At 37.0% G+C, this 144,179-nt stretch overlaps 2 protein-coding genes across 3 annotated transcripts; one reads left to right on the top strand and one right to left on the bottom strand.

Moving 5' to 3' along the window:
* Positions 1-31,474: 31,474 nt before the first annotated feature.
* Gnf1 (germ line transcription factor 1) lies at positions 31,475-93,380 on the bottom strand. The gene is made up of 16 exons (XM_081756540.1): positions 93,086-93,380; positions 84,561-84,744; positions 82,633-82,799; positions 75,468-75,974; positions 73,836-74,015; positions 63,479-63,965; positions 60,058-60,126; positions 57,378-57,524; positions 54,186-54,412; positions 49,060-49,251; positions 42,987-43,138; positions 40,835-40,952; positions 38,700-38,845; positions 35,141-35,354; positions 33,067-33,258; positions 31,475-31,660 (listed from the first exon to the last, which is right to left on the bottom strand). Exons 1-16 carry the CDS (start codon positions 93,092-93,094, stop codon positions 31,562-31,564), a joined length of 3,090 nt encoding a protein of 1,029 aa, XP_081612666.1. The 5' UTR covers positions 93,095-93,380; the 3' UTR covers positions 31,475-31,561.
* A 14,797-nt stretch (positions 93,381-108,177) lies between these two features.
* Positions 108,178-125,477, top strand: ND-19 (NADH dehydrogenase [ubiquinone] 1 alpha subcomplex subunit 8). Of its 2 annotated transcripts, none has more exons than XM_081756538.1 (2): positions 108,178-108,306; positions 124,782-125,477. In XM_081756538.1, the coding sequence occupies exon 2, from the start codon at positions 124,810-124,812 to the stop codon at positions 125,335-125,337; it is 528 nt and encodes a 175-aa protein (XP_081612664.1). In that variant the 5' UTR covers positions 108,178-108,306; positions 124,782-124,809; the 3' UTR covers positions 125,338-125,477. The 2 variants fall into 2 exon arrangements, with proteins under 2 accessions (XP_081612664.1, XP_081612665.1); XM_081756539.1 differs by having other exon boundaries at positions 108,203-108,312.
* The last annotated feature ends 18,702 nt before the right edge of the window (positions 125,478-144,179 follow it).

Here is a 144,179-nt window from a genome sequence, read left to right as displayed (position 1 = left end):
AAAAGAAGCTTGAAAGGTGCCCCACGACCTGAACGAAAACCAAAAATTTCATCAAAACGAAGTCTGCTCTGCACTTGTACTTCTTCACAATAAAAGTTAGTCATTTCTTATCACCGTGTTGCATGTGACGGAAAATGGGTTTTATAAAGTAACCGATAGTGTTCTGCGCAGTGGCTGGATAGAGATGATGCGCCAAAGCATTGCCCCAAACCGGAACTACATCAAAAGGAAAATAATGATTATTGTCTGGTCATCGGTTACAGTTGAGTTTTTCACTATAAGTTCTTGAACCTTGACTAAACCATTACTTCAGAGAAGTATTGCCAAGTATTGCCAGGAATCGACAGAATGCAGTAAAAAAACTGCAAAATTTATGGCCAGCGTTGGTTAATCGGTAGGAACCATTTCGTCTTCACAACGCCAGATCGCATGCCTCATAAATGACTGCAGAAAAAGTGAACCTCATCCAGTTTATTTATCAGATCTTTCTCCCACCGGTAACTACTTTTTCACTCACATCTTCCTACAGAAGTTCTTCAACAACCCAGTAGCAGCCCAAATCGTCTTCGAAGAGTTAATCGGTTCTAAAACTCCAGGGGCCTTATGCAGAGTAATGATGGGCAGTGAAAATACTCCCGGTGGGAAGGAAAATAAAAAATGGGAATATTCCGGGAAGTTTCCCCTGTCATATAAATTCCCAGGAAGGAATTTATTACCATTTCTTTACTTTATTTTCCAAATAATAAGATCTACACGACTAATTACTTTATTTTCATTTTATTATCATTTACTTCTAGGTTTTAGATGATTTGCGCGTTAAAAAATAAAATTTGTTGACCGTATTTTATATAACTAATTAATAACATGATCTTTAAAGTTCCATTTCCATTTTCACTAGAAAGTAACAAAGTACTAGTTTACAAACGATGAAAAGAAACTAGTTGGTATATTAATGTAGAAATTATGTAGAAATAGAAGTGAAATACTATCAATACACTACGAACCACCGTTAGTAACAGACGTCGGTCTGTCTGCTGTCTCTGACTCGAATTACTTTAATAGATACTCAAACTTCTCTTACATGTGAGTTAACGCATGAAATTTCGAGAAACAGGTAGGGAAAAAGGTCGTGTGTGGCAATGTTACATGCAAAATTCTAAAGAAATGTCAGTATCTTGCAAATATTGTAGACATAAATATGTATGCGCAAATGTTGATAAAATGGTGAGACATGTACTTTCTGGCAGCTACCCAACCTAATTTTTTTATAACCTTAAAGAGTTTAATATGTTTGTAATATCAGTAGTAGGGTCAAGTTTAGAAAATCCACTTACGTATAAATGTAAGCTGTTTAGCGGTGTAGAAGTATGTGGACTTCCTCTACCAAATGTTTTTTTCAACATATTTACGCGCATAAAATATATTGTAAGTAAATATAGGCTACATTTATGCGTATTCCCTGAATATAATAAAATAACATAATACCGTTCAGAATATACATTTTAAAGAATCCTGTGGAGACAATAGTAATAAATATAGTGTGATTAAAAAGAATTTATCTTTGAAATCATAATATAATAGTAGAATTCAATTTTCTTTGTGTTTGTACATTAATTCTGGGAATATTCCTACTTTGGGGAATCTTCCCAAAAAATATCTTCCCGAGAACTTGCCCATCACTAATGCAGACTCGTTCTGAGGTGTGATTAGTGCCATACTAAAGAGTTGAGTTGATTTTGATTTTAACGTCCCGTTCAGCAGCGAGGCTATATGAGACGTGGACCTACTGATTAACGTGGAATCCGAACCACATGAGCTCCCGCCGGGAATCGAACCCGGGCGTCCCACGCCAAAGGCGCGTACGCTAACCGCTTACCCACGGAGGAGCTCTGCCATACTAACGAGTTCGACTAACATATGTTTCCTGCAGTAATCAGGTCTTTAGTAGTACGCTAATCATACGTCAAGACGACTCTGCCTAAGGCAGCAGATGATTATAGTAACTGAATCAATTGATTTGTTTCTTGTTGTCAAAAATACATAGATTCTAATGGTTTTAATTTTTATTAATAAACTTAACTCTAAGCTGATATATACTGCTTTAAGGTTTATGGGCCTTATGCAGAGTCGTTCTAAAGCGTGATTAGTGCAATACTAAAGAGTTCGATTAACATACGTTTCCTGCAGTAATCAGCTTTTTAGTATGACGCTAACCATATGTCAAAACGACTCTGCATAAGGCGCTATAATTCTAAGCTACGATTACTTTTGCACTAACAGTCCCATCCAAATATTCAACCCAAACGGAACACTCTACTTGATTATTTTACATATTGGTTGATCATAATTATAAGTGGACTGGACAGTAAGATTTCAAGTGTACACATATCGGCTTTGAAAGCACTAAATAAGAGTTCCCAATTGCTTGTTGGAGTATGTTTATAGCAGTTCATCTGTTTATTTGCCTGTGTTTATTAAAAACTCTGAACTCTAGCGGCCAATGTAGGAAACGTTGCTAAGCAACCTGCCTGACGTATGTGCATGTTGATGCGCTTTTTTTCCCCCTCATGTTCGCGTGTAATAACGTTGACGGTAGAGCCCTCTAGCTACTTCTCTATGTCAAGTACTTTTGAACTTTTTTACGAGAAAAAAAATGTTGACAATGTAATATTTCTGTCATGATCTAAAATAGTTATAAGAGCTGTGTTCTGTTTTCTTTTTTACGCTGAAATACTTTATTATAGAAACTTAACGTAATACATTATTGTGATTTTTTTTTAATATTTTAAAATCAAATTATTGTATTCGTTTATCAGTATCACTTATTGGAAAGCTAATGTTGCCAGGTACTTATATCGAAAATGCTTTAGTCTCTAGGTCTATACTATTTATTTTTTAAGTATGCTTAATCCCCAAATGGCCCATAATGCACCTCTTTCTCCAAATTATTCTGATATGATTTCCTCCAATCAAAGCAATGCTGTTTTTTTTTTAAACTTATGCCATGCTGCCCCCGCATTTCCTTCCCACCTATGATTGAAACGATTTTTTGTTCTTAGCCAATTGAGATTAGTATAGCCCACAAGTGTACTTTAAACTAGTGTACAAGTTTTAAATATCCGGGGGCCGCGGTGGCTCAGTGGTAGAGCTTGGGGTCCCGGGTTCGATTCCAGCCCCCGCCAAGTAGACTTTGTGGTGGACAAACACCGTGTGCGTGGGTTTCCTCGGAGTTCTCCCGTTTCCTCCCACTTTCTTCATTCCACCATTTCCTTCATTATTCATCATCACCGTCTCCTTTAGCCTAACCGGCATAACCATGGGACGTAAAACTCAAAGATTTCATTTCATTTCATTTTCTTTTCCTTCTGTCCCCTCTTCCTCCCAGGAAAACCTGAACTTCCTTATAGGTTCTTGTCCTTATTTTCAATAAAAGAATATGATTCAGTTTCCAACTTCCCTTTTTCTTCTTTTCTTAATCTTTAGGAGGTTCCGTACACAATTGCGTTACAGGAAACATTTTTTTTTCCATAACTGAGAATTATGTGAATATCATTAGAATGAACGAGATGGACAGCGACCTTTTAAGATCTTCTTTTTTCCTAACATTGGAATTTTCTAGCATCCCAGGAGATGATTATACACACGGCTATAGTCAAGGATATATATATATATATATACCACTCTGCTTAATCTCAATAATTAGAGTATACCTTCTGCCTCAAGGCGTATCAGGAGGGGATCCAGTGGGGGGCGATCGCCCCTCTTCCAGAAGAGGAAACTTTCTTATTTTATATATATATAAATAAAACCCATACGAAAGTTTGGAGCCCTTAAAAGTAGCAGTATGACAACCCATCGCCCCCCCCCCCCCCCAGAAGTCGGTCCTGGATCCGCCCCTGAGGTGTATAATCCTTTTTGTTTCATTTATATTTATCTTATATATTAAAATGCTAGGTTTATATGTTTGTCTCCAATCCTTTCGACAATAAGATCTCGGAAACCACAAGTGCTATAAACGTGGCGTTTTCACTGGTCGATTCTAAATTTTATGTAGATTGTCCAGTTCTAATTGAATATTTAAAAAAAAAACATGGTCGTTATTTCTTTATTACATTTTTACGGGTACACTGCAAGCGTTGATATGTTGAAAAAGTAAAGTTTCATATCCTACGAGTTATATCTTCCAACACCACATAGTTGTATACAGGAGCTGTATATCTCTCAGGCGTTTGCTTCATGGCTAAATGATAATAAAAAACGAAGGGTAACCATTTCTCCAGTCTAAGATAAATCTTTATTGTTTGGATGTTTTGCCCAATGAGCATCACATATCACTGAAATTATAATTAATACGTATGTAATGTATTTCTTTATTACATACTGCATGCAAGAAGAAAGAAAACACTGGTCATATATGAATTACAAACTCCAACCGGAAGTAGGCTCAAATCTTGGAAACTATGCGAGATATTGAAAAATTAGTGGAAAGATAGATCACCTTTATGATACCCCTTGCCGATTTTCATCCAGACATCTTTCACTTGTGTTTGTAAAGGGACATGACAAGGAGATTCATACTCATATGTAAATGATATGTTCTGTAGAGAACGCAGGTTCAGCTAGTCTATATCTTAAAATGCTAGGTTTAGATTTTTGTCTCTAATCGTTTCGACAATGAGAGCTCGAAAACCACAAGTGGTAAAAGCGTGACGTTTTCACTGGTCGATTCCAAATTTTGTGTGCATTGTCCAATTCTCATTCAAATTTTCAAAAACTATGTCGTTATTGTTCTATTCAACATTTTAGGGGATGTTTTGAGCCCGTAAGATTAACATTGTTGCAAGCAGAAACTGCGGTTAGGCAACCAGTAGAGAAGTTACGTATGGCGGGTTGACGGACATTGCAGGTGATTTACTTAAAACTGAATGGCAAAACCTATTGCATGTTATAATTAATGCGTATGTAATATATTTCTTTATTACATACTGCATACAACAAGAAAGAAAACACTGGTCATACATGAATTAGAAACTCCAACTGGAAGTAGGCTCAAATCTTGCAAACGGTGCGAGATATTGAAAAAATCTCCCCTTTATGGTAACCCTTACCGATTTTTTTATCAAGACGTCTTTCACTTGTGTCTGTAACGGGACATGTACACTCATGTCTAAAATGATTGTCGCATATCTATAACTGTCTTCTCGTAAGAATATAATTTGATAATGATTTTTGTTCGGTACTTTTAATACTGATACTATGTGTATAATTGAGAAATGTATATTTGTGGTAAATTTCACAGGAAAATAATTATAAATACGAAAATTAGAATGAGTAAAACAAAATGCTGCGAAATGGACAAGTTTTTTTTTCGTTTTATTGTTCTTATTTACTGCTCTTTTGACATGAAATTTGTCACATACATGTATTTGCCGATTATACACATACTAACATTATAAGAAATACCGGGCGAATTTCTTATCAAATTGTATTCCTACAACAACATATTTATAGACATGCGACAATAATTTTGGACATGAGTGTACATATATTGTGAGGAATGACAAGGAGATTCATGCTTATATGTGAATAATGCGCTGCGTAGAGAACGCAGGTTCAGCTAGTCTATATATTAAAATGCTAGGTTTATACGTTTGTCCGCAATCCTTTTGAGAATGAGATCACGAAAACCACAAGTGCTAGAAACGTGCCGTTTCCACTGGTCGATTCCAAATTTTGTGTCAATTGTCCAGTTCTCATTCAAATTTTCAAAAACCTTGTCGTTATTGTTCTATTTAACATTTTAGGAGCCGTTTTGAGCCCATAAGATTAACGTTGTTGCAGGCCGAAATTACAGTGTTAGGCAGCCAGTAGAGAAGTTATATATGGCAGGTTGACGGACATTGCAGGCGCTTTGCTTAAATATGAATGGCAAAATCTACAGCATGCTGACTTCAAAGGCCTCAAGAGACACAATGAGGCGTACATGGACGGACATAAATTAATTAGAAAAAATATTTCCACTTGATATCTTGTTACTTCTAGAAATTTGCTACCAACTCTCACCAACATCTATACATAGCAATTAAATTCCTTTGTGAGTCTCTTATCGTTTACTTTCGTGAGTAAGGACACATGCACAGTGGAAAAGAGATTCGTGGCCATAACAGAACGATGCGGTGAGTAGACAACGTAGGTTCAGCTAGTCTATATATTAAAATGCTAAGTTTATATCTTTGAGTCCAAAGAAAAGTTTATGTTGGTCTCCAACCCTTTTGACAATGAGATATCGAAAACCACAAGTGATAGAAACGTGCCGTTTTCACTAGTCGATTCCAAAATTTGTGTAGATTGTCCAATTCTATTTGAATATTTTAAAAAATGGCTGTTATTTTTATTGGTACACTGGAAGTGTTGAAAATTTTAAAAAGCATTATATCCTACGAGTTATACATCCCAACACAACATAGTTGTATATAGGGGTTGCATGCATCTCAGACGTTTGCTTCGTGACCAAATATTAAATGAAAAAGACGGATAACCATTTCTCCAGTTTATATTGAATCTTTATTGTTTGGAGTGTTTTGTCCAAGGAACGCAATATATCACACACATTATAATTAAATGTGTATGTAATGAATTTGCTTATTACATACTGAATGCAAGAAGAAAAAAAGACACTGGTCACACATGAATTAGAAACTCCAACTGGAAGTAGGCTCAAGTTCTACGGTGCGAGATATTGAAAAAATAATCGATAAAATCTCCCCTTTATGATATTCCTTGCCGATTTTTATCAAGACGTCCTACGCTTGTGTGTATAAAGGCACATGTACAGATGTTGTGAGGAATGATGAGGAGATTCATGCTCATATGTGAATGATGCGCTGTGTAGAGAGCGCAGATTCAGCTAATCTATATATTAAAATGCTAGGTTTATACGTTTGTCTCCAATCCTTTCGACTATGAGATCTCGAAAACGACAAGTGCCAGAAACCTGCTGTTTTCACTGGTCGATTCCAAATTTTGTGTAGATTGTTCATTCTAATTAAATATTTTACTTAGAGGCTGCACTGGAAGTATTCAAATTTTTAAAAAGCAAAGTATCATATCCTACGATTTATACATTCCAACAACAAATAGTTGTATATAGTTGTACATTTCTCAGGCGTTTATATATATATATATATATATATATATATATATATATATATATATATATATATATATATATATATATATATATATATATATATATATATATATATATATATATATATATATACAGGCTACTAATTGTGTTCTCATTTTTAACCCTTTATTGGGCAGTGTTGCTCTCAAGCAACATCTTATTCTATTGTGTTATCCGCACGAATTATAACTTCAGTGATCATTTAATTGGCATTATTGTTTTTATACAATGCGGGTCGCTTCTTTAGATACTTCTAATCTTCGTCAACAGGGGACAGTCAAATTTAGTATTTTAGAAGCTTTATCTCCTACGTTCCACGGAAGTTCTTTTTTCATTTTTTGTTTGTGGTTTCTTGCTTTGTAGGAAAATATTTCAACGAAACTGTTGGTAATTACTGAGAGTATTCTTATGATATTTTATCATAATAGGGCAATGCTGCTCAGTAGCTACACATACGACCTGTTTTATGGCAATGTTGCTTTGAAATAAACACCCTGTATTTTGTAACCAAAGTACAAAAATACTTCAAAAATTACGAAATTATGATCAGGAAGACATGGTTCAACCATAAAAGCAAACTAAATAATTTAATGGTAATGCTATCAATTCTTGACAATTAAAGGGTTAACCGTTTTCTGCTTTGAACTAAATTTGGAAGTGCAGAGCAAGCGTGAAGGTGACCACCAACTTTTTTATATTTTTGATGCTTTTCCATTTTTCTTCAAAACAATTAATAACGAACGAAAAACAAATGATTGAGTTTTGCTTTGAATCGAAATTTAAAATTTGGAAGACCAGTGTGAAGTTGGCCCTTCCAATTTTATTTTGTAAATGAAATATTTTTGTAAACAAACTATTTTCTTTTCAAACCAATCAATAAGAAACGAGAAACAAACGGTTGGCTTGAGTTTGGAATTAAAATTTGACAATACAATACGCAGTGTGAAGTTTTGGCCACCAAATTTATCCTGTAAATATCTGTTTTGTTTTTCGAAACAAGTTATTTTCTTTTCTTCAAAACAATCAACAACAAAAAATAAACAAACCACCTTCATCAAAATTATTTCGCAAATGAATAGTGTTTTGTTAAAAGGACATATGTGCAATAAAAAAAAATTGTCAGGAAATGACAAAAACTGTTTTATTACGAGACGGTTTCGTTTATGAAGAAAAGAAAATTGCCTTATATTTATAACACGTTTCAAGAAACACACGCTCTTTTAACTCAAATTGTAACATCTACCTCTAAAGTATTCATTTCTTTTCTTTTCTTTTCTTTTATTTTCTTTTCTTTTTCTTTTTCTTTTTTTTTAAGTTAAAATTGTGAAAAATGTTACATGTGCCTTTTTAACAGAAAGCGATTCAAATATACTCGTATGTTTCTCCAAACAAACTACTTTTCTTCAAAATAATCAACAACAAACCCATATCAAACAATTGATTTTGGTCTTGAATAGTGATGAGCAAATGCAAGACCAAAACCAAGACCCGCACATCCAGTCTTGGTCTTGGTCTTGCACTGGAACCCTTAGTCTTGGTATTGGTCTTGGTCTTGCACGCCCAGTCTTGGTCTTGCTGCAAGAGTCTTGCAAGTCTTGCATTTAAGAAATGTTATGCTTTTCATAGGTAAATTTTACTCTGGATAAATTCTACAATGCACCAATAGTAACGGAAATATAATGTATGTTTCTAAATGTAATATACCTTGGTAGTTTACCTTCGTGGAGGTATGATGGTAGTATACAACATAGGCGATAACCTTTATTTTGTTTTCAATGGGTCCCCACGCTTCACTACTAACAAGATAAATTACAATGTTTCGTAATCTTTTTTTATTTGTTTTTTAACAGAGTTAATATTTCACTGGTTCCCAAATTGGCGAGGCTACGCATGAAAGAAAATCAAGACGGCACAGATTACTAAAATATCTCGATTGCTAAATTATTTTTACACTCTAAAGGCGTCAGATATATATATATATATATTTTTTTTTCATTTTCAACCAAGATTAGCTAGTTTTTGTGTTGAACAAACTTCCAATTAAATATTGAGATTTTGTTTTGCTGATTCCAATATGTAATCTATGGAACAGAAATATGGACATTGCGCAAAAGCGATGGAAAAAAAATGGAGGCTTTCGAAAAAAGGAGAGAATTAGCTGGGTTAAACGGAAAACGAATGAGAAGGTGTTAGAAATAGTAGCAGTACGGGAGAAAAGAAGAATTTTAGATGTAATTAAGAGGAGGAAAAGGAACTGGTTGGGACATTGGCTGAGGAGGAATTTCATTATGAGGGACATGCTAGAAAATATGGTGTAAGGAAAGAGAGGGAGGAGGCAAAGGAGACTGTAGTTAAAGGAAGGTATTAAAACAGAAGATTGCTACGTCAAGACGAAGAGACTAAATGAGGACCACCGCACATCGAAGCTTCTGAGTTGCAACAAGTGACCAGCCAATAATGGCAGAATAGCTATGATGATGATAATATGCTAGCAATATTAGCCAAAAAAGAGAAAGAAAAATGAAAATAATAACGATTATAATCAAACCTCTTAATATTTTAGAATAATTTGAGTAAAAACTGAAAACGGCTCAACTGTCCACGTCTTTTGTGTAAATTCAATTTATACACTTTTGACCTATATTAGAAATACAAAAACACAGCATCAAACTCCAGGTTATTTGAAATAACTGTACAAAATCACTCTCACTTGTGAATATGGATTATTTATTGTTGCATAGTGTTACATCACTCAATTCTCGTGTGCCATATACCTGAGGAGGCTAAATATTGATAAACAATTATTCAACGTATAAGCACCTGCCCATGAAATCACTTGGTCACATACACTAAGTTTTTTTTTTTTTTTTCAATGTCATGAAAATGTTATTTCGATATTAATTTTTTGAGCACACATTAAACATTTCTAACGGATGCTTGAGCCTCGGAGCCAAGGCCATACCCATGTAGTCGACACCTATGGTGTACGGAATTACTGATGTTCAATACTATATTTCTCTTTAGTTTTGCAAGAAGAACAGTACTAATATGTTTTGAAATAATGTAATATCTAGTGTTACGTACTACGATTATGCACCAAGGCTAAGAGAGATGGTGATGATGAGAAATGAAAGAAATGGTGAAATGAAGAAAGTAGGAGGAAACGGGAAAATCCCGAGAACCTACGCACACGGTCTCTATCCACCAAAAAAGCTCACATGGTGCAAGCTGGGATCGAAGCAGAGGCCCCAGCAGCAGAGATGAACTCTCAACCACTGAGCCGGTACTTGTGCAAGACTCTTGCGCAAGAGTCTTGGTCTTGGTCTCGGTCTTGCAGGTATGGTCTTGGTCTTGCATCGGGATTCCTGGTCTTGGTCTTGGTCTTGCATGCAAGACTCTTACAAAAGCTGTAAGACCAAGACTCTTCCGCTCATCACTAATCTTGAATCGACAAAATTTGTAAGTAAATTGACCAAAGTGAATATGGCCATATCCGAAATTTATTTTGTAAATTTTTCTTTAAATTTTTCGAAGTTCCGCGAAGAAAATGAGAACTGGCCTGCACTGCCGTAAGCATATTATACACGAACAAGAGTTTTGGGTAAAATCGGCGAATTCGGGGCTTTGTAAAAACGATTCTATTAAAGGTAGAAACATGGAATTTAGAATTTAAGGAGATATCCGAGGGATGTACTCACATGCCAAATCTCACATTCCTACCTTCAAAACGATCTATAAGAAACGAAAACAAACGATTGGCTTTGGTTTCGAATCAAAATTTGAAAGAGGGAGCCAATGTGAAGTTGTCCCCTCTCCAATTTTCTTTTGTAAAAGAACTTATATCTTGAAGTTTTCCGAAACATTAACGTGTGTGCCTTGGTGGGAGAGACCCGGGTTCGGTTCCCGGCGGGAGCTCATGTGGTTCAGATCTCACGTTAAGCTGTAGCTCCACGTCTCACATAGCTTCACTGCTAAAGGGGACACTAAACTCACAAATTAAATCATTTTTTTCGAAACAAAGTGCTTTTTTCTTCAGAACAATCAATAAAAAAAAAAAAAACGATTGATTTTGGTTTCGAGTCGAAATTTGAAAGTAGGGGATCCAACTTCACACGCGTGTTGAAGGTTATTTTATAAAAAGCATGTTCTGGTGCGTTGGATTAATTTTGCAGTTCAGTAAAAGCGACCACGGCACCTGTATATATATATATATAATATATATATATATTATATATAATATATATAGGGAAAATGTTTGTCACCGTGGTAACAAGCAGAAAATAACATCATTATTCCAGTATGTTAAGTATTGTTACAAAGTAATTTCGGTTGAATGTTCGAGAATATCATAATATTTTTGTGAAATAGCACCAGTTTCATTGCCTTCCATTCATGGTTTTATTTAAATTATTATTTGTAAAGGGTATATTACAATCATATATCACAAAATGTAATGTAAAACCATCAAGTTTAGAAAAAAAAAACTACAAAAAAACTTCTTTCTTATCCAAGACATTTCACAACATTCGTTGCAACCGCCATTTTCCCTATTTCTGGTTTAGATTTAAACAAATGAAATACGAAACATTTGTTTACTTTAATTAAATACATTAATAGCTTTGCGACGGAGATAACTATAAAATAAAATGCAGCACATAATTTGTTTATTTTACGTTGTTTGTAAGGTTTCGTGATTGTTCTCCAATATTTACAGATTCCACAAGAGGAAAGCAGTATTTATAACTTCGTTGTGCATTACAGTATTGGATTAAATTCTGCTACATACAGGTTGTTTCTTTTTCTCTAAAAAATCGACCTTCTGTTCACATTTATAAAACTGTTTAGTATATTTATTCTCACAAACAAATCAGTTTCCGAAATACCCCTCCCCTCTGTTGCATCATGTTTACTAAAAGAGGCACGTGTAACTTTTACAGAAAAAGAAAAAATAAATAAAATAACATTCTACGAAGTTTAAATCTGAAGGAATGTTTCTAAACATCCCACCCACGTTTGATGCCTCAAAAGAGTGATAATGCGTTTAAATGTGTGTACGGTATTATTTATTCTCTGCAAAGGAAAGCCTGTAAATTTCGTAATGGCCACGGTAATGTTAATACTTCTTTACAAATGATTTGTCAGTCAGTTTGTAATAAAGTACGAACCCCGAATAAATAAAAGCTGGTTTACATTTGTGATACAAAATTCGGTGTGTAAATATCAATTGCTGATTTACAGTAATTTATCTACAGGCCTTCCCAGTCCCCCCTTCCCCAAGAGGAGATAAGCAAGGGCGCCCATGTTGTAGTTTCCAAGGGGGGGCAAGTATAAGCGACGTTTCAAATATAGCTTCAAATTTTGATGTAACTAATGTAAAAATTCTATTGGATTTTCGATATTCTGAAGTACAATTTCTTCAAAGGGGAAAGAGCCCCACCTTGCCCCCTTGATGGGCGCCCTTGGAGATAAGGTTACTACGTAGGGAGGTAAATAGTTTCAGAATGCAATAAATAAATAAATAAACATTTTAATATAGCTACTTTACTTTACAAATGATCTAAAACTCTTCCTGAAGCTATTGTTTTCTTCTTTCTTATTTAGAGATTAGGTGGTACTTTGTGTCTGTAACTGTCAACCTTGAACAGATAAGTGACAATTGAACATCTTGTTGCGCGTACTTCAGAAAAATGTAAGACAAGTAGTTGGAGGATAAGAGATGGCGCTGTAAACACTAAGTATTGGGGAGCTTTGTTCTCATTTTTTTAATTCAATTTTTACTATTTACAATTCATTACTTCGGACAATTTTATTATTTGTTACAATTTTCATATACTATATTTCATTTTCAATATGTTCATTCGCCGCTTATCCTTCTGTATTATTACATTAATAGTGTGATAAACAATTTTATTTAAAACAGGCAAATTCGGCCATCTTGGCTCGTGCAATTTTAGTACATTTACTTATTTCAAACAATTTATAATTAAAACAAATATAGTGACGTAGTCCACAAGGCCCTAAGGCTGGGACTTCCTTTTTAAACCTCCCGTAAGGGAGGTAACTGAAAAAGAAAACTGACAAGTAGTTGTGTAGGCTTTTTAATACGTAGAATAGAATAGAATAGAATAAAATAGAATATTTTTAATGTCGTGAAGTCTATGATTAGATAATGGACAACGTCAAAGATTTATACATGCATCCTTAATATATTACACTAACAACTTTCATACTTTACAATAGATACATATATATTACAATAAATTTCATATTCAAAGATATCACCAGTGGACAAATATTTTTTGCGCTTCAAAAAATTCATTAAAATTATAAAAATGCAAAGCTACCATACCTTTATAGACCTTGAGAAATTTAAATTTCTCAACAGGCTAATAATGCATATAAGTCGGTAACATACTTATAAATTTTATACCAGCAAAAATATAACTGCCTTTAACTTTAGATAATCTATTATAAGGTGCATCAATTAGTTCGATCGATCTTGTATTATATGTATGTATATCTTGTCTATATAACAGTTGGAACATTTCTGTTTTGTGTAGATCAAATACCAGATAAATGTAAAGATTAATTACAGTTATTATCTTTAGTTGAGCCAACAATGGCTTACAATGTTCATTGAAAGATATACCACTAATTATTCTAACAGCCTTCTTTTGCAATAGTAAGACATCATTTGTATAACTGCTGTGACCCCAAAATATTAAACCATATGTAATTATACTTTGGAAAAATGCAAAATGTGCAGTTCGTAGATAATTATGTGGTACTGTAGTTCTCAAGGATCGCAACAAACATACTATTGTTCTTGATCATTTACAACACACATATAATTATTTGATTCTCAGATCAACTAACTAACTAACTAATTAACTAACTCTATGGCCTATGGAACCCGGAGGTTCAATGCCGCGTTCACAAAAGCTCTCCACTGACTTCTATCCTTAGCTACCTGCATCCAGTTTCTACTTTGTATTCCAATCTCTGCGAGATCCATCTTAATATTGTCCTTCCATCTGCGCCTAGGTCTTCCTAATGGTCGTTTTCCGATTGGTCTTCCAGTCAAGACTTTGAAAGCGTTTCTACTTTCTTCCATTCTAGCTACTTGACCTGCCCACCTAAGCCTCCTAGACTTGATGACTCTAACAATGTTTGAGAACCGTATAAATTACGAGTATGTAGTTCCTCGTTATGAAGTTTCCGCCATTCTCCATTCCCGTTCCTCTTGGGTCCGAATATTCGTCTCAGGATCTTGTTCCCAAATACTTTCAGTCTGTGTTCTTCCCTTAGAGTAAGTGACCATGTTTCGCAACCACACAGAACAACAGGCATGATTATCGTTTTATATATTTTAAGCTTCAAATTCCTCGACAGAATTCGCGACGACAAGAAATTTTAAACCGAATAGTAAGACGAATCCCATGCTTTTAGTCGACATTTAATTTCTCCGTGAATATGATTTTCGTCTGTTAACATTGAACCTACATATTTGAAAGTATCCACTTTATCAAAAGTATTATTTAATATTTTAACGTATTTATAATTTGCTGTATTACGGCCCCGACGCACTTCCATGTATTTAGTTTTCTCTGCATTTACTTCTAAACCCATGTTCCAGCAATCGTTTAATAAGATCTCTTCATTTCTTTCTATTGTTCTCCTATCATCACCTATTAAATTTATATCATCAGCATATGCCATAACCTGGTGAATACCGTTCAACTCTATGCCCTGGTTGCTATCTTTGATTTTCCTTATAGCGTATTCCAGCATAAAGTTGAATAATAATGGCGACAACGCATCTCCTTGTTTCAGACCATTTTCGACGTGAAATCTCGTGGACAAAATTTTTCTACGTACTTCCGGAGTCTGGATATTAGGATATCGCAAAAGTTCTTGCTTAGCCAATATTCAAAGTGCGGGAACACGAAAGTGTACTATTGCAATAAAGAAATTAAGAATTGAATCAAGTCTAGACAGATTTGTAGGTGAGGCCATGGCCCATATGGGAGAGCAGAATTCCAGAGCGCAAAATTACCGGTTGGCAGGTCGCCACTGGTGACTAAAAGCTTAGAACTGGCGACCAGTGTTCAGTAGTTCAATGTTTCTGCCTAAACTTACAAGGCTGCACAGTTTCTGTTTCGTACGAAAATAATTGTCACTGTGTGATAGAAAACGCGGAATGTTAAGTCTTCACAATGGACATGGAAAATGAACTCTTCACAACGTTGCAATTCTCCCCTCCCTTACAGTGAAAACTTTATTACGAGCTTCCCAAATTTGCTTTCAATTGTCACATTTTGTCACGGTTTTACCTGAGTACTGCTTCATGTAAGAGAGGCTTCATCAGTCTCAACAGAGTTAAGACTGCCTACAGGAATTCACTGAAGACTGACACACTGGGATGATTTGCTGACAATTTCCATCAATGGCCCTTCACTTAAGGACTTCGATCAGATAGCTGCAATTGACAACTGGTACTTCAGTGCATAGAGAGAGCGTTACGCATACGTGAAATTTTAAGGTAAGATATTTTTAACATATATATGAATTGTCCAATTCAAAATTGATTATCCTGAACCTAATTGTCTGATTTTGAAATTTTATGCCCTGATCTCTTTCTTTGTCAAACCAAAGGCCGTTGGGGGAGGGGAGGAGAGGCTTTAATTTATACGTGAGAGGTATTGGTGACCATCATTTTTGGATTGGCGAGTGCGTCTGACTTCAAAATTTTGCGCGCTGAGTATTCGATCTTGGGCGCTGTTATTAGAGTTTTATAGAATGTTGCTAATGATGCTATACAGTGCGTAGTTCAGTGAATCGGTAAAGAAGCCCTAACATACGCATTGAGGAGATGTGGTCAGAAAACATGAGTTTCGAATCAAAGATGACACCAAGATCATTACGACTAACAGAATTATATACCTCTATAATCGGAAACACACTTAATTGTTTGCATACTTCCACAAAACATACAAACACCAAATTTTGCATACTTGTTCGTCATGGGATGTGAGTAATGGGAAAATTCCGATATCACGAAAAAGGCGACATTTTCCATGTAAATGAAGTGTCGAAATTTTTCGTCGTTTCGAAATGCTGGTTTTTAGAGTAGTTCCGCACACCATAGAAACGTCATATTTTGTCAGGCAGTGAAGCTAGGAACATAGTTTATAATAGAAAAAAGAGCATTAAAATTCGTTTTCGTTTCGCGGCGCAAATCGAAAAAATGTGAAATTTGTAATGGCTGTATCTAGGACGTTGAAATTTCGAGGTGATGTTTATTCTGATGCGTAGTTTGCGAATCCGCCCTTAAACTTGAAAGAACTAGTCATGTTCGGTGTAAGAAAGTGCTAGGAATGTTATAAGGGGGCGTCTAATTCTACACAACTTGTAGATATGGTGGAATGACGAAATTGCGTTCAAGTGTGTAGATTACTGCGCATGTGAGGGGAAAAATCCGACATGTTGGAAAAGTCGCCATCCTCGATTCAAAATGTCGGCTCAAAAATTTGTAACCATGAAAATTGTAAGTTGTGCTCTTGGTAGGTAAGCCAGGTTTCGCTATGTTATTAAGGACGTAGTTCAGTTTAAGTGAAGAAACAAATCATTGGAGAAGTCGCCATCTTGAATGCAAAATTGCCATATTTTTGAATTGCCTTCATTTGGACTCTTATGTGGTATATTGAGGAGAATAAAACAAACAAAATTTAACGTAGTAAGTTAGCTCCGCGAAACATTTAGAAAGAAACATATGTAGCTTTAGAGATGGGGCAACACCAGTGTTTCTTTCAGAAACAATGTTCCTGAGGATCACAGTTAGTATTCCCAGGGGCATTGCTCATAGTATTCTATTTATTATTCTATTATACACGTATTATTTGGTCTCCTGCGGGGGCACTCTAAGAGCCCCAAGGAGGCAGTGTACCCCCCAAAAACATTTTGGAAAAAACATTGAGCATCATTTGCAAAATATAGTATGATAGCGGTTCAAAAGTTTGTAACCATGAAAATTGTAAGTTGTTCTGACGATAGGACAGTCATGTTTTGGTATACTCTTAAGGATGAAGGACAGTTTCAATGGAGAAACAAATCATTGGAGAAGTCGCCATCTTGAATGCAAAGTTGCCATGTTGTTGAATTGGCTTGATCTGCCTTGTTATGAGCTATGTTAAGCATAATAGAAAAAACATAAATCAACATACGAGCATGGCTCAGAGGTAACGTGTAAGGTTTCTAATTAGCAGGTACGGGTTCTATTCCAGACTAAACGGTTTTTGTATTTTTTTTCTTATCTCTATTTCTTTGAATTAGCAAAGTACTTTCTGTTCGTATTGCGGGAACAAAATATTTTCATTATTACATACGTACAGGCAACTTTTGAGATGGTCCCGAAACGAGGCAGTATGTTCGTGTAAATTTTTGGTGACGATACTCAAGCATTCAAAATCAAACATATGTAGCTTTGGAAATGGAACATCACCAGTGTCCCTTTCGGAAGCAATGTTCGGGGGGGAGTATTAGCCCGGGGGCACTGCTAATAACATTCTATTTGTTATTGTATTATAAACGTATTATTTTGATCTTGTCACGGGCGCTCTGAGGAGGCAGTGTCCCCCAAAAAGAGTCTGAAAGAAACATTGGCATTTTCACGATATAGTGTCCATACAAGACAGCAATACATTTTGTCTCGCGACAACAGTTTCTGCTTCAAACCGAAATGATTGCAAAATATCTCTCTCCCCTTTTATGTCCCTCGTTAAGATAGATGCGTATACCAAATCTGAAGTGAATACCACAAGTGAAAAATATAAAATATTAATTTTAAGAAAATACACAAACACACAGGGACGTACGGAGGGGGTGAGTCCTGGGGGTCCAGACCACCCCCGAAATTCAAACTTTTGTGTAAATTTAGCCTAATTTTAGGGACAAGTTTAGGAATTTAAATATAAAATACCCTGATATTGAGTTTGGACACCCCCCCCCGAAATAAGTTCCAGCGTATGCTACTGCACACACACACACAAAAATGGGCACCTCTTGAAAATTTTCTCGTCGGCAGCGTACATAGTTATAATATATAAGATATGTGTAAACGTGCCCCTTTCGATTTAATAGTTTTAGTTGCGGGTCCGGTTGGAATGAAATGCCGTGTATAATAAAGTCGAGCTTATTTTCAATCACCTATGCTATAAAAATAAACTTTCAAAGAAAGAAAAAAGTAAGAGAAAAACTTGTTGCGAATCGAACCCAGGTCTCCTGCGCAGTAGGTTCACGTCGTTCCCCTTCACTACTCAATTCCTTACATTTTTGACTTCCTACTTACTGCTCACACAGTACTGGTACGTAGCGGACCGGCTTCTGTGGAATTACACCTCTATAATCGGAATTGTAATCGGGCTATATATGCGTTTTTTAGTATGATTAAGGATATGATGTGTTGTTATTTAATTGTAATAATAAATAGCAAAGACAAATTCTATTACACTGTTCTACTACAATGTAGAAAGTGGTGTTGTTTAAAATGCTATAAACAAATTTTTTGAAAGCCTCCAATAATATTCAAATTCTAAATTACCTAGTAAATAATCGTCTTCATTGAAAATGCAAGAGTAAAAACACAGGAAAACTGTGTGCAATTGCCTAGTATATATAAATATTTCAAGAAGTCGTGCTGCCCAATAAGTACATTTGTTCCAAAGGACACCATTGTAATACAGTGTACTACGTTACAGCGCAAAAACTTGTGTTCAATCAAATGTTATGAACTAATGTTTAAAAGGCCTTAACAAAATTCATATTTGTAAACTACCTACAAATTGTAGTCTTCATTGAAAATACAAGACGATAGATACAGGTAGACTGCAAGAAATTGTCCAGTAAACATGAAATATTTCAAAAAGTGTTGCTGCAGGTAATATGTACTACTATGCCGAACGATTCCATTATAAGGGACTTTTCTACATTACAGTGCAAAAGTAGTGTTCTCTCAAATGTTACCAACAAATGTTTAAAAAGCCTCCACCAATATTCATATTTGTAAATCACCTACAAATTGCAGTCTTCATTGAAAATACAAGAATAAATATACAGGGAGACTACAAGAATTTGTGCAGTATATGTGAAACTTTTCAAGAAGTCTTGCTGAGGTAATATGTACAACTATGGCCAAGGTTTCCATTATAATTCACTGTACTACATTTTAGTATAAAAGTAGTGTTCACTCAAATGCTATGAAAAAAAATTAAACACTCTCCAACAATATTCATATTTGTAAATTACCCAGTAAATTGTAGTCTTCATTGTAAATACAAGAATAAATGTGCAGGAAGCCTAAAATATTTTCTCACTCTTATATCTCAGATATGAACTACTATTCCTGCAGGTAATATGTACAATTAACAACAACGATACTATTATAACACACTGGACTAAATTACACTGCAAAACATAGTATTAAAAAAATGCTACGAATAAATATTTAAAACGCTGCAAAAATTCACATTTGTAAACAGTGGGTGTTATCAGAAAATGCAAGGTTTAATAGGTAGGCTATTGGAAGACAGTGTACGCTGTTTATGTTTCAGAAAATAAATTCTGTAATTGTCTCTAACATGTATAGATGTGCGCAAAGTGTACATAATAAGCCATGTACATGATTGCCAGAGTAGAAGTAGTAATAGAGTTCTTTCTAATAAATTGTGTGTTTGCTTTTCAAAGTTGCATGGAAGGAATAATACTGGCTGAATTGATGTATGTGTTGGTAACAGTTGTCTGCTGTAAAGGGAAGTGAATTCCTCAAGGAATAGTTTTCTAGAACATGACACCTCATGGGAAAGGCCTGACCGGGGGCCTGGGGGCGGAGCCCCCAGCGAGCTTTAGCGAGTGTGTTATATAAGGTGGCCCAAAAGTAGATATACACCCCTGCATTGATCAAGTATAACATTCTTGCTTATGGGTTTATTTGCTTTGGCTTTACGACCTTGGTATAAGTAAAAGGCTTTAAGAGGCCTCATCCCGGCGAAATTAAAATACCGCTAATTTTACAGTAATTATGTGATATCTTCAAATAGATAAAAGATAATTGAAATATGGAACAAGAGCGCCCTAGACAATATTATTTTGCGTGAGGTACCGTTATCACAAGTCATCTAGTGACTTTCCGTTTCCACCTGTTTAGAAACGCGAAAATAAAGGCCGATTTTCAAAATGACCAGAAATCGAAAGCAGATAAGTGGGTCGTGATAATGATATCTCATGTAAAATGATATTGTCTAGGGCGCTCTTGTTCCACATTTCGATTATCTTTTATCTATTTGAAGATATCACATAATTACTGTAAAATTAGCGGTATTTTAATTTCGAAGGGATGAAGACTCTTAAGAACAAATAATAAAGAAACTGATGGATAACAATAAGAAATGGTATGAAATACAGTGAGCTGATCAGTACGGACTGTATACCTATTTTTGGGCCACTATAAAGGATATATTGTTCCAGCCTCAACTGCTGAGTTATCCAAAAATAAATAAATAAATTAATTAAATAAAAACAGAGAGAGAGTAGTACGAAAAAAAAAGTAAGTTCAGTAGATATAGTATACCAAACAGGGTCAGAAGAGTCTGCCAAGAGGAAGAAGATGGCACCCTAGTCGATAAGTATAAGGAAACTTAGCTCTCAATTTTTTATTACTTTTTACTTATAACATGTTTTTTTACTTTAGACAATTTTATGTTTAATAAAATCTTCAGTATATGTTTTACAATTTAAAAATATTTAGCGCCGCTTCTTCTCCTTAATTACATTTAAAAAGTGTGGAAAACAAATCTACTTACAACAGGCTAACCGTCCATATTGGACGGGCCATTTTGTAAATAAATAAATAAATAAAATAAACTGATATTTTTTTTTTAGTGACAATAGCCAACTTGGCTGCATGAGCTGTTTCATATAATCATAACATTCCATGCAAGAGGATTCAGGACGAGACAAGAGGCTGCCAATATGTCGCCAAGTAAGGTGCTATGGCAGGGGAGAGTGGGGGAAGGGCTTACTAACTCAACATGGAGGACGTAGAATAAGGGGCACAGAGTATTTTGGCCTTGATATCACGTGGAGACATGTGGAAGTGAACTTACGGTACTAAGAAGAAGAAAAAGCTTTACTTACCACTAAACACAACTAATTAGGAACAAAATCACTATAAAATTTCAAAAACTTTAGAAAACAAAACACTAAAACTGATACCACGATACACCGCCTACGCGTTACACGATACAGATGCGCACGTACAAACAATTGAGAACTTCCACATCTCTCATCACAGAAAAAAAAAGTCTCCACTACAAAAGCTGTTAATTGGTAAATTACTATCTCATTGTTTCCTCCAACGAGGCAGATTTTTACATAACAAATCAATCATTTTGCACTGAGGATCTAAGTAACCACCTGAGTCAAGCAGCCATTGTTTATCGCCTTGTTTGCAAGCAATTAAGCAATTATGCAATTGCTTTCTCTTCTCACGCCAGTTTATGCATACACACCCCGTTGATCCTTCTTCTGGTAGACCTTGTATCATTACGCAAAATCGAGAATTTAAGGTCTTGACGAGGATAGGGGAAATGCATGGCTCAATTCCAAGCATACACAGGCACGTGGATTCGTTAACAGAGCGTTTGCCCTTGGTGTGAAAGGGTCCGTCGTAGAATCCTTGGTCTTGTCTTATTATTATTATTATTATTATTATTATTATTATTATTATTATTATTATTATTATTATTATTATTATTAAATGTTGTGCTTTTGTGTTATTATTAAGTGTTTGGGTCTGAAAATGTTTCTTCCACGTTTCTCGATCTTCAGCTTTCTCTTGCACCTCCCAATATTTTCTTCAATTTTTCAAATCATCGATCAGTTCTGTCCTTCTTCTTCCTATTCCTCGCTTTCCTTCCATCTTTTCATCTATGGCGGTGTGCAGAAGACAATTTCTATGCAAAATGTGTCCAACCCAATTGGCCTTCCTGCGAAATATGCTGGCTGAAAGCGACCTCTTCTCTCCTATCCGTTTTAAAACATCTTCGTTTATTACTCCCTCTGTCCAAGATTCAGAGAATTTTGTTGATGTTGGTAAAGTATGAAAAATCCCACATATGTTGCCAATTTCGAGGAAAATCCGAATTATCCCTTTTTTGAGAAATTAATGTCAAAAAATCCCACAAAATATCCCCATTGTACACCATTCCCCCTCACGCAGGATCGAGCTCCGTGTGGCCTTTATCTTCCTTATGCTAAAATTCACCTTCAATAAAATACGATTTGACAACATCCAGGATAACACGATGAGGGAATTCCAGTGCATTCAAAACAGGGTTCCAGGGTTGCTTCCAGTGATAGTGACAACGTTGGATAGCAAAGTACTTTGGAGGGGACTAGCATGAAAACGTGGTAAGTAATTCCCATGATTTTCTTACAGTATAAGTCTGGTAATTAATGAACAGCTCTTGTGTACAGTAATCGTAATAATCTTAAGGATGTCCACAGATTGCGTTTGAGTATTTAAAATCTCGAGGTACAAGTAAAAGTAGGTATTCACACCAGTCAGTGGCGTAGCAATAGGGTAGGCAGGGTAGGCATTGCCTACGGGCGCAGGGAGTTTCGGTATATTAGGGGGCGCCTCAGGTTTTTAATAAAGAACCAAATTATGTAAATAAAGCCCCAATTTTCGCAGTCTTCCTTTCTGAACATGGCAAGAATAAAAATTCCTGCTGACTTCACTCGCAGCTTATTACATTTGCGTATCAAATCATTGACATTACTGTAAACTCGTCGAGGTTATAGCACTGTATGATTAACAAATTAATCCTTCTGTATTAATACGATATCAATCCTATATTATATGTACTGAGCTCACTAAGTTTAAATAAAATTCCCCTGCTCAACAGGTTTTCAACAGTAATGACAGATTCTATGACCTATAAGATCTGGATTAAAATGAGTTAAAAAGTCTTGCCATGATTGAGGCACAGCACAATTGTTAAGTACTGCAACTGCACAGAACCAACCACAAGCACCAAGGGTCGGGCAAACCAGCCAACTACCCGGGGCGCCCAAACAAGCACCCCAAAATAAATTTTTGAACGTATTTTCTAATATCAGTGTAATAAAATGTTAAATATAGGCTAGGACTAGGTAGGGGGCGGCAAAAAGACACTTTGACCGCGTGAAAATTTTGCTCATGAATTGGACATCTCTGATCTGATGATAGAGTTTGCAGAAGCAAAAATGAGAAAGAAACACTTCTGATTTTGTATACAATTGGTCGATTTAAAAAACTGAAAATAGAAAAAAATTCTTATAAGTGGTTTCACAAGGTTTTATTATTTATTTCATAATTATGTAAAATTGTAAAATACTATATAGATATATTCATTTGAAATCCTGTTGATACATTACTCTTCATTTGTACTATCACTGCAAAAGAGTTCCGAATTTTACATGAGTATATTTTTAATGAACAGGACACTGTCTAGTTCACTTTTAAAAGACATACTACAACGATATGGAAAAAAAAAAACGGTCAATACCGTCCCAATGATAATTTTCAGTTTATGGTCGTTTCTGCGCTTACGCATACGTTATAGCTCGCATGGGGCCTATTCGATGGGTTAGGGGGCGCTACTAGGGATTTTGCCTACGGGCGCCACAGACTTCTTACGCCACTGACACCAATGGCGGGTTTTGAGGGAAGTAATCGGTAAAAATATCCTATAAGCTAAGGGAAGGATGTGTATGTAATGTACTACTTCTTATAGATTTCTTGCCTTAGTTTATAGCGACAAAATTAAGATTTTTACCGAAGTGACTGTAATCAAAGGCCACCATTGATTCATACCTTATTTGGTCCTTCGTCAATCCTTTCCCAATAAACGACCAACCGGAATGGTTTTTAGAATTATACAGAGAATTACGTTCTCCCTACGTGAAATAAAACAGAAAATTGGTCGCCCTGTTCCACCGTTATTCACGGACCTACTAAAACTATAAAGGTAACCAAGAAAGTCTGTCGCTTTTTCACCCACCACCTTCGAACATCGATATGTCACCTAAGACTTACCTGAAAGATCAAAAATAGTCCATCAGCATCTACGATCTTCTGTCAACGTTCTGGAAGGCCATGGATCCCATCGCGGTAGAACTTGGTGGGCCGTGAAGCAAAGAAACTATCAAGCGCATTTTGCACTTCTACTAGGGATTTGAACTGGCGTCCTCTACGGTGATAGAACAAGTGATAATCGGACGCCGCAATGTCCAGGGAGTATGGCGGATGTAATAGTGTTACCCACCCAAGGCACAGAATGGTATCCTGGGTCAGTCTAGCCACGTGGGCTTATGTTGTCCTGTTGCGATTCAGAAGTGCTGGCTCCAGACTTTCTTGAATACTTCTTGAATACGGCTCAACTGCTGACGGTACACAGTTGCATTGATGCTCTTACCAGCTTGTAGCAGTTCCCGATGCACGATGCCGCGAGCAGACCACCCAACACAGAGGAGGACCTTCTTCTGGTGCAATGCTGGTTTCGGGTGTTTTGAAACTGGTTCATGGGATGCTAACCAATGATGACGGCGCCGAGAAGCTTCGTATAGGACCCACTTCTCATCACATGTTAACACCCTGTCCAGAAATGGTTCCTTCCTCAGATAAGACAGCGAATAAACACAGGTGTCTGCTCGCGTTGCCTCCTGGCCCGGAGTCAAATCATGTGGGACCCATCGACCCAACTTGTAGTGCTTCCCAAGTTGATGGAGGTGTTGCTGAATGGTTTTTCCACTCACTCTGAATTGTAGTCCAAGTTCCTCACATGTTTGGCCACTGTTCGCCTCGAGTCCTGCTTGAGATCTTCATTTTGGATGTGTTGGTCTTCCGGCACGTGGTGCATCTTCGAGTGTTTCGTCATCGTCCTTAAACTTGTTAAACTACCGCTGAACTGTCCACGTAGTCACGACACCCTTACCAAAGGCCTGGCATATCTTCCCCCCCATATCTTTGACCCGTTTGAACTTGTACAGAATAGACGCCCTAATAACACTCTGTGGAAGTTCCATGTTCACTCTGTCCGTACGCAAGTTCACAGCGTAGCTGAACTACCACAGCAAGGTAGTATGTTGTATTTACCCACACCAACAACTGACCTTCGGCACGAGGGCTAATTGAACACAGACCTCCCCAAAAAGCCGGAGAACTTTCTTGGTTACCTTTATAGTAATGGCCTTTCTTTAAATAAATAAATAAATAAATAAATAAATAAAAAAAGGAAATTTCATTTTTCGATTTTCCGAAAAAAAAATTCGTATTTGATTTTTCATTTTTCGAAAAAATGTGGCCATCCTTTCGTTCGTTGACTGTAATTACAATACAATGTGATGAAAGAAATGAGTACTTGTAGTAGTGTACTATGGCATACGTAATGGTGCTATTCAGCCGGTTCGTACCGGTACCGGTTGTTAAAATATTTCGACTTCGCAGAATCGTTTGTTATAACTAGACATAACAGTAAATTTTACTGTTATACCCAGAACAGTAAATTTTAGTTTAACTATCATTGTTTTCAGAAACTTTTACAATTACAAGGTTAAACATACGATTTCTCAGTCAGAACAAGGTATAAGCGTTTATTTGTTAATCTCAAATGCTCAGATATCAAGAGTGAGAACTGGGATCACATGAGTGTAGTGGTGAGGGTTACTTATATTTGAAACGCATACATACCATTATCAACAGCTGTCGATCCACTGCTGGATTAGGTTTTTTCCAATAGTTTTTGACAACCTGGATAATTTGTTTAAGATATTCGCAGTGCTACCTTATTTCGTCACACGATCTTGTATTAGGATGCTGTTAAGGTCTCTACTTGTCACTTGCGTTATCGAGTAAAAATTTTGCTTGTGTCTACCTTGTACGGTTTGTTTCTACTATCTATCTATCTATCTTTCATAAGGAGAATTCAAAAAGTAAAGGCACATTTACAATTTCTCTTCTCAGGGATTGGCAACACTGTTAGTAACCAGTGCTGAGTGTAGTTGGCAACATTTGGAGACAACGTGTCACTCGTATTCCTATTAGTTGTTTGGGTGTAGCAGACCGTTCAACATGGCAGCTCCATTGGCGATCTGCACCAGCGGAAGGTGTGAAACCTACGGACATTATTCGTCGAATGCAAGCACAGTATGGTGACAGCTGTTTATCGTGAAGAAAGATCTACGTATGGATAGACCGTTTCAAACAGGGAAGAACTTCTTTATGTGACGATGAAAGATCCGGCAGGCCATAGACCTCAACAACTGAGGAACCTGGGTACATCATCCCAAACCAAGAAAATAAGGCTGCGACCATTGGAAACACCCATCATCACCAGAAGTTAAGAAATTTAAACGTCAACCATCAGCTAGTTATTGATGCGGTGCAAAATTAGTTACAAATGCAATCGAAAAACTTTTTTTCTGACGCAATCAAAAGACTTGTGAAAGATTGGAAAAAGTGCATTGAAGCCCAAGGAGGTTACGTAGAAAAATAAGGTATGTTTCAGTTTTCTATCATTAGAATAAGTACAGCTTTTCTCAAATGTGCCTTTACTTTTTGAAATTCCCCTATTATATATATATATATATATATACAGAACCTGTTTTTGAAAAAATAATACCACTGAGCATATGTCCTTGTTCAATTTTTTTCGTTGTAGGAATAGCCGTTCACGTGTCCACAACTTGTCCAAAGAAGATCAATATGCTGTCACACAGTTCCTCACCGCTGAAAGATGTCAACCAGCTGAAATTTTTATCGGATGAAGAACATGATGATACATATATATCGAATCAAGATTTACTTTTTGCCTATTTTGACTCCACTGGCGCATTCCGTATTCACTGCTCTCAAGATTAGTTTTTGCCTATTTTGACCCAACTGACCCATTCCGTATTCACTGCTGTCAAGGTTTACCTTTTTCCTATTTTCGACCCTCCTTTAAGATAACGCATATCTGACAATTCTATTGGGAGCATGGCTTTGAATTATGCCCTGTCGGAAATCTCTTGCCCACACAATGAACACTGCTGAAATATGCATTTTTGGATGGCGTATACGTGATTTCCTTTTGGACGACATCGACAGCCACTCCACGGTTTCTCGTGTTTGAAATAATGCGCGTTGCAGTGTCGCTTTTCCACTGTTTTGGACAGCACCAGCTGTGAAACTAAGCACTTTTCTCCATAGGTCTATATGAACATCTTTTATTATCTTAGTGTCTTTATTACCTCTCAAATGTCGATGAGCTCCGTCGTGGCTAAGCGGTTAGCGTACGCGCTTTTGGCGTGGAAGACCGGGTTCGATTCCCGGTGGGAGCTCATGTGGTTCGAATTTCACGTTAATCATTAGGTCCCGTCTCATTTAGCCTCGCTGCTGAAAGGGACGTTAAACACAAAATCAACTGAAATGTCGGTGTTCTTTTGAAACAGCTTCTACATTCATGTCCAAAATTATTGTCGCATATCTATAACTGTCTTCTTTTAAGAATATAATTTGATAATTATTTTGCAGGGTACTTTTAATAGTGTTACTATGTGTATAATCAGGAAATGTATATTTGTGGTAAATTTCAAAGGAAAAGAATTAAAAATACGAAAATTAGAATAAGTAAAACAAAATGTTGCTAAATGGACAAGAAAGTTTTATTTTCGTTTTATTGTTCTTATTTACTGCTCTTTTGACATAAAATTTGGCACATACATGTCTTTGCCGATTATATACATACTAACATTGTAAGAAATATCGGGCGAATTCGTTATCAAATTATATTTCTACAACAACATATTTATAGATATGCGACAATAATTTTGGACATGAGTGTACGTGGAAATCCTCTAATACGTGTGTGCGAAGTGGGGGAGGAGGGAAGCCGTGGTGACTCAGTGGTAGAGCGTTAATCTCTAGTCTATTAGATCCCAGACCGTACGAATTTGTGTTGGACAACTTTGTGTTCGAGGGTTTTCTGAAGGTTCTTCCGTTTCTTAACATATTCTTATTCCACCAATCGCTTCACTTTTATTTATCATTAGTCTTGTTTAGACTAAAAGATCAATTTCCTCAATAGGTGGCCAGAAATATTGAATACAATAAATTATGTTGCGTTTCAGAAAGGTATCAGAATAGTTTAAAAAGTCTTTCTGAGGCTGATATTTTCTCTAGTCATAACCTTGTGCTGGCCAAGAACATCTAACTAAAAAAATGAGGCTAGAAGAAAAAAAACTTTTCAATTTAAAATTGAAAAAATTAAAGAAGTGAAAAATTGATTCGTACGAAAATATTCGAAAATGAATATAAAGCTCAGAGAAACTAGTTCAACTCTGCACACACTAGACTAGAAAAGTGACAAAATACGAGGGAGGATTAGAAACTAAGGATGATATTTCTGTAGTTTCGTATCTTACAGAGCAATGAAGAGTGTGCGGTAATTTTAAAACACGGGTTGGCAACTGTGCAGTTTCAGCTACCCGCCACCTACGGCGTGAGTTGTAGGTAAACATAGTATAAATGGCGACTCGTTTGGAAAACTGGTTTCGCGAAGAGGTCCGCTCAGTTATGCGATTTCTGTTAGCGAAATGTGTAACCGCGGCTGAAATTCACCGGCAGCTGGTAGAGATTTTTACGGAGAGACTGTAATATATCATCAGCATGTCGCAGAATGGTGTCAAAAGTTCGCGGCTGGTAGAGGAAACGTCACCGACGAAGAGCATAATGGCCGACTCAGCACGGAATCAACAGATTTGAACATCAACGACCACTCTCCCTACAGTCCGGACCTCGTTCAAAGCGACTTTCACCTGCTCCCGCACTTGAAGAAGCACCTAAGAAGCTGTCGCTTCGCTTCAGACGGGGAGGTGAAACATTTCGTGACAACGTGGCTGAACGTGCAAGGACGGGATTTATACCAAGAGGGAACTCATCCCACGATGCGACAAGTGCCTCAAGCGATACGGAGACTATATCGAAAAATAACCTAATGTACAGTGTATCTATTGTCTGATGGCTGTATTGGTTGTATGAAATAGTATATACACGTTTCACTGCAGGCTTTGTAACCTTACTTTCTGATCACCCCTCGTACTGACAACGGATAAGGGTTAAGAAGCTACGTACTAAGGCAAAGATGTGCAAAATGAGGTCCGAAAACAATAGTGAGAACGAATAACTACGGGAGACATAGCAATGGAAGAATTTTACAAAAGAAAACGGGAAGTAAGACAACCACATGGCGCACGTTGGCCAAATTTTGCGTCGTGGGAGACTGGCACATGATGTCTTCAGCCTCCAGAAGGCGTTACTCTCACTTGCGTCTGCTGTCATAAAGGAGTGCTTACGTTGGGAGCTCTTGTTAACTTTTACGTCCCACAGTTATTATGCCGGCTAGGCTAAAGGAGACGATGATGATGAGAAATGAATGAAAATGGTAGAATGAAGAAAGTGGAAGAACACCGAGAAAACCCACGCATATGGTGTTTGTCCACCACAAAGCCAACACGGCGCGAGCTGGGATCGAACCCAGGACCCCATGCACCGGAGGTGAACGCTCCACCACTAAACCACCGTGGTCCATTATTTTAGTAAATAATACACAGTAATTTACAATTAAAAATTTCTTTATCAAGATATTAATTCATTCAGAAGTGATTTATTACGAATTTCTGTATCCTAAGGACAATCATGGATATATTTGTTTTATCCTTCTGGGCCTTTTGAAACAAGTGATAAAAACACATAAAACAATCATTTACATTTTCTCAAATCTGACAGAAATATTAAACACGCTGGTTTGCTTCTTAAAAAAGTATCAACGCCAGTGATACCTTCAGGGATTCAGCCCAAGCGAAGATCTCTCTCCGTATTTATACATATTCCCTGACATTTATACTCCCGCGAATTTATGTTTCTCTTACGAAGAAAGCTATCTGATCAGCAATGTCTTGAATTTACGGCAAAATACAGTCTATTATTCTTATTTCGAGCTTTGAAGTCTTCAAATACATAGAAAAAATATACAATAAAAAAATCTTAAGGTATTATGGAGATGTAAAAGTTGAAATTCTCAGAAGTAAAGGAAGTGTAACTTAGTAGACAGGGCTATAATGGTTGATGGAGAAACTTACATAACGAGTAACTATGAAGTTACGGAACAGGCAAACGAACGGTGAATGGAGGAAGTTATACAACAGGCAAACTAACGGTAGAGAAATTTACATAACAAGCGAACAAATAGTTGATGGAAAATCTTACATAACGGATACGTAAACGGAAATGAATGAAATGAAATTTTGAGTTTTACGTCCCACGGTTATGCCGGTGAGGCTAAAGGAGACTGTGATAATGAGTAATGAATGAAATGGTGGAATGAAGAAAGTGGGAGGAAACGGGAGAACCCCGAGAAAACCCACGCACACGGTGTTTGTCCACCACAAAGTTCACTTGGCGGGAGCAGGGTTTGAACCCGAGACCCCTAGCACCAGAGGTGAACGCTCTACTACTGAGCCACCGCGTCCCCGGATACGTAAACGGGTAACTGGAGAGTTACATAACAGGCAAACTACCAGTGAATGGAGAAATTTACATAGACGAACAAATGGTTGATGAAGAAACTTACACGACGACAAGAAAGCAAACGGGTAAATGGGAAGTAACATAACAGGCAAACAAACGGAGAACTGGAGAAGTTACGTAACAGGCGAATAAATGGTTGGACAAACTTACATAACGGCTAAGCAAACGGGTAAACGAACGGATGACTGAAGGAAGTTACGTAGGCAAACAAGTGCCTTCAGAAAGTTATATAACAGGAGAACAAACGGGTGTCCGAAGAAAGATATGTAACACGTAACTAATCAAAAAGTGCACATCACCAAATAGTGCGGATGATTAAGATGGGCAAACACGCCACTCACGCGAGAGAGACCCTGAATAGTTCAAGAAAATGGACGATAATTCTTCATTGGATCACAAAGTATGATACTTTAACCAGCTTTTCTTTCTTGGAGATCTTGGGAATTTGTACTTGTTTATTTTGTCGCATTTCAGTACCCTTTTGTAAATTCACATTTTTTCATAAATTCTAGACTAAAATTCTTGATTTAAAACTAACAGCTTATGTGCGTTGTTTACACAAGGAACTCGATCAAGGAACAGAACTTTTCACATTACAAATATATATAAAAAACGGCATACATGATCTTAGGACTTTTTTATAATTATTATTATTTGCATCTAGTGGTTTTGTAAAAAAAAAAATAACAATATTCAATTGTATTATTTCATCTTCCCCTGCCTCGTCCTCTCCCTCGGCCTCTGCTTCCGCCACTGGTTCCTGGATTTCCACTAGCTTCTGCTTTCGGTGTAGCTTTCTTCTTGGCCTGAAATTCAATAATTCATTTATTATTATTATTATTATTATTATTATTATTATTATTATTATTATTAAAATCCTCAATAAATTTGGAAATGTGATTTCATTTAACACTAACAGACAAATAATGACAAAATGCCAAGATTTAAAGAAAAATTATCAAATATCTATAGCAGTGGTTCTCAAACTTGTTGTTATCGCGACCCATATTAAATATTAAAAAGTACTTTGTGGCTTACCTACTTTTATTCAAATAGATATTGTCATTCTACGAAATGGTGGTATTTCAAACCAATTAAATTTTGTAAATCATATTTCTATTGTTTTTTTCATATAAAGGTAATGCAGAGCTAACACTATTCTCAATGCAATGCCCTACCTCATAACAGATTTTGACTCATCCATTCTCTTTCCATCCTAACCCAGCATCTGTACTGACTGCACAACAGGGCAGGGCTCTGAGTAACCACTTATTTTTCACCTCCTTAATAAACGCTTTCAATATTCGTTTTCTGAATGGACTTACGATACTTTACAATATATGTTTCTGCATCAAAATAAAATTTTCACAATTGAAAGGAAAAAGTTCTCGCGACCCACCAATGGGTCGCGACCCACATTTTGAGAAACACTGATCTATAGTATTACTTGCACTTTTATCAATACCATTATGACTACGAGCGACTAATACTGATTTTCAACCTAGTGCGGAAGATATTGTAAGGATCTATATACCCACACGCACTGCAAACCACATGTTCTCACTACGAACACGTGTTTTACGAGGGTATGTCAAAAATTATCCGCAATTTTGACATAACTCTTCTTACGCTGTTTATACGGACCTGTCTTGTCTTCGTTTATTTTATTGTTATGCTGTTGTGGTCAAGCTATAAAAGTTTGATCCCATAATTCCTCAATTTGTCCTCCTTTTGTTGCAAATAGATCATGGCCGCTCCATTAGATATTTGCACCAAAGAGAAACAACGAGCAGTAATCGGAAGGTATGACAAAATTCAGCGTGCACGTGACATGGTTCTATTAGACAGATGAGTGACTACTAATGAAGTGGCATATCGTCTGGAAATTTGTCACGGTTCCTAATACACCTTCCGACCACCAAGTTTATACACCATCTACAAATGTTCAATATGTGCTCTTTTGGTGACGCGACACATATCTAGACAATACTCGACGTTTTTTTTCTTGCTTTCCCTCCATTTTCCACAGGTACTAACCTCGTACTGCCACTTGGAATACAACCTTGGTCAGTTTGTTGTTCTTTTCATACATCTTCCATGTGTGTACGCGTAATACTTTAGAAAATATAGCCTTTTCAAAACAAATGAATCATTTACGCTAACCCTGTATATTGATTACAACTTACACAGAAGATTCGAGTCAACTATTTACCTTAATCATTGCATCATTCGTAATATCATCCTCTTCCTCTTCCTCTTCTACCTCCCCTTCACCCTCTCCGTCTTCAAGCTCTGGATAATCAGCTGAGGTACCTGCTCCTCCTTTCTTCTTTTGTACAGACGCCACTGCGTACGGCAAAGCTGCGCATTCTTTATTGTAGGTACGGGTAAATGCGGATTTCACCTGTAGTAAACAAGACAAATATGGTAATTCATACTGCTGGAACAAATAACCCTGTGAAGATATGTGATTAGTAAATTGGGAAGAACAAAATAGCTATTTTTGTTCAAACAGCACTAATTCCAATGTAGTTGATGAATATGCTCATGTAAAGTGTTAAGCTATGTACAATGAAATTTGTCTGTGTTGGCCACCATAGGTTCCAAACTTAAGAAGACAGACTACTAAATACTTTTCAAAAGCTAACAATTTTTCTTTTGCCAGATTTTCGTAAATGAAAAGAGATAATGAAATGTAACTTACCTCAATAATAGATCATGTTATTCTACACCCGAAAATACGAATCGGAAGAATTTTCAGTGTTGGCATCCATAGAAATTACAGTGTGACCAGAATTTGAATTATCCAAAAATCTAGGTTATGGCAGCGACTAGAAAAATGAACTCAACGGCAACTGATGACTTATCATGCTGTCTGTGTTTTTGTTAACTACTTTTTAAATAATATTTGTATTTATTTTGTAATAAAGAATACAAAATAAATAATTTTTAATAAGCAGTAGAATTAAAATACAAATATTATTTAAAAAGCAATTAACAAGGAACACAGACAGACAGACGATTCTTCCGATTCGTATTTTCGGTTGTAAAATAACATTATCTATTACTGAGGTAAGATACATTTCATTATCTCTTTTCACTTACGGAAAACTGGCAAAAGAAAAATTGTTAGTTTTTGAAAAATATTTAGTAGTCTGCCCCCTTAAGAAAATAAACATATTTTAAAGCAAAACCTGTTATAGATTGTAATGTAAGCGCTTCTAACTCAGTAACTATTTAAAAAAAATAATCAAAAGATCCAATGTATTTCAAGCAACAAAAGTTTTCTTGTACGCCTTATATCTGGAGAACTACATATAGTGTAGCCGAACCCAAACTATCACTTAACTCAGTTTGATGTGGGGCCGCGGTGGCTCTGTGGTAGAGCGTTCACCTCTGGTGCTTGGGGTCCCGGGTTCGATCTCAGACCCCGCTAAGTGAACTTTGTGGTGGACAAACACCGTGTGCGTGGGTTTCCTCGGAGTTCTCCCGTTTCCTCCCACTTTCTTCATTCCACCATTTCATTCATTACTCATCATCACCGCCTCTTTTAGCCTAGCCGGCATAAGCCTGGGACGTAATAGCATTTAGGCCGCGGTACTAAATTTACGAGAAAGTTTAATTAGACAGTACTTTGAAATGTCTGTCTCCTCCTTCAACTCTTGCATAACTAAGGGTGACTCATAAAGGTGACCGTAGTGATAGTGAGTAAGAAGCATCCTGGATAGTCTGACGAGGGTGAAGAATCAGACGCTGGTGTTGCTGAAATGGTGGGAAGTGATTGTGCGTGATTTGGGTGGGTACAAACAGACAGAGCTTTGCGAAACAAGGTCACTTTTCTTTTTTCAGTAATATTCCGTATTCCAATAATATACTGTATATAAATATTCTATATACATTATATATACTGTATAACAAAGATACGTATTTTCTGTTAATAAAACTATTAAGTGTACAAGTACTTTTTGTGCCAGTGTAAGGTGTTACTGGTATCCAATGAAGGTGGAAATTTTTGCGAACAAGATAAGTTTTACTGTTATTTTCTTTTTAAGTCTTCGATGGTTTACAAAAGTAACTGCAGTAACTTGTAATGGTATTATTTTCAACCCAAAAGATACGTGTACATGCCATTTTGAAATTGACGATTTATGACCTGAGGGGGCAAATCTCGATTATAGGCCGCACCATAATTTTTTAAAGCCAAAATTTAGGGGGAAGAAGTGCGGCCTATATTCGCGCAAATACGGTAAATAACGAAAGAAGAGAAAAGAAGGAAAACTACGTACCTTGCTGGGAATATCAGCCATGGGATCTTTTTGATTGGGCCACGATGATAATTCAATAATGCTATCCAAATCCTCTCGCAACAAATGGTAATCCTGTAATACTTTCACTGCAGCTGGTACTCCTTCTACTTCATTTTGTTTCAAGGGACGAAGAATAGCATCCCGCAATGGTTTTAGATAATCCAAGTTTACGGCTTGCTTGCCTCCAGTTATACTACAGAGAAAGAACATTGGGTTGATTATATTTCAGTTTTGTTACAAATCTTTAGAAATAGTATTCCTTAACTTTGTGGACTCTAGAAATACAAATATTATTTTTGGTTTGAAATACATTTAAATGAAGTGTAATAAACTTTTAGATTAATAGGATTAATAAAAAAAATGGGACAAGAAATACCTAGTTTCTTGTAGTTCATTGTAAATGATAACATTCTTCTGTAATAAGGACGATATGAAAGAAAACAGCTGCCATCGACAATACAAAAGTGTTTTATATCCTGATGTTAACATACGTTCGCCACTTTGCTACTAGTGGGCAACGGAATTTTCAAACAAAATTTACTTACGTTCGTCCAAAGGGAACTTTTTTTTTTTTTTTTTTTAATTTAAATCAGGTGGATGCACATCTATCAAGAGAAGCCAATTGGTAACCCGTGAATAAGAATGAGAAAAAAGCAATTTTTCACACACAAATCGCATACATCAACAGCTGAAACAGCACATAGCTAGTTTCATCTTTCAACAGAACAGCGCAAGCTTTCGAAATATGGAAATGAAATGAAATCTTTACGTTTTACGTCCCACGGATATGCTAGCTAGGCTAAAGGAGATGGTGCTGACGAGAAACGAATGAAATGGTGGAATGAAGGAAGTGAGAGGAAACGGGAGAACCCCGAGAAAACCCAAGCACACGGTGTTTGTTCACCACAAAGTTCACTTGGCGTAAGCTGGGATCGAACCAAGGACCCCATGCACCAGAGATGAACGCTCTACCACTGAGCCACCGCGGTCCGCCTTTCAAAATGTGGGTGTGAAGAAGAATGAAATAAGCTGGTTTGAGAAAATGAATGAGAGGGTGTTAAAAATGGTGGGGGAGAAAAAATTAGATATTATTAAGAAGAGGAAAAGAAACTAGGCTAAGGAGAACATAGGCTAAGAAAGAATTGCATCATGAGGGACGTACTAGAGTATATGGTGGCAGGAAAGAGAGGGAGGGCGCGAAAGAGACTACAATTGATGGATGATATCAAAACAGAAAAATCGTAGGTGAAGACGATTAGATGATAATACAAAATAGGACCGTGGGGGAGTAGGATACACCAATCCTGACTGGATTTGGTACAAGATATAATAGGTTACTATTTCTGTGACGATGAAACTGAGTTTCTTACGCTAGTTGATTACTGAATTCTTTTAGAAAAACGAAGTTTCGTAAATTATCCGTAAAATAAATCAGTCTTATTTTTTAAACATTTTTTCTGAGTTTGTTGAGCCATAACATTTAAACATTTTTAGAATAAAAAGTTCAAGTTTACATTTTCTTTAGAATAGTTTTTTACCGCCTGGTAATTAGGTGTAGCATAAAAGTGAGTAACAGTTACTTAATTCTATAACATGCTTTGTATGCCAAATATGTTATATAAATCTACTCATTTTTGTCTTTTAGTTTTCATTATGAGGGAAGACTTCTTACCTCCCTCCAAAGCTACTTTTAAAATACACATGTATGGGGTAACCATTCTGTCTTAAAATATAATAAACGGCACCATAAGAAATATTTCTAGATATGTGTCTCCATTTAATAAGGTAATTTGACATGGAACAAGGGGGGCGCGGTGGCTCAGTGGTAGAGCGTTCACCTCCGGTCCCTGGTTCGATTCCAGTTCGCGCCGTGTGGACTTTGTAGTGGACAAACACTGTGCTCGTGGGTTTTCTCGGGGTTCTCCCGTTTCCTCCTACTTTCTTCATTTCACTCATTTCTCATTACCCCCGTCTCCTTTAGTCTAACCGGCATAACCGTGGGACGTTAAACTCAAAGATTTCATTTCATTTTTTCGACATGGGACATAGGCTTTCTGCTAATTCGTGTTTTTAAAATCTGCACAGCAAACCAAGCGATTGTGTTTCTACAGTTAGTTTTATTTATCTGCTTCTCTTCGTTTTAATGATATCTGCAGAGCAATTCAGCGTGTCATAGTATAATTTGAACTGTAGCTGCTTAGTGGAGGGAACACAGTTCTTTTGTAATAAATTGTAATCAGACATGTTTACATAGTGTACAAAATACAAGGGGCGTTCTATTTATAACCAGAATTCCTTTTTTCTAGGCGTTGCTGTGCGCAGCTTGGTCCATGTTTCATCCTGTGATAAGGTTGTCCCGACACTTTTCTGTGACAACGACCAGTTGAGTAGCTAAAGATCTCAGAAAACGGTGATGGACGATAGCAACATGCCTGGCAGTGTGGAGCCAGCGGCCCCAGTGGAGCAGTGCTGCATCATCAGGTTCCTCCTGATGAAAGACGTGAAACTTGCTGAAATTTTCAGAAGATTAAGTGCGCAATATGGCAAAGAACCTATTTCTTTCAATCGCAAGTGTACGAGTGGTGTTCAAAATTCAACAGAATTCGTTCTCAACGTGGCCCGTACTCCACGCCGAGCTACTACAGTCAACGAAACCAACATTCATCGGGTGGAGTAGCTCATTCTCCAGTGCAAGAGATCAGTGCGAAAATAACACCAGCGTGAAAAGTGTGGAAACGATCATCCACGAACATCTGCAATTCCGGAAAATCACAGCCAGATGGGTCCCAAAAATGCTAACATTCGACCAGAAGCAATATAGGGAAAACATCTCATCTCAGCATCTGCAGCGATTTCAGAGAGAGATAGCAAAAGCTTCCTTGCGAGGATAATCACCTGCAATGAAAGCTGAGCGCATCATTGCATTCCGGCGTCAAAGCGCTCCAGAATGGAGTGGAAGCATCCAGGCTCGTCACCGCCCAAAAAATTCAAGGCACAGGCGTCCGCTGGCAAAGTGATGTTGACGGTATTCTGAGATTAAGACAGGGTTATATGCACTGATTTCCTGGCACGCGTGGCCACAATCAATGTGGCGTACTACAGTAACCTCCTTCGGTCCAAAGTCAAAGAGGCTTTTACCTTGCGACTTCCATCTTTTTAGTCCCCTCAAGGAGCTCTTGGGGAGACAAAAATTCCACGCCAACGATAAAGTCAAAAAATGTGTGCTGAGATGGCTGAAAGATCGTCCCAAAGAATTCTATGCCGCAGGAATACGGGCACTCCCACACCGACGGGACAAGTGTATACGTATACATGGGGAGTACCTTGAAAAACAATAGTAATTGATTCACATGTTGTCTTCTCTATGTAATAGAGAGAGAGAGAGAGAGAGAGAGAGAAAAGAAATTTTGGTTATAATTTGAACGTCCCTCGTACGAAGAATACAAGGTCACTTAAGATGGAAAAAATAAAATATAGTGCCTGCACAATGTGTAGACAGAAGATTACTCTATTCCTGTAAAACAATCGTCACACATACCTTAATCTCATGTGCATCTGAAGTTCCTGCAAAAGACGATCGAATTTTCCCTTCCTCGAATTCTTTCCTAACCACGATGGAAAGTTAATCTGGCTCTTAAAATGACCCTCCATTAGATCACCTGGTATTACACTTGCAAATATTGCCTGTGGAAATATACAGAAACAAAATAAACATTACACAACAGCTTAAGGAACAAAAATGACGCATGAGTACAAATATTAACTTGGACCAACCGTAAACCTTTGACTACCAACGGCATACATGTTGGGAATTTGTTTTTAGAACATTGTAAAAAAATACATGTTGTCCTCCCATCGGGTCAGATGTGACCAGGAGATTGTTTAGTTTCCAAAACTATGTACAGATGTCAGTAATATCCCACATTAAAGGAGTCGTACATATAAAAGAATGTTCACATTAAAAAAAATTGGTAGTCAAAGGGTTTAATATATGTCTATCATTTAATACTTGCCAAAACTGCCAATGGGAACTTCTTCAGTGGTGTTTCTTAAAGCATGGACTGAAAACTTCAACTTACATCTTATGTCACCAAACATTACAGTATACGCAAATCAAACAAAAAAAGATTTTTCTAAAGCTAAAAATTATATATACAAAACCACAAATACATGACTATTATCAATAAAAGAAGATACATCCTTTAAGTATCTGAATTTTCATAGAACCACTCGGAAACTTTTCTTTGAATTAGTCAAAACTTTCCAGATTGGTACAGATATACTATACGGTTACAACCTTGAGACTATAAAAGTATTATCTGCTTGTGAAGGGGGGCATAGTGGCTCTATTGCAGAACGTTCATCTCTGGTGCTCAGGGTCCCTGGTTCGATCCAAGGCCAAGTATGTTTATGGTGGACAACATCGTATTTGTGACTTTTCTTAAACAAGTCTGGAAGGAATTGGATTACCGAGTTGATGTCCTATAACTATTCTATCAGGCTTTGTATCCACATTGCCAAACTCCGTAATCCGACTGAGCAAGGCTATGTGGTATATGTTTAAAAAAAAAAAAAAAAAAAATCACGTAACAGTTTCAACACAATAACTTTGGCTTCATTAGACTTTCAGTCCTTCTGGCTACTTGAGAGTTGATCACCTCTTATATACTTCCCGGAGATCAACTTTTAATTAGGCTCCGCTCTTCTGCGCAACTGTGCAAGTGAAAGTGGAAAACACAAATGTTAGTTTTTAATGAATGGGTGGGGCCTAATTAAAAGTTGATCTCCGGGAAGTATATAAGAGGCGACCAACTCCCAAGTAGCCAGAAGGACTAGAAGTCTGATGAAAACAAAGTTATTGTGTTGAAACTGTTACGTGATACGTGTTTATATATATATATATATATATATATATATATATATACAAGATGGCCCAAAAGAAGGTATACAGACTATATTGATCAAGTGTGACCTTTTAATTTATTAAGATAATGAATGTATTTGCTTTGGTTTATTCCGAGCTTAGGGTATAAGTGAAAATAAATTAAGAACAGATAAAGAAGAAACTAAATCAATACCTGTATGGACAACAACAAGTAAATGATATAAAATGTCATGACCGATCAGTACGGGACTGTATACCTACTTTTGGGCCGCACTGTATATTATCACGTAGTCTTGCTCAGTCTGGATTGACGAATTGATGTATGCACGGTAACATTTGGACATTTACGGCACATATTAAAGTTTTAAGTAATTTACTTTTTTTTTTAAAAAAATTATACGGAGTTGAAATAGTTCAAATAATTTTGAAACATCCTGTATATAGAGAGCGATTGAACCGCTAATTAAATATAAACCTCTGGCTTTCCCATGCCAATATGTTCTGCGCGACTGAGCACAAAATTCAAAAATGATAGAATGTATGACTGTTCAGAAAACGGACTGGGTACGTAGTGGCTAAAACATTGCCAAAATAGGCCATAAACCCGAAATTTATTATCGGCCCAGTCGTTCGTTTTCCCACACTCTTTATACTATAAAATTAGCTGCCACACAGGAATTGATGGAAAATAAAATTGTTTTTCTTATTCTCCATTTACGTCGGGTAGTTTATTATTATTAAAAATTGGACAAAAGTTTGAAACTATATTAATAAATGTAATAGTTTACCTGAACCGGAAGCAAACTCCATGAATTTCTGCTACGAATTGCTCGATCCACCATGTCACTTATACTTAGCGAATCTGCAGTGCTAGCAACAAGTGCAAGTAACTTGGAGCGATCCCCACTGGAAGAGTAATAACATTTAAAATTCTCAGTGCATGTACTGATACGTACTCCGTTATTATAATTAATCTACACCCTCACTGTAACGGATGGCTTTTTTTGTTGAGTGATGCGTGGTCAGTACGTTGGATTCTTATCACAGTTATTTCTATTTATTACCTATAACAGGGGTTTTCCCCAATTACAATAGGCGTATAATAATAATAATAATAATAATAATAATAATAATAAACAGAAAAGAATAAAGAAGACGTACTACAATAATAAAAAAAATAATGCAATATGTACAGTCACACAGAGAAAATTTTTTGTACAGTACATTATGCTTTTACAATTTATAATTACAAATAAAATTACTATCAATTTTTATTTCCATCTTGCTACTGTAACTGAAACTTCTTACTTGCATTCCAGAAAATTTTAAATGCATTTACACAGATATGTATAAAAAAATAGAAATAAAACCTTTATATGTAATAACATCAGCATTTGATTTAAACTATTTCTTTAATTTTTGATACATATACTTCAAATGGTAAGGAAAAATCAATATTTGAGTTACATTGTATCAGTTCATTATGTTTTTTTACTAAGCCTTGTGACAGGTGAGAACTGCTGAAAATTAGCGCGTAGAGATACCATAATAAAAGGGTAACCTAATACACAATACATCTTTTTTTCACATTAAAACAAAGTGAACCTAGAAAGTAGGGATTATCAATAACACCATTAACAATTTTATAGAGAAAGATACGTTGACCTATTTCTCTTCTGATATATAAGGAAGTGACACCAAATTCTTTTTGTAAAGATTTATAAGAAATTCTTTCACAATACGAGGATTTACTGTATTTTTTATAATAAAAGTTGTAGAAACTTATTTTGCACGCGTTCAAGTTTATCTATATTCATTCTAGTATAAGGAAACCATATTAGGGTAGCATGTTCTAACTTACTTTTGATAAAAACCACTAAATAAATTAGTCAAAGCAAATTCATTTTTCATCACCTGAGTATTTCTGAACATAAATCCTAGTAATTTCAAAGCCTCATTACATATTTTATCAATATGAAATTCTCGGCTGACACTTACCGTTTCTTAATTTGAAGCACTTACCGTTTCTTAATTCGACCAGCTCCTCTATTGTCTGGCAAAGATAACTCAGCACAGAAAATTCTGCGACTTTCAAAGAATTAAACTCACGACTCCGATTACCAGGACACGTGCACTAACTATTTGACAGCAAATATGACCACAAAAGCATTACGAAAAGTAAATCAGTACGCTTGCAAATTATTGTAGATTATTCCGCACTATAAAAGGACACCTCCAAGTACTGTGAGAGTTGCTGATGTTAAAAATACATTCAAAATTATATGAAACAAAAAGTAGCAGTATCATGTGTACACCACGTCAAAGAGTTTGGTTTGTATTTATCGTGACATTTTATCGATGAATATTGAAACCGGAAGTGGTAGTAACTTCTACCACTTTCGGATTAAGCTGACAAAGAAAAAGAAAAGAAAGAAAAAAATGAAATGAAATCTTTGAGTTTTACGTCCCACGGTTATGACGGTTAGGCTAAAGGAGACGGTGATGATGAGTAATGAATGAAATGGTGGAATGAAGAAAGTGGGAGGAAACGGGAGAACCCCGAGAAAACCCACACACACGGGAGAAAGAAAAAAATCAGCAGGTTATTCAAACGGAAGTATACGAGAAAATGACACTGCAAACGTACACATGCTATATGAAGAAACCTAGAATATCCTCGGAGTTTGCTAATTATGCTGTATTGTTGATATCGTAAGGATCCAAGCGAACAGCTTATTGAACTGGCAACGTTGCTTCTTCACTTAACATAGGGCACCTTACCAGTGTGGCTTATGCGATTCGAAAAATTCCGAAATTTTAGATTGAAAACTACCTATTTACAACAACTTTATTTTTTTCTTTTTAATTTTCATATCTTGACTCATAAAGGAGTTGGCCCATGGCTATAGACGTTTGATACACCTTGTATTAGGTACTTACCTTGCAGCATGAGGTGATACACTAAGATAGTTCTCCTGAACAAATAACGGCCCAATGCTATAATCGTGAAAGAACAAGTCGGATTTGTCCTGAATAGACATGGATTTATGATCTTCTGCTGAGAAAACTTTTCTAACAACATCCCATGGACCCTTAAAAAAAGAAAAGAAAAATGAAAAAAGAATATGCACTAACATTTCTTAAAGCCAAAACACAGTATTTGTCAAGGCCCTAATTAACGAAACATTTAGAACGAAGAAAAAAGAATAATTTTTGCGCAAGCGTACAATGCTTCTCTCATAGCAAGATGCTTGATTGCGTGTATCAACAAGCAATAAGTGACATACAGGGTGTCTCAGAAGTCCCCTGATACAGGGTAACTTCGTTATTATCAGAGCTACAACAAAATGTAAGAGGGCAAATCGTCTCCAAATATGACGTTTTCAATCTAAAGTGAAGGATTTTTTTTAAATCGGACGAGCCGTTTGGGCTGTACACTCTTTATGCTCCAATGTTAAATGAAAATGCAACGTTGCGATTTACCTGGATCCTCAACATACTGTGAATGAAGTTACTGTCTGTTATGCTAACGTGTTGATGGCCAGCCCCCATTCACCATACTGTTACAAAATTTGTTCACCTCCTATCCCGTCTTTTTCGACCCCAGTCCCAGGCAAATGGCTATGTTGCATTTTCATTTTAACATTGGGCGCATAAAAAGTGTATAGACCACACGTCTCGTCCGGTTTTAAAAAATTCCTTCACTTTAGATTGAAAACGTCATATTTGGAGACTGTTTTCCCTCTTACATTTTGTTGTAACTCTGATAATAATGAAGTTACCCTGTGTTAGGGGACTTTTGAGACACCCTGTATTGAGTAATTCTGATTTTAGATCATGTGAAGTATACGTTACTCACTATTTTACTTGTTATACAGAGTTACAACGAATAACTAGATCTGTGTCACATATATAGTATAGTTTTTTTTTTCTTGGTATGCTAGATTAATATTAGTGTAAAGCGTTTTCCTGCATTTTCCCGGAAAATTTTCCGTTCTTAACGAAACTATTATATGATTAACCCTCGCACTACGAACAGGAAGGAGGTACTTTGTGCCCACCACAGTATGCTTTTTGTAATTACTCTTCTAATGGTTTCTTTAACATGGTTGAAATAAAGAAAGAAAGAAAGAACGAAAGAAAGAAAGAACGAAAAAAGAAAGAACGAAAGAAAAAAAGAAAAAAAGAAAGAACGAAAGAAAAAGAAAAAAAAGAAAGAAAGAAAGAAAGAAAGAAAGAACGAAAGAAAGAAAAAAGAAAGAAAGAAAAAAGAAAGAACGAAAGAAAAAAAAGAAAGAAAGAAAGAAAGAAAGAAAGAAAGAAAAAAAGAAAGAAAGAACGAACGAAAAAAGAAAGAAAGAAAAAAGAAAGAAAGAAAGAAAAAAGAAAGAACGAAAGAAAAAAAGAAAGAAAGAAAGAAAGAAAGAACGAAAAAAGAAAGAACGAAAGAAAAAAAAGAAAGGAAGAAAGAAAGAACGAAAGAAAAAAAAAGAAAGAACGAAAGAAAAAGGAAAAAAGAAAGAAAGAAAGAAAGAAAGAACGAAAGAAAGAAAGAACGAAAAAAGAAAGAAAGAAAAAAGAAAGAAAGAAAGAAAAAGAAAGAAAGAAAGAAAAGAAAGAAAGAAAGAAAGAAAGAAAGAAAGAAAGAAAGAAAGAAAGAAAGAAAGAAAGAAAGAAAGAAAGAAAGAAAGAAATGAAATGAAATGAAATCTTTCAGTTTTACGTCCCATGGTTATGCCGGTTAGGCTAAAGGAGACGGTGATAATGAGTAATGAATGAAATTGTGGAATGAAGAAAGTGGGAGGAAACGGGAGAATCCCGAGAAAACCCACACACACGGTGTTTGTCCACCACAAAGTTCACTTGGCGGGAAAGAAAGAAAGAAAGCAATAAATTAATTAATTAATTGCTCAACACGTTTAGCTAAAGCAAATATCTTACAATGGTGCAAATTAAACGTTAGTGTGTCTCATAAATGAGATATTTTAAGTTGGAGCGAAAAAAGTCAACCCCCTCCCCTTCCCGTTGATAGAAAATTTGACTGAAGTTTAGAAGTGTCACTCCTAGATGGCAGTATAATAAATAAATGAATCCCGCCTTTTCTGAATTTGGCGGTTAGTGTTATCCCGTGTACTGTTCACTTGAGTCACTGTATTAGTGTGTCTCATAAATTTGCTATTTCAAGTTGGTAGGCACAAAGGAGATGTGACTGAAGTTTAGAAGTGTCACTCCTAGATGGCAGTATAATAAATAAATGAATCCCGCCTTTTCTGAATTTGGCGGTTAGTGTTATCCCGTGTACTGTTCACTTCAGTCACTGTATTAGCGTGTCTCATAAATGTGCTATTTTAAGTTGGTAAGCACAAAGTTCTGCGACCCCCTCCCCTCCCGTTGGAAGGAGATGTGACTGACATTTAGTAGAGTCACACCTAGATGGCAGTATAAGAAATAGCTGTCAGTCTTATTCCGTGAAGTGTCCACTTCAGTCACTGTAGATTTTTGTAAGAGTTTTTAATTTGTTTCTTTTGCGAGGTATATTTAATCTTAACAGGTGTATACAAAATGACCCCCCCCCCTGGTAGTAAGCGTTACAAAATTACCTAAATAATGCGAGGGTTATGAATTCAGATTTTTATTAAATAAACTCTAGCTTTCATATCCAAGGATCGTTCAATAAATAATCAGAAAAAACGTGTAAAATAAATTTAAAATACGATCTGATTGTTAAGACTATGTTATGCATGAGAAGTCACAGAACATGTTTTTAACTGTCTTTCTTTCAACAAATATCAGAGGAAAAATGGTTGGGGGATATCAAGAAATGTTTTTCCCGTATGGATTCAGCACCCCAAGAATAGGTTATATCTCCTCCGCTAACCATCTATTCAAACCGGAAGTGGTACACTTTAACAACTTCCGGTTTCAACGTTTCTCACCATAAAACAAGAACGACATAGAAGAAATAGCGACAAGCATTTTTTTGAATCGATTTAGCATCTCAAGGGAAGACACAATCTTCATCAGCATATCTCTACGAAAACCGGAAGTGGTAGAAATTTACTAACTTCCGGTTTCACTATTGATCTCCACAGAGCAGAAATGGTAAGAGAAAGCTACGAGTGGTTTCCTGGAATCGATGCAGCATCCCAACAATAGGTCACATCTATTCCGTTAACCCTCTAGTCAAACCAGCCGGAAGTGGTAGAAATTAACCAATTCCTGCTTCAACGTTGATCGCTATAAAACAAATACAGTAATATACAGGGTACAGTATATATATATACTGTAAATATATATATATATATAAAACCCTTGATGTATTTTGCTAAAAAATGACACCAAAACCATGTCTGTAAGATAAATGAATAAATCAAATATGAGTTTTCAAATTTGTAAAGTCATTTTTGATACATCCTAGCCACAAATGGTTATTTGGAATCTATTCAGTGTTTGAAGGAAAGATAATAACTTCACCCAGATCTCTATTAAAACCGAGAGTGGTAGACATATACCACTACTTCCGGCTTCAATAGAGATCTCCACAGAACAAAGGCGGTTCGAGACAGCGACAAATGGTCTTTCGGAATCGATTTAACACCCCAAGAATAGTTGAGTTGAGTTTAACGTCCCGTTTAGCAGCAAGGCTATATGAGATGTGGACCTACTGATTAACGTAGAATCCGAACCACATGAGCTCCGGTCGGGGATCAAATCAGGGTCTCGCACGCCAAAGGCGCGTACGTTAACCGCTTAGTCACGACGGAGCTCCGTCCCATGAATAGGTTTCATCTTATTTGTCAGTCGTAACTTAATTCTCAGTCAGCTGGAAATTCATTTCGCAGCATCACACCTAAAGCCAACAAGAAGTGAAGAAATTTAGGTTGATTAGAAGTCGTAATGACGTAACTATACGTAGTCAAAAATAAATGTTCAATCAGATAAATCTTCCACAAAAATACAGTGTGTTAAATCTGCCGCGTTGGAAAATAAGTGTTTACAACAGCCACAAAAAGTGAATTTAGTGGCAACCAGATTAAAGTAACAAAATTAAAAGGCATATTATGAAATGCCACACAAATTGTTACACTTGAACAATAGTCTTTTCATTAAAACAAACAGTGAATGAACTATTACATACAGGGACAGTAATTAACGGTAACTGAAAACCAAAGTGTTTTTTTTTTCTTTCTTTCTTTCTTATCTGGTTGAACATTTATTTTTGACTATGTATACTTAGTCTATGTATGTCACTACGACTTCTAATCAAACTAAAAATTCTTCACTTCTTGTTGGTTTTAGATATGATGATACGAAATTAATTTTCAACTGACTGAGAATAAGTTACGACTGACAAATGTCATTGTGGAATTCCACTGAAATTGTTAAACAGAACAAGTAGTCTTTTTATAAATGATGGAAGACGACTGTCAAATGCAGTGACAAAAATTGGAGATGACTGAAAACCGAAATTAAGTCAACAGAGCACTCTGTATAAACTGTTCTTTATAAGGAAATTAAAACTATAAAAGGAGTTTGACTTGATTTGATTTTGAGTTTAGCGTCCCGTTCATTAGTGAGGTTATATGAGACGTGGAACCTACAGTTTAACGTGAGATCCGAACCACAAGAGCTCCCGCCGGGAATCGAACCCTGGTTTCCCATGCTAAAGGCGCGTACGCTAATCGCTTAGCCAGGAGGGAGCTCATGTAAGAGTAAGGATCTGGTAACGCAGTAAAAGAAAGAAAAAAAATGTTAATGACAAAGTTCCCAGCGAGGAAGGAAATATTCAATTAAAGGAACAAATATGGGAGGCACAAACCACGTTTCTTATTCACTTCTTCCCTAATACACCCGCTGATTAGTGTTCTTCCGTTGTTTCTTCTGTGATTCTCAGTATATATATATATTGCCTGCCTTTCAAATTAGTTTACATTAAATGTTAATCTATGCTGGTTAATACGAGGGTCATTTTAAAAGTCTTGCACACAGCGCATGCGCGACTGAGTGGTGTGACAAAGTTCAATTTTATGTCAGTTGTGAGTCAGAGTTTGCGCTTGACGGTTGTGTCTGTGTTCGCTGGTTCGCGTGGCTATGTTGTGAGAAACAGCGTTAAAACGGAAGGTGAACCTGACTCATGTCGGATTACACATAGTGACCAGCGTTCCTATATCAAAATCGGAACTCTACGTGAAAAAAAAAATACTACTGAAATTTACAAGGCTTTGCGAGAGGTTTGTGGAAATAGTGTAGTGGATCGTAGCACTGTTATCACGGTGGTCAGCTCGTTTCCGAGAAGGTCGTATACGCAATGTGGACAACCCAAGAATTGAAAGACCGTCAACTGCAACATACTACACCTCTGAGATTATTGTGAAAGACACTTTGAGAGGATCGACGAAAAACATGTGAGAAAATTACATATGAGGCCAGAATGTCTGTCACTTCAGTTTACAGAATCATTACTGAAAAGTTAAAATGAGAAAAATCGCTGCCAGATGGGCTCCGCGTAATCTGAGTGAACAGCAAAAAGCATGTCACAACAGAATCGGGAAATACTTCCCCACCCACCATATAGTCCTGATTTGAGCCCACCAGACTAATTTGTTTTCCAAATTGAAGGAAACCTCCGTGGGAAACGTTTCGATACAATTGACGACGCTTCCAGTGATGTGACCCGAGTGATCAAACAGCTCAAAAATGAAGGTGCCCTATCCGGAATACAGAATTTATCAAAACGTTGGGAAGCTGTCATAAGCAAGAATGGAGATTATATTGACGGTCTGTAAAGGTATTTTGTACAATAAATTATTTACTTTCAAAATATCTTTCACTATGCAGAACCTTTGATGACCCTTGTATTTGTATCAGTAGTACTGTAACATTTGTAATAGTAACAGTATTAACGTATTTGTAGTTAGTGACATTTAGATGTTTATACTCAACTAAAATGTCCTCCCTATTTTTAACCACCATTTATGACCAAGTAGTAAGGTTAGCCTTTTGAAGTACATACCAATCTGAGATCCTTTTTGGCCTTCTGTGCATCCTTTTTAACTTGCTCAGCAGTTAAATCTTCGGTTTTTGTCCACAGAGACAAATGGTGTAAAATTTGCCTCAAATCCTGATTGGCACCGATTATAACATCTGTTAAGGCTTCCGGCTTAATCTTCAACCCTTCCTTGAAACATATAGACATTAACGATGCCTGCAACAAAAAATATCAATTAACATGTCATATGGTTCTTAATTATATATTCCTAATTTATTCCTAAAGCTTTATAGGGTATTTTTGAAATATTCTGTATATACTGTATTAGCTACCTCGATTAAAACAGAAAACCTGTAGAATGGTATGATATGAGTATACTGAAACAAAACCTATAACACCTCTGGTGCATGGGGTCTCGGGTTCAAACCCTGCTCCCGCCAAGTGAACTTTGTGGTGGACAAACACCGTGTGCGTGGGTTTTCTCGGGGTTCTCCCGTTTCCTCCCACTTTCTTCATTCCACCATTTCGTTCATTTCTCATCATCACCGCCTCCTTTAGCTTAACCGGCATAACCGTGGGACGTAAAACTCAAAGATTTCATTTCATTTTCAAAACCTATAACATCAATCTTTTCAATACCTGGTTGGAATATTTTTGAAATTCAGTTTTATTTGATCCAAGCTTGTTCATTGCCAGGATGTAGGTTACACATATAAATTATATAGAACGTAACTAGCAGAATACCCGTTTTTCGCACGAGAAGAATAAGGTATACTCAAAATATTTAAATGATATATTTTTTCTTTTTTCAGATTTTAAAATAGTTGTTGATGCAAATTCAATTTCACTGGTGTAAACGCCCCCTTATTCATTTTTTTCACTTATGGGTCATAAAACCAGCCTATCTCAAGTACGGTACATAGGGAATATTTAAACTTTCAAGGGAGTACTCCTAATAGTTTCAGAGAACTAGAAAATTAGATAAATAAATAAATGAAACGAAACGATCAGGCCTCCATTCCTTGAAAAATGAAATGAAATCTTTAAGTGTTACGTCCCACGGTTATGCCGGTTAGGCTAAAGGGGACAGCGATGATGAAAAATAAATGAAATGGTGGAATGAAGAAAGTGGGAGGAAACCGTAGAATCCCGAGAAAACCCACGAGCACGGTGTTTGTCCACCACAAAGCCCACACGGCGCGAGCTGGGATCGAACCAACATCCACTTCTTCTTTTAGAGGCCGCATTTCATAAAATTTTGTCTTATCTGCAGCCAAGGTGCAAGAAGACTATTACTAAAAAATTATTACGACTAATAATTTTGAAGATCTGGACAACGGACTTCAAGACCACTCCCTCCCCCCCCCCCCTCCCAGGGATCGCATTTCACTAAACCTCGTTTTATCTACAATCCACGGAACAAGAACAATGTTTTGCACAATGTCAACGTTCTACGTCTAACAGTTTTGAAGGTCTGATGATGAATGAATCGGTGTGGCCTTACTCTTTTACATACATCTGGTGTTCTAAAACTCACGCCCGTGGTCAGCTTAGAACGATGCTAGAGACGAAAAGAAGACAAAAACGTAATATGGCATTTTACCTCCAATGTCTTACTTCGGCGGCAGGGCCCGGAAAAATATGACGATGAGACAGCACCATACAGCACATGGCAACGAAGGTGTCGAACAGAAAGAGATTGCCTTTGTTCTGGGTGAAACAGAGGTAACATGAGTGGCTACCAACCATGCAATCCATATTTTATGCGAGTACAATCTCACATGTCATGGTGGAGATATTGTTTGGCAACTGCAGTCACTATGTTCTAGTGTACCAATATCGGGACTCGAACAGGACTCAAGCACATTGAATATGAGCCTCCTAACTGTTTGAGTCGCGAGAAATGCACATATCACGCATATATATGTAAACTTTTTGTGTTTGTAAGAACATCTTCAACCGTATCTCCATTTTGAAGCACAAATTAAACATATTTATATGGTAGGTCAGTCTGCTTGTTCCTATTTTTACGCATCATTCGTACTTCGTTTCGTTTCTCCTTGTTCCCGCTTACATTCACCTTAACGTTTTCAACAGTTAAAAAATCCTAGTAGTGGGATATGAACATGGATCGTCTGGTTGATAGTCACACATGTTACCTCTACCCCAAGCCGCGTAACGCAACCTCTTGTCTTGTCACTTCTGTTGTCATGTGCCGTGAGGTGTCGCAACATCGTCATATTTTTACCGAGCCCTACCGCCGAAATCAGGCCCCAGAGGTTAAACATCATCATCTTAGCTCTAGCATCACCCCTAGTGAATGGCTATAAGTTCTAGAACACTCGATATAGATTACAAATGGGTCATTTGTATTGTTTTACCTAACTCTTATTCCAAACTTTGCAGTAGCACTGAATTTGCATATATATTATTGTTAATAATTCATTCCTTTGTTTTTCAACAATAAAACGGTTGCTTGAGATTGTCTCCTATTGTAAATAAAATGCTTTCCATTTCTCTTTCATCAGAATAGCTAACAAAATTACAGGCGTCCTAGTCATAATTCAAGACTGCTTAATGATCTCTCCTTGAGAAATATACATGAGTCTCTGCTTTACAAGAGAGAAATATTGTAAGTGGGTGCCTTTAAGTTGGTTTTAGGAAGGAAATGGTCGCCTTGGAATAAATCTCTCTCTGCAGGAAATCTTCAAGAAGAATGAAAAAGACAATACTACATTGTTTTCTTCTCAAACCAGTTAAGACCCCGGGAGAGGAAAGCAGATTTCATTAACTAAATGAATGAAGATTATAAAACGTGCGTTTACTGCACGCTGAATGTTAAAGATACCAAAACCAGATGAAAAGACAGTATACAATATAAAATGTAGGTAAAGCTTATTCAGAAACTCAATTGAAACAGATGATTCATTATAATTAGTAAGTAGCCCATCCTTTAATTACAGAGGCTAATGGGCTATTGTGACAGTCCGCCTCTCTACCATTTGTTGTGTTCTATATGACTATTAACACATTAACACATTTGATAACTAGCTCAAAGCGCACTTTCCATTGAAGAAGACTTCTTTACAGGTGTACAAGGAATAGTTTATTCCTCTTCTGCTGCGACATTTTTCAGAGGCCGGAAATTGTGAACACCTTACAAGAAGAAAGGAGGTGTTTCAGAAGTCCAAAGTTGCAGTAATTCTTTGGGCTAGCATTGAGGTTTTTCACTGGGCTTGTGATAGGAATAACACGAATCTCGGTTATAGTTTGCATCCTCCGTAGAATGTCCGAGATGATTTGGCTGTGCGACCGGAAGCCTTGTCTTGATGTAGTTCTACCTGACTGGTGTCCGCTGGTGATCTCGTTTTTGCATCAGTGATAATATCCGTTGAAACAGGTTTTTCATAATATGCAACATTGATTTTCACATTGTTGTCAACGCGACGTGGCTTTAGTTTTTTCCTGGAACAAATTCAGCCACTATCATGAAACCGTGTTGGTAACTCTCGGTGTACTGACAAACAAAACTGCTTTAATCTTTTGCATCGACACTTCTATACAGAATTGTTCGAATATTCCCACACTTATCAGACCCTCACGCCTCGTCTATGGTGTCTAGAAACTTTCAACAATCAATCACGAGGTGAGGCTTATACAACTTTTTCGTTACATGACTGCCTTTCAGTGCACGAACATTCGCCTGATGGACCACTTGAGACTTAACTTTACGTAAATAACATGCTAAGTGGTTAACTGGAACACATGGAAACGTATGACCATACCACAATGTATCGGTGGATTCTCCGACGCTGTCAATATCTTAATTCGACACAGTACCTGTGGTGCCAGTTTCATTGGGAGTCGTTTCGGATATAGTACTGTGATACACAATCCGGGGGCGATCACTTTGCATATACACTTACAGAAGAGCGTCCGACATCAAATCCAAGCTCGTAACACTGTTTAACTATGCTGAAACAAATTGAAGTGTGGATTGGAAAGTACAGCAATGCAGTTTTTCTAGAATCAATTCACTTTCAGCAGTAATTTAACTTCTCATAACAAGATTACTTTGCCTGCAGACCCATCATGCACTACCGCCTCACAGATGGAACTTTCGCATTTTTGTGCTGAGTGTATACTGTACTATCTCCTTTGTATTACGTTTACATGAAAGCTCATCAAAGCCTCTGTATTACATGTATGTGCTGACTTGATTATTGGAAATAAAATAATGTTTAACGTTTTCGGTGGATGGTTAAATTATGTATTACATCGCCTGTCCACACTGTGTAATTTACACTGGATTGTCCAGACATAACAGGACTTTTTGATTTGATTTGGGTTTTGCGTCTCTTTCAGCAGCACTGCTATATGAGACGTGGACCCACTGCTTAACGAGGAATCAAATCCGGGTCTCCCACGCCAAAGGCACGTACACTAACCGCTTAGCCACGAAGGAGCTCTAACAAACATAATAGGAGTTAAGTTACAAAAAAAAAAGAAAAAAAGAAAGAAAAGAAAAAGAAAAAAGAAAAAGGAAAAATGAAATGAAATCTTTGAGTTTTACGTCCCACGGTTATGCCGGTTAGGCTAAAGGAGACGGTGATGATGAGTAATGAATGAAATGGTGGAATGAAGAAAGTGGGAGGAAACGGAAGAACTCCGACAAAACCCACGAACACGTTGTCTGTCCACCACAAAGTCCACACAGCGCGAGCTGGGATCGAACCAGGGACCCCAAGCACTGGAGGTGAACGCTCTACCACGCCCCCAGGAGGTACCCTACAGCCCATGTGGTTTGAGTAGCTAAGAACCGACCCCAAGAGTGGAAGAATGTATGGTTGTTCAGCGAGCAGACTGAAGCGCGTAATAGTTAATGCATTGGTAAGCCGAAGACCTAAGTTCAATTGTCGGTTTAGCACAATACTTTTACGCTCCTTGTATTTCACACTGAATTCACAACTATAGAAGAATGGATGTGCTATAAAATCGGTTATTTCCTCAAATATAATATTTGGAACGCCTTTGTTAAGCACTAAAGTTTTGTTTACATTTTTTTTTTCTTTTTTGTCATTTATTTATTTATTTGGTGCATATATGAGAAACAATAGAAAAAGAATACAAAATAAAACTATTGTTCTTACCCGTATCTGCTCTACGCGTGGCTTCTGAAACCTCAAATCAAAACAATAGTTGACTAAACTTCTAATTTTGGGATGATTTCTATCATTGCACATACATATGATAGGAACTTTGCTTCCTTTAATAAGTTGAATTAACTCCTGCATTCCGCCTCTATCTTCATTTCCTGCCATTCCGTCTACTTCATCCATCAGCAGAACGTGTTTTGAAGTAGTTTTTGGTAACTCGTCTGAAATTCGAAAGCAACCTTCAAATACACAAACAACGCCACCGCTGCTGCAAAAAAATAATTATTTAATATTTGTTCTCAAGTTGATATTGAGTCCGTCAAAATATATATATATATATATATATATATATATATATATATATATATATATATATATATATATATATATATATATAAACAATTTAATATATGGTATCAGCGTATCTTATCTTCAAAGTTGAGCTGAATTATCACTACCACATTTAACATTGTGTATCGTCATCTGTTAGGCTCGGATTTCTATGTAATGTATAAGTATTGGCATCTTTTTATATGTCCAATTAAATATAAACATGTTTCTGAATCTTGTAAATACGAAAATACGCGTTTTATTGACCATAAAAATGCATACTTGAATCGTTTTTTAGCTTAAAAAATAAAATAAAATATTTTTTACGTCCCACGGTTATACTAACTAACTCACTCTATGGCTTATGGAACCCGGAGGTTCAATGCCGCGTTCACAAAAGCTCTCCACTGACTTCTATCCTTAGCTAATTGGATCCAGTTTCTACTTTGTATTCAAATCTCTGCGAGATCCATCTTAATATTGTCCTCCCATCTGCGCCTAGGTCTTCCTAATGGTCGTTTTCCGATTGGTCTTCCAGTCAAGACTTTGAAAGCGTTTCTACTTTCTTTCATTCTAGCTACATGACCCGCCCACCTAAGCCTCCTAGACTTGACGACCCTAACAATGTTGGGTAAACAATATAAATTATGTAGTTTCCGTTATGAAGTTTCCGCCATTCCCCATTCCCGTTCCTCTTGGGACCGAATATTCGTCTCAGGATCTTATTCTCAAATACTTCCAGTCTATGTTCTTCCCTCAAAGTAAGTGACCATGTTTCGCAGCCATACAAAACAACAGGCATGATTATCGTTTTGTATATTTTAACTGTACTGGTTATACTGGCTAGGCTAAAAGAGACGACTATGATTAGAACGAAATAAATAGTGGAATGAAGAAAGTATGACGAAACAGGAGAACACCAAAAAACCTACGCACATTGTATTTGTCCACGACAAAGTCCACTAGGCGCGAGCCGGGATCGAACCAAGGGCCCCCCAAACCAGAGGTGAACGCTCTACCACTGAGCCAACGCGACCCCACTTATTTTAGCTTTGGTCATATTTGGGTCTAAGTAATATAAAAGCATATTTTTGGTTATATTTTAAGCACTGTGCAGAAATATATTCGGCGATGCTGGCGTTGAAATTATTTGGAACGTATTTTCTTAAAAAATATTTGGTCTTGTGTAACGGAATTTGAAGAAATATTATGCAGTAATGATTCACGATCTGACGTAGTATCAACCACTTCGAAAAAAAAAATGCCACCTCAGGTTCTGTCTTCTCCCCTACAGAGATAATTCAAGTTCAGTTTCTTTGTTGGACGAAAAATATCTACATCAGAGAAATGAAACAGTGCTCTAAAAATACTAGTAAAGAACACTGAGTAAATAAGAGATGGCCCCGATGCCACCCCTGAAATCAACACTGGTATTTATAATGAGATTTCTTTCTTGTATTTTCTTTTTAATTAAGCGTACGAATATCTTTCGAGCGTTCAAATATCTATTTGTTTCGTAGACTACATGTTCGCTTATTCGAACGCTGTCCCCCTTCCCCCCCAATAAACATATATCTTCCCCAATTCTTCATGTTGGGGGGCGCGGTGGCTGTGGTAGAGCGTTCACCTCCAGTGCTTGGGGTCCCTGGTTCGATCCCAGCTCGCGCCGTGTGGACTTTGTGGTGGACAAACACCGTGCTTGTGGGTTTTCTCGGAGTTCTCCCGTTTCCTCCCATTTTCTTCATTCCACCATTTCATTCATTTCTCATAATCACTGTCTCCTTTAGCCTAACCGGCATAAACGTGGGACGTAAAACTTTAAGATTTCGTTTTTCTAATTCTCCATGCTAAGATTCCAAATACAGGATTCTCGAATTCCGTCCCTCCATTATTTATACATTTCACTGCAATTCGTTGGTTTTATTAGAGTTTTCCTTCTTTATATATAAAAAGTGAAGTATCTTGACTTTTAACCCAATCCCCCTACTTAAAAGACCTTGAGAAGCAGGGTGCGACACTGTGACTTTCTCTGAGAAACCCTGAAAATGTATGTATTACAATCGAGAATCTCACCCAAGTCTTCCATTCAATGATATTATGGTGCGGAGCTTCACATAATCATTTATGCATTCAGGCTTAGTTTTCATCTGAACAATTAGATGAACATTCGAATTGCTAGAAATGTCATTGGACTATCTTTGATTTCAATTAAAAAATCTATTTGTCACCTTGCCCTCTCTGAATAAGTAAATTACCAATCACACCTAAACACGTATAAATCTCCACACAGATCATAAAAATTCCAAGCTTTAAGAAAAGTGAAATCCTTTGCACTTCAATATTATATGAAAGACTCAATGGAACGGAAGATCCCCAACAATTCCCTCCCTTTTTCGATACGCAACTGCGCTGTATAGTCCCGATCTTATGTCCAACGAGCACGTGAAGACAGCCGTAAACGAGTTGGTAGTTAGTTGATTTGGAGTTTAGCGTCTTGTTTAGTGCCGAGCCTATATGACACGTGGACCTAGAGCGTAATATTCGATCCTATCCACATAAGCCCTCACCGGGAATCGAACCCAGATATCCCAAGCAACCAAGAAGGATTTGTTCCATATGTAGAACGTATTTCTCCTAGAGGGGTTTTAAACCTTGTAAAGCAGTATGACATGCGTCAGCGTCCATATTTCTTATGTGGGAAAATAAAATAAGTCTTTTTCTTTATTTTCGACTTACCCTCGTATATATTCTGGAAAATTAAGTTTTCTAGAACTCGAATTATGCATAGATTACACCACAATTTGTTCTTTATTTACAAAGAATAATTTTTAAAAATTCTGGTCATATTTTACTTACTATGAAAGAATCCCGCCAAGGATTTATTGGATAGCAGTTCAGAAACTTCTTCGTGCAGCGATTTTTTAGATCGTGTATCCGAAGCATTGAACTCCACCACATCAAAACCAAGCTCTTTGGATACCAGGTAAGCAGAAGTGGTCTTTCCTAAAACAAAACAGTAAAAGAATAAAACTTAGTAAATAAGTTAGGAGCAGTGGCGGCTCTTGAGAGACGTCACATCTACAAAGATAACGTTTATGACTACAAACTAAGGAAACAAAGACCCCATTTTATATAAGACTTATACATCACACAAGCTTTGTTTCCGTAGTTTGCAACGATAAATTTCTAATTCTCATCGACGTATCCTTCGTCTAGAGCTGCTACGTTGAGCAGTCGGTGTACACTACTGCTCAAAAGTTTTTGAACATTTCAGATTTTTTTAGCATTTACTGTGAATCTATTATTTTGGCACAAGAACTTTTTACTTTCCTATCGTGTGTCACAGGTGCTTCAATTTAAAGTACAAAATTTGAAGACAGTTGTATCGTAATTTGAGAGAGACTGCAGATATGTCTACTTATAACTCGCAAATTGAAACCGTTAGAAGACAATTTACGTATATAGTGTCTGCATAGTATAAATGTTAAGTGTAAAAGATGAAACAACATATTAATTTTGCTTGAAAGATATAAAGAGTCAATGCAGTGATAGAAATTTGAAAGAAAAAGCAGTTTTCCAAAATTTTGTAGTGCTTTATACCTTATTGATATACTAACGTTTTAAAAACCTGAAAATGCCATCCTTTGTTATCATTAGGGGCACGAGTTTTTCGCACTAAGAATTTCAAAATTTCGCGTTTCGTTTGTCATATTTCGCGTTTTGTCGTATTTTCCAAATAAAGCTTCGCATTTTGTAGCTCTTGTGGAAAAGAATTCCCTGGCATTTTTACAATTGTAACTTTTATTGGTAGATCACTATAAAAATAAACCATTAATTACCTAAAAACAAAATATACTGAATATTTCACTTGACAATGTCAATTTCATTTATGGATTTTTTTTTTTTTTTTTAATCAAACAGAGGAAAGTCACTAACTAAACTTACTATGAGTAGGAAAGTTTAGCTGTCTTGTGAAAACACTGGCACAAGTTATATTTAAGCATTAAACAGAAGCATGTTACATGTTTCCACATTTTCCTCCTTCACTGTTGTACGTTTGTCATTTATCACCAGTCCATACTTGGAAAAAATCTCTCACAATTGACATTGCTTGTTGGAAGCTATACATATGTAAGTGCATTTACAACAAACTTCAAACAATCATCACTTCGGAACTCCCCATCCAGGTGCGATGGTGATAGCTAACGGGAAACATGTTCCCTATAGTCTTGTCCTAAGCACCCAAAATGCACAGTTCACGCCACGTTCTTCCGCTTTGTCAGCGGAAAACTATCGTTTTTAAAGTTACGAAAACGTATTTTTAAAATTTCGCGTTATATCGCGTAGTTAGAAATTTCGCGCAAAACTGCCAATTTCGCGTTTTATCGCGCAACAGAAACCAATGAAAATGAACATAGAATATCATAAAACGTCAAGAAACTGAAAATTACTTAATTCTGACTCATTTCGTTTTATCGCGCATTGCGAAAAACTCGTGACTCTAGCTATCATTTAGAACAGATACAAAATGTTTCCCCTATATCCAATATAAAAACGAATTCAATTCTTGATACGTGGTATTAAACTGGATAAATTCTAAGTCAAGATGATGACATTAATGGAGGCCCATAATGCACGGAAATTCTTTACATGTACTGCTAGCCCCGATGGCAAAACTTTCTTTGTCTTTCTGCGATGAGCTTATGTAAATCAAAAATTTTCTGCAGAAATTCCAAAATAAAAAAATCAAGATTATACTATCATGTTTGTATTATAGCGTTACATGAAGCAAGGTAAACAGTTTTCAGTGGTATCCCTAGTTCGAGTTACAACCTGTGAAATCACATTTTTTGAAAGAGTTTTGCTAAATGAAGCAGATTTAAAATATTTATGATACAATACACCGTATTTTGTAATGAGAGCAGCTTTAAGGATTTTTTTTTTCTTAAGTATCTTGATTTGGGGTCTATGATAATGTATGTAGGCTGGTCTGTTGTTCCAATATCATCACCAAGTCCATCCTTTGCTGCTGGCCTTTTCTCCACCACATTAGTAACCACTGAACCCCAGCTTTCTCATATGACCTTAGAAAATGGTATACTGAAACAAAACATCATTAGCTTTACTGCAACAGAGTAATTGTCTCGGAAATCTGTTACTGCAACTTTAAAAAGAGTCTTCAATTATTATTATTATTATTATTATTATTATTATTATTATTATTATTATTATTATTATTTTTAAAAAAAAAACCTTCATTTCTTGAGCTGGGTACCAAGTCCTGCATAGTTTTAATGAAAAGCTTGTACTCAAAAAATAAACTATCCTCATCTATATCTCTCAAAAACTTAAATGGGAATATACTCATAAACTCAAAAAATTTGAAGACAGAAATTCCTTCTGCTAGCTATTTTTTTCCTCTCGCAATTTTTCTGCGATCACATCGCAGATCGCGGCATTTTCTGCTATGGAGCTGCTAGCGATATTTAAAAAAAAAATTAAAAAAAAAAAAAGGTAATGATGATGCTATACATACCTACTCCCGGTGGACCTGAGAGAAGCGCTGCTTTGAAGAATGCTCCATCATCATCTTTAGCCCAAGGACCTGTGAAGATATTTAAGGCCTTACAATAATGACATGTTATTCTTTATATAAGATAAACATTAATTATATATAAAATATCTATTATAAATTATAAAAAATCATCAAATTTGGACCACACCAATTCCTCTATGGGTGCGGAGTCAATGATATACAAAAGGTGAAATTGTACGACTAGACCTGCAATTGAATTCAGGTCGATACGTTAACCACTGTTACCAAGTCTGCTTCCGGAACAATTATACATTCTAACACTCTTGAACTTTTGAAGTAGAGTTTAGCGAACTCAAAGCTCATGATCTGCACATCTCCTGTCATAAGTGATCCCGACCACCAAGTTTTCGAGAATCCCATGATCGAAGGGGCGGGGGGGGGGGGGAGAGAAGAAAGGTCATTTCTATAATATTTTCGAAATTGTTTGTCTCATCGAAACGGGAAAAAGCTTAATTGTTTGAAATGAGTTTCGGAACAACAATTACCACTTGACTCGAGCTGTTTTTATTATTATTATTATTATTATTAATGTTGCTTTCAGTGGCAGAAAAGGTAGTAACATACTTTCGAAATATTTTCCATAAATCTATTTTTTCCGTGCGAAGAACGTCCATTCTAGCCAGTATGTGTTAAATAAAAAGAAGATCTGAATTTCATATTACACAATTCCTCTAAGGTGCAAATTCAATGATTTAACGTAATGGTTAATGCACTGGCACAGTAGGCCGAAGATGGTACCCTGGTATGATTCACGCTTTGTATATTGAATTTGCACTTATAAAGGAACTCGTGAGATATGAAAATATGAAATCGAATATCTCCTCCATCTATCATACAAATACATCAGAAGTGCCCTGTAATGTGTGAACACTGTTCATACATATAAACAAAGAACTGAAAGTTTCAGGAGGGTTGCATTTTTTCACCGTCTGCAGACCATACATGTTACTCCATTAATTTGTTGCTAATATTATCATCATATAATTTGGTGAATTTTTCGCGTAGGCAGTGCTACTTCTACAACTGCAACGCTACCACTAATAAGCTACTAAGTAACAGCATGTTCACATTTAAGGATATATATATACCGGGTGATTCAATAAGAACGTACCAGGCCTATATCTCAGCTAATACTGCACGTAGAGCCTTCAAAAAAAAGCATTACCAAATCGTGTGTAGAATGCAATAAAAATAGTAGCGAGACCAGTGGCGTCTCGTCAATACCTCGAACGGGGAGCAACTTCAAAATTTGAAATGGAAACTGTTGGAATCGTTCGAAAGGACATTAAATGTAAGACAACTTTTAGAGGACAAACTTTGACATATCCTTTCCCATTTAGCCACTAGAGGTGTTGTTGCAGACTTGTATCTGACTACCCGTAGCAGACCTTTATCTCAGCTAATAATGCACATAGAGCCGTCAAACAATTGAACTACCAAATCGTATGTATAGAATGCAATAAAAATAGTAACGACAACAGTGGCGTATCGTGAATGTCTCCAACGGGGGTCATCTGCAAAATATGACATGGAAACAGGGGTTGGTTGTGCCTCCATTGAAACAAGCGCACAAGGGGAAAACGTCGAGAGGAAACACCCTCGCACCATCTGACCTAGTAATGCGACCGTGTTGCTGCCAACGAGGAAGAAATATGCCATTGGAGGTATTCACGAGACGCCACTGGTCTCGCTACTATTTTTATTGCATTCTACACATACGATTTGGTAATGCAATTTTTTGTTTGAAGGCTCTACGTGCAGTATTAGCTGAGATATAGGCCTGGTACGTTCTTATTGAATCACCCGGTGTATATATATATATATAGAAGGGTTCTTTCAATTGGGAACAGATCAAATTCGCAGGAGCTCACGGAAATTACGGTAGATGTCTCAAGATCTACCAATCTCACCTAGTCAACAACTAGGTCACTGTATCTGCCACGTAACAACAACCGCTGCAGCACCTCCTTCAGGATATTACACACAATTTGATGAGTAAATACAACTTTTACGGGCACCTATCTGACAGTCCAGTGACGATCAAGAAGAGCTCGTACTAACTCTACTTGCTCTTACGTAAAGGACTAACAACCTATACGGGTCCATTACCCTGACTCATCCCGGCCTGAACGAAATTTCTTGACCCATCGTGTATATTATCTTGATTGTGATCGCATCACGGAAAAACGGCTGAACGGTTTCAAATTCTTGAATACAGTTAGTACCTACCCCTAACTAGGTTTTTCACCATGTCACTTTCATTGTGTTACGTATCCTAAGAGAGAGCAAGCCGAGTTCGGAATTTATGCTTAAAAAACCTCATGAACTCTTTAAGTTAGGGGTATAATCGCCTGGTATCGGGTCGCTGTTCGCATACCATTTATTTATATAACTATTTTCCGGGGTCTATCCTCCGTGGTCCTGCCAATGAGTATATTCCGGATACCTGGACTTACCTGGGTAAGGCGTTGCACGACATCTCCTAAAAGGGATTACAAAATTATCTCTAAATTGCCTGTTGGTCTCAATAATGAGATGGCTATTAGGCACCGAGAGGTTCGGATGTCTCGTCTCGAAAACCTCACGGACGATCAGACGGTCACTAAGACCACTACACATACAAACGCTACTCATACACACAACAGAAACATTGAGAAGCTTCGTTGCTCACTGAAATGTTCTCACCACAAAGCAACGTTTTATAATATATATGTGAATAGTCGATAAAGACTTCTTTGTTCAATTGCGTGGGAAAGAAGCAATTCCCACCGAAGAAAGAACTTATTTGCGTCGCAGAATAAAGTATAAATCGAAAAAAATAATTACAGTCTTTCCAAAATATACAGAGCGTCCACAAAAAATACTTCTATAACCTGGTGACGATTATAGGGGGATGAAAGTCGGTACGTAAACTCACTAAATGTAAGTTAACATGAGTCAGACAGTTTTCAAAAATTCTGCTTCTAAAAGAGAAAAGGGATATATTTAATTTCCCATTTTGTACTCATAAAATGGCGAAAGAGATGAAAAAGTTGAACCATTTGCAGTGAATGTTTAAACATAGTACATTGGTTGACCGGTGTATATCACTACACTTTGAGATTTGTATCCTAAGACGGAGAGAAGGTGTTGACCTTTTTCGCAAAGAATAATGGCTGCACTGCCTGAAATGAATTTTCGAATATAGTTAACACTTTTATTATTTTACTTTGATTTAAATACTCAACCTAAAGGAAGGAGAAGGAGGTTCAAATATACCTTTTAATAGTTTTCTATACACCTATTCTTTCCATGAGAAGAATGGGAATTTCAGTTCATGTATTTAATGTTACCAACCTCTGCTTCTAAAAAAAGTACTTACTTGGCCTTGGAGGTTTTTTACCACCAGAATGATTTCGATGCCAATTTTCAAGCCACTTCGTAAGTTTTTTCACATTACTTCTATCACCTTGCTGTCCAATTATTTGTTTCGTGTTAGTTGGTTTGTACTTGTCCACCCACATTAAATTTTCACCTTCACTTTTCTTATCGGGAAATAGTTTCTTAGACGCTGACGAAGTCGCTAACTGTCCACTAGTTGTCTTCTTCGTCTCTTCCACACTGTCGTTCTTATTGGGGGATATTTTAACTTTCTTATTTGGTGACTTTTCACTACCGTAGAAAGCCTTTGTACCAATATCTTCCTTTTTCACGTTATTTTCACTAGTTTTCGTCGGTTTTTTAACAGACGGACTGGATTTCTTTTTAGGGTCTTCTTTCGATTCAGCAGCGGGTCCCCCTTCATTTGAGGCTCGGATCAGGTCCAGAAGACCATCTTCACCGATCTGCTTTGTACCACACTTCTCAGCCTACAACAAATAATTAACCAAACATAAACATGTTATATAAGAAATTAAGAGAATGGCTCATTTTATGTCACGTCAATCCCATCTCAATTATATGCAAAGTGAAAAAAGGTATTACTCAATCGAGAAACGAAGTCGGTTTCGCATCTCCTGCTTCCCGTGCCGATACGTTAACCACTTATGATTACTGCGGATAGCAAAGGAAACAAGCGTAATTAAGAAGATCGGGAATCGAACTTGAGATCCATCCAGCGTCTGTGCACTGACAGCTTCGCCAATAACACACTGAATGCATACAAAGCTATCCGCACACAAACGCTGTTACAATGCCAATTGTGATGTGGTTCAAACAGAACGAAGTTTTGTTCCAATCGCACCACAAACAACCGGAATAAATCACACTATTAAAAGCAATACATTCAGTAATTTGATTTCACTGTAACATAATGTGAAACCTAATATAGGCGGACTATGCACATAAATATTGAATCAAATATACACGTGATTCAATTACTTATATTTGATTCTTTGAGAATTGCATTCTACATACATACAAATATATATATATATATATATATATATATATATATATATATATAGGTTAAAAAAATAAAAAGGAAAAAATTCTTCCCTAAACTTATAACATGTCCTTCTGTTTGTCAACCATCTTCTGCAGTAACATGTCGCTCTTCCCACTCCTCTGACGAAGCACCGCCCACGGGTCTAGAACCCAGGCGTAAAAAGTAATCCCCAAACCCTTATTTCATACAAATTTTTATTCATTTCGTCTGCACAAGCACTTTCATTGTCTGGAGCATTATCATGATCTATAACTAAAATCTGTGAGAGTACGTTATCGCTCCGGTTCCCATGGATAAGATTCAAACGTGAACAAAGAGTCCATTGTAATGTAAAATGAAAGAAAATGCAGAAATAAAAACTAAATGCACTTCTTTCAAATCCATTGCGCAAAATAAAATACATGTTCTAAAAATTGGTTCATAATAGTGATCACTATACACTATGCTACCCAGACCGTTCTCTGAACACCGTAGTCCTTGTGGTCTGAATGGTTAAGCACCAACGTTACGAGTGGAAGAATATATGGCTGTTCAAGAAGAAGACTAGATAGTGGCTAACGCATCGGCAGAGTAAGACGGAGATTCAAGTTTGATTCTTGGTTCAGCCGTTCATATTTCCACTCTTTGTATATCAAAGAACATACTAAATTATACAAACAGGGATTAATCTATTATCCGTTATACAATATTTCCTGGATAAGTGCGAATTTTATGAAAATTCAAGGGAAAAATGCACGTGAGCCTAGAAATGAACCTGGATCTATCACTTACCATGCCGATGCGCTAACAATTACGCTATCCGGTATGATTAGCCCTTTTAAAAATCTTCGTAACATACCCTGTTACAAGCACAGACAGTTAACTAGCTCTAGAACTTATGTTGTTGCTTGAAAGTGATTTTTCTTCTCTCTCTCTCTCTCTCCATCTCCCTTCTTGGGGATGTAACAACAACAAAAACAAAAACAACAACAACAACAACAACAACAATAATAATAATAATAATAATAATAATAATAATAATAATAATAATAATAATAATAATAATAATAATAATAATAATGATAATAATAATAATAATAATAATAATAATAATAATGATAATGATAATAATAATAATAATAATAATAATAATAATAATAATAATAGAGTTTCCGCTGCAGGTACAGAGATCTAGGGAGTTAGTACGTCTTATCATGTTCGGTCTTGGAATGTTGCCACACATTTTGTAAATGGGTGACAGAATTATAATCTATTCTTCTTACCAAAGATGACGCAAATCTTTGTGTGCATTATTTATCACTCGCTTAGATCTACAATACTAGGGCTGATCAACAAAGACTCAGACTGATTATTGTACCGCAGTTTCCTTTGTTGCCGAATGCCGGCATGTTCGATAGTTGAAAGAGTTGTGTTTCATGTATACTCTCGCTGGTGGCAACATTGTCGTATCGGTAGGTTGAGAGTAATCCACTGTGTTTTAGATACTGCTTCCATTTCGCCTCACAACGTGTTGTGTATATGCATACAATGGAGGCGAGCGTGCATTATTGAAAAAGCCACTACCATTTGAAAATCCCACCATTTCACTTAGTTTACGTAATGTTATCCTTCGATCCTCACGGACAATCACAGCAGCAGTATTGATGCTTCCTTCTGTCACAGCAGAGGCCAAAACACCAGGTCCACCGAAACTCTGTTGCTCGAGGTAATGCACTTTCACCGTAAGCTTACTTGAGCTTTTCGTATGTTTCAGAAGCTTTATGGTTCAAGCGAATACAAAACTTTATTCCTTTATACTGTTCTTCTCGTGTAACCTCCATTGTATGCATGTACACAGCACGTTCTGAGGCAAAATGGAAACAGTGTCTAAAACACAGCGGATTACTCCCAACCTACCGATACGACAATGCTGCCATCTAGTGAGTCAAGGTGAATGCAGCGTATTATATCGAGCATGTACTGGAACCCATCTATCGACAACATGCCCCGGCTTTGTATGGCAATGACAGTGACAGAGTGTTCATCCACCAGGACCAGGCCAGCAGCCATACTGCCAAACGAACGGTGACCTACATGACATGTATGGCACAGGAAACAGGTGTAAAGGCTATCCCATTTCGAGACATCCCCGTCAAGTCAACAGATGCATCCCCTATGGACTTCTATGCTTTCGGCCTCCTCAAACGGAACATCAATAAGCGTCATCCGAACACACTTGGTGGCCTTTCGAAAGTGTGCAAGCAGGAGTGGGGGAAATTGGATCAGGCAGTGTTCAATACAGGTCTCCTTCAGTGGAAACTACGATGTCGTGCAATCGTTCACCGACGGGGCTCTTACATCGAACATGATCGCTGGTGGAAACGGGGTTTTACGCCCTAGGGCACGGGTCTGTAATTCACTACCATAAGGCTGAAACAGCCTTCTGTATACATGAAAAACATCTCTTTCAACTATCAAACGTGCCGACATTCGGCAACAAAGGAAATTGCGGCGCAATAATCAGTTTCAGTCTTTGATCATCAGCCCTCGTACATACACAAATACTGAAAAATCAACTTATAGCTCCCCTTCTTGATTTTTCACAATCTTATTTGTGCAGATTTTGTGCTTGATCAAGAGAAGTGTCTCGCTATGGTACAGGATAGTTTTATAAGAAATTTGTGTTAGTTTTTGTGTGTGAAAAAGGCAAACGATTACGTCTGTAGTAGGCGAATGGTATTAAGTGGTGCTCTAAGAGGGAATAAAAGTGTTGTTTATTGTTCCAAGTCTCTGATAGCATATTTTTGAAAGCGATTATGGCCTCTCTTTCCGAATTCCAAAATCGCGAACCTATGGTAAGATCTGACACAGATAAAGAAGAAATGGCAGAGAAACTTGATTCCACGTAACTACTGAAGATGTCGGGATGAAATTTGGCACATGCATTGCTTTCCCAGTAACTCCACTGATATTAATAATTTCAAAGTAACTTCCACATAATTATTTTCCTACTTTAACTTTTGGAAAAGCTACATATAACACTTGTGTCTGATAGAAAGAACAACAAACAAGAGATTACAACAATCCTATATATATATATATATATATATACAAAAAAGAAAAAAAAATAGTCACTGCATGGAGTTTTTAACTTAGTCCCACAGGAGCAGTGAATTGTAGTTACTATAATATACTCTAACTTGCCGGCTATTGTCCTCATCTTGACACTTACTTCTCATGTATTCTTCATAACTATCATCATGCATCAAACTGGGTATATCCTCACTGCTTCAGTCAAGTTTTCTATTTTATCCGCGCGTTTATCTTGTTTGCTCGGACATAGGAAAGAATCAGAAAGAAGCAAGAATAAGTAAAGGAGTAAGGCAAGGATGTAGACTTTCACCTCTCCTGTTCAACGTCTATATACAAGAAGCTATTTGGTCTAGGAATTAATTCGTGCGGTTGGTACGCACACATTGAAGCTGTAGTACAAACACAAAATACATAAATACCTTAAGAAAAATATTGTTCATCGCTAGCCACCACTTTCGCCCATCTGTCAGGCAATGTACGGATTCCGTGGCGAAAGAAGTCCTCATCCTTGGAAGCGATCCAGTCAGAGACCCATGTTTCGATATCTTCTGAAGAAGTAAACCGCTGTCCAATCAAATCGTTGTTCATGCAATCGAACAACTAGTAGTCCGAAGGAGCAACGTCTGGTGAATACGGCGGGTGGGGTAAAACTTCTCATCCGACATTTTCTAAATAGGTTTTGACCGGTTTTGCGACATGTGGGCGAGCGTTATCATGTTGAACAATAAGTTTATCATGTCTGTTCTCCCATTCTGGTCGTGTTCTGGCCAGAGCTTGCTTCAAACGCATTAATTGTCGTCGATAACGTTCTCCATTCATAGTTTCACCCGGTTGCAGCAGCTCATAGTACACCACACCTTTCATATCCCACCATATGCACAGCATAACCTTTGCACAGTGAATATCTCGTTTTGGTTGTGATGGACCTGGTTCACCTGGTTTCACCCAGGCCTTTTTTCGTTTAGGGTTCTCGTAATGGATCCACTTCTCATCACCCGTAATAATTCGATGCAGAAACCCCTTTCTGCTCTGTCGTTGAAGCAGCAATTCGCAAATGGTTTTTCGTCTTTCAACGTCTCTGTCTTTCAATTCATGTGGAACCCAATGTGACATCTTTTGAATCATTCCCATGGCTTTCAAGCGTTTGGAGACTGTTGTTTGATCAACGCCTAATGCTGCTGCAAGTTGTTCCTGCGTTTGACACGAATCCTGCTCGAGCAATGCTGTCAATTCTTCGTCTTGAAATTTTTTTGGCTGTCCAGCTCGCTCTTGGTCTGCCAAGCCGAAATCACCACTTCTAAACCGTGCAAACCACTTCTGACACGTTCGCTCAGCTAGAGCATGGTCACCATACACTTCCACCAAAATACGATGACTTTCAGTCGCACTTTTCTGCATGTTAAAGTAATGCAGCAGGACACCCCGCAAAAACACTTTATCAGGCTCAAATTGCGCCATGTTCACTTAACTACAAACTGGTGTTGTTGACGCTTTAATCCACTGCCCTATTCTACGAACGATACGCGATGACAGGGGTTTGCAACACATGTGTGGATACACGGAACTGTGGGACGCTCCGTTCGTTGCGCCATCTCTTGTCCACCCGCACGAATTAATTCCTAGACCAAATATGAAAGAATTCTTTGATAAAAAACAGAAAGGTATAAAAGTAAATGGCCAGTTTTCAGCACAAATATTTTTTGTTGATGACCAGTGACGTGACTAGAGGGAAGGGGGCGGAAATAGGTCTTGTGCCCCAAACGCCAGATTGGGAGGACGCAAAATAAGGCAAACATTTGGGAGAGATTAATCCAATGTTCTCGGGATTGCTGCCAAAGTGAGACGAAGGTTTTCATCTACCTGACATCTGGATCCAGCTTCTCAGTACGAAAAGAACCATCAGCCAATCAGAGAACAGTTTCCACCAGCAAAATCAGAACATGCCATTGGCCAACAAAAACAACCAATAGAAATACAGCAATTCCTAAAGACTACAATATAAATTGTACGACAAGCACACTCCAACACACAGCTTTGAAGATGTTGCCGCTGTATGGTAACGAAAGCTCAGCACAGCAACACTCACTCTGGCAGCAATCCCGTGAACATTGGATTAATAGTAGACGCCAGCAAAGCTTCAAGATCATATTTGGGAGAGAGTTTTGAAGTGGTTGGTCAGGGAGGCACCAAGGCGAGTTCTTGCCCCGGGCGACAACAAGCATTGTTGCGTCGCTGCTAATGACATAGCACTGATAGCGGAAAAAGTAAAAGACTTACAGGAAGCATTTTCAAATTTGAACGATCAACTGAAAAAAAAAAAAGAAAAGAAAAAGAAAAATGAAGATAAATAAGAAGAAAACCAAAGTAATAAAATACACAAGAACAGGACACGAAGGGCGAACGTATGACTAAATGGAGAGAAAATCGAAGACATTAAGACGTTCCTCCATTTAGGAAGTCTAATATCCTCGGACGGAAGAAGTGAAAAAGATGTAAATTCAAGAATAGCGCAGGCTAAAAAAAAATTTTAATAAGAAAAGAGGACTGCTAACATCAAGAAATGTGTTGTTGGACGTTCGAAAACGATTTATTAAGACACTGTTATGGAGCGTGGCGCTTTAAGGATCAGAGACGTAGACATTGAGAAAAGCTGAAATATCCAAGCTGGAAGCATTTGAAATGTGGTGCTGGCGCAAAATGCTGCGCATATCATGGGACGAAAGGGAAAACGAATGAAGCCGTACTAAAGGAAGCTAATGAATGACGACAGATCATGAAGAGAATAGGAAAAAGAAGAAACAGCATGCTTGGCCATCTTATTCGACACTCCGATTGGATCACCGTGTTGACAGAGGGAAAGGCAGAAGGAAAACCAGGAAGAGGAAGACCAAGGATAAAATATGTAGATGCAATTACGAAGAAGAGACCTTATCAAAGTATAAAACAGTTCTCTCAAGGGAGAGAAAAGTTTTAAAATTTCCATGTTGCCCACTAACCTATGGCTGAGGTGATATAGTAGTAGTAATAGTCTCTTGTTTGCTTGGACATGGAACAGGAAACTTTGTCACGATCACAATGTGGCAGAGGCTCTTGTTAAGCCTGCTCTGCGCTGCGCGTGCCCTGTGGTGGATATGAGACAGTGTGTTTCTCGCCTATATTGCGCCTTATCTTACCTACCCTCGGCTGTATTTAATATGCAGCTAAGCTTATAGAGTTCAAATTTTCCATCGATACATTACGAAACTTATAAAAGTGGGTAAATAGGAGTATACTTTCATGACAGCAACAAAAAATGAAAAGTAGGAGGACTGTCGAATGTCCTAGACGATTTGGCCTATCGCGGCAGTGGGAAAGGCTTGAGTCGCCATCTTGGTGTCAGAACGTTACCATACTCAGTACGCATCCAGCTGTGGTAGCGTGAGGACTGTGACGCTCTTACTGTGGTAGCGTGACAACTGTCCAGAATGTCCTAGACGATTTGGCCTATCGCGGCAGTAGGGGGGGGCTAGAGTCGCCATCTTGGTGTCAGAACGTTACCATACTCAGTACGCATCCAGCTGTGGTAGCGTGAAGACTGTGACGCTCTTACTGTGGTAGCGTGACGACTGTCCAGAATGTCCTAGACGATTTGGCCTATCGCGGCAGTAGGGGGGGCTAGAGTCGCCATCTTGGTGTCAGAACGTTACCATACTCAGTACGCATCCAGCTGTGGTAGCGTGAGGACTGTGACGCTCTTACTGTGGTAGCGTGACGACTCTCCAGAATGTCCTAGACGATTTGGCCTATCGCGGCAGTAGGGGGAGGGGGCTAGAGTCGCCATCTTGGTGTCAGAACGTTACCATACTCAGTACGCATCCAGCTGTGGTAGCGTGAGGACTGTGACGCTCTTACTGTGGTAGCGTGACAACTGTCCAGAATGTCCTAGACGATTTGGCCTATCGCGGCAGTAGGGGGGGGCTAGAGTCGCCATCTTGGTGTCAGAACGTTACCATACTCAGTACGCATCCAGCTGTGGTAGCGTGAAGACTGTGACGCTCTTACTGTGGTAGCGTGACGACTGTCCAGAATGTCCTAGACGATTTGGCCTATCGCGGCAGTAGGGGGGGCTAGAGTCGCCATCTTGGTGTCAGAACGTTACCATACTCCAGTACGCATCCAGCTGTGGTAGCGTGAGGACTGTGACGCTCTTACTGTGGTAGCGTGACGACTCTCCAGAATGTCCTAGACGATTTGGCCTATCGCGGCAGTAGGGGGAGGGGGCTAGAGTCGCCATCTTGGTGTCAGAACGTTACCATACTCAGTACGCATCCAGCTGTGGTAGCGTGAGGACTGTGACGCTCTTACTGTGGTAGCGTGACAACTGTCCAGAATGTCCTAGACGATTTGGCCTATCGCGGCAGTAGGGGGGGCTAGAGTCGCCATCTTGGTGTCAGAACGTTACCATACTCAGTACGCATCCAGCTGTGGTAGCGTGAAGACTGTGACGCTCTTACTGTGGTAGCGTGACGACTGTCCAGAATGTCCTAGACGATTTGGCCTATCGCGGCAGTAGGGGGGGCTAGAGTCGCCATCTTGGTGTCAGAACGTTACCATACTCAGTACGCATCCAGCTGTGGTAGCGTGAAGACTGTGACGCTCTTACTGTGGTAGCGTGACGACTGTCCAGAATGTCCTAGACGATTTGGCCTATCGCGGCAGTAGGGGGGGCTAGAGTCGCCATCTTGGTGTCAGAACGTTACCATACTCAGTACGCATCCAGCTGTGGTAGCGTGAGGACTGTGACGCTCTTACTGTGGTAGCGTGACGACTCTCCAGAATGTCCTAGACGATTTGGCCTATCGCGGCAGTAGGGGGAGGGGCTAGAGTCGCCATCTTGGTGTCAGAACGTTACCATACTCAGTACGCATCCAGCTGTGGTAGCGTGAGGACTGTGACGCTCTTACTGTGGTAGCGTGACAACTGTCCAGAATGTCCTAGACGATTTGGCCTATCGCGGCAGTAGGGGGGGCTAGAGTCGCCATCTTGGTGTCAGAACGTTACCATACTCAGTACGCATCCAGCTGTGGTAGCGTGAAGACTGTGACGCTCTTACTGTGGTAGCGTGACGACTGTCCAGAATGTCCTAGACGATTTGGCCTATCGCGGCAGTAGGGGGGGCTAGAGTCGCCATCTTGGTGTCAGAACGTTACCATACTCAGTACGCATCCAGCTGTGGTAGCGTGAGGACTGTGACGCTCTTACTGTGGTAGCGTGACGACTCTCCAGAATGTCCTAGACGATTTGGCCTATCGCGGCAGTAGGGGGAGGGGGCTAGAGTCGCCATCTTGGTGTCAGAACGTTACCATACTCAGTACGCATCCAGCTGTGGTAGCGTGAGGACTGTGACGCTCTTACTGTACTTTTAGTAACGTGTTACAATGTGCGCTGCAATAGAAAATCCTCCTCTTGTAAGGTGCGTTATGTGATTAGGTTTTTGTTGGCAAGTTGAAACACTGAGAAACTTAACGCGCGATTCAAAACAAGCGTCGGGAAAAACTTAGCGCGAAGGTGTTTTTGCACGACAATGCACGTCCACGCACGGAGGAGCGTACCCGAGAGCTCATGGATGGTTTTGGATAAGAGGGTTCGACCACCGACCATAGAGTCGGGATTTGGCACCGAGCGACTACTACCTTTTCCCAGCAATGAAGACGTGGCTCGCTACACAACGCTTTGATACTGACGTTGAACTGCATGTCAGTGTAAGCCAGTGATTGAAAACGCACGCGGCAGAATCTGCCGCGACGGTATTGAAAAATTTGTGCCACGGTATGATAAATGCCTTAATTGGCATAGCGATTATATGGGAAAATAGCTTAAGAGTGTATCTTTCAAATGTATATAATACAATTTGGTTTGTTTATTCTGTTACTTCTCTCTTTCAAAATGTCTCTTACTTTTTAGACAGCCCTCGTACAACTTCTCTATTCAAAAGCTTACTTTCTAGACACCCCTCGTACAACTTCCCTATTCAAAAGCTTACTTTCTACACAGCCCTCGTAAAACTTCTCTATTCAAAAGCTTACTTTCTAGACAGCCCTCGTAAAACTTCCCTATTTAAAAGCTTACTTTCTAAACAGCCGTCGTACAACTTCACTAAAAGCTAAATTTTGTAAATAATTCTAATACATAAACATAACAGTACATTTAAAATACACTCATAACCATTCGCCATAAATACCTTTGTTATTTTTGAAGGTCCAGGATCATCACCAACAACAAGATAAGTGGTATTACGACTGACATTGGTTGTTACTTTCCCGCCGTACTTCTGAATTAAACTCACAGCTTCCTCTCTATCTAAGGACTCTAATACTCCCGTAATTACAAACACCATGCCTGACAAACAGCCTGATCTTCCCTGTGGAAAAGGAACAGGATTAGTAGCTGAACAACAAACATACTGAAAAAAAATCTACATTCTCTCGGGTCACGCCTTTTCCTTCAATGAATTGGCACTTCAATTGCTTGGTCCATATTCTCCAACCGTAGATACTTGAAGTTTGTTGTATTCTGTGTAGTTATAGCAGCACATGTCTGTAGAAGGACATCAAATAACGCCGCCTTCTTTCTTACAAACCACTTCCCCACAAACAAGACATCAGTATTTGTATTTACATACTGAAACCGGCCAATTATAAATTTTTATTTTTAATATACTTGGTTTCAAATTTGGTATCATTTATTAAAAAGAAAATAAATAAACAAGAAAAAGGTTACTACACATAATCTTAGAAAATCCATTGTAAAATGTTAAGAATCATTATAGTATAACTTCGTCTGTGAATTCGTTTTATGTGCTGAAGACAGCTAAACTTACATAATGAAGTTCCTCACTATGTAAATCTTGAATAGACAGATTTCATCCTCTGAACCAAATTCCGATTTGTACATGAACCCGGATTTCTGGGTCGGTCTTTCGAAAGCGTGGTTCTACGTCATAAACACGAGCACTTTGGGTAACAACCTCAGCAAAAGTGATAGTATAAAACCTTAAGTTACTTCCGGGAAGATATGGTGTGTACCTGGATTTTATATCGTAAATCGTCTCTATGTCACTCTGAGACTAGAATTGTATATCAACTTTAAACTCCAAACATCTTCGACAAAATTCGGAAAAGTGACAGTTACTATCAACTAGCAGCCAGCTCTGTTGACTTCTGCCGAACAAGTACTTGTGCTGAGATTGTGAAATCTTCGAGTTTTACGTCCCACGGTTATGCCGGCTAGGCTAAAGGAGACGGTGATGATGAGAAATGAATGAAATGGTGGAATGAAGAAAGTGGGAGGAAACGGGAGAACGTCGTGGAAACCCCCACACACGGTGCTTGTCCACCACAAAGTTCACTTGGCGGGGGCCGGGATCGAACCCGGGACCCCAAGCACCAGAGGTGAACACTCTACCACCGAGCCACCACGGTGCTGAGATTGTGGTCTAAGTGACCTGGTTACAGGACAATCACTTCAATTAAAAATAAGTTGGTATGTGCTTAATTAAGGTCTGTCAACTACCATGCATGTCACAACACGTAAAACAACTCACAGACAACAAATATCAACAAACAATCAGATTCATTGAACTAATTACACACTGAGGTTTGAATCTCTTATTCTCGCCTAGAATTACGTTTCAATTCATGTCATAAACATTTTACTACCAGGAGTATTGTAGAAAGTTTGGATAGATTATTAAAATCTCTCGCAACGCACCTCAAAACAAGATTTCATGGATAAGCCGAAAACATGACCACAATATATTGGTTTAAATCTTCTGAAACCAATAAATGAAAGACAAATAAGTGTTTTGACTTACCTCTGGTATAACTTTGCTTCCCGGGTTTGCTGGTCCCTTTCTCTGAAGGAATTTCTGATACATGGCCGCATGCTGTCGTCTCTTTTCCAACGGATCCGCAGGACTTGGAGTCTCTGATACACTGCTATCATTGTTTCTGTCCTGTTTTGGAGTTACCTTTTTCACAACCTCAGAGTACGAGTCTTTGCTTGGCGTTTTCTCTGTTTTTTCACTTTCCGCTGCTTTCACTGGAGTTTTTGACGGCTTTTTGTCTGGACTTCGTTTTATCTTTTCCGGTGTCTTTTTACTTGCTTTATCCTTGATAGCCGGGACATGATTGTCCTTCGTTGACTTCTCTTGTGCAACTTCTTTGTTTGTTTGTTTCTCATCTTCTAGCGCTTTACGAGGACTTTGGGTCTTTTTTGGCTTTTTCGGTGCAGGCGGTTCCGCTTCGTCCAGCTCTTCCAATGTAGCTGCAAAATCTGGATCTGGATGGACTTCTTTGCTAGGCTTCTTGGGTGACTCTGCCTGAAGAAGAATAAAAGAAAAATCTTATTATATAGTTATCCAACTTTTTTTCTTTCAAAAAATCTTAACCAACTTCACATACGTAACTACCAATTTAAAATGTTACAAAAAACAGAGACAGTATAATACACTCTGTAAAGAAAAAATAGCGACACTTGCTCGGATATGGTTTTCGCAACATACTTTAATCAATATGATTTTTTACATGAATTCCTGATAATATTACAATGCATATTCTTAATGAGCAGTTCATTATTAATATTTGCGCCAGAGTTTCAGGCTTTTGACATGAATTTAATGATTTTATATGCATATATAAGTAGCTGTGTGTGTTTTGAGCAAAATCGTTTATAGGAAGAGTTATACATAAAACTGAAAAAGATCAACAACAATAGCAGAAAACAAGAAATGGAATTTCTTGAAGGTAAGAGATATTATGTACAAACATCGGGAAGTACCATACACCAAACTAGTATTTTGTATGTGCACATGGGCTTTCTGCAGTGCAGCGAATCATCGGAGCCCTTTGGTAACAAGGCTATTGCAAAATGCAACCTCGATTTCACGGAATAACACCCGGATTATCTGTTCCTTGAATTCCATTCTGTTTGAGATAGTTGTCTATTTAATCTTCTACTCATATTGATCCACAAATTTTCAACTGGATTCATGTCAGGTGAGTTTGTAGGCCACAGGATTTTGCTAAATAGTCATATTCTTGAACCACGTATTAACGATTTTCGCTCGGTGACATGAAGCATTATCGTCCTGGAAAAGGAAGTAGTCCAAATTTTCTTCAGAAAAGTCGTCTTTAGCTGTTGTAAAAACTTTACGTACCAGAATTTGAAGATATTTTCGTGCATCAAACGATCCTTCACATATATCCGTTGTTCTGACGTCTTTAACGATGAACCAAGCCCATACCATCACTCAGTAACTGAATATTTGCATCTCTTAAACAAAATCCTTGTCAAGTTCCTTGCTTGTTCGTATCCACAACTTCACACCACCATCATTTCCCTCTATCCTAAACTTCTTTTCAACGAAGAAATCGACATGCTTCCAGTTGTCATAAGTCCAAGTTGCATATCAACTCACAAAACTACATGTTGAAATCCTCTATGTTTTGTCAGTTTGGACTTTCTACGCGGTTTTTTCTTTGTAATATCCTCTTCATACAGTCAAGACAATACAGTTGTACGAGTAACTGCAGTTCCAAGATAATGTCAAACTACAGGAGCGATTTTTGGGGAAATCACTCCTGAAATCGGCAGTGCTATTGATTTCATTTAGCAATGTGCTCTGGGTGATGCTTTCTTTTTTCTTGCACACTATTGACGAAGGGACGATTGTTATGCTGTTTCCACTTGTGGATTACTCTTCCTGCCGTAGAATCAAGGATTTTCAGTATTCCATCTATTCCCTTAGAGATTTGCCTTAGCTGCGCAAAGCAATAATTATGTCTTCTTCACATGGCAACAAGTCACATTTCTTACCCATCTTATTTGTTTACAGTCCACATGTAGCAACAATATCACGTACAAACAACGCTGCACAACAATAATTTTGCCACTTGACACTGTTCAATGAGAAAGCAAAGAACAATCATAAAACGCTATTTACCTCAGCCTATACATCACAAATGAAATACAAAATTCTCACAACAATAATTTACGAGACGCACTCAGTGCCATCTAGCGAAAATATTACTGATACACAAACAATTGGCAAGCGATGTCGAACACCACAGGTGTCACAAATAACGCAAATGAACTATCCCACTCTTCATTTCCTTCTATTCCTCTTCTAACGGACTGCAACTAAGGTTTTCTGTGTAAGTTAGCTTGAGAATTGAGGTGTCGCTATTTTTTCTTTACAGAGTGTACATTAGATTACGAAAGAGTTCTGAAACATTGCCGTGCAACCCCTGTGCTGATGCAACCATAATAAAGCTAAAGGATGTATGGTTGCCTATAAGCATGCTATTCTTTCGTAAGTAACGCAGCATTCGTTGAGATGTTTCATAGTCTAGCTCCGGAGATTATCATCAGATCCTGACGAGATTTACACGGTACCATCGGGAAGGTACACTCTTCCAGACACAGACAGAGACATATAGACAGAAGCACACACAGAAAAAAATCAGTGCACCCATGCTGAAGTATGCCTGAACATACAACATACATACATACATACATACATATATATAAAAGGTTGAACTGAGAACTACCTCCGTTTTTGAAGTTGGTTAATAAGGGAAACAATGTCATTCTGTATCATGCTATCCTCAACTGTTACAGAACCATGCTTAAGGGATTTGCAATGTTGGTTGTATAACGACAAATGTCTCATTGCGTCACTAATTTCTAATAATAAAGCCACGTTAATAGATGTCGTTACTACAGGACTGTTGTGTACAAAGTTGCCCGAACTCATAAGGTTCGCGCTCATGAGATCGAAATTCACGCTCACTCGACCTCATTCTCACGAAGTGAGCGTGAGGTTGAGTGAGCTCGAGTTCCAAATCATTATGTTAGCGTGACATTGGAATGATATGAGTCTGAGATCGAAAGGATGTTGTGATCGTGACGTCGGGTTGATGATGTGAATGAGAGGTCAAGTGAGCTTGAGCTCAAAATGATGTTATGAGCGTGAGTTTGAATGAAATTAGTCAAAACATTGGCACCTTTGGTTGTGTATAACCAAGTTCTTGAATAACAGAAGTATGTATGACACTGAATTTTCGGAGGAAAGAGAGGATTGGTAGGCAAACTCAAAAGAAAACATAAATAAATACATTTCTTAAAAGTAAACAATTCGTCTTTACCTAGATAATTATGCAAAAGTTTAATCTATCCTGTACATCGGACCGAACGCTCGTGACCATGTACTAACTAGTATACGTAAATTCTACAATATTCTTAGGATTAGGATTTAGGATTGCCATTTCCGTGCTGTCAGCATCTAAGGTCACTTATCCCGTCACGTACATGAGGATGACGTTCCTCGGCGAGCACACGATCCAATGCAGGGAAAAAAGAAAGGATTGGGAAAGGAAGGAAACGACCCTGGACCATTATGTTAGATACCATCCCGGCATTCGCCTGGTGTGAATGATGGAAACCCAGGAAATACCTCACTCAAGATGGCTGGCCTGAAAAAGCTTTTATACTTTTTCGACCGAGTGTCCCCACCGGGAATCGAACCCATGGCCGCTCGCACCAAAAGCGAGAGTATAATATTTCTAGTGTTTAACGGAAAATACTCGTATTTTGTTCAACGATGAGCCACACATCAATCGTTAGATCTCATCAAGCTAAAAAAAAAGATATACTCATGCGTAGTTTTCGAGATCAATGAAAACTTTTTTTTCACTTAAAAAATGAAGTATGACAATCACAGCCTTTGGACTTTTCATGTTGTGTCACGACAGCGGCGAGAAGGACCATTACTTCCCTTAACTTCTATGAAATAAGTACCAAGCATTAAACCTTCCCACTTGGAATGAGAAATAATACACAGGGTGTCTACTAAAATTCCAAAATGAAATTTCGCAACTTTTTCGTGACCTTTTCTTTACCAAATCATAAAATTTCCTAACATTTTCAATAGCGAATTCGGGTGCGAATTAGCCGAATTTTCATCCATACGATAGAAACGTACTTTGCTTGCGATTTGGTAGCGTCTAAAGCCGACCACAGACATTTTTGGTGGTGAATTCTTACGTTTTATAGAACAAAATTTTCCAATCTGTACTTACATTTGCACAGTTTTTAAAAAAATCGTGACCCAAACGCTAAATTTCGCGACTTTTTCGTGACATTCGTGACTTTTGCGACCGACTGACACCCTGATATAGCACAGCGTAGAAGTAGCTGTTTTACAGACTTTATATCAATACATAATAAACACTTGAATATGGAATTATTAAATTAAAAAAAATATCATCTGTTATGGCGTAAGAAAAACTCGTAAGTCTTCCAATGTTTCCATAACTCAAACAGCAGTCATGTGTATACGCCGTGATCGACAGTAAATACAAGGTCATACTCGCCCAAGAGATGGTGTGGCAAACGAACTATTTAACAGAAAGCTCCCATTTCGTCAGTTTTTAGTAGCAGCGACAATGGTACTCAACAACGTATGACACATAATATTGTTGCTGTGTGAGCAAACCAAAAACATTTGTTATGCTTAAGGGGAAGGCACAGTAAACCACAGGACAGCAACTCGTCGGATTTTCATTTGACAACGACTTTTCCACTGATACTAATTTTCATAGTGGCCTTAATTATCTTATTGTTAACTAGCTGAAAATACCCTTTCTTCGCATGGGGGCTGTATTTGAAAGTAAACGCCTATGGGAGTATCTCCATTCATCTCAGCGACCGCGAAAACCATGGATTTGACACTAATATCGGTCATTTTGATTATTTTTACATGTCTCGATAAACCTCCCTCCGCAGGTAAACCCGGCTCGCATACAATGGTATCTGAATTTGAAAGTTATCGATAATGGAAATGTCACGATTGATCTCAGCGACCGCGAAAACTATGGATTTGACACTAATGTCGGTCATTTTGGATCATTTGTACATGTTTCGATAACCCCCTTCCCCTGGTGAACCCCGGCCCGCATATAATGGTGGCTGAAGTTGAAAGTCATCGCTAATGGACGTGTCACCACCGCAACCAAATGCAGTGAATTTAGAAGTTAATGCGATCGGAGTTTCACTATTGATCTCAGCGACCGCAAAAACTATGAATTTGACACTAATATCGGTCATTATCTACTACTTTTACATGTTCTGGCAAACAACCTCCCTGAGAACCCCCTGGTTCGAATTATATATATATATATATATATATATATATATATATAAACGCTTCGTCTTGGTCTGGACCAAGGTACCCCCGATAAAAATTTAGTAGCTCTCGGTCCAGTCGTCTGGTCTCCAGGCTGCACACAAACGAACTCTATATTTTATTTATATTACACTGGAATTGGATACTTGCTTTACTATCTACACAAGCGAGTGGTCACACATAGTATCTAATATCACATCTTTTACATTTCTTAAAGCAACTGGGCGTCTTTAGAGAGGTAGTCAAGGAGCTCACTGGCCATGCATTAGAGCGTATAGGAAGGATATCTGTCTTCGAGAGCTGGTGGTTTGATCAACCGGACGAGACACATGTCTTTTGTGGTGTGCTATCCTCTTTTATTCTAAAATGTCGGCTACCTTCGTTGATCTCCGTCACTTGCCGACCGTTGGAGATGGTGAACGACGTCCTCTTCATATATGTCGTCTGTAAAGTATTTATATCTAGTACGTGGTGTAGAAACATGGCTGCATCTAGCATAGTGTGAAAACAGGCGAAACTTTACATTATAGAGGTAAAGGTTCAGCATATTCCTGATTTCAGGACTCACGGCGGCGATTTCCAGGTTGGTCCGTACTTAATTTAAGGACGAAGTGTAAACTCAGAGTCTCATTGGAACAAGAGTATGGTGAGAACTCATGCCGCTCATGTTAGAAGGTAAACGTCCCCTTCCCCATTGAAATCATCACATGGACGCCCATGGTAGGCCCACTACCATTTTGTAAAGAAACTGAAACTTTCCGATCAGAGAAAAACAAGCCTATTCGATATAAATATTGAGTCAGACTGTTACATTGTATCTACTGATTGAAGCTATAGGGCACATATTCCTAAGAAACATGACTCACTAGTGTCTCAAGTATTGTTAACATTAATTGGAACACCATCACCATCTGCACGGGAATTGCAGAATTTAAATCTAGAATTAGGAATTAGATTTCTGGGCTTTTGGCAACTATGGGCAGGTCTGCCCGTCACGCATAAGAGATGACGTCCATCGGTGAGCACACTACCCGGGGAAGCGGGGAGAAGAGAAGAATGGAAAAGAAGGAATGGCATGACACCATTGTTAGATACCATCCCGGCATTTGCCTCATATAAGTCAATCCAGGAAAACTTCGCTTAGAATGATCCACCTGAAAAAGCTTTTGCACATTTTTTCCAACAGAGTGTCTCCTCAGGAAATCGAACCCGGGCCCGCTCACACCAAAGGCGAGAGCGTTTGCAACTACGGTACGTGGGACTACTTATCGTGTTTAAATGTTCACTCACACAAGCTGAATTCACAAAAAGTTTGCATACTGTTCAAATCCGCTTAGTGGACCGTATTTACAACAGTTACAAAAAGTTAATTTTAGTGACAACGACATTAGTAGCATCAAAATTAAAGATTGTGTGGAATTCCATACAAAAGGTTAATTTGAACAAATTATTCTTTTATATATATATATATATATATATATATATATATAAAGCAAGTGGACTGTTAGAATTATAATGGCAATCTATAGATGAAAAATAACCGATACTAAGCTACGAACTATTTTGTGTACAAATGAATTTTCTACGAAACCTAAAACCACAATTGGAGATGTAACAGAAAGGATCAGGTGACGAAGCAAAAATTGTTGCTGAAGAAAATCCCGCGTGGATGATCCAATTAAAGGAATAAAACTCAGGCATGTCACGTTATAAAAAGGACACGTGTGAATACTAGCATATATATATATATATATAGATGATGCTACATCTTCGGTCATTGTTCCCCACTTACCTTAGGTTTCTTTTCTGCAAATGTTTTCGATGCCGTTCTCTTCACTGGTGCACTTCCAAATATATCAGCTGCATTCACCTTCTTCAAAACAGGTTGTTGCGGTACAGGTTTACTCGTCGGCTTATTGTCTGCTTTTTTCTTTTTAGGCGATTCAAAATCGTCATCATCTATAATTAGAAATAAGGATTTGCAAGTATGGTTCACGATACGGCTGTACATCAATTCGAAATTCTTATCTCACATCTCATCTTACATATCTAATGCTATGTAAAATATTACATATATATATATATATATATATATATATATATATATATATATATATATATATATATATATATATATATATATATATATATATATACAGGGTGGTCCAGAAGTGGGTGTACCCCTAATTGGTGTTTTCTGACGGTTTTAGGTTTTACCAACATTTGTTTGGTAACATTGCTTGGCACTGTCTGGCAACATTGCTATCCATGTTCATTTGTGTTCTGCTTAGTAACAGTTATTTGCAGTGAAGTTGGGGTAATCAACAATGTCTGATCACAGTCCATACAGAACTGAACAAAGATTAGTTGCTGCGGTTTGGCTTCACGAAAGGAGTTACACAGGTGACACCATGGAACGTGTTAAAGCTAAATTTACAGACCGCTTTGGAATTAATCCACCAAGAAAAGCAACAATGTTGGAGTGGGGAAAACATGCATTTGCTACGGGCAGTGTGGATTGGAAGAGGTTGTGCATCTTTACCAGCTCCCTTTGCCTGGCCTCCAAGAAGTCCCGATCTAATGTCACCAGACAATGCTCTCTGGGGTTTCATAAAGCAACAAGTAAGAAACCCTCGCTATCACACAACGCACGAACTAGAAGCAGCTGTGCAACACGCCTTCACCCTCGTGACTCCGGAGTATCTCCGCAAAACATCTGCGAGAACTTGGTGCAGAATTCAGCTGTGTTACGACATGGGTGGTGATCATACCGATGTTTAGGACTCTTTAAGACTTCAAGATAACTGTGTAGAGACATTCTATCATAACTAACACTATACTGTTGAAATAAAGAGGGGGGGGTACGCCCACTTCCGGACCACCCTATATATATATGAAGGGTGCGGAAATATAGATTGTTGAGCCTCATTTACATTAGTTGTAGGCTGTAGGCCTAAAACCTCTTTTCAAAACTTCATTGTTTCTGAGTATTCACTTCACACTACCTTTTGTCATTTTGTTTTTGATATACACTGGTATCATTTAAGTTTAACTAAATTTGTAAAACAAGGTTGTATTTTATTGTTTGAATGAACAAACAAACTGGGAAGTGTGTGTGTTTTTCAGTACCACATTTTCCAAAAAAAAAAAAACTAGACTATCAAAGATAAAAATAAAACACAAAACGTTTTAAGTTTTTGTTTGCTTTTTAAGTCAAAAATGCTTTAAACTGCAATGTCCAAAGACTTTATTTTTTTTATTTTTTTTAATTTTCTGGGCAGGACCCCTGCTTTACTGGGGAGTATTTCATACACTCCAGTTGCCTCGGTAATCTGTAGCCATCAATGTTTATGTGCTGTTGACGCCATTGCGTCTAGATATTAAAACTCTGCCAACCAATTTTTAAAAAGTGGTAGCACCAAACGTGTTTAGTTTTGTTAAAAATTAGCATTAAAGGAAACTCCAATTATGGTCTCTGAAATTAAAGTACCAGTAACCCATCTCGAGCTCTGGCCTCAAATTCTCGAGTGGCATTCCATAAAACTGTAAGTAACAAGTTTCTGTAATAAATTTTAACCATAATGTAAAATCAGCAAGATGTTCTGTAACTGTACACCATTATATTACCATTATCCATATCGATAACAGGACTTCTGGCAATATAAAACACGAGTCAAGCAAAAAAAAAAAAAAAAAAAAAAAGGTAAGAAGAATAATTACCTGATTTATTTTTATTTTTGAAACGTTTCGGAATGGGATCTTCTTCATCTGAATCGGATTCAATGACAATAAGCCTTTTCTTGTGTTTCTTATTTGATTTATCCGAGCCAGTTTCTGATTTTGGCTTCTCCGATGATTCTTTCCCTTTACTTCCGCCGATGGGTTTAAAAAAAGATCTTATGTCCTACAAAAACACCAAAACAATAAACATAAAAATAAAGAAAGAGCTATACTTCACCTACCAAAACTATAAACAATAAAATACTATTACAATATTGAGGCAACTTTTCCTCATTTTTAAAAGTGTTTGGTTATAAGTATTTTCAAAATACCAATTGGGCCACGAAAGCTCAGTGGTAGAGCGTTTACCTCTGGGACGTAGGGTTCTTAGTTCGGTCTCCAAACAACTAAGTTGTGGTGGACAACATCGTGTACGTGGGTTTTATCGGGGTACCCCCGTTTCCTTCCACATGATCATTCCACCGATTCTTTTATAATCATTCACTTGCCTTCATCATCCGTCTCCCTTAGCCTAACAGGCAAAATCGTGGGACGTTAAACGGAAAAAGTCATTTCATATCATTTCATAAATACGGTACTAAGTAATTATGCCAGAGATATTCTGGTATCCGAAACATATAATATAAAAAAAAAAAATTCCACAGGGAATGGAACTGACAAGCACCATTTAAAAACAGTTAGAAATACAGTAGTATGCATGAAATTTAGAAACCTATCTACACTGTTTTCTTATTTCTATTTTCTAAGACTATTTTAATGCCCGATAAGAATATATACGTTGCGACAATAGGTTCTCCAAGCTATTATTATTTTGCTTGATAAAGTCGTTCCGTGTTAAGCTGTACTTTCGTCATTGTACAAGCACACACACACTGAAAGCTGTTACTCTCTATATTCGAAGATGTGTTTCTTCGAAAAATGCCCTCCCTCTGCTAGTTCCCTTTATGATACTTTTGACAGCATAAGCGTTAACTTTCAGTCCTTTTCTGAATGTCTTATTTGTTCATCTGCCGCCTTTTAGACATGTGATGATCCTTTTAACATGTCGTTCAGTGAATTTTAAGTTTCTCGCTGTTAGAGTATTCACTTAAGTAATTAAATAATAAGATATCACACCTCGCGCTCACTTTAACCATTCTAAGTTGAGTTCTTGCTTGTGTGGTTATTTTGGAGTTTAAAGTTAATTTACAGTAGCTAAACCATTTAATATCTAGATAAACAATAATACAGACGTTAATTAATTCAAATATTATTTCTAAAACCCAAATGCTGGTTTACCTAAACATTTTTTTGGTGTAGTTGAAATATGCCAACCTCAATCTTGTGCAAATATTCTAGTAAAAACAAATACCTTTTAGCCTGTGAGAAATTAATTTTACGTAAGAAATATTACTTTTATAGCCACTACGCTTTTTCATTATTACTAGCTTAACGTCGCACGATTCTATGGGAGAGACGGTGATGATGATAATGGTGGAATGATGAAAGTGGGAGGAAAGGAGATAATCCCGAGAAAACCCACACAGGCGGTGTTTGTTCACCACAAAGTCTACTTGGCGGGAGCTGGGATTGAACCAGGGAGACCACGTGTCAGAAGTCCATTGCGTTTATGTCGTCCTGCACTGTTGAATGAAAGGTCGCACATAAAATACAAGATCTGAAGGTACCACAAGTCAATTATTCAAAAGGTTGAGTATAGGTAATAATTATGAATTAGCAACAGTGTTTTTGATATACACTTTTTTTCTTGTTTTTCGATTCTTTCTGGTGGCATTTTCGGTTACTTTCCTTCTGAAATTGTTTTATTGTGCCAGAGTAGGTCCAAGATGTTATGGCTTAGGTTAGGTTTCTATTTCTGGACCTAATCTCTGGCACTTAACCTCTGAAATCTAATTAGAATCAACTTTACAATACACGTTTCAGCTGCGCAACGATAAGGAGGTCCGCATTAAACAGGTATAGTAGAGTAGAGTAACGTAGGGTAGGGTAGGGTCAGGGAAGTTTGGACTCATTCTGTTTTATTTTTATTTTATTTATTTAACACTCACCGAATATAGCTCAGAGGCATTTCTTACTGCATATCTAAGAGCAATAACAATGGAAAGGATATGGGAAGGTATCGGCCAGGGCCTATTTAGTAGGTACCATCCCGGCATTTGAATGGTAGGATTGAGGAAAACCTATCAGGATGGTCGGCAGCAGGAATCGAACCACGACCTCCCGAATGCGAATCAATGCTCTACCACTTGAGATACTCTTTTCGAAATTAATCGAGTGTAATTTCTCGTGTCTGCGTAAGGATACCAGCTGGAGTGGGTATTGTGTAGTTAACCCTTTAATTAATATAATACTGTTTCACGCCCTCTATAGTCTATACTTACGTATAATTAACTTATTCACAGATACAACTACGAAAATTTTTCCCAAACACGAACACCGTCAAGCATAAAGTCATTTTTTTTTAAAGAATCTTCTTTTCTAATCTTAGTTTCACGTTTTATTACAATAAATCCTTCTATTGCATTGTATATTTTCTAATTGTATAAATTGCTAATAAAGTTTCTGCTAATAAAAGACATGAAGTAACTGTTTGATTTGTATGTACTTCCTGAACGCTTAAAGTAATTGTATACTTTTGTTTACAATTGTAATATGGATTACTAGAAATATTTATGTTACATCCCTTACATAAAACCACCAATACAAAATACCATAAAAAAATTGGCAATATTAAGTTTAAAATGAGTGAGTGAACACGAAAAAAGAGACTGTCTCAGATATTAATTCCCAATGGCGACGAATTAATATCTCAATGTAGAAAACCAGTATTTTATGTTTACAACTGTAAGGGTACAAGTATCAAACAGTTACAAGAGCTATATTACTGTTAAAATAAGTCAGTGCATTTGAAAGACGACTGTGAAAGACGAACACATTAATTTCCGCCGACAAAGTGTTTCTGCACAATGTACGAAATGGTATATTATGTTTGCAAAATTTGATTTAAACTACCCGCTGAGTAAAAACTATTAAGTTTATTGTAAAAATTATTAACGTGCAACAGTTTCGCCAACTACCCATTTTGGTTTCATTAGACACTATAAATCATCACGTTGTTGCTAAGCATATTGTTTTGCTCCGTGAGTAGTTTAAATCAAATTCACATATAGTAAAAGCAAAGCTTAAATAATGGAAAACATTATATCTTCAAGTTTTACATCAGGGTGGAAAAAAATCATGATTTTTTTTTAAAAAAAAATCATTTTTGATGATTTTTTTTATTTAAATCAAATCTTTCTCCTCGTATAATACAAGTCGCGAACTGAAGAAAAAACATTAGGAATTAATATTAAATGCTAATTATGCCATTTAAGTGAAAGTATTGGGGTTGAATTTTGAATTAATCCCCAATCGTTAACCTATATCAATCCCAAACAATATTTCTTAACAATTTTAAATTATGGCTTCTTTTTGGGTAAATTATAGACTTTCAGTCAAGCATCATTCCTATTTATCCTAGGATCATGGTTCATACCTCATTCTCTTCAGAATAGAACAGCCTTTAAAACGGTAACATTCACATTTTCCCTATCATGCCCCTGAAACGGAAAATTTTGAGAGAAGTCGGGAGTTTTTTCTTTCAAATTTTGATCCCCTCTGCACTCCCTGTGTTAACGCGCAGATCTCAAAATCAACTGGGAAATACTAAGGGGTGTACAAAATTTCAAGCTTCTATCTTGAATAGTAAGGGTGGGAAAATATTTAACAATGAGCTAAGAACATCCCCACAATACCCCAGATGACCCGGATGTAATATAAAAATTTTCTCAGACATTCCTATTCATCCTAGAATCATGATTTGTATATTATTTTCTTCAGAATAAAACAGAGTTTCAAACGGTGCCATTCAAATGTCTCCATCGTGTAGGCTATCTGGGGTTGGAAAATCACGATAAAAGGGATTCTCTGTTAAGAAATATCCCCCTTTTTTTTATTTTACTTTTTTACCCCGTACCGCCTCTGCTTAAAAGCAAAGATCTGAAACAAATCTGAAAAATAGTAAGGGGTGCAGTGAATGAATGTCCAAAATTTCAAACTTTTAGATGCAAAAGTAAGCCCGCGAAAAATAATATCTCCAAATACCCCAGATTCCCGTATAAAACAGGATCTCAGGTAACAGTTTCCTGAGACATCCCTATTTATCCTAAGATCATGGTTCGTACATCATTCTTCTCAGAATAGAACAGCCTTTTAGATGGTACCATTTCATCTTAGGCGGGAAAATCGCGAAAAAAGCTTTTTTTTTGTTAAGAATAGCTTTTTTTTTTTTTTTTTTTTTTTTTTACATTTTTGCCCCTCCGGACCCCCTGTTTTCACGCAGAGATCTGAAATCATTTGAAAAATACTAAGGGTGCACTGAACGAGTGTGCAGAATTTCAGTCTTCTGAATGCAGAATGTAGGCCCGCCCAAAAATAATAAAAATAGGCACAACAAAAAATATCTTTTTTAAATTTATGACGTCATCACATCCTTTGTCTTGACGCAGAGAGGTGTGAAAGTATATGTAACGTGCTCTACAATGCCTTCAGTCCTGAAAAAACGAAGTAAAAAGCTTTATTGGCACTTTTTAAATTGAATAATGCAATTTTATTCTATCGCCTAAAAATAGGTAATATAATTTAAAAGGACAAGGAAAAAGTACAGCAACGCTTATCAAAGTGACACTTTTTTCCCACAAAAGTTACTGATATTTGGCAGGGGCACATTTTTAAGGAAATTGTAACTAGCATGCGGCACAAAATACACACATTTTGCCTAAACTTATAAAATCTAAAAAAAATTCGGAAAGGGGATAGGACACTTCTAAATACACCCTATTATCTGGGACCAAATATATAGACGCGCACACAAAAGAATCTTCGTCTTAAATGTCGATGGTGATTTCCCCGTTGGAATAGTTAATGATTTACAATATAAACCCTGTGTTATGAAGAGAAAAAAACAGGATTATCCTGTTACCCGTTCAAAACGGGATTTTCCCTAATCATCCTCTGCATGACACTTGTTTTCATACTATGCTGTACATACTGTACATTTGAGTCTCATTGTATTTTGATTATCATCTTCCATAATCGAAATAACAGAACAGAAACGGGACTTCACTTATTTTCACTTTAAATTATTTAGGAATTTGATTTAAATCAACGATTTTTATTAAAAAATCAAGTGATTTAAATCTTGATTTAAATCAATCCACCCTGTTTTACATCCCACAGTTTTGCCAGCTAGGCTAAAGGAGACAATGATGATGAGAAATGAATGAAATAAAGAAAGGGGGAGGAAACGTAAGAATCCCGAGAAAACTCACGCACACGGTGCTTGTCCACCACAAAGCTCACTTGGCACGAGCTGGGATCGAACCGAGGACCCTATGCATCAGAGGCGAACGTTCTACCACTGAGCCACAGAGTGGATGGCAAACATTATGTTTACAAGTATAGATATTAGTGTGGAACCATGACAAATGCTCTAACTATACAAGTGCGCTGCTTTTATACGATATAAAGTGTGTTTTTTTTTCCACTGTTCTCGTCTATGCGCACACCGTCCGTCACTGACGCTTGCTCCCCATGGACGCATCCCCGTGTGAGTCTCCCTCCTGAACTCCTGCTCTGACTCGGTTAAATAGCATTTCTGCTTTTGAGTTAACTGCCGCAGATGGCCCCGACATACAAAACCTACGGAGAAATTAACAAAATCAAACGAAATGAGAGTAACAAAAATGGTAATAAAGGTCATCAGTGTATAGTGATTAATTATGGAGAAAAGCGAACTTCATATTTTCGCAGTTTTTCAATTTCATATTTTGAGGGTATATTTACTTATACTATAATTGTTATAATTAAATGTATTCCTTACGTAATAACATCCTCCTTGATTGCTCTTTATAATTTCTAGATTGACTAAATTGTTAAAAAAAAAATGCTATTTATAGGTTGGCGTAAATAGGACATAGTGACAATCATGGTTCCTTACTTTCGAAAATTGCGAGAACTTCTAGGTACAGACTATATTCAGGAAATCGATAGGTGGGCAAACTATAGTCACTATTAAATACTCGTATGCTGAATGCGAATGCCCCTAAATTAGTTATGCGTAAACTGAGTTCAATTTATCACAATATTTTTGATCAGTAAAAAAATGTGGGTGGGCCCATCTTTGCTCCTAGGAAGAGGGGGTTCCCGTCTAGTATCGCCTATGGTTGTAAGGGTTAATATATTTTTCATTTCTTGCCAACGCCCTAACATCCACGCCAGGAGACGCTACTGGTGTTTACGGCGTTCGTCCGGACACGTAATTATACTCGTATGGAGTCACTTCAATTTACGCACATTCATCCGTATGCAATTGCTTGCCAAACGGCAAAGAAATAAGGGAGCAGAATGTCTTAGGGTGCCCATAAAGTGAACCTGAACCCATTAATGCAACTCCTACTTAAGAAACATCTCCTAAGACACTGTGAGGGAATTCTGTTATGAAATAACCAGGGTTGGCTGGTTTAAAAAAAAAAAATAATAATAATTGAAAAATGCTTTAAATCGTGTGAACTTAATGGTGACGTTTCCACATATCAAACCATCCGCATTCCGTTTATCTACTTTTCACCTTTTAATCAAGGGGTCCCGTGTTCAATTCTCGGTCGAACCACAACCCATCTTTCAAATGTAAACCAAGTAGCGATTCCAGGTGTCCCTTTAAGCGAAAGTTTTCTCCGTGATAACCTTGGTATTTCATAAGGATGTTAAGCCTAAACATACGAAATGAAATCAAATTATATATTTCTACTTGAATGAATGCCTGTTGTTTTATAAAGAAGCCAAGCTTCCTCTTATTGATAGAAATTGGCAAAACTGAAATTGATATCAACTGCCTACGTAGCTTCCAACATCAACTTGGATTTGACTTTGTTTTAATTTTATTGAATGATATCTACATACCAAATTTGTAATTTAATACCTCAGTTTTAGCGTAGTAATTATGATATGTTGACCTTAAAATTTTACATACAAATACATTTAAAGTAATAACAGGATTTTCCCAATGGCTAAGGCGGGAGTTTCCCGATTTATATATAATTCTGTATAATGTTTTTACTTGTGACTGTTTATCTTTTTGTCCTTTTGAAATGACCCTTCACTCACGAAGGAACCCTGATAAAAATACGTTGTACTGATCTTTACATGCTTCTTAATATAACTGTCAAGAGTCATTTCAGAAGGACAAAAAGATAAAGAGTTGCACAAGTGAAACCATTACACAGAGTTACATATGAACAATTTCAAAGTACTACGGTGTACAGAAGAACTAATTTTGTTCAAGTTAGTTAACAACGACTTTTATTGGTCCAAATTAAAGAAATACACCGACTTAATCTGCATATCAATAAGAAAAGTGAATAAAGATACGAATTATTTGAGTCCACTTTGGCTCAGACTCATTTATACATAAATAGATACCAAAGATACTTATTTCACTAAATGCCTCTCGTGGGGTCTGTATGACCCCCCCCCCCTTACACACACAAAAAGTACGACATTTTCGATGTATTTTATCAATAGTAAACATTGAAACGAAACAATATTTAGAATTTTTCTTCGATTGCAATTACATAACAATAATAACAACTACAAAAAATCACAAACATTTATAAACTTATAAAAAAAGTTGCTTTTGTAGTATAATCTTTTTGAGTAATGAATGGGGAATTTAGGTCTGAATATAATACGAATAATATACGGGAGTGAAACGTGATAACCCACAAATGTGTGTTCATCAAGATTTGACGAACACTTACCCTTTTACGATTTTTTTTTCGTTTAAACCAGTTGTTTTTTTTTTTTTTTTTGAAAAAACCAGCTGGTTTAAACCAGCCAACCCTGAGTAGAAATAAGCGAAATTCTCTCATTTTTTTGGAAGATTATGCGGGACTCTTACACTAATATAACATAAACTAAACTAGCCTAACCTAACTGAAACTAACCAACCCTACCATAAACTAACCGAATGTGAACAGAAATTACCAAAATTGTAACATTTTTTAGAGAAAAGAGCTGGACCCCTTCTGCTAAACATAGGCCAAAAAAAAAAAAAAAAATTGATGAACTATTCGTAACATGCAAAAATAAACGGGTTGAGTTGCACAAGGCCAGAAAGAAAAGAAACTAAACTAACCTCCTCTAACACACCTTTACTACTTTGTACACCTTTACTTTTACTCAAAGTAAAAATAAAGTAAAAATTTGGCATTTTATACAACTCGTTCTTCTTGTAACATAATAATCAAATAAACACATAGGCCTACACTGAATTATGGTAACCAGTCACATTTGAATATTAATGATTGATATTACAGTAATAAAATTTCAATCCATAAGTAACGTGTACTTATAATCGCAGTTTCCAACCATTAATTAACTTTCGTGTGTTCACCTCGTCTTCTTACCTTTGACATTGTCAATTTTATGTATTAATCCTTTCGCTTACTTTCAATCCATCACAGAAAACGCGCCAACCGTTCCCTCTCAATTTCAATAGGATGCTCTAAATTTCTTATTAGTCGAAGAAATCGAATTCATTTCAAATTTTTTTACGTGCTAGTAGAATTAAAGGAAAAGTAACACTTGGTTAACTATCAACTAAAAGTGCAAAATTAATAGCAAACAACTAAGTTTTATAAATTAATTCCGTCGCAAAATTTCGCTATTAAGTTACCATGTCTTGTCTTGTCGTAGACCATTACGGGTCAAATAGGTAGGTGCACCAGCTCGCTAGTTTTGTGTGCTACGGTTTCAAAATTGTCAAATGTGTACCTCACTTGAAGATTTATGATTCAAGAACAAAATTGAATAAAATACAGGACACAATTGGGAAGAAAGGACACAATCGGGTAAAAGGTCAAAGTCAGGAAAGGGTCAAAATCGGGGAAGAAATTCAGACAGTGAAAAAGGGCTGAAAGCCAAGTTGAAGAGGGCAAAACGTTAGAGAAAAGGGGGAAGTGCAAAATGAAAAAGAACAAAGAGTAGAAAAAAGAATGAAATGTATATACGTCTAAGCATAAGAGAAAGTGTAAGTATAGTGGAGGTGTATAGGAAATCCCACTCAACTCTCTTACTCACAGAGCATCACCAAAAACGAGGCACTCGCCGTAGCGACCACTGTCGAACCTTCACTTATAATTTCGGAAATCCGCTCAGCGTTGCCAACAACGGCCTAATTTAAAATCAGTCTGAAAAATTTGCTGAGTGCACTCCGTTCTTCTTCTCGGTAAATTCTTGCTACAGCGAAGATCACTGTTCTGGCAATTATGATTGACAACTTCAAATTACAAAGATGGATGAATGAGATAAAACTTTTGATGGTTATAAATGTCCAGTTTTACTATACGGATCTATAGTATAGTCGGGGATACAAATAACCTTTCACCCGAGGCGAGTGGTTCATCGGTGCGGGCGAGTTTTTAATATTATACCGAAAGTAAATAAATGATTTCTATTGTGGGATGTGGGCTAATAGATCTTGTCTTGTTGCTAGTAACATTTTGTTGCTTACTTCCATCCCTGGTATAAGTAGTAGTAATAGTAATAGTAGTAGTAGTAGTAGTAGTAGTAGTAGTAGTAGTAGTAGTAGTAGTAGGAACGGGTTAGAAGCCCCGCAGGAGTTGATTGGGTTCTGTTTTCAACATAAAATGGGCTAATTAAAGACTTGCTCAATTTTTTATGTACATTTTACACTCTATGGATCCGTATAGTAGAAGTCTGCACGGGCCGGAATTTTTAGAACGGGCCTGGCCAGTCTCTTGAATTTATTATATGAGGCCTGACCAGAGTCCGAAATATGTTTTAGCATTCAGGCCCGAGCTCCTGTGATAATCAAATGGACCGAAAAAAACCCGAATTGCAAAAATTTAATAATTAACGCAAAATTGTATTTTTATTTACAGCAATTGGAGGTTTAATTTTGCAGTTGTGGTTTAAAACTTCTCTAGAAAAATCGGTCCAATAAATATAGTTGTATAGTATATTTACAAAGTTAGGCCCGAAAAGTCCCAACAAATATGGTTTTATATTTAAATATTTATAGTAGTAGGCCCCCCGTTATGCGCGAATGACTCATCCTCACTCTCTTTTATGACCAGGATTTTTGAAATTCGTTCCCTTTTACGGCTAAGATGAGTGCTTTGGTACCTCGCGGTTGATTGGCTGAGAGAGGTCACGTGACTTTAGGCCCCGCCCACGCGGGAAATTCAAATTTTTCAGGTCACGTGGTATGACGTCATGAGTCACCCCGCGGGGAAATCCCTCATTCTCTTTTAGAACTAGGATTTTTGAAATTTGTTCCCTTTTACGGGTAAGATGTGTGATTCTGATTGGTTGACAGCTATCACGTGATCTTAGACCCTGCGATATTTGAAATTCGTTCCCTTTTACGGGTAAGATGAATGTTTTGGTACCACGATGTTGATTGGCTGATAGAGGTCACGTGATCTTAGGCTCAGGGATTTTTTAAAATTCGTTTCCTTTTTATGGGTAAGATGAGTGGTTTGGTACCTTGAATTTGATTGGTTGATAGCGGTCACATGATCTTAGACCTTGGGATTTTGAAATTTGGGTATCCTCTTTGATGAGTACTTTGGTACTACGATACTGATTGGCTGATAGAGGTTACATGATCTTAGACCCTCTACACGCTGAACAGGTCACATGGTATGACGTCATGTTTTACCCTTGCGGGGAAATCCATCATTAATTCGTTTCCTTTTACGGGTAAGATGAGTGCTTTGGTACCTTGATTCTGATTGGATGATAGAGATCACGTGATTTTAGGTCCTAGGATTTTTGAAATTAGGGTGTCCTTTCTGATGTATACTTTGGTATCTCGATTCTGATTGGTTGATAGAGGTCACATGATTTTAGACCCGTCACACGGTGAACAGATTACATGGGAATACCCCTCACTCATTTGTTTCCTTTTACAGGTAAAAGAGGGTGTCGCTTGTAGATTTCTTATAACACATTGTTGTGAGTTTAAGCGATTTATTGCTCAGTAAGCGCTTCATTAATGGAAACAGTGTTGCCAGATTTTTCTTACCTAAACTGCTCCGATTCTTTTCGAAACGGTTCCGCAGAGTACAAGAAATTTTAAACTAAAATTTTTTCGAACTAAAAAATTTCAAAACTAAAAAATTTTAAACAAAAATTTTCAAACAAAAATTTTTCGAACTAAAAAAAATTTCGAACAAAAAGTTTCAAACAAAAAATTTTCGAACCCAAAAAAAATTTCGAACTAAAAAAAATTGAAACAAAATTTTGTCGAACTAAAACATTTTTTAAAAACAAAAGTTTCGAACTAAAGATGTAAATCACATCTAAAAATTTTCAAATCAAACTTTTTATCGAACTAAACTTTTAAAATTTTCGAACTAGAAATTTAAACCAAGTTTTAGAAAAATCCTAAGAAATGTTTCTCCAGGAATCGAACTCAGGTCTTTCAAACCAAAGATGTGTATGCTAACCGTTTAGCTATGAATGAATTCGGTTTTAATCGTGCTTGGTGGGTTTCGAACCATGGTTCTTGAAAAGGATACACATATACTTTAAGAAAATAAATCTGACAGTGTAACGTGGATTAAAATAAAATGCTGATAGACTTTTTTTTTGTGTTGACATAGAAGTACATATGATTGAAAATGCAAACGTCAGCGGATCGCATTACTTTTGTTTTACTACGAACGTGTCAGCATGATTCATGAAAAAAGCAAACATTGACATTCTCGTATGGAATATGAGGAAAATGAAATGTCGTCACAGTTACGACAAGTAGTGACATGATCCTGGCAGAAGGGAATTGGCATCGGAATTGCGATAGTAGATGTTGTAACTATTGAGTAACGTGAATGACGTCACGATCGATTGTTACACATCGTTTTGGTTCGTGATTCATGACAAAAGCAGCGAGCGTTTTGATTGGTTCGTTGTGATGTCATTTTATAAATTTCCTCGTTTCTGATTGGTTGATGATGACATCGTTTTCGCAGCGACCTAAATAAAAATCTAAATTTCATTTTTCAAATCCTACACCGCTCTCAACTATCGAGTGAGAAGGTCTGTTTTTTAAAAGTGTCTTCATTTAAGAAGCTTTACTGCACCGACTTTTTGTTCATTGAATTTGAGGTAAGTTCAGTGAGATTTTATTTTTCACACAAGATTCGAAAATTATTTTTATTTTATATTTGTGGGCGGATCACGAATACACTGTTTTACTTTTAGTACGAAATATTTAGACTATGAAGAAATTAGTGGAATGGGAAAGTGAGAGTAAGAATCAGGACCCCCACACATTAGAAGTAAGCACGATAAATGATGTGTTTTAGCGTCCCTTTAGCTTAATGTTGAATGTAAACTCCCGTCGGGAATTGAACCATGGCCAGAAAAATGTGTACGCTTAGTTTTGAAAAGAATACATTACAAAATTTCAGAAACTATGCCTGAGAATAATATGGTTCGATTCCCTTTGAAAGCATTAGCGTCCCCTTCAGCTTAACGTGATATTCGAGCAATCACCCGGGATTGAACCAAGGCCAGAGGTGTGTACGTCAATCATTTAGCTTAGTTTTGAAAAGAATGTATGATAACGCATGAGAATATTAAATTTCAGAAAAGGCTTGACAGTGATCCGATGTGTGAAAGCAAACCCCACCGAGGATTGAACCAGGGCCTTCCACATCCGAAGCATGTACGCTAACCGCTTAGTCACAATAATAAAAAAAATACGCTATACAGATTTTGTTTTGACAATTACGTATGTATAACGTTAATGCTTGGTGAATCTCTTCAACTTGCAAACGCATCATTTAAAGGTCGTTGTGAGTAGAAAAAATGCTTACGCGTGCTTTATCACATCTCAGTACTGTTGAAACATTCATTCATTCATGCATTCTTTTTATCACTATAGAATGGTAGGTCAGTTACATGCTGATGTAATGGTTTCGAGTTTGACAGCAATAAAACACTCATTTCAGTAACATAATTATTTAAAAAAACTTTGATTTCTAGTACACGTGCTTTCATAATGAGATTCTGAACGCCAGCGCCAGGGAATCAAACTCAGGACCTTTACATGAATTGCTTAGTTAAGAATTTATCATGAATGTTATGATTTCCTGTTTATCAGGTGATTAAGATTTTTCTTTCTTCTTTTCTTTTGTAGTAAATTCACGCTGCTCAATTCCTTTTTTTTCCATTACATATTTGTTTTACCGTACCTGTTTGTTTGTTTTCATTTTTAACCATGGCCGAATCGGGTTTTACTGTTTGTAATGAAATCACTCGACATTATAGACGATTTATGTACGTTTATGTATTATGAGGTGTGTACGTCAGTCATTTAGCTTAGTTTTGAAAAGAATGTATGATAACGCATGAGAATATTAAATTACAGAAAAGGTTTGACATGCCCCCCGACGTGGAAAGCAAACCCACCGAGGATTGAACCAGGGCCTTCCACATCCGAACCATGTACGCTAACCGCTTAGTCACAATAATAAAAAAAATACACTATACAGATTTGTTTTGACAATTACGTATGCGTAACGTTAATGTTCGATGAGTCTCTTCAACTTGCAAACGCATCATTTAAAGGTCGTTGTGAGTAGAAAAAATGCTTACGCGTACTTTGTCACATCTCAGTACTGTTGAAACATTCATTCATGCATTCTTTTTATCACTATAGAATGATAGGTCAGTTACATGCTGATGTAATGGTCTCGAGTTTGACAGCAATAAAGCACTCATTTCAGTAACATAATTATTTAAAAAAAACTTTGATTTCTAGTACACGTGCTTTCATAATGAGATTCTGAACGTCACCGCCAGGGAATCAAACTCAGGACCTTTACATGAATTACTTAGTTAAGAATTTATCATGAATGTTATGATTTCCTGTTTATCAGATGATTAAGATTTTTCTTTCTTCTTTTCTTTTGTAGTAAATTCACGCTGCACAATTCCTTTTTTCCCATTACATATTTGTTTTACCGTACCTGTTTGTTTGTTTTCACCTTTTCTAACCATGGCCGAATCGGGTTTTACTGTTCGCAATGAAATCACTCGTCATTATAGACGATTTAACATTGAGGGTAGAATGCTCGAAATTCAATTCAACGCACCGCCCGTAGGAACCGATATCATACAGTATGTACATAACAGTTTCCAAGCAATGCTAGACCATTTATTAGCCAATGTCGACGATGAGGCGATGGTTGGTTTATCAGTAATATCACCACGCAATACCAATAAGCCATTTTGGGTGAGTTTTCGCCAAGCCCGAAACTTGACACTGGAAACGATGTGGGCCTCGTTCGAAAGAGTTTTACAAAGTAACAATGCATTTCTCCTGCACGAACCATTCACCGTTCATTTCCATCGTGTGGATATTCCAAGAGGATACGGATATGGAGATCGTTTAGCCCAAGGAATACTTCAAAATGAAGAATTGTTACGTAGTAAGCGAGGGATTGTACGCGTAAAAAATCAAGATTCAAGGTGCCTGGCGTACGCCCTTGTTATTGCAATTGGTCTGAAGGCATACAAGAATGTAGATGTGCAACGTTATTGGCAATATCAACGCCAATCGAAATATGTTGTGGACCAAGAAGTCGATGCGTTATGTTCAAATGCAGGAGTCAATTTGGATCATGGTGCCAGTGTAAATGAAATTCGACAATTTCAGGCATACCTCAAAGAATATAAAATTACAGTGTATACTAGTTTTTCAGGTCATGACATCATGTACGAGGGACCGAACGATGAAAATCGCACTCCCATAAATTTGATTTGTTTGGCTGGCCACTTTGACATCATTCAATCTTTAACTGCTTGTTTTGCAACCAAGTTCTACTGTGAAGCGTGCCATAAAAAGTATAGTAAACGTAATGAGCATGTGAAAAATTGTCCTGTAACATGCTCCAAATGCTTACAGAGACCTCTATGCGACAAGAATCAAACACCGATATTATGCAACGACTGCAATCGTCAATTTTACGGCGAAGAATGTTTTAACAATCATCGTAATATTGTATATCATCAAGGGGAACCTGTATGCAAAATGGTGAAGCAATGTATTAGATGCTACAGAGTATATTCTTTTGTACGAAGTGGAGAACGCATTCATGATTGTAATGAGATCTTTTGCAATGTTTGTAAGAAGATTGTTCCAGGATCGCATCAATGTTTTATGCTTCCCGATCGACAGTGTTTGAAACCTGGTGTTCCTTCACTCATGCACGCAAAGAAAGCCTTGTTGATTTTCTATGATATAGAATCTATGCAGGACACGAATATTGGCGATAATACGTATGTACACATTCCGAATTTATTGGTTGCACAACAAGTATGTTATGCATGTGTTGAAAACGATAATATCGAGCAGTCTTGCAGTACGTGTGGTCAGCGCCAGCATATTTTCCAAGGAGAGGATCCAGTTTATAATTTTCTCCAGTACTTGCGGGAACGTCGTCCCAATATAAATAGGATTTTCTGTCTCGCTCACAACGCGAAGGGATACGATGGACATTTCATCCTAAAGGCTATGGTCGAACAATGTCAATGGAGACCTGACGTCATATTAAATGGGACCAAGATACTGAGTTTAACCTTGAATAATCTGACGTTCATTGACTCTTTGAACTTCTTGCCTATGGCATTAAGTAAATTGTCAAAAGCGTTCAATTTACCCACAACCAAAGGCTACTTCCCACATTTCTTCAACACCAAGGAGAATCAATAGTATATTGTACCACTTCCAGAAACAAAGTATTATGGTGCAGATGAAATGGCCGTCGAAGACAGGAACAAGTTCATGCAGTGGTACAACGATCATCGTAATGATACGTTTGATTTCCAGAAGGAAATTCTCAAGTATTGTATTCAAGATGTCAATGTACTGCGACAAGCATTCGTTTCGTTTATGACGTCATTTGAAACAGAAACCAAAGTGAATCCCTTCTTGGAGACGATCACGATTGCCAGTGCTTCCAATTTAGTATTCCGCCGGAATTTCCTCAAACCCAACACCATTGGAATTCTACCGGCACATGGCTATCGATGGAGAAGTACCCAATCGATCGCTGCCCAAAATGGCTTATTGGTATTGCGTGGTGATATTACTGATAAACCAACCATCGCCTCATCGTCGACATTGGCTAATAAATGGTCTAGCATTGCTTGGAAACTGTTATGTACATACTGTATGATATCGGTTCCTACGGGCGGTGCGTTGAATTGAATTTCGAGCATTCTACCCTCAATGTTAAATCGTCTATAATGACGAGTGATTTCATTGCGAACAGTAAAACCCGATTCGGCCATGGTTAGAAAAGGTGAAAACAAACAAACAGGTACGGTAAAACAAATATGTAATGGGAAAAAAGGAATTGTGCAGCGTGAATTTACTACAAAAGAAAAGAAGAAAGAAAAATCTTAATCATCTGATAAACAGGAAATCATAACATTCATGATAAATTCTTAACTAAGTAATTCATGTAAAGGTCCTGAGTTTGATTCCCTGGCGGTGACGTTCAGAATCTCATTATGAAAGCACGTGTACTAGAAATCAAAGTTTTTTTTTTAAATAATTATGTTACTGAAATGAGTGCTTTATTGCTGTCAAACTCGAGACCATTACATCAGCATGTAACTGACCTATCATTCTATAGTGATAAAAAGAATGCATGAATGAATGTTTCAACAGTACTGAGATGTGACAAAGTACGCGTAAGCATTTTTTCTACTCACAACGACCTTTAAATGATGCGTTTGCAAGTTGAAGAGACTCATCGAACATTAACGTTACGCATACGTAATTGTCAAAACAAATCTGTATAGTGTATTTTTTTTATTATTGTGACTAAGCGGTTAGCGTACATGGTTCGGATGTGGAAGGCCCTGGTTCAATCCTCGGTGGGTTTGCTTTCCACGTCGGGGGGCATGTCAAGCCTTTTCTGTAATTTAATATTCTCATGCGTTATCATACATTCTTTTCAAAACTAAGCTAAATGACTGACGTACACACCTCATAATACATAAACGTACATAAATCGTCTATAATGTCGAGTGATTTCATTACAAACAGTAAAACCCGATTCGGCCATGGTTAAAAATGAAAACAAACAAACAGGTACGGTAAAACAAATATGTAATGGGAAAAAAAGGAATTGAGCAGCGTGAATTTACTACAAAAGAAAAGAAGAAAGAAAAATCTTAATCACCTGATAAACAGGAAATCATAACATTCATGATAAATTCTTAACTAAGCAATTCATGTAAAGGTCCTGAGTTTGATTCCCTGGCGCTGGCGTTCAGAATCTCATTATGAAAGCACGTGTACTAGAAATCAAAGTTTTTTTTTAAATAATTATGTTACTGAAATGAGTGTTTTATTGCTGTCAAACTCGAAACCATTACATCAGCATGTAACTGACCTACCATTCTATAGTGATAAAAAGAATGCATGAATGAATGAATGTTTCAACAGTACTGAGATGTGATAAAGCACGCGTAAGCATTTTTTCTACTCACAACGACCTTTAAATGATGCGTTTGCAAGTTGAAGAGATTCACCAAGCATTAACGTTATACATACGTAATTGTCAAAACAAAATCTGTATAGCGTATTTTTTTTATTATTGTGACTAAGCGGTTAGCGTACATGCTTCGGATGTGGAAGGCCCTGGTTCAATCCTCGGTGGGGTTTGCTTTCACACATCGGATCACTGTCAAGCCTTTTCTGAAATTTAATATTCTCATGCGTTATCATACATTCTTTTCAAAACTAAGCTAAATGATTGACGTACACACCTCTGGCCTTGGTTCAATCCCGGGTGATTGCTCGAATATCACGTTAAGCTGAAGGGGACGCTAATGCTTTCAAAGGGAATCGAACCATATTATTCTCAGGCATAGTTTCTGAAATTTTGTAATGTATTCTTTTCAAAACTAAGCGTACACATTTTTCTGGCCATGGTTCAATTCCCGACGGGAGTTTACATTCAACATTAAGCTAAAGGGGCGCTAAACCACATCATTTATCGTGCTTACTTCTAATGTGTGGGGGTCCTGATTCGTACTCTCACTTTCCCATTCCACTAATTTCTTCATAGTCTAAATATTTCGTACTAAAAGTAAAACAGTGTATTCGTGATCCGCCCACAAATATAAAATAAAAATAATTTTCGAATCTTGTGTGAAAAATAAAATCTCACTGAACTTACCTCAAATTCAATGAACAAAAAGTCGGTGCAGTAAAGCTTCTTAAATGAAGACACTTTTAAAAAACAGACCTTCTCACTCGATAGTTGAGAGCGGTGTAGGATTTGAAAAATGAAATTTAGATTTTTATTTAGGTCGCTGCGAAAACGATGTCATCATCAACCAATCAGAAACGAGGAAATTTATAAAATGACATCACAACGAACCAATCAAAACGCTCGCTGCTTTTGTCATGAATCACGAACCAAAACGATGTGTAACAATCGATCGTGACGTCATTCACGTTACTCAATAGTTACAACATCTACTATCGCAATTCCGATGCCAATTCCCTTCTGCCAGGATCATGTCACTACTTGTCGTAACTGTGACGACATTTCATTTTCCTCATATTCCATACGAGAATGTCAATGTTTGCTTTTTTCATGAATCATGCTGACACGTTCGTAGTAAAACAAAAGTAATGCGATCCGCTGACGTTTGCATTTTCAATCATATGTACTTCTATGTCAACACAAAAAAAAGTCTATCAGCATTTTATTTTAATCCACGTTACACTGTCAGATTTATTTTCTTAAAGTATATGTGTATCCTTTTCAAGAACCATGGTTCGAAACCCACCAAGCACGATTAAAACCGAATTCATTCATAGCTAAACGGTTAGCATACACATCTTTGGTTTGAAAGACCTGAGTTCGATTCCTGGAGAAACATTTCTTAGGATTTTTCTAAAACTTGGTTTAAATTTCTAGTTCGAAAATTTTAAAAGTTTAGTTCGATAAAAAGTTTGATTTGAAAATTTTTAGATGTGATTTACATCTTTAGTTCGAAACTTTTGTTTTTAAAAAATGTTTTAGTTCGACAAAATTTTGTTTCAATTTTTTTAGTTCGAAATTTTTTTTTTGGGTTCGAAAATTTTTTGTTTGAAACTTTTTGTTCGAAATTTTTTTTAGTTCGAAAAATTTTTGTTTGAAAATTTTTGTTTAAAATTTTTTAGTTTTGAAATTTTTTAGTTCGAAAAAATTTTAGTTTAAAATTTCTTGTACTCTGCGGAACCGTTTCGAAAAGAATCGGAGCAGTTTAGGTAAGAAAAATCTGGCAACACTGTTTCCATTAATGAAGCGCTTACTGAGCAATAAATCGCTTAAACTCACAACAATGTGTTATAAGAAATCTACAAGCGACACCCTCTTTTACCTGTAAAAGGAAACAAATGAGTGAGGGGTATTCCCATGTAATCTGTTCACCGTGTGACGGGTCTAAAATCATGTGACCTCTATCAACCAATCAGAATCGAGATACCAAAGTATACATCAGAAAGGACACCCTAATTTCAAAAATCCTAGGACCTAAAATCACGTGATCTCTATCATCCAATCAGAATCAAGGTACCAAAGCACTCATCTTACCCGTAAAAGGAAACGAATTAATGATGGATTTCCCCGCAAGGGTAAAACATGACGTCATACCATGTGACCTGTTCAGCGTGTAGAGGGTCTAAGATCATGTAACCTCTATCAGCCAATCAGTATCGTAGTACCAAAGTACTCATCAAAGAGGATACCCAAATTTCAAAATCCCAAGGTCTAAGATCATGTGACCGCTATCAACCAATCAAATTCAAGGTACCAAACCACTCATCTTACCCATAAAAAGGAAACGAATTTTAAAAAATCCCTGAGCCTAAGATCACGTGACCTCTATCAGCCAATCAACATCGTGGTACCAAAACATTCATCTTACCCGTAAAAGGGAACGAATTTCAAATATCGCAGGGTCTAAGATCACGTGATAGCTGTCAACCAATCAGAATCACACATCTTACCCGTAAAAGGGAACAAATTTCAAAAATCCTAGTTCTAAAAGAGAATGAGGGATTTCCCCGCGGGGTGACTCATGACGTCATACCACGTGACCTGAAAAATTTGAATTTCCCGCGTGGGCGGGGCCTAAAGTCACGTGACCTCTCTCAGCCAATCAACCGCGAGGTACCAAAGCACTCATCTTAGCCGTAAAAGGGAACGAATTTCAAAAATCCTGGTCATAAAAGAGAGTGAGGATGAGTCATTCGCGCATAACGGGGGTCCTACAACTTTTATGGTGCTAGCCTGGCTTGGGCCCGAAGTGGTATATGCTTTGTAAACCCGAGTACGGCCCGCGAGCTCGGTCCGAGCACGTGCAGACCTCTACCGTATAATAAAACTGCACCGTTATAAGATAAGAAAAAAGCAGTGTGTTGTAATATAGATAATAGGCTTGATGCATAGGTGAAGATATTATGGAAATTAACGAATCCATATTTAAAGAGCTTGAACCAAGAAATGTATGGAGCACAGAGAGAAAAAGGAGGCGATGTTGTTGGTAGAGAGAACAGAAAAAAATCAAGTAACCACAATTATAAAGAAGAGTCGTGCTTTTTCGAAATAGAAATAAGCGGTGAGGAGTAGAAAAAATAAGAAGTCTGTTAGGAAGGGGAAAATGAAGACAAGAGGAAAAGAAGTCGTGTTGGGGGAATCAAGATGGGGAACGGAGACAACAAGGACGATGTCAGTACCAAGACGCCGTTTTACAGGAAGCGTCATAAAAAGTTCAACGTTGAAAAACAAATGTATTGAGAGCGGAAAACGATCGATAGACAATACTAAAAGATGAATAATAACTTCATTATTTATCCTCCACGATAACAAGTTTATTTGTTCAACAAAAAGACATAAAAAGTCCTTTGTAAAGTCGCTTTTAACTTCGTATTGCGAGTTTGCCTAACACGTGATGCTAACTTTTGCATTTAGAAACATGGAAGCGAGGTCAGAGTTTACCATCATGCCAAGTTTGATCCTTATTTGATAAGTTCGGTTTGAAACTTTTTGTTTTCCAAATATAACCTAATAAAACTTGAAAACCGAAGGCAAGCACATCAAAACAATTCAAATGCATAATAACAAAAGTCGTAGGCCATAGATTATCTCTGTTATGAGCACATGTACAAAAAATGAAAAAAGGGAAAAGCTCTTCAAAATACGTGGTTTCTAATCTTGGTAGAATATTTTCAATTGTACCAGGTCTTTGTTGGCTCCACACTGGTGATGCACCCTACGTTAAATGAAAAGGCGATGCTTTTAGTTCAGCAGTTTCCTTCCTTAGTCCCTCACAATACTCGCAATTCAGATTTGTTGAGAAATAGGTTCAATAGTGTTCCAAAATCCCTTACAACCTGTGCATGTTCCCTGTGTTATTTTGTGTGGCCTTATGTTTTTTTCAAGCAATATGCTGAGCTAGAAACATTATATTTTATTTATTTAAAAACAACTCAATTAGACTGTGGTCCAGACTACTAATGCAATTGGAAAAATGCACCATTTTAGACAATGATTTAGTTAGAAAAAATATTTAATGAAACTCGTGAATTTAGCAGTATTGGGTTTCTTCATAGTCAGACAAATATTTTCAGGAACGGCGTTTTGTGCGTTCTAATGCAACTAAAGCATTGCTTTTAAATTAAAAACATAGGCAGATCCAGGGGGTGGCGATCGGGGCTTTCCCCTCCAGAAGAGGAAACTTTCTTCTTTTATATATAAATAAAACCCACCCCACAGTAGCTCTAAGTACCAGTATTACAACCCACCGCGTCTCAGAAGTCCTTCTTGGATCCGCCCCTGATTAAAAATAACTTATTTCAAATAACTTTCCTTTCTACTAGTTTTTTCTTATTTTTTCAATCATATAACCCCGAATTTTTGTTACACTCGATAACACAGCAGGTCCAGGTCCTCCACCAATGCAAGTGTGATCCTGATTAGTTGAGTTCATGTGTGATTTTATGTTTCCTAAAGTTTGACTCAAAATTTTACTGCTCATAGCTGGGAATAGAAAACTTTCAGAACATAATATATCAGATGATTTTAAATAGGGTCAAGGTTAATGATATACCAAATGTTATCCCGATGAGACTAGCTCGGTCGACCTTATATCATATAGACCTATCGAGTTATCTCCAGCCCAAAACAAAATTTGCATATAATTGCACCGCTTATAATTACAAATACCGCTTATAATTGCTTTCTGTATATTTTGCATTGCGTTACATTCGGCTTGTTTTGTGAAGGCTGGTACAGAAAGTTTCTAATATTGGGGTTTATTCAGCACCGATTTGTGTTAAGACAATGCAAAAAGGTTTTGTTTAAGTTTGCGATAATCGGTATAGCAGTTATACTTCATTTTTTCAATTCTGCGTTATGTTATCCTTCGTTATTTTTGCTAACGTTGCAACTGAATGAGCCCATTCCGAAAGACTTTGCCTTGATGTAAGCACACGTAACATTTTTGATTTAGTGTGTGGTAATAGGAATAACAATCATAATTTACGATGTGCTTTTTCCACATTTTTTGAGAAAGTTGTTCGGAAATGTCGTACTAAATGTCGTTGACTTTTAAGCGATAAATGAAATAAAGAACATTGATACACACCATGCTTATTATAACTAATTAGAATGTAATAGTTTCATGTGTTTTTCATAAATACTTGTGGGGTCTTTGCCTCTCTTATAGCTATTTGGTTTCAAATCACTCTTCTAGTTGTCTATAGCTGTTTACTGAATCGAAAGATCCTTAAATGAAGAAAGTGAGGCCTAGTTCAGGCAACGTAACACAGCTTCTGAGTTTTAGTTTGTGATAACAGTTATTACATAATTTGTGTTGTGGTACGTTACCATTTTATGCAAAAGTAAATACAGAATGCGTCTTCATATAATTTACGTCACTAATTTTACAAAAGGTTCGGATAATATATGACTTATTTTATGTATAAATAATAAGAGAAGAATTAGGTCACCTTGGGTGGTGGTGAAAAGATGTTCTACATAGAATCCATTTTGTATTCATATCAGGAGCGCTTCCAGAAGGGGCGATGGCCCCCCCCAAAAGAAGAAACTTTCTTATTTTATATATAAATAAAACCCATCCCAGAGTTTGAAACTCTTAAAAGTAGCTCTAAGTAGCAGTATTACATCCCACGCCTCCTCTAGAAGTCCGTCCTGAACCCAGATTCAGATCCCAGATTCATATCCAATTTATTGTATGCAATAATCTTCTATATTTTGACAGTAACTAGTGTATTCTTTGTGTATTTTAAAACAATTCGTCTTTGTTCCACCTATCTCTGTTATTTTTTTAAACAATTGTGACAAATCATTCGGAATCATGCAATAGGTTCGTCCGTGCCATCCACTTATACGCTTTTAATCAATCACTGTTTTCAAAACAATTTAAGTGATTTTATCGACATAGCTCAAAAGCTGCAACGACTGTAATTATAGTTACACTTATATATGTAGATAAGAAAAGAAGAAAAAGAAGATAGGGGTAGCTGAAAGCAGAATCGGTTTGAGATTTGTTGATATAATTGGTAAATGTTAGTTTAAATATATAATTTATTGGCTTTATTATAGCATTTAGTTTAAATTTATTCGAATGAACAACATTATGCTGAACAGCAGTATTATTTGATCGCGTATATTAATATTTGAAACTAGTTATCACTACCATTGTACTTTCGAAACTATCTCTGTGATATTACTAAACTTACAACAGTAATTAATTTTGTTACAATTATTGTCGATTTTGGCTTGTCCTTGCAGATTGGAATATGTGAGACACTGTTAAGATACTTTAACGTCACGTTTGTTAGTGTAAATAGTATCCTAATGAATTTTTCGATGCCTACCAATCCCCTAGGTATAGACCTACACAAATGCAAACTGGGATACATAAAAACTGTTTGCGCAGTTAAAGTTGAAGAATGCCATTAAAAATAATGACATTCGTGCTGCGGAGTAGGTCCAGGATTTTCACGCTGAAAAATGAATTATTTGTCACTTACGAGGAAGTTCATTGTCTGTATCTTAGAAATTGATTCTTAAGAATTTCTTGGTGCACGTTCAGTTTAAGAGAACTTTACCATTTTGCGTGTATATACTGCGTCCAAATATATGTCGTAAAACCTAGTGGTAAAAGTACAAGTCAATCTGTGGTAGGTAACCTCTGAAGAGCACGAATGCAGTCTAACCGAGTTAAGGCAGGACCAGAACAGTAGAGGTGAGCCCTCAGAGAGCTGTTGCGTCAACTATAGATTGTATTCGCGTAAATGAGGATGTCGCTAAAAGCACTAGGCTAGATAGACCTACCTCCTGTGTATTCGCAAAAAATATCTTTCACTGCTGGTTTCTGCCAATAACATTTCAACCATTAATACGTTGTTCACAATTGAAAAAGTAATTGTTCCTCCATTTATTTCCAGTGCTTTCCTACATTTGCCACACTTCCTGCTCAGTTTCAATAATATGTGCCGCTCTACAAAACGTAATAACTCTTCTACATCAGCATAGGTTGTTATAATTCTCGTAATGAAAATGTCATATCCATTACATGCAACGTGCTGGAAATTAATCTCCTCATTGCACCGTAATGTCTGAGATCAGTATGCATCCACGTAAAATAGTACCAACAACACGCAGGTTTTAACACTCTAAAATACTATGTTAAACTAATGTTGTTAGCATGAATTTCATGAAAAATAAATCATTTCACCTCTTCTTTCGTGTAAATTTTACATTTTTCACGTTTCTGTACCTACTCTCCGGCACATCCGGAAATATGATTATAAAATTATAATTGTTGCATTATTTTTTCTTACTGCCCTCTACAATATTTGCGTTTGGCGATATGATAATACGTCACTTAGCATAGATGAAGTTTATGCGGGCCATCAGATAAAACTGCTGAAAAATTAGAACCGTTCCACGATTTGCTTGTAACTTCAGCGTCCTTCGGACATATGCTATAAAAACTACAGTGCAAAAACACAAATCAACTTGTGCTGGGTAGTCACTAAATGTACTAATGCTTATCTGATCGAGTCAGGGTAGTGCGAAACAGGTACATCCACATGTTATTGCATATTTAGAAAGCAGAGATAGAGATGCGCGTAAGAGGATAGTGAAAACACAGGCGAGGTTCTAGAACACAGGTTCCCCTTCTCATCTAGCTGTAATAAAGAGAAATAACAACGTGCCCTGCGGGGCTCTAACCCACCTTCACTCGCTAACGCTCGCTCGGCAATACTTTGTGAATTAAATATTAAACTTCGCTTCAGAAAGCAACCAACATAGCTACTAACCTGTATGGGGGGGGCCTGTGTTCTAGAACCTTTTCGAAAGCACGCTGTGTTTCTGATGTTGCTAGATTCCTTACCTGCTTGACACCTTTATCTTACGGATCGTAGAATAGGGTAGGTTAAGTTAGTGCATGTATGTTGCATTTATAAATATCTTAATGCGGCTTTTCGCAGTGATAAAATGTTTCGATAGCACTTATAATGGTTTTACACTACTGCTGCACTTTTTTAAAAAATACATCCGTTGTACACTGTGCAAAAGTATTACGCCGATGGAATATAATATCTAGTACAGCCTTTTTTTTTTTTTCATATGCGCGTGTTTATTCAACCGTCGTATATCATTTGTGATTGTTTTACACTAGTAACCTTCCACTTGTATGTTTACGTAAAGTTGTACTTTATTTCTTATTATATTTAAGTCAATCACCTGCAGAAATTTGTTCCTTAGAAATATGCAAGGTGTTTAATTTTCCGTGTAGTAGCCCCGCGTAGGGTGGTCGCTTACGCTCTCGCCTTCAATCCGAGCGGTCCCTGGTTCGATTCCCGGTGGGAGCACTCGGTCTAAAAAGTGTAAAAAGCTTTTTCACGCCAGCCATCACACCAGGCAGGGTTGGCTGGTTTAAACCAAAAAAACGAAAAATGTCCGTAAAGTGTAACTATTCGTAAAATCTTGATGAAAACACATTTGTGGGTTATCACGTTTCACTCCCATATATTATTCGTGCTATATTCAGACCTAAATTCCCCATTCTTTACTCAAAGAGATTATATTACTAAAGCAACTTTTTTTTTTTTAATGTAACTTTATGGATGTTTCTTTTATGATTTTTTTTAGTGTGTTATTATTGTTGTGCAACCAAAGGAAACTTATGAACATTGTTTCGTTTTAATAATGTTTACTATTCATAAAATACATCGAGATGCCGTACTTTTTTGGGGAGGGGGTCATACAAACCCCACGAGAGGCAATTATTGAAATAAGAATCTGGTAACTATTTATGTATAAATGGGTCAGCGTCAAAGTGGACTCAAATAATTCGTATCTTTATTCACTTTTCTTACTGATATGCAAAGTAAGTCCTTATATTTCTTTAACTTGGACTAATAAAAGTCGCAGTGAACTGCCTTGAACTAAATTAATTCTTCTGTACTCTGTAGTACTTTGAAATTGTCCATATGTAATTTTGTATAATGGATCCACTTGTGTAAATGTTTATCTTTTTGTGCTTCTGTACTAATGACTCTTGACGATTATATTAACAAATATGTAAAGATCAGTCAACGTATTTTCACCAGGAATCCTACATGATAGAGTCGGCAGACGTATCGCATTTGTAACGAATTAGTCCCGGTTTCGAGTTCAAATGGAGGACAATTTCTCTTAGATGTAAGCCGAGAAGCGGTTTGGATTCCACTTTAAGCTTATGTGGCCCCTTCCAGCCTAACCCGGTTGTTGCAGACTAACACTTAGGCGAAACAAGCTTACTTCTGTCCATATGTGATATAAATACATAGAGCAAATTATTTAAACTAAAAAAAAAACCGGGTTTAAAAAAAACTGGCTTTTGGTTTTTTCAATAAAAACCATGGTTTTTGCCAACCCTGACACCAGGCAAAAGCCGGGGTGGTACCTGACATACAGGTCCCAGGCCCCTTCTTTCCCTTTCCTCGTATAGTGTGCTCGCCGACGGTCGTCATCCCTTATATGTGACGGGCTAACATGGCCATAGATGCCGAAAGCTGAGAACTCTAAATCCTAAATAAATTTTCGTTGTAAATTTTGCGAAATATGGCATTTCTTAAACTTGATCTGCACTAAAAAAAATGTTCCAATGTTTGATGTTCTTTTACGTAGTAGGAGCATACGAAGTGATTTCTTGCATGACTTAAGTGTACCTAGGTAGAGCCGAAAAACAGAATAATAGGGGAGGAAGGAAGATGAATAGCAGTAGGCGCTATTGGTGTAAACTAATATGCTGTAAAAAGTATTGGAGTGTCTACTGCCTACTTTTGCAAAGTATACTGGCACGAGAGTATTTGATTCCCGATCCAGCGCAAGGCAGAAGAGAAGTAACACTAAGGCCTGGTATACCTAAAATGAAGGGGCTTGCGCTATTTAGAGTTACTGTAACAGTACACACACACACTTTGCTCGTAAGAGCCTATATACTGGAGAATTCACTACAGATATTAGAGCATACCTTACACTTATTTGTTTCCCTTTTTATTCCGCACTCATCACTGCTGAAGATCTTTACCTTCATTTTGCCAGTGTGGAGGAAATTACGGACTGTCTTCACTGTTCATTTGATTCCTTACGTAGAATGGCATCGTAATGGAGCACACTTCTTAATGCTGTTTCTCTCTTTAAACATGATTTACCTGTGTGGCATCTACGCGAATAAGTTTCTTAATTTACTCTTTCTTTGTGAGAGCACGATGGCTTAGTGGTAGAACGCTTACCTCTGGTGCAATGGGTTCCTAGCTCGATCCCCGGCTAACATCATGTTCGTGGGTTTTCTCGGATACTCCCGTTTCCTCTCGCTTTTCATTCCACCAGTTCTTCCATCATCATTCACTTGCTTTAATCGTCGTCTTCGTTAGCCTAAAGAAAGTAATCGTTGGATGTTAAACTGAAATATTTCATTTCCTACTGTTTCTTTGTGAATGTAGATTGTACTGGGATTTTCTTCTTTCAAAGATTGTCAGTTGTATTCTTAATCTGCACGTTGTCGTCCTTTTTGCGAATGTAAATTTTGTATAATGGTTCAGATTAAGAATAATTGAGTTTTGTTCCACAGATGTGAGCCAGAAGTATTGAAAAATTCAACAATTTACAGGAGAAATAGAGTACTGAAACGGAAATTACGTCTTTCCCTTATTGTTTATCGTGGGGATCGTTTAAATATGACAATAACTCTTTCGAAACATTCTCGTTTACGCGCATATCCCCGTTGCTGATGCCCCTGCTCCCTATCGACGAGAAACCGCGCGAACCCATCTGCTGTGCGAAACAACATCGGGATCAGACCTGAAATTTCGTGCCCTAAATATACATATATATACAGGGTGTTTTTCAAAACAACAACGACAACGTGTGGGAGGTGATTCCTGACATCAAGATAAGACCAAAAGTATAGACCAACCTGGATACACAAATGCTTGCTTTCGGAGTTATGGGCTGCCGAAAACATGAAAAAATGAACTTTAAAGGTCAATAGCTCCGAAACTATGGGACCTACCGTAGTCGGGTCAAGACTTCACTTAATTAATATGTGCCCTATCCAAAAATTCATGTTTCAGAATCCTAAGGTATTCACACAATAATTTTTATAGCGGGAGGTTGGCTACGGGCATATAATTTGAAGTACTCACCAACTATCTCTATAAAAAATTGTTGCGCAAGTACCGCAGGAGTCAAGTAAGTCGTATCTTCGCAGTTTAAGATGAGTGATTCAATGTGGGGATCGTGTTCCATCCCCGAAAAAGTTCCCAAAATAAAACTCTGATTGAAATTTCCATTTTTGGCACATATTTCTTTCAAACTGACTGTTCAGACAAATAGTGAAAAAGTGACCGACTGGACCGCGACTCGAACCCGAGACCTCCAGCATACCGTGCCGATGCGTTAATCACTACACCACCCAGACCGTTGCGTTAGAATTCGCACCCATACATTGGGACAGCCTTAAAGGGCTCTTTCCCCAACCACTACTTCTTTTAACCCCCCCCCCACAACCCTCGGTTAGTCCTTGCGAGCGTGTAAGCTGTTACTACTCTCAGTGTTGCCGTACCTCCGATCCACTTGTGTAGTTAAATGTCCGGCAAAACAAGGAGAAAGCTTTCCTTCCTATTTTCAGTTAACAACAACAACAAAAATTTAAAAATACATATATATATTTCATCTAGGAAAAAGGAAAAAAGGAAAAGGAATCGAGGCAACATTGGTTTTTAGCCAGAAGGGATCATAAATCTCTACCAGGTGTCGCGGATATTAGTTAGCGGAAGGTTTAGAGGGGTGGACAGTTTTCAGAATTCTTGGAAAAAGAGCCCTCTAAGTATGGCCCAAAGTTTATAGAGGATTTGATGTGGAAAATCGGTTGTTTTATCATGTCTGTGATCATTCATTTTTATGTGTCATTAAAAAGTACTTCTGCTAGAAGCGACAGCCTATAAGAAATGAACTGTCACTCACTCACCTTACGTAACTTGTGTACGTAAGTGTGTAAAATTTATATTAATATGTAAAACAATGTGAAGTACTACCGAATCATTAAGGTGCGTGGTTTTAGTTCCACCAAACACATCTGTATGACCAATATTTTCTTGAGCTCTCGAAATTTGGAAGTTCCTAGATATAAATTTGTCAAAATTAATAGTCTCGAATATTTTTGTAAAATAATATTATCATTTAACAGTGCAGATTTATTAAAGAGACTGCCACTTTAACCTGAAGTTAATGATGCTATAAAGTATTACCGGTAATTTGAGTTAATTTCTTTTCCATCATAGTATTTACCTGGCTTCTAGAGCCATATTTAATTCCTTCTTATTTATTTACAATTTTATCTTTAATAGTAAATTTCAAGATTCTTATTCTTTCAACGTAAACCCTTTTATAAAGAGTGCAAATCGCGCCCGTTTAGGTTTGATACGTTTTTACAGAAGAAATAATATCTCTTAGTGTCAAAATGTTTAATTTTTGTCTGTATGCCTTTAAAGAAAATAAGATAGGTTAATTTTGATTTTGAGTTTAGAATCCCTTTGAGCGGCGAGGCTATGTGAGACGTGGACCTACTAATTAACGTGGAATCCGAACCACATAAGCTCCCGTCGCGAATCTCCCACGCCAAAAGCGCGTACGCTAACCAAGATAGGTTATGTTAGAGTAGATTACGGCTATAGTTTAAGTTTATTATGGTTATTTCGTAATGTGTGCTATTATTATTATTATTTTGTGTATGTGTGTTTGTATTAATGTTGTATTGTGGAATGCTTTGCAAGCAGGTAGCTAACTATGTTGTGAATCGTGCAGCTTGACAACTGTGAAGTCACATGAGTTTCAAATGGCACAAATAATTATTGAGCATTCCCTGAGTGTATGTGACGTATGAGATAGCCTTAAAACAGTGTAGAGAACTGCTGTAATAGACGTGATGGTGAAAAACAGACTGAACAGCTGGGTGTCAAATGCTATATAAAACATTAAATTAGTGTATATATAATATTATTGTTAGGTATTGTCCCCTTTAACCCCAATCGATCAATAATATTGTTGGAAGAGAATCTAAGTTCGTCAAATACGATCTCAGTCGTTCAGCTTTCAATTAATAACTTTTGAAGTCAAGAATTAATTCAGCGACTTTACATTTTTGTTTTTAATTGGTGATTTGTAAACTAGTGTATCTGCCGCTTGTTACTGTCTCTGATAAATAACTTCCAACAAAATCTTATTTTATTTAGTAAAATAACCTCATAAGGATTTCCTTTTAACCGTATAATGTTTTAGTATTTAGTAAAGTTTACAGATTTTGACGTAAATGTTAGAATATCTTTTAAACTATAACAGAACATGTGTTTACATTTTATATAATAAATACTTTAAGTATAGCTTTTTTACCAACCGAGGGTAGATATAGGGCTAAACGAATAATTTTCAAAATTCACTTCAGATGAGGCTTTTTTTTTTTCCATTCATTCATTTTATTTTCGTTGCGCAATCTTGGTCTAAATTTTCCTTTCCCTATATTTCGTTTTGGTTTTTGTTTTTGTTTTTCTTTCTTAATTGGGCTTGTTAGAATATTTTCCAGTTCTCAGTGGTCATTGGTTCCGTTTCAGCTGAGGGTGGTACCTTGTGTTTGTGGTTTGATGTTTGCAAACTTTTTCACATAGGATTGCAGATAACAAAGTATAGGCCTTGGCGGTAAGGTCGGAATTTACTTGGAAGATGTCATGAGAACTTCAATAAGCTAACTTAAGTTCTGGTTTCCAGGAACATATAGAATACACAAATATGTTCTTGATTGTTAGATGTACGTTCATGGGCGCCTGAAGAAAATTTTCTAGGAGGAGGCATCTTTCTGCTTGCTATATTACATTTTTTTGATTCTTATTTGTATCAAGAAAATCTTAAGAAATTTAATACATTTTCGTAAGCTAGGGGCAGCCCGGGTGCCCATGTGTATGTTTGTTTTAGGCCAGCAGACTCTGTAGAAATCAATTAGGAGCATATTTGAGCAATTCATGGTCTAAAAGAAAACGAACACCATCAAACACCTTTAGTTATTCATTAAACATCTTTAGGTATTTTGTTTTTTAATTGATTTCATATTAATTCTTTTGTGTGAAAATTTACTCTTGTAATTCTTTTAAATTTTCTCACTACTCTTTCGAAATGTTCCTTGTGCTAGCAGTAACTAATTTTATTTTGCTATTTATTTAATGGGTTACATGATCCAAACTGGATTAAAGCTCCGAGTAGCAAGATGGTGGTTAACACCCGTTAATAATAATCCTAATAAACTAGGATGTGTGTAGTTTGTAGAAAAGAATTTTCTTCAAGTAACCTGGGAGTTCGGACTGTCAAAAGCAACTCTATAGATTCAACACGTTTTTCTAAGTTTAAGATATGTTTTGAGAAGCAGGATCTTGTATTTAATCTTTTTAAATTAAGTGTTAACTAAATCAAACTGTACTGGCACTGGCCAGTCAACATTATGCTCTGCTTCCAACATGGATCCATGCAATAAAAAAAAAAACCATAGAAAAAAGTTTTCATTGATATATATTAATTTGAAGATACGTTATAAAATTTGTGCAATATCTCAAATAGCAATTCTGTGTTTAATTTACGTGTTTGCTTATCCACTGTTATTAATCAAGTCTTTATGTAGCTCTTACAAGCATTCTTCACTCCTCTTCATCATCATCATCATCATCATCATCATAAATATTCTGCCATTATTGACAGGTCACTTGCTGCAACTGAGAAGCTTCTATGCGCCACAGTCTTCCGCTAAGTACTTCGTCTTCACGTACGACTTTTTTGTTTTGATATCGTATATCAATCGTAGTGTCCTTCGCCTTCTTCCTCTCTTTCCTGCCACCATACCCTCTAGTACGTCCGTTATGATACCAGGGCTCATAGCGAGCTACTTTTTTTTAACTAAAAGTTACCTTTTTCTTTAAGTTGATCACTAAAACTTACTTTTTTTTTTTTTTCAAATTTGTCACTAAAAGTTACTTTTTTTTGAGAAGTAAATTGACTTTTCCGTGTGATTTATGTTTTGTATTGGCAGTTTTCTAAGAAAAATATTATAAAAATAAAGGAAAAGGCAGAAACTTGTTATTCATTACTCTTCTGAAAGCTATAGTACTTGCTACCACATGTGAAAGAGCTTTTATTCTTTCTAAACCGCAGTGGATGGTTGGTGGATGCTTAAGCTCTCAAGGTGGGGTTGAGAACCCTTCTGTGTCTATTCTTTCTTCTACCATAATAGTCTTTTAGTTTTCTCTCGTAATAGTTAACGCTCCGCTCAACGTTGTGTGTGTGTGTGTGTGTGTGTGTATTTGTGTGGTTCATTATGTTCGTCTTGTGTTATGCTACTTGTATGTTCTTCTTAAGAGTAGGTGATGTATTTGAATATTTCATGGCTTAGAGAACTCTCAATGCTAAGTTGAATATAATGTCTGGGATGAAGAAATTCGGAAATAGACCAGAACTGGTTCCACTTACTCAGAAGCTTCTTACATCTGCTAAGTCTGCTTATCGTAACTACAAAGCATACTTAGAAATCCTAAGAAAGGATGAAGCTTAAAAAGAAGAAGTAAAGAAAAAAATGAAACAAAACAACAAAGAGAGAGGTGATGGAGAAATTGACAAAGGAAAAATGGATATTACGAGATTTGGTCACTTTTTAGTGTGTTTTTGGTCACTTTTCAACTATTTACAAGAGACCAGACCACTATGAGCCCTGTGATCTTCCTTTTTCCTTCACAGTTCCTTCTTCCTTCCAATAAGTTTCTCTTCTTAATAATATCTAAAAGTGTTCTTTTCTCCCCCCACCATTTCTAACAACCTCTCATTCGTTTTCCGCTCGACCCAGCTAATACTCTCCATCCTTCTCCACACCCACATATTTCGAAAGTTTCCAGTTCCATTCTTCATTAGTGTACCTTTATCCTATTAAATACTACGGGTCAGGAAAAATTGTTGGTGTGGCACCTGGAAATCAGATGAAAGTCAGGAAGAAAGATATTTTATAAGCATATTGCTGTTATCTCGGAAGCGGTCATAAATTAGAGGCAGACTATTTCTTTGTCAAGTCCCTCCGAAGTATTGCATGTCCTTTAGATGGAAGATCGATGGATATATCAACCACCAAGCTACGGCTTCATGTGATGAGCTGACACATATAAAAGTAAGATCTTCCACCAATAAACGTGTAAGATCTTCCACCAAGGTACACAACGGCTGTCGCAAGAGTAGGACTATTATCTATAGACTTACGGTCAATATTTCTGATTGGTAGTATATGTAACCATCGGAGACTCTTTATTCCTATTTCAATTAACTAATCATTGGAAATGTTACTTGTTATATCGTTTATTCAAGCTGTACTTCAACAAAATTTTAATTCGACTGTGAACGTTTGGGCAAATATTTATTGCTACCTTCAGCACATATCTTTTCAAAAAACTAACGTTGCTTGTAGAACTAAGCTCGCATATTGTCTTCTTCTGTATTTCAAAACTCATGTAATTCCTGCAGTCTTTCAAATTCTCTTTGCACGTATATAATTATCTTTGTGTGTGCACTAACCGGTATCATATGAAGGGGAAAAAAGAAGGAATGTCACAAAACTGCATTTTCGAGAAACGGCGTTTTAATATTGAAAAGCTGTACAAAATGAATAGAGTTAGTAAAATCTTTTGCCCCGGTTTACACTGACATTTCTACATCTACGCATGCATACATATACAGTCAAATAGTACCACGAGTCACCAACAGATAGGACAAAGCACCCGTTAAAGCACACACATGGACATTCCTTGTTTTTTCCCCTTACCCTTTATATGTAACTAGCGATTGATAATTAATGAAACATTGCTTCGAAGTCTCATTGGTTTCACCTGTATTTGTATCACTCCTCTAGTAAACGTGTTGGTTGAAGAAAATAGATGTAACTTAAAATGCACCTAGAGAACCTTGGTAGCTGTCTTCTAAGTTAAAATTTGAAATCTATGCCTTACTTCGTTGGTAAACATACTTAGGCTGAGAAAACTTAAAACTGTGTCATAAAATCACTAATGAAATCAGCCAACAAGTTTTACATCTGTACCTTTTAACTTTATTGTTCTCAGTGTAACCTTTAGATCTTGAAAAACGGTAGCTTCAGATGTATTCCGTATTAGATACGTAGAATATGTATTATACTAATTCAGTCTCACAAATGTTTAATCTGTGTGTGTTTTAAGATTTTGGGTCTCAGTGAAATTTTAAGTCATTAGCGAACGATAGCGTGAAATCTATTCCTCGATCACAACAGAGAAAAATCATTACACGACTTATGTGCAGAAGATGATCAACGGGATGTACTACTAGAAGCAACGTTAGTTCTTTTGCAGAGAACTGTGGTGAGGATGGCAATGCATTTTTGTCGAAACGTTCACAGTTGTTACTTTGGTGTTTTGGCGTAATTTTAATAAATACTATTATATTAAGTAGCAATTTGTTAGATCATCTGGATACAAGATGGCTATAAAAGTTGGAAACAACAGGATGCTTAAAAAAACCTGACATTGTGGTTCTCAACCTTTTTTCACTGACGACACATTTTACCAGGACATCGCGCCGCAGTTTGATATTTTTATTATAAATAGTAATAATTTCTATTATAATAGTGACACCTATTAGTTTTTATAGTGACTCTATGTAGCATTGAGCATTATTGGTACCGCTGGAGGTGTTGGCTGGTACAGTCTATCTCGATTTTAACTAATTATTATTAAATTTTTCATGATTTTTAAATTCTAAAATTTCGTGACACATCTTAGATCACTGCGTGACATACCAGTGTGTCGCGACACATGGGTTGAAAACCATTGTCTTAGTGCAGGAAATTGTCCACTTGTCTGCCAATATTCTCAGTACAGAATGCTCCACTGGTTTTCTTTGAATCCTTTTCGACATATTAGGCTGCATGTGTCCACTAGAACTGAATACGAATATGAATTCAAATTCTTCTTATCGTAAAATTCTTGAAATAGAACAAAGTAACACTTTTCAGTAACCAGAAACAAATAATTTCCAATCTCTGTCATACTACTATACTGTGTTTCAATAACTATAATTTTTAATAGAGCATAAGGAACATTTATTACCATTAAATTCTAATTTACTGACCTACATGTTCCAGCAACAATTTAATGAATGACTATTTCTCCTCTGTGGGCTCAGGTTTATTATTCCAGCGTGTATATAAAGTTACTTCATATTTTCGTTACTTTAACTGTCGGTAGATTTTTTTTTTCTTTTAACTCCAAGAGATATTTGATTATAAAATACTACATGCATACCTTACTTAGGTATGGCAGAGGTCATAGCAAGTCACATTTTTTTTTTTAACTAAAAGCTACTTTTTTCCACGTTGGTTACTAAAATTACTTTTTGGAAGGCTAAAATTACTTTTTCGTGTGATTTATGTTTTGCATTGGAGTTTTCTGGCATATGTTATGTTAGCATACAAACTTATTACTGCATTTTTATTTCATTTTGTATGCAGCTTCTTTTTTAGTTAACATTTGTAATTTAAGTTTGTAATAAGGGTATGATCATAATCCACATAATTTCCTTTGATCTTATTGTGTTAAAGGAGAATGAGTTACCTGTTTACAGTTTACTTTTCATTGTATGTGGAATGTTGGCAGAAGGCATACATATGTTTACCAATCATATGGTACCAAGACAAAATTTGTAACAAACCAATCGTACAAGACAAAATTTTATTACCAGTTAATGATAATCTAGATGCTATGTATTAATTACTTTAATTTTGTTTTATGGACATATTGAAAGTATAGATCAGATCCATTCAGATCAAAGTTGAAATACAAAACCATGCATTGTACAGCCAACGGATGACGAGAAGAACCCTAGCAGAAGTAGTGTGACGTAGGTATGGGCTCACCCACTTTTCGCACGGGGGTTTCGGCAAGTCCTTTCCTATACGAGTTCTCATGCTATCTAATTAATACATTCATTCCTTTTCTTGCGCGCAACGTATATGTTCTGTATTTAAACATGTATTTTACAAATATGAGTGATTGATATATCGTATATATGTGTATATATGCACATATAGGCGGCATTTTCAGTGTAAGAGACTCCTTGCGAATTCTTTTTATAGTTGATTCAGACAAATCCGTAGCTCTAGAAGCACGTTTTGTGGCTTGACCAAGAGGTACTAAACACTGTTTCTCTCTTGATTCGCGGTCACAGAATTCAACAATGTTGCTTATTATTTCTCGACAATCACTATAAATAGTCGCGCCTTTCTTCCTAGAGCTCGCCATTACACTAAAACACAGTATATTATAATATTAAAAACACCCTAATTCGAAAAACGCAACGAAACTAAGCACGAAACACAAAGCACAACGCGCGTTTCAAATGACACCACGGAATAGCACACAGAGAACTTTACCCGGAATAGCAGACGACATCTAAGTATAGACCACACCTAAAAAACCGAAAATGGACTTCACCGTGTCGTTGACCTTTCCCCGCTACCCCTGTTTTAGGGTTCTTCTCGTCATCTGTTTACAATATGCAATTAATAAGGAACCTCTAAACACAAGTAATTCAATTTTTTCATTAGCTGACGAACTTAAGGAAAATAATTTTTAATATTAACATTACGTATTTCAGCTGGCCCTATTTTGCTTGGGGGAAAAAATGTAAAATTGAATTTATGCCAAGTTTGGCATCAAGGTTTAAAGTTACTTTTTGATGGGGTTTTGGGCACTTTTTCATGTGCTTTTGGTCACTTTTCAACTATTTACAAGAGACCGGACACTATGAGCCCTGGGATGGTAACAACCTGAATTACTGTAACGATAAACCAATCACACAAAAGCTGAAGGTGCTTCCATAACACTACTTACTTTTTGGTTTGTTTGTTTGTGTGTTTCAGGACTTCCACGAATTTAGTTTCTTCACTAGAATAGTCACTGATGAATTTTTAACTCCACAAGCGAGCATCCATATTCCTTGTCCCTTTAGTTTTTGCGTGATTCGTTTTTCATTAGAATAATTGAGATCATTGTTGGGAGTTGATATTATTTTGTAAGCAACAAATATTAAATATATTGCACATGCCCTGTTGTTTGGAAGACGTGAAAACGCTGTGGTTGTACGTTGCGGAAAAATGTTGATCGGGGATTGAAGTGCATATGTATCCTCTTTATGTATTGAGCGAATTTGAGGACTAGTGTATTCACTTAAGGTATATGCAGGGTGTTTCAAAATAGCACCGACAACGTTTGGGAGGCAATTCCTGACACCAAGACAAAAAGTATAGACCAACCTGGATGCACAAATGTTTCCTTTTGGAGTTATAGGCTACCGAAAACGTGAAAAAAAAAAAGTTCATAGTTCCAAAACTATGAAACATACAGTAGTCGGGTTAAGACTTCCCTTAGAAACTAATGTGTGCGCTATGCAAAAATACATTGTTGCGGAAGTACCGCAGCATTCTGAAACATGGATATTTGGATAGGGCAGATACTAATTCCTAAGTGAAGTCTTGACCCGACTACGGTAGGTTTCTTAGTTTTGGAGCTATGAACCTGTAAAGTTCATTTTTTCATATTTTCGGCAGCCTATAACTCCGAAAGGAAGCAGTTGTGCATCCAAATGGTCTATACTTGTTGTCTTAAGCACCCTGTATGCTAATTGAGGGTTGCGAGTAAATACTAAGATATTGATTGGAAGAATAAACGAGTTTCTTGGTGATACTTGGCTTTTAAATTATAGTAATGGTTGCTTGTGCTAGTATATAAGTTCTTACAAAGTTACATGAAAGGCATGTCAACATAATTTCAGTAAGGGTACAGAGAGCTATATGTTACAAATTTTAACAAGACGACAATAGTTATCATATTAAGTAACTTGTAGCAGTATCTTATAGTCAAATAACTGTTGAAGTAGTAAGTTTCAAAACTTCACAAGCAATTAACACGACAAAAATGTGTGAGCAATTTTCGTATACAAGCTGCATAGACCCATTCAGGAGAAATATTCGATACAATATTTTTCAAATATTTGGTAAATACCATTCATTGAATTTTTACTGGAACATGCAAGTCAGTAAATATAAAAACTTCCATTTGCGGGGCATTAAGTCTCGTCTAGAAACTCCAAATATTTTCTTCTTTGTTTCAAATCATTAAATCACGAATACAAAATACAACAAAGTAGTTTAGATTATTCTCGTCCGTTCTGAAATTTGCAGCTCCACTTGTCTTACTTCTTCCCGTATTCTGTAAGCATTTCCCGCTGAAAATTGCTTCGGTTCTACTGCAGACAGTGCAGTATTAGTGAGATTTCGGACGAACCATCCCACCACGTTGTGATCGTTTTTGAATTTGAATTTTTTCGTTTGTTTTCGCAGTTCCTAGGACTGCAATTCATTTACATACGAGGTGTGTTCAAAAAAGTATCGAACCTTATTTTTTTTTCCCGCGTAAACCAATGAAGCGCGGGAGACTTTCTTCGGTATAGATGTAGAGGGGACACTCATGCGCAGTCGAGAATTTTTTTCCCGCTCGCAGAAGCGTCAATCACTGGCAGTCGGCCAACGAGTGAAGACGTGTAGTAAGCAGTCGTCGAATTTCAGGTTTTTTTTTTTTTTTTTTTTTTTTTTGTAAAATGACAGAAAAATATAAGCAGCGATATTGCATCAAATTTTGCGAAAAGCTTGGCGATATCCAAGCGGAAACCATTAAATCGGATCGGTACATTCAATTTTGAACGAGAATTTGGGCATGAGGAGAATGTCCGCGAAATTTGATGCAAGCTTTCATTGCCAAACACAACATTCGTATGTGTCATTAGGCTCCCTACTCACCCGACATGGCTCCGTGTGACTTTTGGTTATTTTCCAAGCTGAAAATGTCACTAAAAGGAACCCGATTTGAGTCAAGAGAAGGCATCTTGTGGAATGCAACGGCGCAGTTGCTTACCATTCCAAAAACTGGTTCCAGAAGTGTTTCTAAAAATGGCGGGAGCGCTGTGAGAAGGGTGTGCACTACCAAAGAGACTACTTTGAAGGGAATTAGTGTTTCGGATTTCCAAATCAATATATGTTTGCCAACCAAGAGTTCGATAATTTTTTAACACACCTCGTATGTTCGAAAATTTGCATTCCGTTGATTCCAGTGGAGCAGACAAGAGCAATTCTTTCAAGGGTTCTCCTCTCTCTCCTAGAGACGATGTAGATCCTTACATGCACGCGGATCGTCATGTGATTGAGGTTAGGTGAACATCGTTGGTGTCCCCTTCGTTATCTACTGTCAGATGTCAGAAAACAATAGCGCTGTTGTTTCCAAACTTTAATACTTACTCTGTCTTAATTTTCGAGAATTTACTTGTATTTGAATCTCTTTGCTAATTATAATTTCTTATTTTTACCGTGTCGTTTCAGGATATAAAAGGATATCTTCTTGGTTATCATGGTTTTAACCAAGGACGTCAACTTACCAACAGAGGATGAACTGACTGTTGAGGAAGTACAGCTAGGAAGTCCCGCCCTACGCGCTGGTGCGTTTCACTATGGCAAATATTGTGAGAATCAAAACAATGAATTCATGCTCTGTCGCACAGAATATGATGATCCGCGGAAGTGTCTTGCGGAGGGCAAAGCGGTCACCGCGTGTGCTATGGAATTCTTCCGCAAGATCAAAAAATCGTGCAAGGATGAATTTATAGCGTACACCAACTGCTTGGATAAATCTAGTGCCAAGCTGGAGTTTAGGTATTGTCGCAAAACCCAAGCGGCTCTTGATAAATGCGTTTTGGATAATCTAGGGCTCGAGAGGGCGGAATTTGGATACTTTTGTCGGCCGAAAGTTCATGATTCGAAGCGTCCACCCCCTCCACCAGAGAAGCCTACTCTTTATCCCGATGCTACACCTGGATTGCCAGAAGACGTAAAACCCCCTCCAGCCAAGTATGGAAGTCGCTTCTTCTTCCTGAATTAAATCCTAGAACGTTGTTTTTAGTTGTTGTATTTTTATGCTCAACACATGTTCAGTGTGGTTGCGATATATGCTGGTAAAACAAATGAGTTTGGCATAATGTATATCTAGTTAAATATTATATAATAAAAATGTACATAGGAGCAAGCATCTTTTGTTATCTATACTAGCCCCTAAAAAGTGGTGTTTGTGTGTTTAACTTACTTTAAGGTGATTTTAAAGCAACGCTACTTTCTGATAGATGGCAGCACGTTGTCCGTATCTTTCCCATGTATTTTATATAGAGGGGCGATATTCAAAATAATCCAATCAAATTCAAGAGATCAATATTCAAACTTTGTTCAAAGACAAATTGAATCAATAATCAGAGAATAATCCCCTATCAATTCCAAAACATTTTGTATAGAGCGACAATATTCAAAATAATCCAGTCAAATTCAAGAGATCGATATTCAAACTTTTACCGCAAAACGAATTAAATCATTAGTCAGGGAGTAATCTTTACCTTTCTTTTTGATAATTTATTTCTTTTCTTTGTTCACTGTGTTTTATTGTTGTAAGCAAGTTTCTGATGAGAAAAATTAATTGTTCTTAACAATGAATAATAAAAAGAAGTAATTACAAACTGCATGAATGATTGTTTTTGGTCATTAATCTTGAGTTTTTTTTTTATTATTTTGAATATAGTCGCTCCATACAAAATAAATTGCAAAGATAGGGAGAATGTGCTGCAGTCTATTCCTGTATACGTTATGATCTCAGGATAGTTATAAGTAGGGCTCGGATTTATATGACTGTCATATTTTTATTCTGGCATCTTTTTTCTTAATAACCATTTCTTCAGTACTTTATGATGAGCACATAGAAGTTCAAGCCTGCAAAAAGTAACAAAACTATTGTGAGCATGATTTCCAAGCGAGTATAAATATCAACATAAAATGGAGGGTACCGCAGGTACAAAGGCAGGCATAAAACTTTTTACAAGATGTACCCCATACATCTATCAGTGATTATACTTTATTTAATCACATTCATACTGAGCTCTGTTTTTTACAGCTTGGAATTAAGTTAATAGTTTACAAAGAAGGAATCAACTGTATGCTATCTCTATTTTGATAACATCTTTCTCAGATAGTTATCTTGTTAAGTCCATAATCACGTGAAATATGCCACGAATACACGCCCTATCATTGCAGGTCGAAAAATTAACATCTTAGGCAAGTTGTTCTAGTAGTTAGTTACTACCTATACCATTGAGCAAGTCTCAGTTGATCTCTGTGCCCTATCCTGATTCTCTTAGAATGTTTTTTGAGGATTAGAAAAAAATTATCGTAGTATTATTATGATCGTTTCAACTTACGAAAAACGCTAATATTCGATTTCATTTTAATACTCTAGATTGATTCGAATTTTCTGAAAAAGGCCGCACTTTTCTCTTCATCTTGCTCTAAGACATTTCAGATAAATGAAGTGGATGACATACCTTCCGACACAGACAAGCAAGCATCTTCCTATTATGCACTATTGAAATCCACTTTGACCATCTGCATGGCGAAAGGACCAATCAGCGTTCAATTTCGTCGAAAGAAGTTGACGCTGCTATTGCTTTTCGCACGTGACGTCACAGTTAGCAGCATGCTGTCATCTGCTTCGCCCACAGTGATTTCATTTTGTTTGTCTATGACTAGTAGATTCAGTGCGGAAAGATCCGATAGAAAAATCAACCCTCTGCATATTTGCCTGGTATTGATTTGTTACTACTATTGTAGCCATACGCAACTTAAATAGTTATTATTTCAAAGGAACCATCTATTTATTTTATTTCAGTTTCGTTAAAGTGTTACACAGGTTTGGATATTAATTTTCCTGGTTATTTTGTTGTTTGTGCATAATAGAAGCCCACGACTCCTTTGACCACAAACCAGTCTGCGATTAAATTCAGAATTTCTGCCCAACTAACGTCAGATCGGAAGTCAGCTTCTTCGTCGCAAGTAAGAGGCGCCATTTTGTATGTGGTTATGTAAAATTTTGAAGTTTACTGTCTATATATTTTTTACATATGCATATCACACAGCTATATGCAGTATGAATTGTTTCTACATGAATTGACTCATTCTGGAAAACACGTCTAGTAACGTAATTATTATTATTTTAACTTCCTGGAATGCTTGTTAATGTTTATCTCAACGATAAAAGCAAAATGTAGTCGTTTAAAGGACAATGACTGTTGTTGAATAGGGGTTCATCATATGTAACTTTACGATAGTTGAATCTATTCCTGAAAAAAATGGTCGTTACGAGGGATAGTCGATGAGAGAAGTTTATATTAGAAACAGGATGGACTCATCTTGAAAAATCCGTGCAACTTCTAAATGAATACATAAACCTGAAAATTTTGTATGATGCAAATATCAACAGGGGGAAATTCCTTAACACACACTCTCCAATATCACCAGATTAACAGTGTTGCCAACTCAAAGCTGTAATTCTTCAAACAGCACTATGTCAGACGGTTACATATTTTAAACATATGTTAAACTAAAATTGATAATACCACTTTTATATTCAGCATTTCACAATATGGACGCTACAGTATCACAAGCATCCACAATTTTGCCGTTTTTATTTGTCAAAAATTCTCGAAAATATCCTCAAATAAGTATTACATCTAAGGCTATATAAAACACTAAAAAAAATATGAATGCCGTTTACAGCAATTGAAGATTAAACCTTTCCGGAGTTATGATATAAATATTCGTAAAGTGTGCAACACTGCTTTGTTAGTTTGTTTAAGAGAGCGTTAGCGAAGCTTCTACCATTTGAATCGATTGGCATTTGTGTGTCTGTCTGTCCAACGATAACTCTCGTAAAACATAATGTGTGCTTTCCTTCAACTTGCAGAAATAACCTTATTGTTTTCGACTACAATCCGTCAATTATAAAGGGGTAAAATAATTCCATGTTGCAGGTTTACACATGTACACGAAAGACAATTTTCCAACATAAACCACGTATTTTTTTTTTTTTTTTTCCGGTTAAGACGAAACTTAATGGCAAAGAATTTTCATTATAACATTAGAAATACGTATCCCCACAGCTTAGGGTTAAAATCTGCCAAAAATTACAGTGTGAATTCACCCCTTTCTAATTTCGAAAATATCTTCCATTATATGTGATTTTGGTGAAACTTAATGTGTGCTTTCCTTCAACTTGCAGAAATAACCTTATTGTTTTCGACTACAATCCGCCAATTATAAAGGGGTAAAATAATTCCATGTTGCAAGTTTACACATGTACACAAAAGACAATTTTCCAACATAAACCACGTATTTTTTTTTTTTTTCGGTTAAGACGAAACTTAATGGCAAAGAATTTTCATTATAACATTGGAAATACGTATCCCCACAGCTTAGGGTTAAAATCTGCCAAAAATTACAGTGTGAATTCACCCCTTTCTAATTTCGAAAATATCTTCCATTATAATTTTCGTCAAAATATGTTCGATTTTGATTTAATATATTGTGCACTTTCTTTGAGAGTTTCCAATCATCCCACTTGCAAGAAGATAAAAATCAGTAAAAAAATAAAGAAGCGGATTTATCCTCTTAATACCCCCCAATTTCTTTTAGAGTTCCATGGTAATTTTTCTAAAATTCATTCGGTTTCGATACAATATAATTGACATTTTCTGACTCTGCCGTAATTCTCAGTGCGGTGGAATTACACTGAAGTCAAGAGTGAGCGGTTAATTAAGCCTCTCATGTGGGATGGATTACCCCCTCCTAAACCAATTTAAAAAATACATTTCATGATTATGTCTGTTACAGTTGTTCAATGTTTGATGTGATATGTCGTATATAAACCAGAAGAATAGAGATAAATAAGAAGAAAACCAAAGTGATAAAGTGCACAAGAGCAGGACAGAAAGGGACAAACGTATGGCTAGAATACGTTCGTTTGATCTTGGCACGCTTCCCGCCTAAAAAATGAATCTGCCTGCAACGCGTTCTTGCCACACCGCAGTTGAGTTACGAGTTATAATACGCTAGGAAACAGCAAAACGCCACACCACCCACAAATCACTGTAACACACTTGTTCGCATGTGGCAACTGAGCACTTCAAATACACGCCAAATAGCAATGATCTCATTTGATGGGCTGGTTGACAACTTAACTTCACCTACACGACAAAGCCAATAAGGCATCTGTTGGATTAAAACGTTCACGAGAGAGCTAGCAGAAAGTACTTTAAAAGCCAACCAAGTGCACTGGCGGGAAGCGTGCCAAGATAAAACAAAAGTACATAGAGGGAGAGAAAATCGAAGATGTTAAGACGTTCCCCTATTTAGGAAGTCTAATATTCTCGGACGGAAGAAGTGGAAATGATGTAAGTTCCACAATAGCGCAGGCTAAACAAGCATTCAATAGGAAAAGAGGACTCCTAACATCAAGAAATGTGTCGTTGGACGTTCGAAAACGATTTATTAAGAGTATAGTATGAAGCGTGGCGCTTTACGGATCAGAGATGTCCACATTGAGGAAAGCTGAAATATCCAAGCTGGAAGCATTTAAAATGTAGTGTTGACGCAGAATGCTACGCATATCATGGACCGAAAGGAAAAAGAATGAAGACGTACTAAAGGAAGCTAATGAAGGACGACAGATCATCAAGATAATAAAAAAAAGAAGAAACAGCATGCTTGGCCATCTTATTCGGCACTCCGATTGAATCACCGTGTTGATAGCGGAAAAGGCAGAAGGAAAACCAGGAAGAGGAAGACCAAGGATAGAATATCGAGATGCAATTACGAAAAAGAGACCGTATCAAAGTATAAAACAGCTCTCCCAACGGAGAGAAAAGTATAAAATTTCCGTATTGCCCATCAATCTATGGTTGAGGTGAACAAGAAGGATGTCGTATATTTTCTTTGAAGCTTCACATCATTCACATTGCATGGAGTTAAAAGCAGTAAAGAAGGCAGTGGTAAAATACCCCCATCAGACATTTTTTGAGTTCCTAAACACACTCAAAACTTTTGTTGCAGATTAGATAATTACTCCTATAATTTTGGGTTGAAATTATAAGGGGGAAAATAATTCGCTTCAACAACTTACAGCATCACTAGTCTAAAGTCCTTTCATTCCTGATAAGTTTCCAGGAAGCTGTTTGTTCATCATTGTTGAAGGCTGCAGTAATCAAATGTGTAATACGGTACAACTCGAGAATAGTTAAAAACACTCCGTTCAGGCCAAATACTTTGTGATATGTCTGCCGTGAGCAATATTCTTAATTCTTTTTAACAAGAGCCGTGAGATATAGTTTTTTGTACGCTGCCTCATTGATCAGTTAATGCTGAAAGTGCTTTGAGTTCTCTGTATCTGTTTCTTTGGATCAACAAATTATCTTATTTCTAGGTTTTCTGCGTTGCTTCTTTGAAGTCTGTTACGTATGAATACACTTTTTACGAGGGAGGTCAGAAACTAAGGTTAAAAGGCCGATATTTCTGGAGTTTCCTCTGTTATAAAGGAATGAGGAGTGTACGGTAATTTTAATATATGGAGTTGGCAACTGTGCAGAGTTTCAGCCACCCGCCACCTACGGAGCTAGTTGTATGTAAACACAAAATGGCGACTTGTTTGGAAAACTGGTCTCGCGAAGAAGTCCGCTCAGTTATTCGATTTCTGTGGGCGAAATATGTAAACGCGGCTGAAATTCACCGGCTGTTGGTAGAGGTTTACGGAGAGAGCGTAATGTCTCGTCAGCATGTCGCAAAATGGTGTCCAAAGTTTGCGGTTGGTAGATAAAACTTCACCGACGAGGAGTGCAGTGGCCAACCCAGAACGGCATCAACTGATTTGAACACAGCTCGCGTAGAAGAGCTCATTCAGGACAACAGGAGAATCACGTTACGGCATCTGATGCCAGAATTGGGAATGTTGTTCGGGAGTATTCCTCATGCTGTGCACCTAGGAGGTCGTCGCTTCGCTTCATACGAGGAGGTTAAACGCTTCGTGACAACGTGGCTGAACATGCAAGAACAGGAGTTTTACCAGGAAGAAATCTTCAAACTCAACATCCTACGATGCAACAAGTGTCTCAACAGATATCAAGATATGTCGAAAAATAACCTAACATATGTACTATCTGTTGGCTGTATTGGTTGTATGAAATAATATGTACACGTTTCACTGCAGGCTTTGTAACCTTACTTTCTGATCTTACCTCGTATTTCTTTTTAAACTGTTAAGATATTTCTTACTTTCTCACATGATTGATACTTTTTTCATTCTTAATTCACAATAATATGAGACACAAACGAGACAATGGCGTGTAGGACATTTTTTTTAATTATTATTTTTGGTCCAGGAAGCACGTCACATTAATCTCGCACTTGGAAAGAGATCCCATGCCACTGATTACCCTGACGAATCACTCCCTATATTCCTAATGGAAATTCAAATCGTTCCCACAATGCAACGAAAGTGACTCGGCGACACTACCGGCTAGAGTTGTAACTAACTGTATCGTCTGCTACTGGCAGTAACTTAAGTGTATCATTGGCTAATTCTATCAGACTCACGCGCTCTGAATGATTTGTTCTTGTTTTTAGAGGTTCGTAGTACCAACTTCCTTGAGTGGCGGCGCCACAGTCAACAGTTTTAGCGGGAAGAGCAGCTGAAACTTCTTAGACTATATTATTACTTTATGTCCCATGTCATTCAACTACAGTCGGAATTGGAATCTTTCTAATAAGAGGTTAAATAAAACATTTTCAGTTATATATTTTGCAATTTATTTATCGTCTTATAATAATAAACAACATTAAAACTGTTAGATAAAAATGTTTAAAATGTAACTCTTACAATAAACTCTTAACAAATACTAAACAGTATTTATCACATTTAGTTGATTACACGAAATTTACATACGATATAAGTATCTATGAATACTGGCAAGCAAAGACTTTGGTTACAGGTCGTGAATTACGCTTGTAATTCGGATTTTTTATTAATTGTTTTGTTAATACTTTATCCTTAATGAAAGGGATACAGTGGATCCTTGCATCCGTTATTATGAAGATCTTTGGTCATATAAGTTGGTGCACAAAATCATTATATTAGACAAAAATCAAAGAATTCACATTAACAATTTACATCAAATTACTCATACAGGCCTGGAGAAACTTTAATACTTCAGAAATGACTGATATTTGTAAAAGAAAGAAAATAAAAACTTTTAATTTGAGAGACTGACAATTTCAGCTAAGCAAATTCAACCAGATTGACACGGAAGAACTTAAGAGAAAACCCTCCAGAATAGGATGTTGAATTATTCAAAAGTCTCATTATATGAACTTGTTGAATTTTACTTTATCCTTTACTTTTTACGTTTCTGAAGCTCTTGCTCAAACTTTATAGGATCAGACAGTAATGCTACAGATGCCAAGAAATGTAAAAAATCACTTCAATTTTTTTCTTAAAGAAACTTAATGCTGCACCATAAGTGTTGTGTCCCTCCAGATTGCAGATACATTTTAAGATTCTAAGATTTCTGTTTGTACTAATGGAGACTTCTCTTACCAAAAATCGAACAAGAGACAAACAATTCTAGTTATTTTACTATAATGATAGAATAACTAATGTAAAAATCTTAAATTGACTAAATTTGTGCTTAACATACGTTATTTTTTTTTACTATACAATCAATTCTATTGAGAGCACTGCAAGAAATATATACATATTTCTTTGAGATACAAATCTATCGCACTTGAAAGTTTACCAATTTGCGAAGGAACTTTAGAATAAGTTTTACATGACATACCATTGTAATTTGAGAGAGAAATCACAAAGGCATATTCATATTACCTTGTTTAAGACGATTCACAATAGTTCAAATGACAATATGTTAGCTTTTTATGTAAATACTAACAACATAAGCAAAAAAGTCAGCTATACTATTTTACAGTAAAGACTAACCATGTCTCAGGTAAAATAAATTAATATATTACGCATTCAAAATATGAGATATACGAGGAACAGTCGAAAAGTTTCGGAATTTTGTTGTAGCTCTTTATTACAACAGTATAAGTACATATTTACTTAATCGCCTCAAAGTTGGCGCCTTTGGAATACACACACACACTTGTTTTACTGCTCCTGTGATTGATGGAAATACCGACGAAAGACCTAAGTTCAGTCGCCGCATTGGCTTTGAGCTCTTCTATCTTGGCGAAACGAAAAAGGCCCATTTTTTAGCTTTGGAAAGAGCCAAACATCCGATGGTACTAAACTGTTTTTAAGGCTATCAAACTTTCTGAATCAGATATCCTCCAATTTGCATGTGAATTTGATGTTTGCGCGTTGCTCGATCTGTGAAATTGCACCAACTGATTACTACACACTCCTTCGTACATTGCCTGTTAAGACGTGTTCTAACTTATCAAACCTATTATTAGGCAACCTAAGGACTGTACTGCAGAAGATGCATTGTAGTTGCATCACAAATACCAACACTACAACATTCCGGAAACTTTTTGACTGCCCCTCGTGCCATAATTAGGCAACTTAACGAAAAAGGCCCATTTTTAGCTTTGGAAAGAGCCAAACATCCGATGGTACTAAACTGTTTTTAAGGCTATCAAACTCTCTGAATCAGATATCCTCCAATTTGCATGTGAATTTGATGTTTGCGCGTTGCTCGATCTGTGAAATTGCACCAACTGATTACTACACACTCCTTCGTACATTGCCTGTTAAGACGTGTTCTAACTTATCAAACCTATTATTAGGCAACCTAAGGACTGTACTGCAGAAGATGCATTGTAGTTGCATCACAAATACCAACACTACAACATTCCGGAAACTTTTTGACTGCCCCTCGTGCCATAATTAGGCAACTTAACGAAAAAGGCCCATTTTTAGCTTTGGAAAGAGCCAAACATCCGATGGTACTAAACTGTTTTTAAGGCTATCAAACTTTCTGAATCAGATATCCTCCAATTTGCATGTGAATTTGATGTTTGCGCGTTGCTCGATCTGTGAAATTGCACCAACTGATTACTACACACTCCTTCGTACATTGCCTGTTAAGACGTGTTCTAACTTATCAAACCTATTATTAGGCAACCTAAGGACTGTACTGCAGAAGATGCATTGTAGTTGCATCACAAATACCAACACTACAACATTCCGGAAACTTTTTGACTGCCCCTCGTGCCATAATTAGGCAACTTAACGAAAAAGGCCCATTTTTAGCTTTGGAAAGAGCCAAACATCCGATGGTACTAAACTGTTTTTAAGGCTATCAAACTCTCTGAATCAGATATCCTCCAATTTGCATGTGAATTTGATGTTTGCGCGTTGCTCGATCTGTGAAATTGCACCAACTGATTACTACACACTCCTTCGTACATTGCCTGTTAAGACGTGTTCTAACTTATCAAACCTATTATTAGGCAACCTAAGGACTGTACTGCAGAAGATGCATTGTAGTTGCATCACAAATACCAACACTACAACATTCCGGAAACTTTTTGACTGCCCCTCGTGCCATAATTAGGCAACTTAACGAAAAAAGCCCATTTTTAGCTTTGGAAAGAGCCAAACATCCGATGGTACTAAACTGTTTTTAAGGCTATCAAACTCTCTGAATCAGATATCCTCCAATTTGCATGTGAATTTGATGTTTGCGCGTTGCTCGATCTGTGAAATTGCACCAACTGATTACTACACACTCCTTCGTACATTGCCTGTGAAGACGTGTTCTAACTTATCAAACCTATTATTAGGCAACCTAAGGACTGTACTGCAGAAGATGCATTGTAGTTGCATCACAAATACCAACACTACAACATTTCGGAAACTTTTTGACTGCCCCTCACGCCATAATTAGGCAACCTAAGGACTGTATTGCAGAAGATGCATTTTGGTTGCATCACAAATACCAACATTACAACATTTTGGAAACTTTTTGACTGCCCCTCGTGTTATAATTAGGCAACCTAAAGACTGTATTGCAGAAGATGCATTTTGGTTGCATCACAAATACCAACACTACAACATTTCGGAAACTTTTTGACTGCCCCTCGTGTTATAATTAGACAACCTAAAGACTGTATTGCAGAAGATGCATTTTGGTTGCATCACAAATACCAACACTACAACATTTCGGAAACTTTTTGACTGCCCCTCACACCATAATTAGGCAACTTAAGGACTGTATTGCAGAAGATGCATTGTGGTTGCATCACAAATACCAACACTACAACATTCCGGAAACTTTTTGACTGCTCCTCGTGCCATAATTAGGCAACTTAACGAAAAAGGCCCATTTTTAGCTTTGGAAAGAGCCAAACATCCGATGGTACTAAACTGTTTTTAAGGCTATCAAACTCTCTGAATCAGATATCCTCCAATTTGCATGTGAATTTGATGTTTGCGCGTTGCTCGATCTGTGAAATTGCACCAACTGATTACTACACACTCCGTCGTACATTGCCTGTTAAGAAGTGTTCTAACTTATCAAACCTATTATTAGGCAACCTAAGGACTGTACTGCAGAAGATGCATTGTAGTTGCATCACAAATACCAACACTACAACATTCCGGAAACTTTTTGACTGCCCCTCGTGCCATAATTAGGCAACTTAACGAAAAAGGCCCATTTTTAGCTTTGGAAAGAGCCAAACATCCGATGGTACTAAACTGTTTTTAAGGCTATCAAACTCTCTGAATCAGATATCCTCCAATTTGCATGTGAATTTGATGTTTGCGCGTTGCTCGATCTGTGAAATTGCACCAACTGATTACTACACACTCCTTCGTACATTGCCTGTGAAGACGTGTTCTAACTTATCAAACCTATTATTAGGCAACCTAAGGACTGTACTGCAGAAGATGCATTGTAGTTGCATCACAAATACCAACACTACAACATTTCGGAAACTTTTTGACTGCCCCTCACGCCATTATTAGGCAACCTAAGGACTGTATTGCAGAAGATGCATTTTGGTTGCATCACAAATACCAACATTACAACATTTTGGAAACTTTTTGACTGCCCCTCGTGTTATAATTAGACAACCTAAAGACTGTATTGCAGAAGATGCATTTTGCTTGCATCACAAATACCAACACTACAACATTTCGGAAACTTTTTGACTGCCCCTCACACCATAATTAGGCAACTTAAGGACTGTATTGCAGAAGATGCATTGTGGTTGCATCACAAATACCAACACTACAACATTCCGGAAACTTTTTGACTGCTCCTCGTGCCATAATTAGGCAACTTAACGAAAAAGGCCCATTTTTAGCTTTGGAAAGAGCCAAACATCCGATGGTACTAAACTGTTTTTAAGGCTATCAAACTCTCTGAATCAGATATCCTCCAATTTGCATGTGAATTTGATGTTTGCGCGTTGCTCGATCTGTGAAATTGCACCAACTGATTACTACACACTCCGTCGTACATTGCCTGTTAAGAAGTGTTCTAACTTATCAAACCTATTATTAGGCAACCTAAGGACTGTACTGCAGAAGATGCATTGTAGTTGCATCACAAATACCAACACTACAACATTCCGGAAACTTTTTGACTGCCCCTCGTGCCATAATTAGGCAACCTAACGAAAAAGGCCCATTTTTAGCTTTGGAAAGAGCCAAACATCCGATGGTACTAAACTGTTTTTAAGGCTATCAAACTCTCTGAATCAGATATCCTCCAATTTGCATGTGAATTTGATGTTTGCGCGTTGCTCGATCTGTGAAATTGCACCAACTGATTACTACACACTCCGTCGTACATTGCCTGTTAAGAAGTGTTCTAACTTATCAAACCTATTATTAGGCAACCTAAGGACTGTACTGCAGAAGATGCATTGTAGTTGCATCACAAATACCAACACTACAACATTCCGGAAACTTTTTGACTGCCCCTCGTGCCATAATTAGGCAACTTAACGAAAAAGGCCCATTTTTAGCTTTGGAAAGAGCCAAACATCCGATGGTACTAAACTGTTTTTAAGGCTATCAAACTCTCTGAATCAGATATCCTCCAATTTGCATGTGAATTTGATGTTTGCGCGTTGCTCGATCTGTGAAATTGCACCAACTGATTACTACACACTCCTTCGTACATTGCCTGTGAAGACGTGTTCTAACTTATCAAACCTATTATTAGGCAACCTAAGGACTGTACTGCAGAAGATGCATTGTAGTTGCATCACAAATACCAACACTACAACATTTCGGAAACTTTTTGACTGCCCCTCACGCCATAATTAGGCAACCTAAGGACTGTATTGCAGAAGATGCATTTTGGTTGCATCACAAATACCAACATTACAACATTTTGGAAACTTTTTGACTGCCCCTCGTGTTATAATTAGACAACCTAAAGACTGTATTGCAGAAGATGCATTTTGGTTGCATCACAAATACCAACACTACAACATTTCGGAAACTTTTTGACTGCCCCTCACACCATAATTAGGCAACTTAAGGACTGTATTGCAGAAGATGCATTGTGGTTGCATCACAAATACCAACACTACAACATTCCGGAAACTTTTTGACTGCTCCTCGTGCCATAATTAGGCAACTTAACGAAAAAGGCCCATTTTTAGCTTTGGAAAGAGCCAAACATCCGATGGTACTAAACTGTTTTTAAGGCTATCAAACTCTCTGAATCAGATATCCTCCAATTTGCATGTGAATTTGATGTTTGCGCGTTGCTCGATCTGTGAAATTGCACCAACTGATTACTACACACTCCGTCGTACATTGCCTGTTAAGAAGTGTTCTAACTTATCAAACCTATTATTAGGCAACCTAAGGACTGTACTGCAGAAGATGCATTGTAGTTGCATCACAAATACCAACACTACAACATTCCGGAAACTTTTTGACTGCCCCTCGTGCCATAATTAGGCAACTTAACGAAAAAGGCCCATTTTTAGCTTTGGAAAGAGCCAAACATCCGATGGTACTAAACTGTTTTTAAGGCTATCAAACTATCTGAATCAGATATCCTCCAATTTGCATGTGAATTTGATGTTTGCGCGTTGCTCGATCTGTGAAATTGCACCAACTGATTACTACACACTCCTTCGTACATTGCCTGTGAAGACGTGTTCTAACTTATCAAACCTATTATTAGGCAACCTAAGGACTGTACTGCAGAAGATGCATTGTAGTTGCATCACAAATACCAACACTACAACATTTCGGAAACTTTTTGACTGCCCCTCACGCCATAATTAGGCAACCTAAGGACTGTATTGCAGAAGATGCATTTTGGTTGCATCACAAATACCAACATTACAACATTTTGGAAACTTTTTGACTGCCCCTCGTGTTATAATTAGGCAACCTAAAGACTGTATTGCAGAAGATGCATTTTGGTTGCATCACAAATACCAACACTACAACATTTCGGAAACTTTTTGACTGCCCCTCGTGTTATAATTAGACAACCTAAAGACTGTATTGCAGAAGATGCATTTTGGTTGCATCACAAATACCAACACTACAACATTTCGGAAACTTTTTGACTGCCCCTCACACCATAATTAGGCAACTTAAGGACTGTATTGCAGAAGATGCATTGTGGTTGCATCACAAATACCAACACTACAACATTCCGGAAACTTTTTGACTGCTCCTCGTGCCATAATTAGGCAACTTAACGAAAAAGGCCCATTTTTAGCTTTGGAAAGAGCCAAACATCCGATGGTACTAAACTGTTTTTAAGGCTATCAAACTCTCTGAATCAGATATCCTCCAATTTGCATGTGAATTTGATGTTTGCGCGTTGCTCGATCTGTGAAATTGCACCAACTGATTACTACACACTCCGTCGTACATTGCCTGTTAAGAAGTGTTCTAACTTATCAAACCTATTATTAGGCAACCTAAGGACTACTGCAGAAGATGCATTGTAGTTGCATCACAAATACCAACACTACAACATTCCGGAAACTTTTTGACTGCCCCTCGTGCCATAATTAGGCAACTTAACGAAAAAGGCCCATTTTTAGCTTTGGAAAGAGCCAAACATCCGATGGTACTAAACTGTTTTTAAGGCTATCAAACTCTCTGAATCAGATATCCTCCAATTTGCATGTGAATTTGATGTTTGCGCGTTGCTCGATCTGTGAAATTGCACCAACTGATTACTACACACTCCTTCGTACATTGCCTGTGAAGACGTGTTCTAACTTATCAAACCTATTATTAGGCAACCTAAGGACTGTACTGCAGAAGATGCATTGTAGTTGCATCACAAATACCAACACTACAACATTTCGGAAACTTTTTGACTGCCCCTCGTGTCATAATTAGGCAACCTAAAGACTGTATTGCAGAAGATGCATTTTGGTTGCATCACAAATACCAACACTACAACATTTCGGAAACTTTTTGACTGCCCCTCACACCATAATTAGGCAAGTTAAGGACTGTATTGCAGAAGATGCATTGTAGTTGCATCACAAATACCAACACTACAACATTCCGGAAACTTTTTGACTGCTCCTCGTGCCATAATTAGGCAACTTAACGAAAAAGGCCCATTTTTAGCTTTTTAAAGAGCCAAACATCCGATGGTACTAAACTGTTTTTAAGGCTATCAAACTCTCTGAATCAGATATCCTCCAATTTGCATGTGAATTTGATGTTTGCGCGTTGCTCGATCTGTGAAATTGCACCAACTGATTACTACACACTCCTTCGTACATTGCCTGTTAAGACGTGTTCTAACTTATCAAACCTATTATTAGGCAACCTAAGGACTGTACTTCAGAAGATGCATTGTAGTTGCATCACAAATACCAACACTACAACATTCCGGAAACTTTTTGACTGCCCCTCGTGCCATAATTAGGCAACTTAACGAAAAAGGCCCATTTTTAGCTTTGGAAAGAGCCAAACATCCGATGGTACTAAACTGTTTTTAAGGCTATCAAACTCTCTGAATCAGATATCCTCCAATTTGCACGTGAATTTGATATTTGCGCGTTGCTCGATCTGTGAAATTGCACCAACTGATTACTACACACTCCGTACATTGCCTGTTAAGACGTGTTCAAACTTATCAAACCTATAATTAGGCAACCTAAGGACTGTACTGCAGAAGATGCATTGTAGTTGCATCACAAATACCAACACTACAACATTTCGGAAACTTTTTGACTGCCCCTCACGCCATAATTAGGCAACCTAAGGACTGTACTGCAGAAGATGCATTGTAGTTGCATCACAAATACCACACTACAACATTTCGGAAACTTTCTGACTGCCCCTCACGCCATAATTAGGCAACCTAAGGACTGTACTGCAGAAGATGCATTGTAGTTGCATCACAAATACCAACACTACAACATTCCGGAAACTTTCTAACTGCCCCTCGTATATATCGCTACTTTCATACGAAAGTGACGTAAAATTAAAATAATTAACTTTTCAGGAAAGAGAGTTGAATACTTGCACTGCTCCAGTTAACAAGGGACAGACAAATGATAACTGTTAACTGCCCCTGGGGAACGGGGAGGATGTGTACCTTCAGCTACAATATTTTTGTACAAAATTTTCTTGAATCTCAGAATTTTGAGTTAAGTCACATTTTTATTAAGGAAGCGATATTTATATAAAAGAATATATACAATAATACTAGCATAATTAAAGCTTTCTGTATTAAAATTAGTTCAATCTTTTTTTTAAAAAAAATAGAGACGAAACTCTTTCAGTCATGCTATTATTATTAAGCTATGCTAATTTATTTCGTTGTTTCTTGAAACAATTGCTTCCTTAATTATTGTGCGATAATTTTCATCATCATTTTGAGTTAAGATTGAATGTTACTGGGCATGAAATAAAAATCAGCTACTTTTTGTAACACATTAAGCTCATTATCCATGGTCATAGTTTTCCATCAAATGTTGTATCATACTTATCTCTTATAGTAATTTGGTCAATTAAGTTGGTTACAACTTTTACACGCACTATAAACGATCAAATACAAAACTTAATTTTGTTGCTGATTTGTTTACATTTCCTCATTCAATAGTTACATTTGGTGGTAGACAGAATACAACGTGATACTCGCTTGAGGCAGTTATTTAAAAATAAGCTGTTTAAATCTTAAAATCTTAAAATAAACGAGCAATTGGAAATATGAACGAAATGTTAACGCTCACTAATCTGTAGTCTGGTCTTGCCAACTTAACTTCACCAACAATTTTTTCCAAGGCTTTTTTGTGTTTGTATTCTTTGCACTATTCCTTAAGTTTATAATTATACGAAGCGGGATGCTGCTTGTAGGCATCAATAAGTATTTCAAATGCTTCCCGTATCCACGTTTGGCGCCACCGCGCCTCTGATTTTCGTTTGTTTTCTATGATGCAATGTTGGGTAGGAATAGAACAAGTTTTATTTTAGAACAGTTGTATCAAATATTGTACCAATCCAAAAGTTGCATACAACTTGGTATCGTACACATTCAAATTCCACTTTGCTGAAACATTTGATACAATATTTGATGGAACATTTAATGATGTATGACCGCCTTTATATATATATCTACATGTTGAATTTTTATTCATTCATAAATACTATTATTTTATTGCTAACTAATAAGCTTGGAGCAAAGTAAATACTTTTCAGTTAAAAATTTGCCAAGTATACTGGCTGATTTGACTGAAAATGACATTAAAAATAATCAATATAATGATTTCCTAAACACAGAGAGATTATTAGTATTCAGTCACTCAAAAAGTTGAAATACCAAATTCGAGAAAACAAAAAAAAATATTTTCATCAATATCGGAATCCTTAACCTTGAATCAAGCTGTGTTTGATAAAAACCCATATTCAAAAACTACTTTTAGACGGAAATTGCCCATATTTAGTGGATGCCGCCCTGGTAGGTCATATATTGCATCAAGAAGTTTGAAGAAAGAAGGAAACTAAATAGATTAAGTTGGTTTCCATATTAAGCACAGTTAGTTACATATTTGCTCTAAGTTCGTTAGAATATCTGATTATTGAACTACTTAACACGTAATTCACTCAATGAATGTTCAATGGTAACTCACAAAATAAAATAAATTTAAACTTATGTATTTTCCGAAGAACTCTCAACATTTACCTTATATTTTTTACAATATTTATTCTTTTTAAATTGAACATACATCCATTCAAATGGCGTCCTTGTGTATTATTTCTTAACTGTCTAGAAATCTACCTGGCCACAAAACCTAACAACGTAAATGTACAGGTCTGGTCATAAAAGAAAATTATATCTTCCGTACCGGACCATTGTCCATACCAATATTTACAAATTTATACAGATTATCGTTACAGCACCTCAATAATTAAATATTATTTTGAAGAAAATATAATATCTCAAGTTATTGTCCATACCAAGATTTCATTTATCGTATCTCCCTCTCTCCCTCCAATTGCAACGAAGATAGGATTTTCTTTTATTATGAAATACCATAAATTGTCATTTGATAAAATTTTTTAATCTTTTAATTTTGAGTACCAAGCCAAATTCCTGTGTGTTTCCAGTATTATATAGTGACATGTTAATTTGAACAACGAAATTAAATTAAGTGATATATACATTATTTATGCAATTCCTAACAGCTTATTTCTCGTGCAGGGGAAATTTTGTATCTACAATAATAAAAATCTCCAAAATTGTACCAAGCATAAGGAAATATAAGTATGTAATCATAGAAACAACACAAAAATGTGTAAGTCATCGTTACATGATGAAACTTGGCTAACAAACAAAGAAACCTCCTCTAGAAGATCTCAAACTATATATGTTTTTTCTTTGTTCCCAGTAACACGAACAAAATGTGACACATATCGCCAGAAACAGCCGGAACAGAAAAATATTTGACAAAATGGGACACAACCATCAGTTAGTTTATTATACACAATTATAAACAAACCATCTCGGAATGATATGTAGCAAAAATTACTACATTCGATGTTGAAAGGCTGCAAAAAAATATCGCATGATAAATATAATAAACAAGCTCTATATAAATTAGTTATTGTTTTCAGATTAAAATATATATATATACAAAAAATATATAATATTTTACTTTCAGTACATGCATGTAGAATTACCTATGAAATAAAACATGGATCACTCACTGCTTTACTTATTAACAGAAAGGCCATACATGAGATCAACACAACCCTTCTGTAATTGCAGCTCTTATTGCTATTCCGTTAGGAAGAAAAGTTTACATTTTCAATATATTTCGCATTGTTATCTTTTAACAATACACTACATAAAGTAAAAAAAAAAGTTTTTTACTTTATATATACAGGCTGAACCTGAAAGATGTATTCGTGACGATCAAAAAAATACAAAAAAAAAAAAAAAAAGTCCGCGTCGTGTACGAGTGACAGGAGTGCCAACTTGGAATCGACAATCGAATTTTGACAATTTTAACAGAACAGAAAAATGTGCACAAACTTCGGAAGGTGATTTCGCGACATCAAAGCCAGTTAAATGTGGCTATGAACATCAGCAAAATGGTACATTAGTCAGTTACGCAGACAAGAGAGAATTTTGCACATCTTCCTGTTACGTTCAAATTGCCAAGTTGGTACCCCTGTCACTCGTACACGACGCGGAATTCGACAACATGCAAGAGGACTTTTTGTATTCTTTTATTGTCACGAACCACCTCCCGGAGCTCGTGCACATCTTTCAGATTCACCCTATATTATATATATATAGTACCAAATTCAGTATAGGATACTGGATTCTAAGTATATAAGGTGTTCCAAAAGTCAAGAATTAAAACGATATTTTTCCA

The sequence above is a fragment of the Thermobia domestica genome, chromosome 4, assembly GCF_964235325.1.
Source record: "Thermobia domestica chromosome 4, izTheDome1.hap1.1, whole genome shotgun sequence".
Lineage (NCBI taxonomy): Eukaryota > Metazoa > Arthropoda > Insecta > Zygentoma > Lepismatidae > Thermobia > Thermobia domestica.
Note: the sequence above shows the minus strand (reverse complement) of the source record. Positions and strands in the feature narration are given on the sequence as shown.

Excerpts from the sequence above, each read along its gene's own strand:
- ND-19 (XM_081756538.1), top strand. The coding sequence starts at position 124,810 with ATGGTTTTAACCAAGGACGTCAACTTACCAACAGAGGATGAACTGACT.
- Gnf1 (XM_081756540.1), bottom strand. Across the intron at positions 75,975-82,632 it reads TTGCAGAAAAGAAACCTAAG|GCAGAGTCACCCAAGAAGCC; the intron begins GTAAGTGGGGAA and ends ATTCTTCTTCAG. Across the intron at positions 43,139-49,059 it reads CCAAAAAGGATCTCAGATTG|GGTCCATGGGATGTTGTTAG; the intron begins GTATGTACTTCA and ends TCTTTTTTTAAG.